The 144,179-nt window shown below is 35.4% G+C and overlaps 1 protein-coding gene and 1 long non-coding RNA gene across 8 annotated transcripts; both read left to right on the forward strand.

Moving 5' to 3' along the window:
• Positions 1-10,589: 10,589 nt before the first annotated feature.
• On the forward strand, positions 10,590-11,208 carry LOC149576182 (uncharacterized). Its single transcript, XR_016358500.1, has 2 exons — positions 10,590-10,734; positions 10,864-11,208. It is a non-coding gene; the product is annotated as an uncharacterized LOC149576182 (long non-coding RNA).
• Positions 11,209-18,981: 7,773 nt separating this feature from the next.
• HCF101 (ATP binding protein) lies at positions 18,982-121,458 on the forward strand. Of its 7 annotated transcripts, none has more exons than XM_089816572.1 (15): positions 18,982-19,127; positions 19,202-19,339; positions 47,626-47,768; positions 47,846-47,896; positions 48,299-48,454; positions 56,120-56,263; positions 56,404-56,546; positions 68,390-68,459; positions 68,600-68,695; positions 102,426-102,515; positions 102,615-102,668; positions 102,796-102,919; positions 105,719-105,843; positions 119,425-119,547; positions 121,073-121,458. In XM_089816572.1, exons 1-15 carry the CDS (start codon positions 19,049-19,051, stop codon positions 121,268-121,270), a joined length of 1,734 nt encoding a protein of 577 aa, XP_089672698.1. In that variant the 5' UTR covers positions 18,982-19,048; the 3' UTR covers positions 121,271-121,458. The 7 variants fall into 7 exon arrangements, with proteins under 7 accessions (XP_089672698.1, XP_089672704.1, XP_089672702.1 ...); XM_089816578.1 differs by having other exon boundaries at positions 47,638-47,768; XM_089816576.1 differs by having other exon boundaries at positions 18,982-19,124.
• The last annotated feature ends 22,721 nt before the right edge of the window (positions 121,459-144,179 follow it).

Raw genomic sequence — 144,179 nt, forward strand, 5'->3', positions numbered from 1 at the left:
TGGAAACAAAAATCGAGAGAAACATGGCTATTAGAAGGAGACCGAAATACAAAATTATTTCATAGTAGTACCACAAACAATATGAATATTAACAAATTAACAAAAATAAAAGATAACACAGGGAATGTAAGGAAGAACTAGATAAAGTGTTGGAAGTATTCATAAAGTATTATACATACATTCTTAATAACTTTGAAAGCTCTAACCTAATAGTGCAAAACAACATGAAAGAATCAATACCAAAGCTTATTATAGAGGAGGATAAAAAAACCTTAAACAAACCCTTCACCATAGCTAAAATTAAAGAAGCTCTACTCGGATTCAACCCAAAAAAAACTTTGGGGCCTGATGGATTCCAAGCCTTCTTTTTTCAAAAATGTTGGGACACAATAGGGAAAGATTTATAACCCCTAGCTCAAATCAATAATACCTTTATAACCCTTATCCCTAAAAAATCAAACTATGAGACCCTAGGAGATTTCTAGCCTATAGCACTTTGTAACACTATATACAAGGTATTACCCAAAGTGTTAGGTAATAGACTTAAAAAATTATTACCAAAACTAATATCAGAAGAATACACAAGGTTTGTACCAAGAATATCAATATTGGATGGAATTATCATTATGCAAGAAACTATTCATTCAGTTCAATCCAATAAAGATGCTTGCATGTTTATGAAATTAGACATTCAAAAGGCCTATGATAAGGTCGATTGGAGATTCCTTTATAAAACTCTAGAAGCATTTGGCTCTGTGTGAGAATAAATAAACCTTATTTTTAACTATATAGCAGCTCCCAAAATATCACTTCTTATCAATGACACTCTAGAAGTTTTCTTTGGTATATCTAGAGGAATCAGACAAGAAGACCCAATGTCACCATTTTTATTCATTAACATGAAAGAATATTTTGGTAGATTTATTAAACTAGTGCAATTAGAAAATAAGATCAAAGGAGTAGCAATAGTTGATGGCATTCAAAAAGTTACATACGAACAATTTGTAGATGATATAATCCTTCTTGGGGTAAGCACAATACAAGAAGCTCAAAACTTTAAACAAATCATACACACATATATGGATGCATCAGATCAAAAGGTAAATGAGGCCAAATCAAAAATATTCTTCCTGAATACTCATGCAAAAATAGAAAATGGAATATGTAATATTATAGGGTAAAGGAAGGTACATTTCCTTGCAAATATCTAGGAATCCAACTAGACATAGGGGTTAGGAAAGGAAGAACATGGGAACCTCTGTTTGAAAAACTAGATAAGAAAATAGGAAGTTGGAAAGGAAAATGGCTAACCAAGGTAGGTAGGGTAACTAAAATTAAATCAATATTATTTGTAACACCCATATATCAAATGTCATGCTTACCACTACCTCTAGGAGTACAAAAGAAACTAGAAAGAAAATTCTAAAACTTCTTTTGGAGTGGGATCAAGGAAAAGAAAAAATTAGTTATGATAAAATGAGAAAACTTATGCAGATCTAAGGAACTAGGTGGTCTTGGCATCAAAAACCTAAGTGAAAAAATGAAGCTCTAGGAGAAAAGCTTGTATAAAGAATGTATGAAGAAAATGATAGTAAATGGGCCAAAATTCTAAACCAAAAATATCTAGATAGTTCGGATTCAATATCACTCTCCAAAACTTGCAACCCCCCTAAAGGCTCACAAATGTGGGATTTCATGATACAATGTTGTTCTATCATAACTAAAAACCTTACATGGGATGTAGGAGAAGGGAAAGAAGCCTTATTTTGGGAAGATTCATGGGATGGGTTACCACCACTAGATAAATGCAACCTTCCAACAAACGTAAAAAAACTCTCTAATTGAACAGTGGGGAAACACACCAAGGATTACATAAAAATGATCAATAGAAATGACAAAACATATTGGAAATGGAAACCAACTAAAGAAACCACTTTAACGGATTAATAAAAACAAGCCTTTGAACAATTCCTAATTCAAAGGCCATTAATCCTTAAAGAAGAAAGGATAAAATAATATGGGGGGCATCTAACAATGGGAAATATAACATTAAGAAAGGATATGAATTAATAACCAATTCACAAAGATAAGAAAAAATAGATATACCTCTAAACCTCTGTTGGGACCTAACATGCCTCCCAAAAGCAAACATCTTCCCATGGGCAGCAATTCAAAATTGAATCCTAATAGTATATAGGTTCACTAAAATGGGTTTTGAAGGTCCATCACAATGTCCACTATGCAAAAATTACTTAGAAACAACATAGGCTTTATTATACCAATGTACCTTTGCCCAAAAAGGATGACAATGGCTTCATAAGAAATTAAATTGGATAATTGTACTTACCAAAGGGTTACGAGACAACTTAAAAATTTGGCCAAAAGATAGAAACTCAATGACATATGGCAATTTATGGAAAATAGCTCCATCAATTGTATTATGGGAGATATGGAAAGAAACAAACAAACACATCTTCAAAAATGAAGATATGTTAGATGCCTCATTTTTTAATAAAGTAGAAGGAAGCATAACAGAAGTAATAAACAATCACTTGAAAAACACAATGAAAGAAGAGGGGTCCTTCATAGACTAGGATACCAATATGAAGAAGAATTGGAGATACCTAATTAACCCACCAATGACTCGCATAAAGGCAGATAAAGAAGCAAGGAAAAACTGTAAATGGGAACTCCCAGTAAGAGGATGGACTAAACTAAATTTTGATCGAGCATCTAGAGGAATTCCAGGCAAGGTTGGACTAGGGTGTATCATGCACTCAAACAATAGTGTCTGGTTAGCCAAATGAGAAAAACCACCAGGAATCCAAACTAATAACATAGTAGAACCTGAAGCACTAATAAAAGGACTCAAGCTATGCTTAGAATTAGGTATCAAAAAGGTCATAATTGGAGGAGATTCACAAATTATCTTGAATGCACTAAGAAAGGGTAGTACCCCTAACTAGAAAATAAATCCCAAACTCAAAGACACTCTTCCCCTTTTAGACCAATTTGAAGATCCCAAAATTCAACATATATACAAGGAAGGGAACAAAGAAGTAGATACCTTAGCAAATATGGGAGCAGATGGAGAAGATATCCATGTCAAAAATTATGAGCACAATTCATAAACACGTAATATACTTAAATGTGGGAAAAAAGGAAAGAGTGGTCCAATCCTAGACAATAATCAACACCACCTATCCTTATTCAAATCAAGAAACCATATATTAGGAAATCAAGATAAATTTAGCCTAAGGCAAATTAAAAGTTAAGCATCAATACATATGAATACTTGATCAAAATCTCAACACATAGGTTGTGTTTATGCATCACATTCCATAAAAAGTCTAGATTAGGGGTAACTATAAAAAATGTTTTTTATTATCCCTAAATAGCTTAATACTCCGTCAACTCCTCTAGAAAACATAGAGAGATTACCAAGTAAAGCATAATTGGATAATGCAAACTAAGTAAGATCTTAGTTTTTTTTTTTTTAAGTTAATAATCAAGACACTGCATTAATGTAAGAATCACACACTTTGAAAACATGTATCTTAATGTATAAATTCAAAGATCAAACTAACAAATATAACCAAATAGAATGTCTACAACTTTCAAATCATTAAGATCCCCAAGGCTTAAAACAAGGCTAATGAAATTCTCAATCTCACAACAATTAACTCAAGTTGTTAAAATCTCTATTTCTTAGATGGTTAGAATAAAAATTGATTAGAGGAATATTTTGTTCGTTTATTTTCTCCCTTGATACGAAAGATACTAACAAAGATCTTGGCTAAGAAAGATGTTCCCTTTGCATATTTCTAACTCTACAAGATGAGGAAGGACTAGAAGCATAATGTACGCATGGACAATGTTACATACCAGATTGATATTGAATAAAGGGCAAAGCAGTGCAAATTAAACAAATTATAACAAGCAAAGGATGTAAAATGTAAAAATAATCTCACAAAAGCATCCTAATATAAAGGAAAATCTTTGTAAAAATGTCATATTTGAGTATTTGTAAGAATGAACAACCTCTCAAGTAAGTAGAGCAACTGGGGTATGCCCCTTTTATTCTTTGTGTAGTATAGGAACTTGGGTCTCGGGTAGGACTGGAGGTTTTCTTTCTCTATTCTTTCCTACTAGTGTTCATTTGTACGAAGACTTAATAATTTTATTTAATATTATAATATTATAATCTATAGGACTTCGGTCTTTTACCAATAAAAAATATAATAAAATTATATTTAATATTATAATACAACTAAATTTATTCTCTTATAGTTATTCATTTTATTTAATATTATAATTTTACTAACTTTTTTTAATGACAAATAAGACTATTACATGGCATTTGTATAAACATTACTTCGATGATCTATTAATGTTTCACTGTTACTTAAATGACTATTATAGCTATCACAATAGTCCCTTTGATATTGCAAGTTGGTAAAGTAGAAAGCTCTCTTTTAAGAAATTATATTATTGACTTTTTACAGCTATTTTTTAAAAATAAATAAGAATTTATATTATTTATAATTTATGATTCATAATTATTAAAGTGCCTTACTATTTATAATATTTAATATTTATTAACAACCTTCATTCAAATACAACTTTAACTATTCATATGAACTAAAATACAATGCAATGAAACATATTTCTTATTCAGAAAGTATGTTCTTATAATAATAATAATTAAGAATTATTAGTATTGTAGACTAAGTACTATTACATCATTTAATGGTTTATTTTTTTAAACACTTCCTTTCTATTCCAATTAGTCTTTTTAAAATTTTATTATAAAATTAATACATTGGATAGTATAGATGCATGATTTTTAACTTTATAGTTTTCATACAACATAATTACTCATAAAACATAATATTGTTTACGACTTATTTTTTGATTTATACGAATGTGATTTATTTATCTTTAATATTTTTAAATGTTAGTAAATTAATTAAAAATTTTATGTATAATTTTTGATGGAGGGTTCATACCTACAAGGTAGCCCAGCGAGGCATGAAGCTTGTGAGCTACCAACCAGCGAAGGCCACTACATAGGCATTTTAGGAACCCGATACGGGCCCACTCATGCTTGAAACCTCTTCGGCTTAGAGCCAAGGACTGAGGGGCATCCATGCCGTCAAAATCACCCGGGGCACAATCCTGACCTCATCCCTTATGATGTCAGAGCCTTGCACTTAGCAAGACTTGATCCCTAGTGGGCTCTTTGTGAGCCATTCAACTTCAATAGTAGACCAAGGGCCCATTGACTTATGTATAATTTTTATATATTATTATTATAAAAATATTATTATATTAATATTATAATTTATTTCTAATATATAGTATTGATATATAAACAATACAAAATATATATCAATAATTATATTCACAAACAAAATTTAAAATGAAAATTTAAATAAATTATACTTTATAATCAATAATTATTTATATAATTAAAATAAAAAATTCTTTATTACACCATTATAGAAAACTATAATTTTATTTTTTTTATTAATCAAAATATTTAATATACTATAATAAATTTATTGAATTAAATATACTAAAAACTAAAGAAAGCAACTCATAATCATTTAACTCTAACAAAACATACAAATTAATAAAATTCAAAATTAAATAATAACTTAATAAAATTCAAAATTAAATAATAACACTTATATAATTTCTCTTTTAATGAAAAATGAGGAGAAAATGATTAATAATAAGACTCTTGGAGAGCTAAGACTCTTATTGCACAACTCATGACCAACTCTCATCAAGTGGAAGAGACCGAAAGAGCCCTGGGAAGAGAGTATCGAACAAAACTTCATTTTAGAACGTGAGGCATTCATGGAAAACAAGGTCAACTTCATGAATATCATATCCAACAACTCTTGGTACAACTTTTTCAATAAGGAGAACATTGAGAAGTTGGGTTCATCATCACCCACCACAAAAAGCAAATTGAATCAACAAAGTTGGTTTAATGGAAAATGTGTCTCATAGGCCTTGTTCAACCTCGTGGACATTAAATTTTTATCTATCTATCATAATAACAAGAGACGGAAAGCAACATAGTTCTTACCGTATGTGTCATGATTATAGTATTGTAGAGTGTGGCAATAAACTTGGTTGAGATGGAGGAATAAACTTTTTAATTTGAAGGAATGCAAAATGTATTAAAACAACACTCTTTATATCCTTTGATATTTTAGAGGTTGAACCATCTTTAAACCGTATTAAAATTAATTGTAATTGTACGTAGAACTTAAGAACTAAAGATAGTGGAGAAACATAGACAATTACATTTTACATTAATGTTTCTAGTTGAATGCGAGTAGATAAGTTATAGCTCTTACCAAGTGCAAAATTACTTCTTTGTGTCATTAGAATTTTAACATCAACGTCTTTACAAAAAATGTTACAACAAGCTCTAAATTGGAAAACTCAAAAGTGTATAAGAATTTTAGAACAAAATAGAATTCTTTAACTTTAAGAGTTTTAAGACTGGAAAGCGTCTTCATAAGCCCTCAAGAAATGTTGTTCAATTTCACTAAAAAAATCATGCATACATTACAAGGCAACACATTTTTTGCATTATTGATTTTTCCATGAGAAGTCTTGAGATAATAAATAAAATTTCTACAATATTAATTTGAATCTAGTTATAAAGTTGTCATAAATGTCTTGTAATGTGTTGTGAACAAATGGATCATTGAGATCTTGTGCAAGATCAAACAATACCAACCAAAATCCTAACAAAAGCATAAGCATGTTATATCTAAATTCTACATATAGAAAAGATATCCACAATTTAAACTGCTTATTCTTTGTGTCTTGGAGTTTGCAGTACAATAAATTTTATTTTATTTTAGCATGTTTGCACTGTAAGAAATCATAAACCAATTGTTTATCCTAAAAGAAAGAATTATACGATTAAAAACTAGAGAAATTGAAAATTACCAAACACAATTTTTTAAAAACAAATATTTAACAAAAAATAATTCTTTATTAAAAAAAAACTATAATCAGTTGTCATCTTTTACACTATTAAATATTTAATCAACAACTTGACACCCAAAAATGATATAAGATATTTTAAATTTTAAATACATAAACAATAAACATAATTGTACGTACAATAACTACCATTTAAAATTCTTTATAATATTATTTAGTTTTTTGTTTTTAAAATTCTTTGTTACATTATTTAGTGTTAATTGCTTTTAATTCTTTTAAAAGATAATGTTTTAAGGACAAAATGAATCAAAATTTTATGAGTTAGTACATTCTATTATTATTAATTTGACTAATGGTAAGGTAAAGTGTGGCGTGACATATCTTTATTAATAATTATATTAATTGCACAATTAATGCAAAAAGTTAAAATTTTAATTTTTCATTGATTTTTGGTTTTAAAAATTAAATTTCTCCATTACTATTTAGTAAGACCCAATAAGATTTCAATTAAATACAATTCTTGTTTTTCAAAAAATGAAATAAGGGCCCATTTGGTTGCAAGCATAGGAATTGAGAATAGGAATAACTATTCCAATAACAACTATTTTTTGGAATGGACTTAGCTTAATTTAAGTGTAAAATGGGAATATGCATTCCTATTCCCTATTCCAATTGACACACCAAACAAAAAATAGAAAATGTATTCCTAATTTCCTATTCCTATTTCAACAACCAAACGAGCCCTAAAAATGTTCAAACTTTATAAAGAATTTAAATTCTCAAATTCTTGAAATGACAAAGTAAATGTAGTGTCACATCATCTTTTATGATATTTTCAATCATATTCATTGCACAATTAATGCTAAAAGTTAGAGCTTTAAATTTTTCTTGATTTTTTGGTTTCAAAATTTAATTTTCTCCCTTACTATTATTAATGAGAGCCAATAAGATTTTAGTTAAATAACTTTTATCTAGTTCAAAAATAATAAAAATGTTCAAACTTTATAAAAAATTTAGAACCTAAAAAAATACTTGAATATTATTTGTTAAACTAATATATTTTATAGTTTTTAATTGCATCTAATGGATGCAATAGTATCCCTGCCTATGGTAGGAACTAATAATAAGCCACACTAGAAATGTAACATGTCCTATACGATAATGGAGATAGAACCATAATAATTTTTTATTGGAAAGCTAAAATGCTCATACCATAAATTAGAATGGGTTCTCATCATTTGAGGTGTGAAATGAGTAGATGGACACTACCAAAAGAAGAATGAGAGGAGAGAATATGTTTATTTTGCAACATGGGAGTGGTTGAAGCAGAGAGACACTTCATGGAATGCCCAATCTATATTGACCTCTGCTCTAGCTACGGGGATACAACTTGACATGCCATCAAATTTAATGATCAATATTCATTGTCGAATAACATACCTAAAGAAGCAGTTTCAAAAGGCTTAATGTTCTCTCACCCTTTTTGGAGAGGGGGTGTACTTTTCTAGGTGGTCCCATAGATTGCTTTGGCCTTATTGTATTTGTCGTAGGCAATGCACTATTGTATTGAGTTGAGCACAATTAATCAATTATTTTGAACCAATGAGAACTAAGCATTTTTAGATAATTTCACTTTTTCTAAAGATTAGATGTTTTTCTATTAAAACAGTATATTAAACAAATTATTTATTTGACATATTATTGGCTGAACTCTTTAGGTGTTATAGGACCCTTTTTTAGGAGTTAACACCAAATTTCCATTAGAAAGTACTCCTAGTACTTTATAAAGTATATATATGGTGATTTATGAATAAGATTATTTATTACAGATTTTCTATATGGTTTCTAATTTTGAAGAGGTTAAGTTGAGTTGATTTCCACCATAGCCAATCCAAATTCTTCATTCTTTTATGTATTTTATTTAATTGTAAGTGGTGTTTGGCTCAAGTATATATTATGTTTAATGTTTGTTTAATTTAAATTTTATGATTTTATTCATTTTTTAGTCTAACCACCATATTTTATATACTATTCTTTTATCAAGTTTAATGTACAAATTTTTAAATTAATAATTTAGAATAAATTTATTTTATTTAACAAAATTGTTTAAGATTTAAAAATTTAAAAATATTTATTATATTAGCTATGATTTAACTTAAAAAAAGTAATCTATACTTTTATTTAAATTTAAATGATTAAAATTTAAAATAGAATTAAGAAATAAAAAATCATGTAAATTATAAAATTTGAACTTTTATTTGGTTTTATAAATTACAAAGTGATAAATATACAAATACTTACATTCTTTAGTATCTTACATAATTATTTTAAATATTTAAAATTAAATAAGAATATTATTAAAATTTCTTTTAATCTTAATAAAAAAATCTACTTCAACATATAAGATTTTAATAAATTAAAAAATATTAAAATTAAAAATAATATATAAATAACTATTTTAATTAATATTATTAATTTATAAATATATTTTAATAATTTTAAAAATTATTTAATATGTAATTAAAATTTATTAAATATGAGAATTATTATTAATGATTAGACAAATACTAGCCACAAACACTTGTTGAAATCTTTAATTCAGTATTAGTCCCTGCCTAATGATACAGAAGTAATCACTAACACCATGCGCTGTGTAAATAATCAAAGTCGAGTAAAAACTGAAAATAACTCAATATGTGAGCAACAACTATTGGTGGTGGCTGAATGACATCCTCCTATTGTTGACAATAGTCACTGTTGGTGTATAAAACTGTCATTCTTACCCAAGAAAATAGTACTTAAAAACAATTTTTTATGTGAAAGTTTTACTTGCTATAAATCTTTTAACATTAACATTAATCTCTCGCAAAGGCCTCCTCTCTTCCCATATAACATTTCGCTTCAGCAACAAGGAAACAACAATGTTTGGCCATAATTTTTGGTTTTTAAAATTAACAATTTGTAAACTACTTATCCTTTGCCCACCAACGTATAAATTGACATCTTTTTAATTAAATAGTTTATGACTTAAGCTGATTTAAGACACATGACAAGTAAATTTTAAAAGTTTGTTTAGAGTTATGATTAGTGTTGTGATACATTTTACAAATAATAAATTTATGATGAATCGGTTAATTTTGGTGGTTTCTATTATTTTGATTATGATTTATTAATTGTAATTTAAAATATACATTTTTTAATGTATTGAAAATAAAATAAAATTATTTTAATTACGCCGAGAGGCGTTCTATACAATGGCAGCACAAATGCCCAGCACGAGAATATGCCACGATTCCTTGTCAATAAAAAAGAATTGGGAGCAATTACAAACTTCCAAATTAAATATTAAAAAAGAATTCCCGAAATAATAGCTGGCCGAAATAATAGGAAGCCAAATGGAGGCCAAAATAATAGGCTCGAAAAAGTAGGGCCCGAAAAAGTAGGACCCAAAAAAATAGGCCCCGAAAAAATAGGGGCGAAATAATTTCAATATGATTTTTTTTTTTGTTAAATATAATTTTGCATGCACATTCATGCTTTTTTTTTGCGGGGAGTGGGAGAATTTGAAACAAATTCGTGGAATGTGAAGAGACGTCTGTTGGGGGATATGAGGAGCCTCTCAGAAGTTATAAAACCAAGGCTCCTCATTTCATTTACATTTTATGTTTTTGCAGGAAGGAAGAGGTGGAGGTTATTGGAGGATTAGATTGGAGTTTTTGAATAGGAGTAAATTGAAGTTTTGGAGTAACATTTTTGCAGGTGAGATTTCTATTTTTTATTTACATTTTCATTTAGATTTAGATGTAGAAGTAAATTGAAATTCAAAATTAGTTATAATATTCTACTTTGATTTATATTTCAATTTTAATTAATTTCATTTAGATTTAGAATTCTGTTCATATGACCGAAATTGAGGCCACTGGAGGACCTGTGCAGAGTTTTTCGTGGAGATAAGCATGTGGGTACTGAATCAAGGCACATTAGGCCTCTTGGAGATGTAATTGCGGTGACTTCCATGGCTTTTTGAATCGAATAGGGCAATCTAAACAATCTCAGATCTGAAATTCTTTTTTTCCTTTTCAGCCGAAGACAGAACAAAGATTGCTTGCAAGAAATTTTGCAGAGTTTAAGATTTGATTGCTTATGGCCGACTATTCTTGGTAACTGATATTTCTATTGTATATTCCCGTGCCCAGCACGGGAAGTTTTAATCTATACAATTTATTTTGTGCATTTAGTGCACAAACTAAAGAATGCATATGCAATCAATTTTTTTTATCAATCTTTATGATAGCTTTTGTTTTAAAATAGAAAATAGAAATTACTCTTTTATGTAGGTAGAAAAAAATTAGAAAGATTTTATGTATGTAAAAAATTAAAAGAATTCTATATACATCTAGATTTATTGAAAAGAATTCTATTTACATCTAGATATTTTGATTGAAATAACCATAATGTAAAAACAAAATATAAAATAGAAATGTTAATATATGTATGTAGAAAAAATTAGAAAGATTGCATGCATCTAAAAAAATTCTATTTACATCTAGATTTTTTTAGAATAGAAAAAAATGGATAATAGAAATATCAGTTGCATGTTTGTAGAAATAAATTAGAAAAACATGTATCTAGAAATTAAAAAGATTCTATATGTGTCTAATTTTTAGATTTTACTTTATTCTAAACTAATTATTGATGGATATATATTTTAAAAATATTTATGTAGTTTAAAGTTTAGATTTTAATTAATTTGTATGCAAATAGGAAAAAGAATAAATATTTTATATATATGTAGATTAATTTCTATTTTTAAAATTTACAAGTAAATGAGTACTTTATTCATTTAAAGTAAACAAGTTTTTAAGTAATATATTTTTATTTTAGAAATATATTAATCATAATGTTCATTTATTATTACTTATTTAATATACTTACTCTCAAATCTAAGACAATAGAAATGATATTTTATTAACTTTGAAATAGGGAAGTGTTAAGCAAGTTCGTTTACAAAAATACCAAAAATATATTTGGTCTTTGATCAAATTGGAGTTAATATTAGAAATATAAATATGATCATTAACAATTAAGCTAAATTCAGTTCAAAACAATAATGTTATTTAAATTTAAATAAATTTTTTTGAAAAGAATTCTATTTACATCTACATATTTTGATTGAAATAACCATAATGTAAAAACAAAATATAAAATAGAAATGTTAATATATGTATGTAGAAAAAATTAGAAAGATTGCATGCATTTAAAAAAATTCTATTTACATCTAGATTTTTTTAGAATGGAAAAAAATGGATAATAGAAATATCAGTTGCATGTTTGTAGAAATAAATTAGAAAAATATGTATATAGAAATTAAAAAGATTCTATATGTGTCTAATTTTTAGATTTTACTTTATTCTAAACTATTTATTGATGGATATATATTTTAAAAATATTTATGTAGTTTAAAGTTTAGATTTTAATTAATTTGTATGCAAATAGGAAAAAGAATAAATATTTTATATATATGTAGATTAATTTCTATTTTTAAAATTTACAAGTAAATGAGTACTTTATTCATTTAAAGTAAACAAGTTTTTAAGTAATATATTTTTATTTTAGAAATATATTAATCATAATGTTCATTTATTATTACTTATTTAATATACTTACTCTCAAATCTAAGACAATAGAAATGATATTTTATTAACTTTGAAATAGGGAAGTGTTAAGCAAGTTCGTTTACAAAAATACCAAAAATATATTTGGTCTTTGATCAAATTGTAGTTAATATTAGAAATATAAATATGATCATTAACAATTAAGCTAAATTCAATTCAAAACAATAATATTATTTAAATTTAAATAAAATAAGCCATGTTTACTTTGAAACATCAAACAACTAATTAACTAATACAATAATTAAAATAAATGAATCTATTATGACATAGAAAAATATTTTCAAAGTATAATTTCTTTGTTTTTGAATCAATATGAGTTTTTTTTTTCTACTTGAAAAGATAAACCATCCTAATTGTCATCCTTAGTTAACCCTGACAACAACCCCTACCTTAGCCCTAGCCCCAACAATGATGTACAATATAACTATAATCCAACATTAAACTATAATTATAGCACTAAAACATATCCCTATTGATATAACGAAAATCTCAGTCCAAACCATAATCTAAACCAAAAACCTACACACTAATATTGGTTATAGTCCTAACCCTAAAATCTAACCCTTAACCATAATGTAAAAAAAAACTCCAAAATATTGATCAAAATCCTAAACCTACCTATATGGATAACCATGATATTAAACTCTGAATCCAGTCCCAAGGTCCTAACCATGGTGTAAACCTATAACCGAACTCTTAAAAAATTTACTAATCCCTGATCCTAATCACATTCCCAACTTTAAACTTGAACCATAAACCATAGTTGTAACCATAATCATAAACTTAAACAAAACCCTAACCCTAAAGGTACAATCATAAAATTAATCATAGCTTAGACCCTAATCCTAGCACAAACCACAATCATGACCAAATATAAATCTTCACCTTACCCCTAATCATAATTTCAATGTTAACCCTAACATTAGTTTCAATCCTACCATGATATGAACCCTAATATAGACTTCACCTTGATCCTCACCCTAATCTTAAGTCTAATTAAACCCTGACTAAAACCTAATCTAAATGATATATCTAACTATAATCCTAACTGTAATTATCATACAACCCAATGCTAACCCTCATGTATATTTAATCCCTAATCTTAACTCTAAATATTCTATAAACTCTAGAATTGACCTTGATTCTAACCATAACCCTAAAATCTAAATTGTAACCATAGCACGAAAGGTGGGGACCCCCGCTACATGGCACAATTCTAGGTCTTGGAGCCTCGCGAAAGCACTACAGAGTGAGGAAATGTCATAAAGGTGACATGTAGTAGCATGATGCAATTTTGGGCTTTAGAGCATTGCAGAAACAATGCAGCTTAAGGAGGCGCTAGAATGGAGACTCATGGAAAGAAGAGGAAAGACATTCATGTCGCTGGCAAAAAACTATGAAAAGAGATAACATGATGTCTTAACCTCCCACAAAAAATGCAAGGTTGATCCCAAGGGGGAATTTGGTTTCCCCAAAAATGAATGATGGTCATCGATGAAGGTCTTCCTCTCGAAATAGACGGCATAGATGCATCGTGAATCCTCACCAATGAAGGATTAAGTCGCAACCGTTGATGTAGATTCTCCCCTCAAAAAGGATGACTGAGATGCAACGAGGAAACTCCTCCCAATGAAGGATTAAGTCACATTCGTCGATCAATATTGGCTTTATTTTCAATGGATGACTAAGATGTAGTGAAGAGATTCCTCCCAACAAACGAAGCAGATAGCACAAAAGGTGTGAACCCCCTCCATGTGGCACAATTTTGGGTCTTAAAGACTCATGAAAGCATTGTGGAGTGAGGAAATGTTGGAAAGGCAATGCGTGGTAGCATGATGCAATTTTGGGCTTCAGAGAATTGAAGAAACAATGTAGCATGACGATGCATCAGAATGGAGATGCATGGCAGCATCTTGTGCAATTCTAGGCTTTAGAGTGTTTCAAAGACACTAGCATATAAAGAAACGTTAGAATGGGAATGCATGGCAACATCTTGCACTTTTGGGAAGATGGGAAGATAGCTCGCGAAGAAATAAGAGTTATCGAATCTCGCAGCATGAATCAACCCGACCAAGAAAAAATGATCCAGCGTGGTCAATGAAGAAACTGAGCCAACACAAAATGTTAGCTGCCAACTTTAGCGATGTTAACCCTCTGCAAAGAACCTATCCCATTTAAGGTCTCTCAGATCAGACATCAGTGATGGGTTGAATAGGGGGAAAAAATAGCACACAATGCCCTCCTAAATGAAATTCTAAATGTAACACTAATAACCATGGTCCTACTTCTTTCCCTAACCTTATCCATGAGCGTGGGAATATACATATTATTATATAGGGCACCTTATATAATAATAAATATAATCTAAAATCCCAACCCTTACTCCCCTCCTAACTATAAATGTGACCATAAGAAAACTTCTAAATATAACCCTTCCTCTAACTCTAACCCTAACCCTAACCCTAACTATAATTGTAACCCTATCCCTACCACTAACTGTAACCCTGAATCTAACTCTACCATAATTGGACTTTAACCCTAACTATAACTGTAACCCTAAACCTAACTCTAACCTTAACCGTAACCATAACCGTAACCCAAAACCTAACCCTAATCGTAGCTAGGATTCTAATACTCTGTCTACCCCTAACTCAAACTATAGCCCTAACTATAACTCAAACTCTAACCCTAACTCATATTCTAACCCTAACCCTAACCCTAACCTTGACCCTAACCCTAACCCTAAGCCTAAGCCTAACCCTTTGTCTACCCCTATCTCTAACCCTAACCCTAACCCTAACCCTACCCCTAACTCTAACCCTAAATCTAACTCTTTTTGTAAATCTAACTCTACCATAATTAGACTCTAACCCTAACCCTAACTTTAATCCTGACTGAAACCTTAACCCTAACCCTAACTCTAACCTTAACCCTAACTCAATCCCCTTACCCTAACCTTAACATTGATATAACTCTCTCTATATATAACCCTAACTCTAAATATAAACCTAACCCTAACCCTAACCCTAACCCTAAATCTAACTCTAACCCTAACTGTAAGCGTAACCCTACCCCTACCCATAACTCTAACTGTAAATCTAACTCTACCATAATTGGATTTTAATTTTAACCCTAACCCTAACTCTAACCCTAACCTTGACTCAAAACTCTAACCCTAACCCTAACTCTAACATTAACCCTACTGTAAAATTAACTCTGTTGGTAACTCAAACCCTAAACTTAACCCTAATTCTAACCCTAACTCTAACTCTACCTCTAGCTCTAACCGTAACTCTAACCATAACTCTAACTCAAACCCTAAACCTAACCCTAATCCTAACCCAAATTATAATGCTCTGTCTACCCCTAACTCAAACTATAACCCTAACCCTAACTCAAACTCTAACCCTAACTCATACTCTAACCCTAAACCTGACCCTAGCCCTAACCCTAACCCAGAACCTAACCCTAACCCTAACCCTAACCCTAACCCTAACCCTATCTATAACCCTAATCCTAACCCTAACTCTAATCCTAATCTTAACCCTAATTCTAATCCTAACACTAACCTTAACCCTACCCCTAACTCTAACCATAAATCTAACTCTACCATAATTAGAATCTAACCCTAACCCTAACCTTAACCCTAGCTCAAACCCTTACCCTAACTTTGTCCCTAACCATATATCTACGTATGACTATAACATTTTACATTACAATATCCCAAAAATAAAAAATATATTTTTATCTAAATTAAACTCCTTATATTAAATTTAAAATAATATTTGAATCAAACCTTAACCGTAACCCTAACCTTAACCATGAGCATTACTCTAACCCTAACCTTAACCATAAACATAACTCTACACCTAACTCTAACCCTAATTATAACTCTACCATAATTGGACTCTAATCCTATCCCAAACCCTAACTATAAGCATAACTCTAACCCTAGCCTTAACCATGAGCATAACTCTAACTCTAGATCTAACTCTACCATAATTGGACACTAACCCTAACCCTAACCTTAATTTTGATCCTAACTCAAACCCTAACCCTAACTCTAACCTTAACCTTGATTCAAACCTTAACCCTAACCCTAACCCTAGCCTTACTATAACCCTAACCCTAATCATAACCATAACCATAACTCTAACCCTAACCTTAACCATGACCATAACTCTAACCCTAACCTTAACCATAAACATAACTCTAATCTGAACCTTAACCATAACTCTAATGATAACCATAACCATAATTCTATCCTTGACCTTAACCATAGCTCAAACTCTAACCCTAACTCCAACCCTAACCCTAATGCTAACCCTAACCCTAATTCTATCCCTAAGGTTAACATTAACTGTAATGTTAACTTTGTCCCTAACCATATATCTACGTATGACTATAACATTTTACATTACAATATCCCAATTTTTTTTTTTTTAATCTAAATTAAATTCCTTATATTAAATTAAAAGATATATTTGACTCAAACCCTAACCCTAACCCTATCCCCACTATAACCCTAACCATAACCATAATGATGACTCTAACCCTAACCTTAGCCATGAGCATTACTCTAAACCTAACATTAACCATAAGCATAACTCTACCCCTAACTCTAACCCTAATTCTAACTCTACCATAATTGGATTCTAACCCTATCCCTAACCCTAACTATAAGCATAAGTCTAACCCTAGCCTTAACCATGAGCATAACTCTAACTTTGTCTTTGACTCTACCATAATTGGACTCTAACCTTAACCCTAACCTTAATTTTGATCCTAACTCAAACCCTAACCCTTTAAACTCTAACCTTAACCTTGACTCAAACCTTAACCCTAACCCTAACGTTAGCCTTACTATAACCCTAACACTAACCCTAATCATAACCATAACCATAACTCTAACCCTAACCTTAACCATGACCACAACATTAACCCTAACCTTAGCCATAAACATAGCTCTAATCTAAACCATAACCATAACTCTAACAATAACCATAACCATAACTCTATCCCTAACCTTAACCATAGCTCAAACCCTAACCCTAACTCCAACCCTAACTCTAATGCTAACTCTAACCCTAATTCTATCCCTAAGGTTAATATTAACTATAATGGTAACTTTGTCCCTAACCATATATCTATGTATGACTATAACATTTTGCATTACAATATCCCAAAAATAAAAAATATATTTTTAATCTATATTAAATTCCTTATATTAAATTTTTAAAAATATTTTGAAGCATAATTTTATACTAACTTCATACAACTCTAATTAAAAATTAATTAACAATTTTATAGTAACCTTATCAAAATAAAAAATAAAAAGTAAATATTTTTCCTATTGCGCCGCGATTGCCACTAGCTATATATACCTCTATATATATTACGCCGAGAGTAATCGTTCTCGAGGCGCCTATTTTTATTTAATTCCAAAGTTATTTTAATCGAAGTTGGGATTAATGAAAATAAAAATAGGCGCCTCGAGAACGATTACTCTCGGCGTAATATATATAGAGGTATATATAGCTAGTATATATGTTAGAAAAATGTTAAATCTTGGATTGGGTTTGTAGATTGTATATTATAAATTGTAATGGTTGGTATGGAAAAGGCTCTTCCAAATTGAAGTATTATGTTTGACTAGAATTTTACAAAATTTCAAATATGACTAGTCTCCATCATTCAAACCAAAAATATTTCCATCATGTACTTGGTACATACTCTATTCATATACATGATTTTTTTAAATTATAATTAAATTTGACACCATATATCATATAGACCCAACAAAATTAACAATGTCCTAATTCTAGAACAAAGCTAGCCTGCACGGACTGTAGCTCCATCCGAGCTCTTGTCCATTCAACCTCACCAAAATTCAAGCATTCCCTCCCACAACCGCCACAATGAGGAAAATAATAATTATAACAATAATAATAAGCCACGGCGGAATTGCAACGTGTCTTATACGATAACGAAGACAAAACCATAACTATTTTTCTGATTTTTAATAATAAGTGAAGAGAACAGCGGAGTTGATTATCAAAATTCAGAGAAGAAGAAACAAGTTAACCAAAACTTTGCAACTGACTAGTTTGGCTCCTGACTCGGGAGGGCGATTGCATGGGTCCCATAGACTACTTTAGTCTCGTGGACGTCATTAAAATCTATCATATCATATCATATCATATCAATCCGCCTAAAATTGAAGAATTCTATTTTGTGTGGGGGAGAAGGGGCGTGACATGGCACTAAGAAGATGAGCTACAGTGTCAAGACAGGCAACATTAATGGAAGATGAAAAAACTACGGCCGTTGCAATTGCGTTCATTGTTCTGAATTGGGTGAACCAGATTAAGGGACATGGGTAGACCAGAATAAAGGACATGGCTGTCCAGAGCTTATTGGGTGTCCGTCACAAGGCACCTCTCCTCTCTTGCACAGCTTCCACTTCTGCTCATGGTGGTACATTTTTTCTTTAATGAAACACTCATGTAAATGCACATATACATTTCACAGCTAACGAGTTTTTGAAACAGATGAGTGCTCGAGGAGGACCGCGTCAATGGTATGCTCAAAATACATGCCAAATAAGCAAAATGACTGTACAGTGGTGGAAAGAAGGTTCAGATATCCAGTCCCGTTTTCTGTTTCATGCAAGGCCACTAGTAGCAAAGGTATCATGCATTTGATTTAACCCCAAAATTTAAATTGTGGGCGGTGCCTTGTTTTTAAATTTCGAGAAATTGCTACATTTCAACCTCTCTTTGTATGTTTTAATGGGAAAAACTTCCAACAAAACACAATCTTTTCTGGTACAACTATGTTGGATTAAAATCCAAATAAAACACTAAGTGCACAACTCTGAAAGTAATCTTAAGGAGAAAAAAGACTCCAAAACATTCGAAAAGAAACACACATAGCTAGTGCTCTGTTTGCCAATCAACTGGTAATACAATAGAAATTATAGCCAAACATAAAATAGTTAGATACGGGGAGATTTATTTTCTATTAAACACAAAATAAATATTTAAAAATTGATTACCAACTCAAATTAGAATATTTAATACAAACAAATTATTTGGAGCAATCTGGAGCTACCCCCCTATCACACTCAATCTTTGGAGTTTACACCCTGACCTCTACCTTTGCTTGGAGCCGCCTCTCAATGAACTCGCTGCTTGTTAGTTTACAGATTTGGTTTCTCACACAAAATCAATAGTAAGGGCTCTATTTACCCAAATCAAGAATCTCAAAGACTCAAACTAACTAACAATGGGGTTAGTAATAAAATTTGCTTCCCTCTAAATTTTTATGCGGTACAGCTCCCACTTATGATTGATTTTTTAATACATATTTTGGACAGACTGATTTTGGTATGCTTTTGACTTGAAAGCAGAAAGGCAACCGATACTTGTTCATTACCATGTAACAAGCATGAAACAACTCAAATGATCTGCAAATATCAAGACTGTTTTAGATATATAACATGAACCAAAAAATATATTTTCTCTCGACACAAAGATTGATAACTTTTTAGATACTTTCAAATATGTTGGTAACTGATAACAGCAGGATGAAACCATAACTAGAGATATGATGGATTCTGATAAAGAATATTTCTCACACAGACTTAGCAAACAGACCAACGTTCACAAATGAAACATTAAACTTTTGCACACAGACAAAGGTAGATATCACCATTACACCAGCGAAAATCCCTTTCTATTCTATTGTCAGAAGTTTTTCAATATATCATATCACAAATACTATCTCTATCAAAAATTCAGACCCTTCAATAGTCCCTTGGATACATTTTTTATTTTTATAACATCCAACTATGTCACTGCCAAAGTCATCAGATTCTTTTTAAAGAATTAATTTCAAAATAGTTTTAAATTATTTTTTTTGTAAAATGAAACATCCGTTTTAACACATAGGTAACTTTTTAAAACAATAAAAATATTTGAAAGAGAAAGCCATCAAGACTAAGGTGGCGGAGGCACTTTGGCTTGAGATATTGGAGGTGGCTGTGATGCAACAACTTGATCTTTGAAGTCTTTATAAGTTTTTGATATTGGAGATAATGCTGCATGCTTGAGAATAGCTATCAACTTCAACCTAATATTCCATACCACCTTATCAGATTTGATTCTATCTATTTTTTCCTGAAGGGTCACAGGTTGAATCAATAATGCAATGCTTTCTTATCAGAAAGAGAGTAGATGAAATTCCAAAATCCTTCCTTGATCTAGTCCACTGATGCATCTTCATCACTGTTCTTCTTGAATCGGCAAGCAACACTGTTAGCTAACTTTATTATTTCCGTATGGACTTCATTGAAATCTTCCAGGGTTTTGTTCTAGTCATTGATGCATTGTTTGACAAGTTTTTCTTTCCACTTCAAAGCTTCAAACCACATTGTGCATCTTGCATCATTCTGATCTATTAGGACCTTTTCTGAGCAACAACGTGGGTAGTATCCATCATGACTATTTCTGCTAAGTCCACAATTACCTTGCCCCATGAGGCTTCATCTTGCTTTAATCCAGGAATTTCAAAGTGAATATTCTTCTTTAAAAGAATCATTTTGACATATACCTTTTTCATCTGTTCCAAAAATAGTGGACCTTGTTGGCAAAATGGTCAGCACTCCTCTTGGGTTTCATGACAAGGGACTAACTGCCTCTTGTGGATTCTATAAGTCTAGTGGCTGTATCGGGCATTGTCAGGTTGATCTTTTGGTGAAACTACAACCACAATTGTAACAAGTGGTATCAGAGTTCGGTCACAGATCCAAATCCCTCAGTAACACTGAGATGGAGATTGTTGGCACAATGGTCAGTGCTCCCCTCAGAGTTCGTGACAAGGGACTAATTGCCTCTTGTGGATTCTACAAGTCTAGTGGCTGTATCAAACATTGACATGTTCATTTGCTACTGGCTTTCCCAAGGACATTTTCTTCTTGTATTGTACTTAACGTGGATTGAGAATTGGGTGAAATGAGATCTATATCTGCTTGGGCTTGATTGACAAAAAAACAAAAAAAATCAGTTAAATTCTTTAACCAATCGGTCAAAACATCGATTTGTCTCTTCATTTCGCCCTTGTCCATTTTATCCTTCTTAGATCTCTCCAATATTCTAACTACAATCACTTGGATGTTATGATTGTCTCCTTCCTTACTAGGTGACCCCAAATCAACTCTTGAAACATTAAAGTCAGCTGTAGTAGCCTGACTAGAATCTTTAACTGCAATAGGTTGAGCTATTTCTCCATAACCATTTCTAGTGTTTCCATCCTTCATCAACTTGGACGTAGTCTTTAGCTTTTTGGTCTTTGGCGTCCTTTGCCATAATTGCCCCACTATGTTATCTTCTGGCATTTTGAAAGGCACCAGCTTCCTTTTCTTGGACAGTGAAGCTTCTAATCTTGATGGAGTGCCGGTAGCCTGCTGATGGGGACATACCGGGAGTAAAGAAATTTAAAGCTCTCATCAGAGGAGTTTGGCTAGCCCTTGACCAAATAGAAAACATGGAGAAGTTTTGTCCTTTTGAGACCCTGATGGCAGTGCAACTTCTTCTAAAAGTGGCATCTGTTCTGCATCCAAAACCTCCACATCTACATTCTTTTCCCTTTCCTGCTAAGGGACTGCTCCCTAATTGGGTAGAGGAATGCCCCACGTCTTTTCCAGCATTCTATTTATGTCAGGGTCTTCCCCATCTTCACAGATTCCACTTAATGCTACAAATTGCTAGAAAGCTACACTTGTAGTGGCTGTAAGGGCAGCAGAGGTTGAAGAAGGTTGTGAATTCACTGGTTGAGTTGCTTTAGTGCTTGGCCTAGAAGTATCACCTCTTTTTCTTTACAACCACTCTTGTGTTTCAAATACTACAATACTTTTAGTCAGTAGGTCATTGGGCTGTCCTAGACTCCAATGAATGTTGACAATTGGTGACCCACATATTTGTGAGTGGTAGATTGGATCAACAAGACCAGTTTCATCATCAATAATACCAGTTACATCCCACCGAAGTTTATATAACTCAGTTTGTTTGAGACTGAGTCTCAACCAACTCCTTTTTACCTCATAATCATCTGTACAATCAGCCTGGAAGTCCTCAAGATGGGGGATATGATGAAAAGAAGAGCTCAACTAACTTTCGATGGAATCCTGGCTATCAAAGGAGAATAGTCTCTCATACATTGACGAGGTGTATTTTATGATTACTCTTTTTAAATTTAGAGCTTCTGGCTGTGATTCACAAGAATACAATCTCAATTCAACGGGGAACAGGATACCAACTTTCTTTCTTGCATTACAAACTTTATTCAAATTAGCAATTCACCTACACACTTCAACTAGAATAAGCTTATCCTCAAGGTACCTAGGCAATTAATGAGGTAACCCATCATAACCAGCTATCATGACCTATGTGAATCTCTAATATTGAATAAAATATTTGCCATATGTATTTATCAGGGCTTTGGCTTCGAGTGAGATTTGACCAATGTCCCCTTGCAGTTCGTGTTGGAAGCATGAATGCTGATGATATTCTTATGGTGGAGTATTGTAGATATGTTACTATGATGATATGTTACATTCATGACTGAGTTTTTCATTGATGTCGACATAGTAGTTTTCTGTGGTATCTGATAGAAGAACAACGGAAAGATCAAGTTGGTACGGACGACTAGTTGAGTGTTATAACTATCTGAGGTTATGGGAGATACGTTTGAATATCTAGTATATGCAGTTAACGTCGGATGAAGAAATGTTAAGTTTGGAAGAAGTTATGTAAGTTTTGGTGATATCTATATTGAGATAGGGTTTACATAGGCATGTTCTGGTAAACTTGTTATATCTCTTAGCAGAATTGTTATTCTGAGAATCAGGGTTAAGGATGTGAAGAAGACATGTTGGTGATGACATGGCTAAGTTCGATCGTCATAATATTACGTGTACAGAAAATTCAAGTTGCAAGGCGGAAGATTAATGTTATCGCTAAGTGTAACGTGTTCTTAATTTGGTTCTATAATAATTAATTGAGAAGGTCTAACAGCCAACTTAGGAATTGTTTTATGGACTCGGTATAAAGGAAGGACATTTTCCTTTATCATGGGCATCGATGAGAAGTAATTGTAAGCAGTAGAGAGCGGAATGCAAAGTTAAGTAGAGTAGAACGAAAGTGAAGAAAACTTTATTGTTGAAGTTTTGCTAAGTGATCCGAGGTTTGATATTTGGATCTGAGGTTAGTGGCCTGGTCTACAAGGTTTGACAATGATTGATTCAGTTGACAGAACAAAGGAAAGAAGAACATAACAGTAAATTGCATATTTGAGCAGTGAGCTCTTCTTGTAGTTGAAATTGCATGTTTGGGTAGTGGACTCTTCTTGCATACATTATACTACAACTCCTAACAGGGTTGGAATCTCCTAACAGGGATTCAAAGTCTCCTAACAGGGACTCATATTTACTAAATGTTGTAATAGACTCCTAACAGGGTCCATCCTCTAACAAGGAATATTTATATTAGTACTTCATCTTGTGGGCATCATTCCCACCGGGGTTTTCCCTCTGATCAAGGTTTCCCTAGTTAACATATTTGATGTAATTGTCTATGTGCATCTTATTATGGTTGCTGTTTACTTTGGTTGAATGGTTAAGTTTGTTTAAAGAAGATAAATGTTTTAATTGTTGGATAACTAATTCACCTGTACTATTGTTTCTATAGTTCCCTCAACAACGTTAAAGTGAAAACATCATTCAACCTTCTAAAAATTTAATAACTCATCTCAAGTTGAAGGTCTATATAATAATTATATATTTGCATATCATCTTCAAAATCTTACACGTGATTCATTCAAGGCCATGGACAAGTGCAGGCCAAAGCATAAAATAGATAATAAGACAAAATGTTTTATGGAAGTAGAAACTGGACAAGGTGGATTGAAATTGAACCTGTACAGTCCAATTACTGATTCCCAGCACAAATAACATGAGCAAAGGTGAAGTCCCTTTTCCTCTAAGAAGGACCTATTTCCAATTTTGCCTTGTAGTTCATGATAATCCCATGAGCTATTGAGAGAGTGCTAGGGGGGCCCTTCCTATGGAACACTTTTGACGCCACCCTTGGTGCTGTCCTAATTCATAGTCGAACATTGGCACCAACCTTTTGTTGGGCCAACTTGCTTGATTCTGGAAGTGTTTGGCTTCATATGTATCGGCCTTCTTGGAGCAACAATTGTCATCAATCAGCTTTGCATCTAATTTGTCTTGGTCATTCCAAGTTGGAATTCTTTGGGAGATTGTAGTTTCGGATTTAAAATCTTCTTTCTAGTCTACTATCGATCCCAATTTGGTGAAGTAAATTGGATTGTTAGTTTTTGTGTCATCGCTCAGTATTTCATTCCCTTTGGAGGTTGCGATCAGAATTGACAGCGATCATATCATTGTGTAGTGGACAGGGTCTATACTTCTGTGATCAGACATTCAGTACTTCATACATCACCAATCCAAAACATCTGCAATCAGATCTTCACACATCTGTGATCAAACTTCCAGCATTGGTGATAACATAATATCATTCATACATCAACATTCATTCTACGGTAATATTAGAATATCAGACATATAGACAACGACATATCAGACATGCAGACATCGGAATATCAGAAATACAGACATAAGCATATTGGACATACATTTGTAATGAGGCTTGCTGGCTCAATCTCTGTCCAACTGGCACTTGTCTATTTTTTGTTTATGAGAATTTTCTTTTTGTTGTTTTGAAATTACATATAAATATCATGAAATTAACAAATCATTGACAACACATGGAATGGAAAATTGGAACTTGCAAATCACCAAATAATGCTGCAATTTCAATTATTGTTTAAAACCAGGCATAACATGGGTAATGAAATATATATAATAGAAATTGCAACAAATATAAGAAACCTGGAACCAAATGCAGCCACCTTAATCCTGCCAGTTTGCTTGAACAATCACCATACAATGAAAATAATCTTCTAGATGCCCAATTTAGAGGTGTAATAACAACAAATACTAATTGAACACTACTAGAGGCCAAAGCCCTGGCTTTGAAGACCCACATGGCTAGGTTCTCTAGCGGCTGCCTCAAAGACACCTCACAATCAACCACAAAGGCTGTGTTTTCCTTGTAGCTGGCTGCTCTAACAATTACTCTATCCTTGTACTTCAAGCTCAACAAATAACTTCCTTAAACTGTCAAATTGAAGCACAATTGTGGCTCCTGGATGAAGCCATCACTGATAAGGAAAATTTGATAGATCTCTCTATTAATGTTTAAGTATCTGCGAGAGATCTAATTCATACCTCTAAAGAGATATTATTATACTCTTTTCTATCAGAAGTGAAATGGCTTACTTCAGCTTTTATTATTATCTAACACAAAGATATTAATGCAGGAGCATCCTGGGGTAGTCAGCAATCCTGTATGCAGGAGCATCAGGCTTGGATTTGTGGACTTATGGGATGTGTTCGAGGCACATTGGGGAACCTTGTCCTAAGTGCGCATAATGATTGGAGTGATCGTTTTGGAGTTAGGGCCGTTTTGGTGGCTGCTGGTAGCGTGTTTATGATTTCTTGGACAGCCTTTGGAGATTGTATTCGCGAGCTTCAATCCAAGGGAGTTGGTGTGCGCGCTCTTGGATTTGGATTGTTGGATGGCATGTGGACCTATGCCTAAGGGCACATACTTGTTGTCAGTAAAATGTATAATGTAGCCGACGGGTAGAGTAGTATCCGAACGGGCGCGTGATGCTTGAGTCACCCCTTCGGAAAGGTATATGTACACGTCCGAGATGGACTTTGGAAGCAGGATTGTAATCGGAAATCATTGTAGTTATTGTAATCTGCAAGTGCATACATGAATAAAGTACTTGTTCGGAATTGAATCGTGTTATACTTGTGTTGAACTTCTTACCCTATGCGGTAAACATTTGGCGCCGTTGCCAGATGAACCTGGAACGAAGGAATGATATGAAGATTGATGCCGAATTTGCCAAACAAAGATCGGAATAAGGTGAAAGATAAGAATGAACTAAGTACAGCAAAAGAAATTTTAATTTTAACACAACAAGCAGAACGCAGACAGAGACTTCAGCAGATTGCCGAGGGGCACCGAAGGGGTGAAGAGGCACAAACGGAGGGAGTGTACTCACCTAGTAGGCTGAGGAGTGCCGAGAAATTGTTGGAAGAAACTCGACAATGCTTGAATTTGGTGGAGGAAACAATGGAATAATTTCTTAACCTGTATACGCTGAGGGGAGAGTGTCCGAACGGAAGGGAAGCAACTCGCACGGCTCGGAGTGTCGAGGGAGCACGAGCGTGGAGGGATCTCTTCGTTCTTGATACACCGGGCAAACGGATACAGGCGGAGAATAGAACATCACTTGAAGACTTGTCACCAGACAACGTGGTTGTTGGGAACAAGACTATTGTCCAGAACAGCGCGGAAGACCAGAACAACGTGGAAGCACAGAACAGCGCGGGAGCACAGAACAACGCGAGAGCTCAGAACAACGCGGATACACAAGTACCTCAGAATCCAAGACAAGTAACGATGGTTGGCCCTAAAGAAAAGTTACCCAAGTTTCACGGTGATGGTTCAGTAGACCCTATCAGACATTGTAAAACGTGTGAAACCATATGAACGGCTGTAATAACCCCAATAGGTTATAATTTCTTCAAACACCAAAAACCTCTATACTTTAGTTGTTTGACATTTCGTCAAACACTTTGCAAGCAAGCTCTGATACCAATGTAGTAACCCTCCTCAAATCTGCTCTCAAAGATGCTGATTGAAGGCTCAAAGAATTTTGTCAAACAATTCACATGCAAGAGACATATGACTGATATAGTATTTCAGCTCGCTTTAAATGACTTTTTTCAATTTGCATCAATGAGAAACTTGTGCTAGAAGACTCAAAATGGACTACACAATGACCTAACATGAGTGTGCTCCTAATTTTGACAATATTCAGTGCATATATTATGATCTAAGCATGAGAAAAGAACACCTACAGCCAACTGGCATTTTTGCAAACAGTTGGTATGCAAACTATCTAGCTGATAAATAATGAGATTGAATTGCTTAAATGACACTAGCAACTATTATCTTTTTGATTGCAATCAAATTTCTAAAACAATGCTCATGAAATATGGCCAAGACTTTGGCATTTACATGGATTACAAAATGACAATGCTGGTATAATGCACACTTACAGTTGAAACTTATAATACCCTAAAAAATACAATACTAACAAATGAACCTGGTTGTAGATGGCTGTAATAATTTTCCTTCAATGCTGCCACTTCTGCTTTACTTTTTCGAACTGCTTTTTCGGCCTGCTTTTACGGTTCCGCTTTTTCCGCTTGCTTTTTCAATTCCACTTTTTCCGCTTGCTTTTTCAATTCCGCTTTTTCCGCCTGCTTTTTCGGTTCCGCTTTTTCCGCTTGCTTTTTCGATTCCACTTTTTCCGCTTGCTTTTTCGATTCCGCTTTTTCCGCCTGCTTTTTCGGTTCCGCTTTTTCCGCTTGCTTTTTCGATTGCTACCCTGTTGAATCTCAAGACCATATCTTTCAATGGCGTCAAGATTTTCAGCTTGAAGGGATTTCGTCCTTCAAACTATTGAGACATAACCTCCAGAAAATTCTCCAATTTCTTTGATATTTCCAACCCTGCTTAAAAGAAGCTCTTCCATTTCTTTTATAGTGTTCTCACAAGAGCTCCATCCTTCGTTTTCTCAATGTGGGATAAAACATAACTCCCTTTATGTAACTTATGTCTCCAATGTGTTATAAAATAAAGGGGACTCTTTTAATTTAAATATTTTTCACAAACTATAGTCTATGCATTAATAAAGTTAAATATTTAAATTTAACTTTATAAAATAGCTTTATCAATGCAAAACAAATCTTATAAATGATAAACAAGTCTTCTTGCCAATTTTAAACAATTACCATCGACATACCGCTGCCACTGGATGTCCACCCATGCCCAAGATGACTTACTATAAATAGTAAGTATGCCCAAAGTTGCCTCAAAACCCCTCAGAAAGACCTGCAACTGAAATTATCTAAGCCAAATGGCTTCTAAGCCTCTTTAATGCCCTGGTTAGCCTACGGGACCGTGGGGAAATAGGCTAACGACAACATCATGCTATGAATGCTAAAAAGGGGATATCACAGTCCGCCCTTCCCAAAATTTCTTGTCCCCAAGCAATGGCTGAACAACGATCCAATCAATCCACCTGGATCCCAAATGTAGTCATGAACTATACTGCTGTCAGTCAACATAGGCTCCTGCAACAACCTGTGAAAATTAACCAAGAGGAATCCATAAATGAATCGTGAATCACGGTGCAACTGAACTCCAAATCCACTATTGCCACAGTCAAGAACCCACGAGGCACAAACTCTCAAAATATTAGACCCCAAGTAGAGTAGATCACCCAAACTGTCAACATAATAAACACCATCCACACAACCCATCGTGTTATGTGGAATGCACACTCCAACTCTGCTACAATAGTGACCACTCCCACATGAAACTGCACCAAATATAGAGAATCCACACATTGTACATCTGCTGCAGTTAACACAACTCTGCAGATTACCGGCCACTGTCTCATAACCATAACACCCATGCACTGCTGATGGTGAATAGTCATTACACGGTAGATAGCAAAAATGAGAGCCCAGTCCAAACCTGTCTGCCATCAACTCCTCAACACATGGATCAAAAGCAAACTGATGAACATATCCTTTAGTATAATGCCGGTAAAAAGAACCAATCTCAGTCAAAGACTCATCCTGCAGACGTGATATGACCAACTGTGACTGATCATCAGCTATGTCAGAGGATGATATAGCCAAGAGTGCAGAATCAACAACAACATCACTAGTCTCTGTGCCTTCCAAGTCAAACATATCACAATGCTCAGCTGCAGCGCCCAATTTAGTTGAACCTGCCTCCAGTGGAAATGGACCAAATATGCCAATAGTAGTGTCGTGGACAGATATATCCTCATCTCCACTACCTCTATCAACCTCGACCATGGACATCCGCGGATCACCAGACACCACGGTCTGTGATTGTACAGAATCTGGTAAAGACTGAAGTCGCTCTAACTCCATGGTCACCTTAGCCAAATGAAACTGTGACTCCTCGAAAGCCAACTGTGTACTCTCAAGAATCTCAGAAGTCACCTCGAGCTGCTGAGTAAGCTCACTCATCTCATCTTCCTTGGCCAATAATGCATCGTATGCTGTACTCCCCCACTCCATAAGATAATCTCTGTTGGCTACCAACTACATATAATTTTGTCTCAGAATCCGGATAGCCTCCCATAAAGAGTGGATCTCTGTCAAGGAAAGATAATTGCCTCCCTGCTCATCACTAGTAGGAGAACCCCATCCATAAACTGCTAACAACTGACGAGCAGCATCGAAATGCTTGCAAGCGATAGAAATGTCTCGCTCGCCAACTCTCAGCTGACTAGACACATGATTGTGCCGACTGGTCGAACTCCTATAATCTATCCCTGGTACACTGTCCAAAGGAGTAACCTCGAAATAGCTATCATCTGTAATACTCAGATCTTGGGACTCTTCTGTCAACTCTGTCATATCTGAGAGATCATCAACCCATTCCAACAAGAATTGTCGACTGGATATATGAACAATGTCCAACACAGGTGTGTAAAAACTAATTCCAGCATCAAACAAGTTGCTGGCATGGATGAGAACTACCCCTGGCAAACTACTAATCAAGTCCATGATGGTGCAATAAATACTACTACCAAGGAATGATAGATATCTTTGGTCAAAACGATCCCAAGTACTAAGATAAGGATCCGAACATCTAATCCATGAACGGAAACCAGCTGGCAATTCAAGTAAACTTCTCACCTGAGTAATGTGAACAATACCGACTTCACGCACCTGTCTACAATCTTTGAATCCGGAGTGTGAATGCTAGACATACTCATATCATCATCATGTGACCCGACTGTAAAAGAAAACTGAGTCCCTGCTATACGCGCTAACTCCCAAACTGAAATCACCTCAAGACAAAGCTCGTCCACGTGTCTCTCAGAATCCTGGAGAGCCAACTGAGTACACACCAAGGAATTTCGAGTATCCTCCAGCTCATGAAAAAGCCAGTCAACCTCCTTCTCCTCCTTCTTCACTGCATCTTCCTTGATCTGTTGTAAGTCGTCACAAGAAGAACCTGTTGTGACTCCTTTCTGTCTCTCCTCTATCTCATGTGAAGAAGCATCCAACTGTGCTTGATACTCATTTTCTGCAAAGTCCTGAATGCTCACTTTCTAATCAACTGTACTATCCTCAAATATGATAGTATCCTCAACTGCTGTAACTTCGTCTAGCCCAACTGTACTGGAATCACTATCTGTGTCAATCGCACAATCCGGTGTGCCTGTGATATCACCTTCTGGCTCAACCTGCACAACGTCTGTAACCCCTTCTACCTGTGAAGATGATGCAAATAAACCATTACCTGAAGATGTGCTAATGTCTCCCTGTATTGAATCAACATGTCTGTTAAACTCCTCATACAAATTTCTGCCTGTCATAGGGAAGGTACGATCCTTAGGCCTATCAAAACGTTCAATCAGTCTTTCCTTAAACCCCACATAGGAGGTAATGTGTGCATGACCCATAGTGACCATACCATGATGCCACCACTTGTGTGCTAACCCATCCAGGTGAATTGCTGCATACTTAATAGTTTCTTCCTCAGGCATAGGGTTCATTTGAAAGTATGTGTCAAGCCTTTGAACCCAAGCTCTTGCTGTAGACTTCCCCAAGCCATCATAATATGGTAACTGAAGTTTCCCTACTTTCTTCCGTAGCTCATAGCTCTGGTTCCTGTCATGTCCATGTGGCATATGCTTCATCCGCACATCTATATACTCCCTAAAGGTAATTGCAGCAATAAAATCTGAACCTTTGGCTTCCCAATCTCTCCTCAGCTGGTCCTGTATATCAGTGATTTGGGGCTTTGGTACGGGCTACTCTGGAGCTCTAGGGGGAAATGTGGGAATAATGGGCCTCGAACTCACTGTCCTAGTTTGCTGGGGTGCATGACCGAAATTGTTCCCAACTTGTTCACCTCCATTATGTGTCCCATCCTGATTATTACCACTCTGGTTATTACCATTCTGATTATTTCCTCCGCCCACATTAGCATTCAAGCCCATTTGACGAGCCATCATTTGCATCATAAGCTCCAATCTTTGATTCTGTTCCTGTGCTCTCTGCTCTGTTGATCGCTGTCCCTGTGCTAAGGTGTCTAATAACTGTAAGAATCTTTCCATTTCCTGATCTGGACCCGCATTCATTTTGTCAAACATTTTTCTCTTTATCTGGCTATTCCAAATTCCCTATAAGACCTCCACAGGTTGGCAGGACTTATAGTTCTGATACCATTGTAATAACCCCAATAGGTTATAATTTCTTCAAACACCAAAAACCTCTATACTTCAGTTGTTTGACATTTCGTCAAACACTTTGCACGCAAGCTCTGATACCACTGTAGTAACCCTCCTCAAATCTGCTCTCAAAGATGCTGATTGAAGGCTCAAAGAATTTTGTCAAACAATTCACATGCAAGAGACATATGACTGATATAGTATTTCAGCTCGCTTTAAATGACTTTTTTCAATTTGCATCAATGAGAAACTTGTGCTAGAAGACTCAAAATGGATTACACAATGACCTAACATGAGTGTGCTCCTAATTTTGACAATATTCAGTGCATATATTATGATCTAAGCATGAGAAAAGAACACCTACAGCTAACTGGCATTTTTGCAAACAGTTGGTATGCAAACTATCTAGCTGATAAATAATGAGATTGAATTGCTTAAATGATACCGGCAACTATTATCTTTTTTATTGCAATCAAATTTCTAATACAATGCTCATGAAATATGGCCAAGACTTTGGCATTTACATGGATTACAAAATGGCAATGTTGGTATAATGCACACTTACAGCTGAAACTTATAATACCCTAAAAAATACAATACTAACAAAGGAACATGGTTGTAGATGGCTGTAATAATTTTCCTTCAATGCTGCCACTTCTGCTTTACTTTTTCGAACTGCTTTTTCGGCTTGCTTTTACGGTTCCGCTTTTTCCCCTTGCTTTTTCAATTCCGCTTTTTCCGCTTGCTTTTTCGATTCTGCTTTTTCCGCCTACTTTTTTGGTTTCGCTTTTTCCGCTTGCTTTTTTGATTCCGCTTTTTCCGCTTGCTTTTTCGATTCCGCTTTTTCCGCCTGCCTTTTTGGTTCCGCTTGCTTTTTCGATTGCTACCCTGTTGAATCTCAAGACCATATCTTTCAATGGCATCAAGATTTTCAGCTTGAAGGGATTTCGTCCTTCAAACTATTGAGACAACCTCTAAAAAATTCTCCAATTTCTTTGATATTTCCAACCCTGCTTAAAAGAAGCTCTTCCATTTCTTTTATAGTGTTCTCACAAGAGTTTCATCCTTCGTTTTCTCAATGTGGGATAAAACATAACTCCCTTTATGTAACTTATGTCTCCAATGTGTTATAAAATAAAGGAGACTCTTTTAATTTAAATATTTTCCACAAACTATAGTCTATGCATTAATAAAGTTAAATATTTAAATTTAACTTTATAAAATAGCTTTATCAATGCAAAACAAATCTTATCAATGATAAACAAGTGTTCTTGCCGATTTTAAACAATTACCATCGACATACCGCTGCCACTGGATGTCCACCCATGCCCAAGATGACTTACTATAAATAGTAAGTATGCCCAAAGTTGCCTCAAAACCCCTCAGAAAGACCTGCAACTGAAATTATCTAGGCCAAATGGCCTCTAAGCCCCTTTAATGTCCTGGTTAGCCTACGGGACCGTGGGGAAATAGGCTAACGACAACATCATGCTATGAATGCTAAAAATGGGACATCACAACGGCAAATGGTGTGACGGATGAGGATGATTGGGTAAGACAATTTGCAGCGACCCTACGGGGTGTGGCGATAGACTGGTTTTCTGACACTAGTCCTCAAAAACTTAATACATGGGAGAATGTTAAAAAAGAATTTATAGTAGAATTCAGATTACTTCGAGATGATAATGAAATAGTGGCAGAAATCTACAATACCAAACAAGGAAAGAATGAGATAGTCCGAACCTATGCTAGGCGACTGAAGGAATTGATTGGAAAGATGGAGAGTCAACCAACGGATGGGTTGAAAAAATGGTGGTTCGTGGAGGGGCTACGGCCGGCTCTTAAAAAGAAAATGAAGATTGTACCACTGGCATCGTACACTGATGCGTATACTCGCACTATGGATTTGGAAATTGAACAGAAGACGAGTAAGAAGAAAAAGCATAAGTCCTCTGATTCAGATGATGCATCCTCGGAGAGTAGTAGTAGTGATGAGGAATCAAACAAGAAGGTGAAAGAACTACAGAAAGACATGCTACGGATGATGAAAGAATTCAAAAATTTGAAAAAGAATCCAAATACAATAAAAGGAGAATTGTGGTGTACAGATTGCAAGGAGGACGGACATACGAAGGGTTCATGCCCGAAGAAGTAGTTTTGTGACATCTGCCAGGTGGCGGGGCATTCCCTGAAAGAGTGTCCGTTTAACTTGAAAGCAAAAGGACACCAACAGGTGTTACTCACGCAGGAAGCGTCGAACAATAGCAATAACGTGGGCAATGATGCAACTTCAGGTGGATATCGATATAATAATAGAGGCAGAAGGGGTGGAAGCAATAACAACAACAATGGAGGTCGAAGTAGAATACAATATGATGCAAGTGGAAGGACGATGATACAATGTCGGGCATGTAATCTTTGGGGTCACTTCGCGAGGGACTGTACTACGAAGGAGGCACCGCAACTACTGTGTAGATGGTGTGGTCCAGGGGACCATGAAGATTCAAAGTGTCCAAAGCAAAGCATAAATTTATTAAGTATTGGAACAAGCAATGAGAACGTGTTGGCAATCACGCGGGAGCAGGCGAGGAAGGCAAAATATCCGAATGCGGAAGAAGAGAAGGAGAGGTTACAAAAAGCCCGAACAGAGATAGAGAAGCAGATGAGAGCAGAGAAGTCACAAATAAAAGACATTGATGAAACTCCGAAAAGAAACTTGGCGGAACAAGATATGGTGAAACAGATAATGCAAATGGAAGTGCCAATTAAGTTAAATGATCTTCTTCTCACCATGCCACAGTTACGTACGACTATTATAAATATGACACCGTCCCGAAAGTAACGGAGGAAGCAAAGGATAGTACGACAACAACCACAGCAGCAACAATAGATCCGATGTTACTAGCATTGACAACAGGCAGACACCCAACAGTAGTGGAGATGGGCATTCTGGGTACGGTGTTAACAGATACAATAGTAGATGGAGGATCGGGATTGAATGTGATGCCGGAAGATATCTGGAAAAAACTAGGACAACCAACACTATGGCCACCCACCTTTCAGTTACTTACAGCAGATCAACATGGGATAAAACCCTTGGGCACTCTGATGGCGCAGCCGGTAACAATTGGGACACAACCATTTTTGCTGGATTTTGTAGTCATTCCATTAAAGAGAAGAGGGTATGACGCCATCCTAGGACGAGGGTGGTTGGTGCAGGCTAAGGTAAAGCATGATTGGAAAAGGAACACCCTGTCAATGGAGAAGGGAGGTAGTAGATTTATAATCGATTTGCATACACAGATGGTAGGAGAAGAAGCCGCGTTGTCGGACTCAGAAGGCGATGGTGAGAGTGACGACGAAGGGAAAAGAAGGATGGAACTAGATGATGAAGGGGTATTGAGACTAGAAGGAGGCTCAACTGATGACGACTTAGACTCCGTGAATGGACTGTTGCATTGGCAAATGGAAGACTATGAGGTCTTTCCGAGCTACAATATTTTGAGTGTCGAGGAGGGAAAAGAAGGCCATGAGTTTCCGAAGGAGTACAGTGAATTGAAGGAGGGAGAAGCGCAGGTGGATGAAACCCCTGCCTATACGTTCAGTAAAGATAAACCAATAAAGTATGAAGAGCCGACAGTGAAAACAATGAACTTAGGTGATGAGAAAAATCCGAAGAACATTCGTGTAGGAGATGATTGAAATCCAGTATTGAAGGCAGTAGCTTGGACATTTAAAGACTTAAAAGAAGTACCACCAGAGCTATGTGTCCACCGGATACCATTAATTGAAGGTGCGGTACCCGTACGGAAGCGGCCTTACCGAAGGAATAAGAACTATGCAGCATGGGCCTTGGAAGTTGCACAAAATAGGTGGAAGGTATGGTGTCAAAAGCGTTTAAAATTGAACAACTTTCAACCCGGTCAGTTAGTACTGAAGTATAATGGATGAAATGAAATAAGGCTTGGAAAATTTAAAGTTAAGTGGGTTGGACCGTACAAGATATGAGAAGTTGGATACAACGGAGCAATTAAATTGTGGACACTGGACGGAAAAGAAATACCAGATGCCGTAAATGGATCAAAGTTGAAAATATACAAGGAAAGGAAGGATTCTCTGCGGACAAACAACTGAACGAAGAAAAGATGTCTGTAAATAGTGTATATATGTATAATATTAAAAATCGAATATAGTTTTAAATATGAAATAACAAACTGAAGTTGGAAAAGCACGAGTTGCTAAAATGAAGTATAAAATAAATGTATAAAGAGGTAAATTAGCAATAGGAGTCTTTGAGGAGCAGGATTTAAGACTGTACGACCCACCTTCATGACCGTGCGGACTCAAGCAGATGAAAGGAAGACCGTACGGAAGCGTAAAAGAGACCATACGACAACATAGGAGAGGAAGACTGTACGACAGCATAGAAGAAGAAGACCGTATGGCAGCATAGAAGAAGAAGACCGTACGACCTTTGGGAGATATACAGAAGCTCGTATGGACATTGGGAAACTAAGTGAAAGCTCGTACGGCCCCTAGGAGACAGGAAAACTAAATAAGAGACCGTACGGCCATAGGAGAGCAATTGGTTTTTAAAGACCGTACAGCTTGAGACCGTACGACCATAGGAGATCAATTGGTTTTTGGAGATCGTACGGGTTGGGGAGCAATTGGCAATTGGAGACCGTACGGCTGCTAACCCAGTCAGATAAGAAGGAGAAGATGCCGTACGGCTGAGATAAATTCCTTGAGGAGATCAAACATATGGACGGCTGGAAAAAGATTTAAAAATATATATATATATATATTACAGGACCGTACGGATGAAAGGAGGAACACGCCACAAAGATTGAGGATAGTACGGCGACCGTACGGTGGTTGAAAAGACGAATTAAGGGCAAGGTGAATAGGACCGCACGGATTGAGGGCAAGGTGAATAAGACCGTACGGTCTCAAGCTGAATGCTATCGTATTGAGTGGTGACCAGAATAAAGCCGCAAGGAAAAGAATAGCCAGAGATGAAGGGTATCAGGAAAGGAAGAGGAAGTGGAAGAGCTATAACAAAAAAAAAAAAAACGACGACAGATTCAAGTTGTTCGGAATGAGTAGCAGATGATGCCAAAGAGAAGGGGAAGCATCAGTGGTTGCCAGAAAGAGTCTGGAATCGACAGAAAATGACAGGAATGGTGTGTTCCGTGCATTTCTGTACGAGTTGCGAAGTGCTAATTCCGGGGCGTTGCCCCAGGACCCCGCGAGGGCACTGCCCCTCGACCCCGCCGGGGGCGTTGCCCCCGGACCCCCATTCGTTGCGGATATCAGTTGTGGGAGTCTGACCAGTGGAGAAGAGTTGAAGTGGCTGCAGGCATGGACTTTCTGTGCACCGGAGGCACTGAGAGTAGGTGTTGGCTGTGAGGCTGTCTTGGTGGATGCGTAGAGAGCTCGGGAGGAGCTGATCATCCAGTTGAAGGCAGTATGGCCACACTTGGCTCAGTGTAACCAGGAGTTGGAAACAGAGAAAGCAGCACAGGTGGCTATCAAGGTCAGCTAAGGAGATAGTATTGTGTTAGCAGAGGCTACAGATGCAACGTGGGTTGGAGACCAGTTTGGTGCAGGCATAGGATGAATGTGAAAGTGATGCGGCAGAAACAGATCTATCTTGTTGTAGTTAGTCAATTAATGTATTTTGTTATTAATTTGTCTCAAATATTTTATAATTGTTGTCCGGAGACGACCTTTCTTTTGGGGGGGGATGATGTTGTCGGTAAAATATATAATGTAGATGACGGGTAGAGTAGTATCCGAACGGGCGCGTGACGCTTTAGTCACCCCTTCGGAAAGGTATATGTACACGTCCGAGATGGACTTTGGAAGCAGGATTGTAATCGAAAATCATTGTAGTTATTGTAATCTGCAAGTGCATACATGAATAAAGTACCTGTTCGGAATTGAATCGTGTTATACTTGTGTTGAACTTCTTACCCTATGTAGTAAACAATACTTTGATGTTGTCATATGAGTTAGTTATGAATGATAAACTTGGGGCTTGTCCTAAGTATTTAATTATTTCATGTATTTAATGTGTCTTTATTTAATGTAACTTGCTAGGCCGACTTGTGGCTTGGTTTAGTATAAGTAGAGGGTCTTGTGATGTCTTGAGTCATTCATTAGCACAGAGTTTAGCATGGAGTAGCGAAGTTTAGTAGAGCTAGTAGCTAAGTGTGAGCTTGAGAAAAAAAGAAGGTTTCTTGGTGGCTTGCAAGCACGAGTTTAGATTCTTCTTGGGGTTTTTTACCAGATTGTGGGTCTGGGCTAGCTAGTAGTTGGATCTTGCAAGGTCTTGTAGAACTATTATTGCAATTGCTTTGTATTTGGCCATAACCCCAAAGGCCTTGTAGTCGAGAATGTTGGATGAAAATCTTATGATTATTTTATGAGAATTGGTGTTATTGTGGATCTATATCTCCGTGTTATTGTTTATATTCCACTATGTGGTTATTTGCTAAGGGTTAGGACATCTCCATTGGGGATTCTCTTGCCTTGCACTGCATCAAGTAGTATCAGAGCGAAGGTTGAAGCTAGTTGATCTTGTGGTGCTAGTTGATTTGTTGCTTTGGGTTCGCAAAAATCTTGGAAGATGCATTCGAGAAGATTGGACCCTAAGGCAATTGCAGATTTTTGTGATGCTGTGGAGATTAAGATTAAAGAGAAGGTTAGATCGAATTCTTGATCTGAGATGGAGTTGATGAAGAATGACATGGTCGCTGAGATCATGAGAGCTATTGCTGGTGTACCTAGGATTGTAGGTACTGAAGATGGTTATGAGGAAGTTGCTGAAGACTTTGAGTCTGCTGGATCTAGTGGTGACGACAAAGTTGATCGCATGGAGAGACCTGTGGAAGACATAATTGGTCGGTTGGATAGATTTGAAGCTTAGTTGAAATTGAAGCATAAGATGGATGATTCTAATTTCTCAGGTACTTTGAATCCTGAAGACCTGATTGATTAGATTGGTGAATTGGAAGACTACTTTGAGTTAGAGGATATTGGAGATCCACTCAGAGTGAGGTTGGCACAAACTAAGTTGAAAGGACATGCTGCTTTATGGTGGAAAGAATTGCAAAGAGATAGAGAAGAAGAAGGTGAAATGAAGATCACTAGGTGGAGATTGATGGTGATTAAGTTGAAGGCTAAGTTCATTCCTATTGATTATGAACTTGAGTTGTTTAAGTGGTTGCAGAATCTAAAACAAAAGGATATGACTATGAAGGATTACATCGAGGAGTTGTACAAATTGACAATTTGGTTTGGGTATAGAGAATTTTCTAAAGAAAAAGTGGCTAAATATATTAATGGTTTGAGATTCAATATTTAGGATGAGATTGGTATGTTGAAGATTGATTCAGTTGAGGATGCTTATCAGTATGCTCTGAGGGCAAAAGATAAGTTGAAGAGAAGACATCAAGGTTCTTATCGAGGGAAGGAGAAGCAAGATCACTTGGTGAAGAACAATCAGATTGTTGAGGACTAATCAAAATCCGTTGAGAAGAAGAGAAGAACTGGCAAGGTTGCATTTAAGGGTGCTTGTTTCAAATGTGGTGAAGAAGGAAAAAATTCTTTTGAATGTTCCCAAAAGGTTGGTGATAGAAGAGTTGCTGTGGTGAATGAGCATGTGGATGAAGTGAATGAGCTTGAGGTCGAGGGGGATAATTTGCTGATTCAAAGAGTGTTGCTTGGTAAGAAGGCACTAGAACCTTGTCAAAGGGGGAATTTGTTTAGAACTCGTAAGTCTGGAGGTAAATGCTAGAATGTGATTGTTGATGGTGGTAGTATTGATAAGCTAGTTATTGATGAGATGGCTCAAAAACTTGGTTTGAAGAGGGTGAGGCATCCTTGTCCTTATAAGATTAGTTGGTTGCAAGATGAACATGCTTTGGGGGTGAGGGAGCAGTGTCTTGTTAATTTCCAGATTGGACAATATGTGGATCATGTGTTGTGTGATATTGTGGACATGAGTAGTTATCACATATTACTTGGTAGACCTTGGCAGTATGATTGTAGGATGGTGCATTATTGTGTTAAGAATGTGTTTATTGTTTAGAAGGGTGTAAGGAAGCATTCCATGACTCCTTTGCAGAATGTAAAACTTGGTAGGAGGAACCTGAGTTTTGGTAGGCAAGTTGAGTTGAGGGGTTCTCAAAAGGTTGGAGACCAGCATGGAAACAAATCTGTGGCACACCAAAGACAAATATGAAGATGATAGTTGCAAGAAGGGAGTTGTGGAGGTGGAACAAAGGCAAGAGTGTACAAGTTGAAGACTTGGAGGACATGTATGTGAAGAATCAAGTCGGGGTTTATGTGTTGAATCCTGGAAGTTGTTCTTCCAGCTGCGAAGAACATACTTTCTTTGCACTTGGGGTGTTTGATGCAGGGGCACTCTGGAGTAGTCAGCAATCTTGTATGCAGGAGTAGTAGGCTCGGATTTGTGGACTTATGGTTTGCGTAGTTGGAGATGTGTTCGAGGCACATTGGAGAACCTTGTCCTAAGTGTGCATAATGATTGGAGTTATCACCTTGGAGTTAGGGCTGTTTTGGTGGCTGTTGGTAGCGCATTCCTGATTTCCTGGACATACTTTGAAGATTGTATTCGCGAGCTTTGATCCGAGGGAGCTGGCCTATGCACTCTTGGATGGCACGTGAACCTGTGCCTAAGGGCGTATACTTTGATGTTATCATATGAGTCAGTTATGCATAGTAAACTTGGGGCTTGTCCTAAGTATTTAGTTATTTCATGCATTTAATGATTGTTGCCAAGCCGACTTGTGGCTTGAGGGTGTATTTAATGTGAGTGTTTATTTAATGTAACTTGCTAGGCTGACATGGGGATTGTTTTAGTATAAGTAGACGGTCTTGTGATGTCTTGAGTCATTCATTAGCATGGAGTAGCTGAGAGGAGTGAAGTTTAGCAGAGCTAGTAGCTAAGTGTGGGCTTGGGAAAACAAGAAGGTTGTTTGGTGGCTTGCAAGCACAAGTTTAGATTCTTCTTGGCATATTTTACCAGATTGTGGGTCTGGACTAGCTAGTGGTTGGATCTTGCAAGGTCTTGCATAACTGTCATTGTAATTGCTTTGTATTTGACCATAACTCGAAAGGCCTTACAGCTAGGCATGTTGGATGAAAATCTTATGATTTTATTATGAGAATTGGTATTATTGTGGATCTAAATCTCTGTGTTATTGTTTATATTCCGTTGTGTGGTTATTTGCTAGGGGCTAGGACATCTCCATTGGAGATTCTCTTGCCTTGGATTGCATCAGATTTCATGTGGTCTTTCATTTTGACTTGGCATCATGCGTATGGTGATTTTCTCTTGTGCTTGAGATTACTTGGCATCGTTGTTTTCTGGAAGCTAGTAGGATTATCTTGAGAAAAAATCTTAGGGTAACGAAATGGAATAGAAGGAATTAGGAAAAAGATGAAAGAGAGGGAGAAAGAGCTATTTGAGCACTAATGCATCCATGGATCATAAAATCACTAAAAAGCAAGAGTTAAAAGGTCTTATATGGTTGGTGCTTTCATTTTAAGATAATACATTTAGCTCCCACTTTAGTGAGAGTATGAGCCTACCTCATACCATGGTAAAGTAGATCAAAAGCAATAGCTGATCTTATTATAATTAAGGATATAAAGAAACTACCAAGCCCCCAACAGACTGGAGTCTTCACCATATCCAAATCCATAACATGAGAGATGTCACTGACAAGAGAAAAAAGAGAGAAGTGTAGTCAACTTGCCTAACAAGGTTTGTGTTCCTTATTGTGAACCACACAAAGAAGGTGCAATGCAACAAAAGACGGCGTTGAATGGTTTAGCAAGTGTGTATGGCATATTAATCAACCCATCACAGATGAATTGAATGGTCTAGCAAGTGTGTGTGGCATGCTAGTCAATTTATCAGAGATTCATCCTCAAGAAACCCTATGTCCCAAAAGAAGAATTTGCAAAAACAACCTAGACATAAGGATGTGTGTTCTTAAGGGATCATAAAAAGGCACAAGAGTCGAGATAAGGCTTCCCAAATTGTTCTGTGATCCAAGGAAGGATCCAAAAAAGAAAAGATCAGGTCTCCCGAACTGTTTGGTAATCCAAAGAGGGATAAAAAAAGAGTTCTGAGGATTAGGCCTCTTGGACTGTTAGTAATCTGATCGAGGGATCCAAAAAGAGTTGCGGGGATTAGGCCTTGTAGGCTGCTAGTAATCTCATAGGGGGATTCAAAAAGTTGCGAAAGAAAAACTTTTTAAGTGTGTGTGTGTGCAAGCAAGTAGAGTGTATACTCCCATGTTAAAGCAATTGCAAACACCTCAATGGGAGCAATGGCTTTAACGAAAGTGTACATGCATCCACCAAAAACATTTGCACTATAAAATGCCGCCAAGACAGAACATTCCAAGGGAAATAAACACATGACATAGGAGAGAGCACAAGACGAATCTACAAACTCTGGGGTTAGTATGATCATATGATAATAAGTATAGTATTATATAACTATGAAATGTCATCATTCCCCAAAGAAAGTAAAACTACAACACAATGGAGGAAAATCATGTAACAGGTACAAAGAAGAGTCTTTTTGGGCTGACATCATGAAGATCAAAAAGAATTTAGTGCTACCATGTAGTAAGCATCCAAGCGGACTACACGAGCACATTTATGAACAATGGCACATATACAACACAACATGTAACAACATATAGAAGAAGAGAGATAGAGGGATGTGTACAACATGTTTGATTACTTCATCACCTTGCACCAATGGGGCAGCAGTGATCAGTTCAAGCAATCTAGACAAAACATATAACAAGCAACACAACACAGGGGCACCACTTGCAAGAGGAACAATATTTAACATAGTAGGAGCAACAACCATATCCAAGCAAGGACTCTAATGGAACTCACTCTGCTTGATACTAGGAGTGATCGTTAACTGTTTAGAAAACATGTTAAGAAAATCATGAACAACATCAATAGTCTCATATTCATCATCACTAACATGTGCATTAGCATCAATAACTTCATCATCAAGAGTATCTTCCCAATCAAGGTTAATCACTATAGAATTTAAGATTCAAATAGAATCATCATGTTTCTCCATTTGCATGTTATCGTTATGATTTACTTCCTCCAAGGACTCAAGCATGGGTTGATTGAAGGAAGACAAGAGTTAAGAAGATGATATAGTTTTAGAAGCAAGAGCGTGTGCTTTAGCTTTAGCTTGATGGTTCTTACAATGCTTATGAGCATGCTGATTAGAAATGGTTTTATAAGATAAAATAAACAATCTTATTTTTAACATATTTTATTTGGGGTAAAAAGGTGAATTACAACGATAATCATGGATATATTTTTGAGTGAAATTTTACATTTTCTCCTTTGTGCGATTATCTCCATCATAACTCTCTAATTTACCAAACATTGTGTTCCAAATCTGGCATAAATCAATATCATTAAGTTTCTGACCATAATGGTATCCAAAGGGTGACATATTTGAATTCAAAGTTGTGCCTTGATTGCATTCAAAGGGTATGGTATCTGCTTCCAATGGTGTGCCTTGTCTACGTCCAAAGGTTGTTGTGCCTGTGTCCAAAGGTGTGCCTTGACTGCACCCGAAGGGTGTCATATCTGCTTCCAAATGTGTGTTGTATCCACATCCAAAAGGTGTTGTCTTTGCGTCTGAAGGTGTGTGTTGTTGGTAGACTGAAAAGACTGATTGTGCAGGTCTGTTAAATCTTCTGGGTATTGCAAAGATTACACAACATTCCAATGAGCTATACAAAGTTGTTCATCTGCATGCAAGGGTTCTCGTAGTCGCACAACAACAAGGGGTACATTACTATGCCCTAATTTGATATCTCTTACTTTCGGCAAATTACTTCCTAAGCTTGTTAGTTGCTCGTACCCAAGATATTTATACTTGGGTCTTGTTTTGGATAGGAAATATTTGATTATAATTCTGGAAAAATTCTGACAATACCTCTCCATAATTTTCTAATTTTTCGGGCATGAGAATTATGACAATACATTGGTTACCCTAACTAGTAAGGGCATGAGAGATTAACTTACTCATTTTATCGTTGTTTGGAGTTAATAATGCCTGGAGTCTTTGGCCTCTTTCCATTGATTTTTGCTCTTTTTTCACAGTTACAACCCTTGTTTAATTCTTAATTCTCTTGTGAAAATGCAATTGAAACCACCTTAATTTGTATATAAAGTTTGGCATTGATTATCCATCCACATTTGTGTTAGCCATTAATGCATTTCGTACCTCTGTTGCATGCAGTCCCAAAACTCCTGTAAGTTTATGGCCCTAATTTGTTATCTCCTACTTTGGGCATTTCACTTTCTAAGCTTGTTGACTACTCATACCCGAGATATTTATACTTCTTGTTTTGAAAAGGAAATATTTAATAGTAATTCTAGAAAACTTTTGACCATAGTTCAAAATACTGGTATCAACAACTAATCACAGAGGGCAAAGAATAAGATATCGGGAAATATCAGAGATAGTCAGAAACTTATCGGAAAAAAATGGTAACTTAAAATATGGTTAAATTTAATTAGAGGTACAATTTTTTTTCAAAATTGAATAAGGAGATGCATCTAATGAGTCAGTAAATGAGCAAACAAACCGAACAAGCTGATCTAGATATATATAAATGCAAGTAGGTAACAAAATTGCATTCGTGATTTGAGTCATTTTGTTAACCTTGTTGGGAGTTCTATTTTTTTGCGAATTTTAGTTTTACCTCTTTCCATTCTTCATCCTAACCTTTCTTTTCCACCTATGTGCTCCCCTTCTCTTAGTTTCTACTCCTTTGTTGGTAATTTGTCCGGTTTTGCTAACTGCTCATTCTATCGACACATTTCATTTTCTAGTTTTTAAGTTTCATTTCTTTCGCTTTGTTTTGGGAGAAAAGTTCTCCTTTTGTCAGGGTTTTAAGGACTTTCACAAACTCCATCTGCATTTTGAAAGGTAATGTGAACCTTCTCTTACTTCCAAAACTTCTAAATCTTTACCTCCTTAGTGGCAATTTGGCCCTTTTGTGAATTTTGTTATTATTGTTGTTAAGTGTTTTAATTGATGATTATACTAGTTGAAACCATTGACACCAGTATTAAGTTATCATATCTGATGTTCACAACTAGTTGTGAGGCATGTATGCGGATTTTATGCTTTTCATCAACTATTATACAACAGATTTGCCATCATATTTATCATATTTTTGTCATGTAAGGCTCCTGGTTCATACCAACCACATATAATTCAGATCTGCTGTTATAATTGATTACTTTGGCATTGTGAGGGTTTCTGAATTCAAATCAGCATTGTGGATTGTTGATCAACATTTCTTCATTGGGGTCTGTCATCCATATTTTGCATTCTCCATCATTTCGGCTTGCACAATTTAGAAAAATTGCATACTTTGAAAAGTTGTCTTATTTGAGACATTACAAAAATTGTCTTCAATAGTGATTTCTATTTAAAAAAATGCCGTCAACAATGTTATATGTAAAGCATATTAAAAGAGAAAACTTGAGAGGTATTGTTTGAGGCTGGAAATGAAACTTACAACCAAATAGGAATGATGGAAGATGAAAAATAGATGCAAAACGCTTGAGCCCAGATACTAATATAGGCTTGAGAATGAAGTGCAAGAGAATGACATAAAAACTTAGTTACATGACATAAAAACTTAGTTACCCAGTTCTCCCCCTAGCCTTTCGAACCAGGCAAATTTCGAACCAGTCCTTGGTTCTGGTCCCAGTTCCCTTTTGGGTTCCACTTGGGTTCGAACCTAGGCAGGCTGGTTCCTCCAGGCCGAACCTAGGACAAACCATGGTTGAACCAGGGTAGACCCAGGCAAACCAAATGCAAACCAAGTGCAGTTCCACCGAGAATCATTCTATAATTTAGTGCAGAAAATGATTATTACAGAATTTGAAAAAAAGATCTTTAATATTACAAAACAAAATTTGCTGAAGTTCAGATATTTGTTACATCAAATTAAACTAGAACTCAAGATATCTTCCAGTGAAATTTTTATAGCCAATTGCTGATAATGACCCCCATCCCCTTAAATTGGAAACTCTATTTTGTCTTAAATCTTATTTTAAACATGAATATCTTCAATAGGTGAAGGGAGTTGCAAGCTACTTATATAACATTTTTCAATTAGGATGTTAATTACAAGCTAACAAGCTCTTTGTACAACGAAAAAGTAATAAGTATTTGACAACTTAGAAAGAAAGAATGTCATTAGTGCAACTGATCTCATTGACATTGGTAGTGTTTGTGAATTGACTGACACCTTTGATGATGCGAAGAAGAAGAAGATGAAGATTTAGATAATCCATTAGATGATTAAAACTTATTATAAAGTTTTAACTGTTGAAAATCAAAATAATGATACTTGGACTGAATATTATTTAATATTTTGGCGTTGCTAATAGATATGATGTTATGATTACAAGTCTATAGTGTTTTTGTTGTTTTAATGATACTATGTGGCATTCTAATCTTAATTGATTCTTCTTAGCTACATACATATGTATATGTATATGTATGTATATGCATGTTTTTGTACTAACGAACCCAAACGAACCCAAACTCCATTTCTAAATTTTGCCATACCAGCGAACCGGTTCGTCAAACCCGAACTTGAACCTGGACTCGAACCGGTAACACAGCATAAATATTAAAATAGGTTGTGGTTTCAAGAATATATGAACGAATGGAAATATGCAGATGAAGGGGCATTTTCCATATGATGTCGCTTGTTGAAGATTCTATTCAATGAGTCACCATATTGAAAGATAACCCTTTTGAACTAATGACAATTGAAATACATCACATGGAAAAGAAATGTTGATTTGATGTTAGCTACTTTAGAGATATATATTCAAGTTTCTAATCAACCAGCACCCAATGGTTACATTATTATATTGAATATAATTTGCCTTTATGGTGATATCTTACTATTTGTTTTTCATTTTGCTTCAAAATTTGACAAATTTTAGATTCTGGTGATATCTTACTGTTTGTTTTACATTTTGTTTCAAATCTAATTATGTATTCAAAGATTGAATGTTATAAAATTGTATTACAGATTGTACAAATTTAGACAGCAAATTTTAGGGATTTTCTGGTCAAAAGTATGGTGTTCCGATCATAAGTTTGTTAGACATTGAGCACATAATTTCCTAATAAAACTTGTTGTCTTTTAAGATAGGCCTTACATAAAACAGTTTGATCTTTATTTTTATTCAAGGCATTACTTTACTACTTTAATCTATACCCTATCCTTCTTTAGGAAAGTTTATTGCTAAAATTATTTCAGTTTTTGTTATCATCCATTTTTGGATTTCTACAATCTTATAACATGTTTATTTCCCTAATGAACATCAGGCACTTCTGCAGAGACATCAATAGCAAGTGCCAAGAAAGATGTTTTAAAAGCATTGTCTCAAATAATAGACCCTGACTTTGGGACTGACATTGTTTCATGTGGGTTTGTAAAAGACATGCAACTGGATGAGATCTCTGGAGAGGTACCGAAATTGTATATTCTCATATATTTATCCATAATGTTTGAAGGAATTCTCTATAAGAAACTGTGTGTTGACAGGTTTCATTTAGACTTGAGCTAACAACTCCTGCATGCCCCATCAAAGATATGGTAATTCAAATACAATTTTCTCAAAGCTAGTTTGATTTCCTCTTTGTATTATATCACAGAAAAATTGTGCTCTTAATTAAGAATAAAAGGGTGCAAATATTATTTTTCATGATTATGGCAAGCTAGCCGTTCTTCATTTATCATTTTGTTTAATTAGATTCATATATTTCATGCATGTGTAATTCAATACACAAATTCACTTTATCCATAATAACAGAAAACTCGTTATGATGGGATTCTCTGGCTTTTGTTTTGCATTGTTTAGTGTTTCTGTTTTGTGTATATAATCCTTTTCTCTATCATTATTAACATGCTATTCTTGAAGAATAATGGCTTTAGCCCTGTTTTTGTGTGAATATTTTATTGAATGCTATCTATCTGAGCATTTGGTTTGAATGACAGTTTGAACAGCAAGCAAATGCTGTAGTGGCTGCATTACCTTGGGTGCAAAAAGTCAACGTGACAATGTCTGCACAACCTGCAAAGCCTGTTTTTATGGAGGAAATGCCAACAGGCTTGAAAGCTGTTTCTAACATTATAGCTGTTTCTAGTTGCAAGGTATGTTATCTCGTCCTTCTGTAAAGTGTATACTTCAAAATTTCCTTATTATTTTTTTGGGTTTAGTCTACTATGAATTCTGTGCAAGATAGTATTGTCATTACAGAGATTATGGTGGTTCTGTGTCCACTTTTCTCTACTAGGATCACAGGTGCTTGGCCCTTTTTCTTCATGAGTTCACTGGGTTAAGTCATAGATCTTTCTGCAGTGGACCCAGACCTACCAAATTGACTTTTTTTTTCTATCCATCATAGATGTGGAAGGCATAAAGTAAGCATTGGATACTATTGATTCGCTTACAAATGGGGACAGATTGTTGAGGCATTGCCCATGCTTCTAATCTATTATGGTTGATGATCCTTAGCACCCTGACATTCACTCTAACAGTTGTGGGTCCATCTCTTCTCAACGTTCAAGACCCTCTCAAATGTCTTTTTGTGATAAATCTCAAGGAAGAGATTGCATTATGCTGATTGTTTTCCTGTTAATATCAAAAGTATTGACTCACTTATAGATGAATGAAAGGGAACGACAAACCCAGAAAGCCACCTGAGAACCAGTATGCACCTTCAGTATCCTATGCATTCTTCAAAGTCTGATATCAATAACTCGATACAAGCACATACTACTAAGTCATGCAAGCAGAACAGAGTTAATTTTCCATCTATCAATTATTAGAGGAAAGATAATGGTAGACATATCTAAACAAATATTGGCAACATAACAGCATGTAAATTGACACTTAAAGGATATAAAAGAAGAAGAAAAGAAGAAGGATAAGAAGAAACACCGATATATGTGGGGCAAACCCTTTCGGGTAAAAACACACACGCTTGAAAGCATTGAACGAATTTATTAATCTACAGAAAAGTGCTAGAACACACTTGTAGGCTCATAACCATGGAGTCTATATCTTGCCCTTCTGAAAGAAAATTGACAGCATGGCCCTCTACTGAACAATTTCTTCACTTTTCTCTCAAAACCCACATAGAAGACACAATATACAGTAGAGAAACACAAGTTTGAAGTTGCTTCTAGATAAAGCCAAAAGAGAGGGTCATGCAAATCCTTGTGTAAGCATACAAGTGATTTCATACATCATTTTCTAACCCCTCTCACATACCTCCAAACTTGAGTACTTGTTGTTTTTGCAAATAATAGGTATGACAGATGCTCTTACACACCTTACAACTGTCATAGAATCTGTCATATATAATAACACATACAACTGTATGAGAATCCATCATAAATGACTATAATTAACTGATTCCCTTACAACTTTTCATAACTCAAGATTCTTTCTAATTATTGTTAAACTTGTGACGAGAATCCATCATAACCTGTCTTAAGAATCTGTCATACAATAATGACTTACACAGGTTTCTGAGACGTTGACAAATGGAAAAATATCCCTAGCAAATTGGGACAACTCCTTGCCCATATGAGGACAAAATACATTCTTGTCATCTTACATGTCACTTCCCAGTGAGAAGACAACTCACTATGTCATGTCATAGTAGGTGACAAAATATGACAAGCAATGAAATACAATTTAATCTTCAAATAAATAAATCCAGTGTAAGGAATGGCTAAGGTTGAGGCACCTTAATTCCCAACAATGGGGACAAATCAATGAATGTTAAATGTTCTCTAGATACTACTGATTTTCTTACAATTTTTGATAGATCAGTGAGGCATTGCCCATCCTTGCAATCCACAATGGCTAAGTATCCTCAAGACCTTGGCGCTCGCTTTAGTGGTTGTGGATCTATCTCTTCTCGATGTTGGGGACCACCTCACACCTGTTTTCCATGGAAAATTTTGTGGAAATGTCAGATGTGCCTTAAAAGTTAGAAGGGGTCTAATATAGAATTGAATGTTTGTAGTTAGAAGTACAGTTATAACTAGCTAAATAAATATTGTTATGTTTTGTAATTTAGGAGATTTGTTTTCGACTATTTGTGGGCTGGGTTGGCAGCTATTAGGGGTTGGTAGTCTTAATAAGCCCAACACACTGTTTTTGTGTTATTGATTGTAGTTGGGAGCTCTCGTGTTGTCATTGTACTTATTACATATTAGTGGAATGATATAAATGCTGAGTCTTTATAGAAATTGTATTCATACTTGATGTTCTATGTTTGGTAAGTTATATGAAATATTCTCGTTTACTCGTACAATAAGTAACATAACCATACCTGAGTAAACATTTGACATTGTTATCAATTCAAATCATGGAGATATAATTCACGAATAGGCAAAATAGCGATGTAAAGGGATAGCTCGTTGAAGAATTGGAAGTAACTGAAACCAAAGAACAAGTTGAATGAATTCTTCTGAGATAAAGATTTCTCACATGTAACTTTATTACCCTTCAAGACCTTGGGAGGCGAGGGACCAAGAGCAATGTAGACAACAAAAACTGCAGTGATACTACTAGCAGACACACCTTTGCAAATTATTGCTCATGCAGTCAAACAAAGATAGAAGATATACGCCAAGCAATTAGGAAGCCATAGAAGGATTGGTGAGAAGATCCCTTTGGCTTGTTGATTTTCCAAGATCACTGCAAATGTACTAAGCACTGCCTCTTTGGTATCTGTTTTCCAATTTGCAGCAATCTCTTATTTATATTGAAAATAAATTAAGAGGAGACAACATGTCCATGGGACATGTCTATTCATTAAAATGATAACAACATAGTTATATATAATAGATCTCATATATATAATTTATTATTTAATTAACTACACACACACACACACACACACACACACACATATATATATTACATATATGTATCACATATCTGTAGCTTCAGTTTAGTCTCAAAGTTTTATCCGACTGAAGCTACCAAACATCAACCTTCCCTCTTAGCTGGGGAGGATAAACACAAGACATATATTACACCATTGGTAATATTAGGAATGACAAATTTTAAGGATATCTTTGATCTGAAGATATGCACCATTTTGATATCACATTTGATATCAAGAGTATTGGTCTTCCATAATATCAACACATGATATTCACTAAATACTCTAAGTAACATTTGGATATCATGAGTATTGGTCTTCCAGAATATTAACACATGATATTCACCAAGTACATATTGGCCTTCCAAAATATCAACACATGATATTCACGAAGTACTCAAATGAGGTTTTGATATCACATCTGATATCATGAGTATTGGTCTCCCAAAATATTGACATTCAATATTCACCATGTACTCAAAAGTTTTGATATCACTTCTGATATCATGAGTATTAGTCTCCTAGAATATCGACATTTGATATTCACCAAGTTCTCTTTGAGTAATGGCCTTCCAGAATGTTGAGATGCAAGATATTCATCAAGTATTGTGAATAATGGCCTTCCAGAGCATCAAGGCATACGATATTCACCAAGTGCTCTGTGTAATGGCCCTCCGGAACATCAATTTGCATAACATTCACCATGTACTCAAAAAATGTTTATAAGGTATGTGCACACACATTCTCATAATGCTTACCATATCAACATCTACCATGGAAAGTATAATCTATCATGATTTGCATGGACATTGTAAGATATCCATCATAATAGAAAATTAAGTTATTGTAAGATCGTCACCTTTCAATAACTTCTGCAAATACAAGTGACATCATTTGGAAGTCGTCACTTCCTCATGATGTACACAGGGGGTAGGCCCATTAAAATCACATAGTCACGAAGTATATTCATAAATCACAGTCCTCTTAACTGCTACAATTTATTGTTCACTAGAGAATCCATCTCAACATGGTTTACTCCCTCTGAATCTATATGACCGAGATCACCAAAGGTCGACTGAATCATATCCTCTTATTTGCTCCCTCTCTTTCAAGGTTGCCTCTAATGAAATTTCAGGCTCTCTCTGAATCTCAATCTCCTTCTTCTTGCAATAACATTCTTGGAGGAAAAGATCAAGGCAAATAGATCTTATACTGTACACACACACACACACACACACACACACACACACACACACACACACATACATATACACACAAATAGGAGAGAGAATACATTGATTAGACAAATAAAATACTGGAGGATAATAAATAATTTATTAAATCTTTCATTCCATTAGACATTAATATTTTAATAAAAAAAAATTGTTTATTACATTAATTGTTTCATTAAAAGGATTGTAACGATTTACTATAAATCTATATGTCTAAAGAACATAATGTCATTGTAATCGATTAATATAAATTTACGTATTATCCATTTGTAGCTTTCTACATATACTTTTCATACTATATATTATGAAAAATAATTAATTCATAACATTGAAATAATATAAAACATATCATATATATAGTATGAACTAATTGATTTGAAATAAAATATAAAATATATCTTACTTGCTAGTGGGGTCCTTTTTACCTTTGTTGGGGATTGTCCACACTTCGCTAATAAAAAATATGTCCTTTATACCAAAAACTTTAGTTCAGTCGGCCTTGTGCTGCCTTGCACATTACCAAATCTTCAAGTTAGGTTCTGCCACGTGGGTTAACATGTAGGATGTTGTCCCAACCTTGTTAAGTAATTATTTTGCAAGACAACAATTCCTTAAACAAAATACCAATACTTTCTACTTACCTTGTTTTGTCCTGTCAAACTTGTTCCTGGTAAACTGCCCATCACTCATTCAAAACTTAACATTTCTTCCAGTGCTCTTGCACAAGTGCTCTTTGATGTCCATAGCATCTTCCTCTAAGTGTGCACCACATCATGTGTTTCCAGTGAAACTCGCCGAACAAAATAAGTTAACTGTTCCCAGTAATCCTGCTTTATACTTAGTCAATTTTCTATGTATTCTTCCTTCAGACTTAATCATAAGTTCTGCTTTCTCAAAATAAGTGGTATGTTGCCATAAATGACAACCCTATCAACTACCCTTAGCCAAATTGCCAATAGAGACATATAATGGTCGTAAGATATTATCCATTTGAATTATAGTATTTATTATATATAGGAGAATGACCATTAATATAAGAACAAATCTGAGTGCAAAGGTACTAGTATTTCATCTAATGCAAATATTTATAAATCAGTGCATTGAGCATGTATGGAGTTATCTACCATAAGAGAGTAGTGTTAACAAACTAATCCCACAGTTATCAATCACTTAAATGTACAAGTGTTATAAGCTGTGAGATCTTCTGTGAACAGACAGATTTTATAAAATTAAGGGACATTATAGAAAGAAAATTAATAAAAAGCTAACCTGTGGCTTTAATTTATCAAAAGTGTGAGAGTGAAGCTTTGGGTTAACTTCCTCTTGGTATTTATAAAAGCTCTCATTTGGTTAAAATGAATTCATTCTATTGTGCATTTTGGATTTTGATGAATTTGGTGATTGTGCTAAACCTAGGGTTTGAGCAATTGGAAGCTGGAAGAATTGGGAATTCTTCTAAGTATTTTGCACTTGGAATTGGTTGATCTTTTCTAGTGAATCGTGTCAGTGTTAAGTGAATCGTGTCAGTGTTAATCTCATCCAAAGGTTAAGATTGTGCTATAATTGGTTACCAATTTGAGAAGAGGATTAAGAGTTTCATCTCATATATATTTGCAAGGACAAAGGACAGTATTTTGTGCAGATCACAGCCTTTTTGGGGTTCAGAGAGCCACCATTCATCTATAGAGCAGTGACAGTCATTTTAGAGGCTGTGTCTGATTATTTGAGGCAGCCTTTGATATCTATGAGGCACGTTTCTTCTTTTTGAAGCCTTCTTTCAGGAAGTGATGTGAGAAGTAAAGGGATTTTTCTTGGCTTTTGGGGATTCTACCACTTTCAGCTGTGTGCATTGGAAGGGATTCTTATTTGTATGGAGACAATTCTACGAATGTTGAGGAAATAGCACAGCTCGTGTTTACCAAGTTTTTATATTATTTGTCTGACAGTCTAAAGTATCCATTAATTGCAAATTGATTCATTGTTAATAGTTAGGAATTGAAAGGATGCATGCTAAGTGTTTACGAAAATGGCCATTGGCTGTCGGTGGACATTTTACATGTAGAAATCATATGTATGCATTCAAAAAGACAGAAAGGATTACATTTGCATTTTAGTTCTTTGCCTAGATATCTTAGTAATCATTTGCAAACATTTAAACTTCATTTGAAACCATTCCAAGAAATTAAAAATAATTTGCAAATAAAAGACAGCAAGATAGAGCTTGCATGCAAAGTGTTTGACAAAATGTCAAACATCTGGAAATTAAAGCAATTTGGTGTTTGTTAGAGTTAGAACCTGTTGGGGTTCTTACAGAAAATATAACATTTGTAAAAAGTAAATCTGACATAGAATAGCTGGTAAAATGTATGAAAACTTTCGAGTATACTTCCACATTTACCATAGAAAATTATTGATTAAGGTAGATATGGCTGTTATGACAGGAAATGTGCATCTGCTATAGCAGAAATTAGATCTAGAATGAGGTTCCAAAATGACAAATTATTCCAATGACAAATATTTGACAACAATATTTCTTTGAACAACTTAGGCAAGCATCATTCTTTATTTTACCATCACTTTCATTTACAAACCCTTGAAATGGATGCCGAGCATGCTAAAATGGAGCTGAGAATTGTATGATGGCGGCAGGGAAGTGCATGAACAGGCTTTACAACTCTCTCAAAAGGTTCCAACATGTCTAAAGTCTTCCTCAATCAGCTAACAATGACTAGTTACAACAATCTAACACCTAAACCTAAGAACTGTAAGGAAATGGCAGAATAAATTATAAAAACATTGAAATCAACAACTGTCATAATACAGCGTTGGAATATAAGATATTTGGTATATCCATGCCCTCGTGAACAGCAACAACATTAATCCTCTTCAAAGTGACAGCTAAAAAATTGAATTACAGTAAATCAAATGGCCGATATATCCCACAATTTGCAACAGATAATCTGAGTCCCTAGATGCCTAAAAATAATGATCAAAGGCTTAGTGCAATGAATAAACAGCTGAGAACATCCAAAATAGCAGATACAATTGAGACATAGCCATAGAATTTTGAAAAATAATAATACATGATGTGAAAAATAGTGATCCAATACGGGCACCAAATTCGTTCTCAAATCCCCCACAATCTTCAATAGTTCAGTGCAATTGTGTTTCTTGGGTGACATCACCTCCAATGGATTTTCATGCTCAAATCCAAATATGAAAACCAAGAGGGTTATCTCCTTGAATCCAAATATGGGAATCAAGAGGGTTTTCCTCTTTAAATCCAAATATGGATTTAAATGTGTATTTGTTTAAATTTTGTTAGTTTTAGTTTTAGGTTTAGGTTTAGGTAGATATCAAGGAGCTTACCTATATATTTTGAAGAATGGTTCTACTGTAACACTTCCATTTTTCATTGTCATGAAAGTGACAGATTAAAACACTAAAATTTTCAAAGCCATGTTTTAATAAAATCTTGGCTGCTTTAAGTACGTTGTTTTTTACCAAAATGTAAAATGATCTCAAACTGCCTTTGGAACCACTGTATTTTAACAAAGCTTGGTTGTTTAAGTGCATTCTTATTTCTCTACATTAGTAAATGTGCCAGGGGATTGATAAATACAAATTCTCCCATCTTAAAAAAGTTAGGTCTTATTTTGCCAATTTATTTCTAAATGCAGGGAGGCGTGGGTAAGTCAACTGTTGCTGTAAATCTAGCTTACACATTGGTGGGGATGGGAGCAAGAGTGGGCATATTTGATGCAGATGTTTATGGGCCAAGTTTACCAACAATGGTTTCCCCAGAGAACCGTCTATTGCAAATGGTAGTTTCTCTTATTTCTTGAAGATAACATCTATATGTGGAATGGTTGTATCTATGAGAGAGTTTTTAGGTTTTTGTTTGGCTAGCTGCCATGCCATTGCTATTTCAACATGTAGAACTATTTATCTGTATTTTTTTCAGATCCCAGAGACAAAATCTATAATCCCAACAGAATATCTAGGTGTAAAGCTTGTGTCATTTGGATTTGCTGGTCAAGGTCGTGCTATAATGCGGGGACCGATGGTTTCTGGTGTTATAAATCAACTTCTCACTACAACTGAATGGTATGCATAATAGATATTATGTCTTGTAGCAGTTCTTTTTCTGCTATTTCATTTTTATGTAGACAATTGCAGGTCAAATTTATACAGAGATTAAGAGTAGCGGATGATTCTGCTATAAACCAGAAAATACCTATTTGACAACAAAGAAAAGGATGCAGTATTCATCTTAATTGATGTTAAAAGTAGACATTAATATCCTGCATAGAATTAATCTAAAGTCATATGCTATTGTAGGAAGCTTAGAGGACACTCAAGTTTAGTTGTTATAATTCACACCTAGTAGACTAAATTTGATTAAGACACTGAAATAAGTTTGACTTCATTAAATTATCATCATTTTGAAAAGGTAGTGATAACTTTACTCATACTTATATACACACTTCTGTAGCACAAAATCATTATTTGTCTGGTATTGATTACATGTGTATTTATATTTGTTTGATAATTACTGTTACAGCTGCTTTAAATATGTTTTGCTTGCCTGCATGTAGTCATAAAGAACCTGTATGGCTGAATATATGTATCACTGTTAGTTAATGACATTGTCAATTTGTCAGCATAGATTTGAAACTCAATGATTAACTCACCATTGTGCGAGTAGAAGTGGCTTGCAAGTTAATCACTGAAATACTTGCCACCAAGCTTCAGGCAAGTACTGAAATATTTTCTGTATTGTTAATAGTATCCCGTAATAAGTAAGACATGCTATAATAACAGTAAAATAACTTTAACAACAACAATGATTGGAATGTACTATACTAAAATATACTACATTTATAGATCACACAAACTTGTGAATGCTTGAACCTGCTGTTGGACTACCCACCAACGTTCCCCTTCAGGATTCATGACATGGCTTAACCGCCTCCTATGTTTTATAAGTCTGGTGGTTGTATCAAGCATTAATAGGTTGATCTTTTGGTGCATCGACATTTCTAGCTTGTAGCAAGTGGTATTAGAGTTTGGTCAGAGGTTTGAATCTCCTCAGGTAATGCTGAGGGAGGTATTGTTGGACTAACCACCAACGTTCCCCTTCGGGATTCATGACATGGTTTATCTGCCTCTTGTGTTCTATAAGTCTAGTGGTTGTTTTGAGCATTAATAGGTCGATCTTTTGGTGCAATGACAAACCTAGCTTGTAACACTTGCAACTCATGAAGCACATTCACAACATTTGGATGCAATTTTCATATAGAATCGAAAGGGTTTCTTTCTTCGATTTTCAAAACTATAAGCCTTTTATCTTTTGATCTTCTGGCAAATCTAAAGGTTTTTATCATAAGATCTGATTGCTTGACACTAGGCTCAAAACAATGATGGTAGGGGTCTATTTTTTGAGTAAAATTACAGAATTTTTCCAAATGAAATCTTTTTGCCCTTAATACATAGAGAAGGATGTTGGGCTTTTCATTAAATTGCCCAATCACACGATTGGTATGCTGCCGCGAATGTTTGATGCAATTTCCAGATGTTATTTGCATGAATGGTGCTATTAGATTTTGGTATGTAGGCCAAGAAAGAGCTTGTGAAATTCTCTAAAACAATGACTTGGAGATGGCATGATTATTTTTTGGCTTGAAATTCAAATTTCTAACCACTGCATTAATGGCTGCATTGGAACAATGATATTTTAAAATCATTGATAATGCATATGGATCCATGCCCCTAAGATTAACACATAATTCTAGATAGGAAAATCCTTCTGGATTAGTTGTGGCATTCAATTGGGTCAATAGGGAAACCTAGGTCGTGAAGGAAGGCAGGTGGAAATGAATAGTGCAACAAGTAAGATTATCGAAGCTTGGGGGTTGAAGGCACCTCATGGATCTTACCACATGGTGGGAATTAGAATTCAGGGTTACTTTGGGAAAGGTTTCCTTGTAAAGGGAAGGTCAAAACTCCAGCTCCAATGGGTGACTCATTTGGGGAGATAGGATTTAGCAAGGAGGCATGCTAGGAGGGACAAGTTTTAAACGATGACAAAATAATGGAACAAAGTGGGGTTCAAGAGTGTAGCACATGAGATAATTACCTTTCAATAACTTCTGCAAATAGAAGTGATAATCATTTGGAAGTCATCCCTTCCTCATGATGTACACATGGGGTAGGTCCATTAAAATCATATAGTCACACATGGACTTTTGAACTCCCTCGAAATATCAATCATTTGAGCTCCTCATCCAAAGCTGTCTTTGAAGAAGTGTCAGACTCCCTCTGAATCTGATATCAATCTCCCTTTTCCTGCAAGAACATTCTCAGAGGAAAAGATCAAGGCAAATAGCTCTTATAATATGTACTAAAATACAAATGAGAGAGAGAGACTGCAATGAATAAATAAATGTAACATTCAAGGAAAATACTTATATCTGTAGATCAACATCTTTGATGCAATCTTTTATGCTTCTTGATTTGTCCTCTTGATACTAATATCATTACTAACTCTTTTTTTCTTTTTTCTTTTTTATTGTTGACTTGGAATAAACTCATATCTCTTTGTATTATCGGCAACTTCATTTATTTTGGTTTATCAATGTGTTGAGTACACGCTGCCTTCAATTTCATGTTGACCTTTCTCATAGATTGTCGCTGCTATGAAAATAATCATTTTGAGAGCAACCGTCGTTGCTTATTTGAATATTTATATCTCTGCATGATTTTAGACTCCATCATGACCTTTGTTGTTCTTTATTACTGATGTCTTTGACCAAAACAAACTGAGACTTTCGCCACAACTGCAGAATACAAATTGAATTCAATTTATTGCATGAATATACTTCCACAAAATAGGTTCTGTTTATGAAGCGTATGACTAATATAGACTTCCATTTATTCTAATTAGCTTCTAAGGTCGCAACTTTTATTATTGTTGTAAATACTTATTTCCTTTTTTATTTAATCAGTCCTTCCAAAAATATATCACCTGTTGTATTGCCTTCCTGCACAATCTCTAACTTGTTGACATGGCTGTGACATATGCTAACATGGCAGTATATATATTAGTGCTCGATAACTTTAATTTGGTATTAGTATACGCACAGTCATCCAAGAAGAATACCATACAACATCTGCCATGTATGATTATCGATGTCATCATAAATACTTATCAGAATATGAGTTTTGTCTTTAGTATTTTGATTGACGTTATTTTATTGTTTAGTAGTTCCCTTGAATCTTCATCACCACTGCTTTTTGTATTTAATTCTTCCAAACTTTTTAACATCCGACATATTGAATCTCTGTTGTTTTAGAATCTGCTAATCATGTTTCTTTGGTGCAGACTCCACTTATGCTATCTATTGTTTTAAATGTATCTTCTTTTACATTTGCAATTTGGCTTTGATATCATGTTAGTTTTTATGGATTGCTGCAAATGTAGTTGCATTGCCTCTTCGATATATACTTTCCAAATGACAGCCATCTCTCTTATATTAGATGAAATATGGATAGACATGTCCCTTCACGGGACATGTCTATTCATTAGTATTTTATTTAATACACACACACACACACACACACACACACATAGTGAGTTTTATCTGACTGAAACTACACTAACATTTGTATAGTTTCTGCAAATTCTAAGTAATCAGATTTGAGATAATACCTTTCTGTATGGTTTCTGTTATGATCTTCCTTCTATATTTGACCTTGAAATGAGATGTCAATACTAATTGTTATTCTGAAATATATTTGTCTCAACAAGTATTAGATTTGTGGCAGAGTTTCTTAAAGGAGCAGACTTGATATTCTATTGTGTGCCCTTTAACTACAACCACACCTTACTCATATACCATAACCAAAGGGCATGCCCCTTAAAGGGACATGACCCTATCTAGGTTGGCCCACAATGCTCTCTCATAATCGGCACCTAGAAGGAGATATAGTTTAACAAACAAACATAACCAAATTTAGTTAAGGTTAATGCTAACATATACTCATCAAAATAAATTGTAGATCATGCCTAGACAAGGTGCAATGTGTTAATAAGCCTTCAGACGGTATTACATGAAAGATGAAGTCTATGCGATCTGCATAGACCAATATGATAATCGTAGTTATAGTTTTAACACTCCCTCTTAACTTGATAATCATACTGAGAGATAACATATCTAGCATCATCAATTACGATGAATAAGTATGGAATGATACACTATATCTATCTGAATCTTCTTAGCATGTGGTATCATTGAACACATGATACTATGTCATATTACTATATCTATGATATGACATGTCACTAATACTAGTGATAACAATATTGCAATGAATACAATGTACAGGATAACATCTGGAGAATAATTAAATTCTTCATTTATCCAAGTTGTGACTCATAGGTACTAGCATTCCTATATCACAACATGATCCTGAGTTAAGATCTACAAGAACATAGGATAAACTCCGAAGAATAATAAAATTCTTCCTTTATCCAAATTGTGATTCATAGGCATAACAATGTCTACATCACAATGTGATCTTAAACTCATCTAAATCTAATAGTAGATCTCTACTGTTTAGCACATTATCTAAGAGATCGTCATCTCTTATAATGTCCTTCATACAACTGTTCATCATCTCAGAGATCCTCACCTCTAAAATAATGAATACAAATGGTGGAGCACATAATAGTCAATAGCTTGACAATAAAATTATTTTATTAACAATTTAAAGAATACAAATGAATTACAATTCATCCATACCAAGTCTTTCCTGAAGTGATCTATCTTCACCCGAGAGAGAGGTTTGATAAGAGTATCTGCTGTTTGATCTACAGTGCAAATGTATTTTAATTTTATAGTATTCCTATCTGCCATATCTCTTACATAATGGTAAGGAATTTCGATATGTTTGGATTTGTCATGAAAAATTGGATTCACAGAAAGCTTGATTGAACTCTGATTATCACAATGAATAATCGTAGGATTCATGGCTTGACCAAATAATCCTACAAGTAACTTTCTAACCCAAACTGCTTCCCAAGAGGCCATCGTTGCTGCAATGTATTCAGTTTCTGTGGAACTTTGTGCTACTGAAGAATGCTTTCTACATATCCATGATATCATTACTGAGCCTAAAATGAAACAACATCCTGAGGTGCTTTTCTTGTTAGTAACACTTCTAGCCCAATTTGAGTCTGTGTATCCATGTAGGTCCAATTCAACTTTCTCATACTTGAGCCCAAGGTTAAGAGTGCCTTGTAAGTATCTCATGATGTGTTTGACTGCGACTAGATGAATCTCTTTTGGCTCACACATAAACTGACTTAATGCATTAACAACATAGCCAATATCAGGTCTTGTATTTACCAAGTACATAAGGGAACCAATCATTTGTTTGTAAAGAGTAGAATCTATGGAAGGTGATTCTGCTGCCGCTTCCTTAAGTTTATGTAAGTTAGTCTCCATGGGAGAAGACATAGGCCTGCAATTCCACATTCCAAATCTCTTCAAGATGTCTAATGTATACTTTCCTTGATCGAGTATGATGCTGTCAGAATTCTGCCATACTTGCAGTCTTAGGAAGTAATGAAGGAGTCCTAAATCTTTCATCTCAAATTCTCTGATTAGATCTTTCTTGCATTGGTCTATGAGATGATCATCACTTGTTATTAGTAAATCACAAGGTTGCATGGGTACGTGGGTACGGGAAGGGGAACGGGTACGGGAGCGGGTACGGGTACGCATATTTTTCAAAATAGGGGACGGGGGTACGTGTGTATGCTTAATTTTTTCTATATAATTAATATTTTATAGAAAATATAAAAATCAAAATATCTGTCATGAGTCATGACATTGAGCATTCAAAACAAGATATTTGAAAATATATGCCATAAGTCAAATATATATATATATATATATGCTATTGCTGAATGTTTAAAGTATTTTTCATAATAGGGGAGGGAGGTACTTGGGTATGTCAAACTTATTTTAAAATTACACTTTTATATTTATAAAAAATCTGATTTTATGAGTCATGACAATGGTTTTTTAAAACAAGAACAGTGATAAAGTTTGCAAATGTAACGTACTGTTTTCAGTTTCAGATTTCCTATATGTTTGAAATAATAATACATGATAAATGCTTAGATGCATAACAAAGAAGGCAGACTTTAAACATGAACAAGAAGATCCTAAACCATATGACATATTGCAAATGATAAACTTTTGACTTGAACAGTGATAAAGTTTATTGTTAATGAGTATCAAAGTTTCAAACTGATTTGGTATTGAATTAAGTTTGATAAACAACAAGCTAATACAAAAACAAAAAACCAAAAAAAAAAAATCAGAATCTTAATCAATGTCCTTAGCTATGATGCTCTCCATCGAGTACCCGGTACGTGGGATACGTCTACCCGGTACTTGGGTACGTGGGTACGAGTTCCAGGGGTGTGGGTACGAGTACCCATGCAACCTTGGTAAATCATCAACATATAGTGTCAAAATTACCATATCGTCTTTATCCCTTTTATAATATAGATTTGGATCAGCTTCATTCTTGGAGAATCCTAAGCCGGTGAGATACTTATCAATTCTTTCATACCATGCCCTTGGAGCCTGTTTAAGCCCATAGAGTGCTTTCATGAGCCTACAAACAAAAATTTTAGGGTTATGAGTTTAAATTCTTTAGGTTGCTCCAAATATACCTCTTCTATAATCTTTCCATTCAGAAATGTTGTTTTTACATCCATCTAATGTACTTTCTATCCTTTCGATGTTGCAATAGCTAGGATTGCTCTTACGGAGGTGAATCTGGCAATAGGAGCAAAGGTTTCTTCATAATCAATCCCTTCTTTTTGAGAGAATCCTTTGGCCACGAATCTAGTTTTATATTTTTCAATGCTACCGTCAGCAACATGCTTGATTTTAAATATCCACTTGGAAGAAACAATAGATTTTCCTTTCAGGTCTTGGAACAATTTCTCAAACATCATTCTTCATAATGGATTGGTATTCTTTTGTCATGACATCCTTCCAAGCTATATGTTTAATAGCATCTGCAACATTGGTTGGTTCAAATTTAGATAAATCATTCATGGTTGTTGCATAACTAGAAAATCTTTTGGATCTTTTGCTTTCTCTAAATGTTCCAAATGGTGCAGCAAAGTCTTGTGCTTCCTCTACTGTCTTAATGGCCCAAAGTGGTCTTTTCTTAGAATTTTGGGTTTCTTCAAGATTGAGGTTTTGAATTTCATCTTCAATTTCTTCAGTGTTCTCCCTTTGAGACTCAAATTTAGTATTTTCTTTAGAACTAGGTAAGGGAGAGGGTTCTTCAGAACTTAGAGATCTTTTGAATGCTAAATCTTCTTCAAATATTACATCCCTGCTAAGTTCAATACTTTTCTGACCAGGTATGAAAACCCTATATGCTTTACATGTTTTACTATACCCAACAAAAATACGTTTCCTCCCGGAGGGTTCTAACTTAGTTCTCTTTTCTTTTGGAACATGTATATATATTGGCACCCAAAAATACTAAGATGACTTATATTAGGTTTAACCTTAGTAAAGACTTCTTGAGGAGTTTTATCTCTAAGGTAGGAGTGAAGACTTCTGTTTTGAATATAGACAACAGTACAAGAGGCTTTTGCCCAAAGATAATATTCTAGATTTTGATCAAATATCATAGCTCTTGTAGCTTCTGTAATTGTCCTATTCTTCCTTTTTGCTACCCCGTTTTGTTGTGGGTTATAAGGAACGGTATACTCCCTTTTAATTCTTGTTTCTTTACAAAACTCTTTAAACAAATCTGAGCTATATTCCCCTCCATTATCAGTCGTAAGTGTTTTAATTTTATGTCCTGATAAGTTTTCAGTTAAGGTTTTAAATTCTCTAAATCTCTTAAGGATTTCTTCTGATTCTTTACATTTTAAGAAGTAAATTCAAGTTTTTCTGGAGAAGTCATCTATAAAAAGTATATATTACTAGAATCCTCCAAGAGAAGGAACAAACATAGGTCCACATAAATCTGAGTGAATTAATTCCAAAACATTGTTAGTTTTTCTAGCACTATCATGAAATGGACTTTTGGTGTTCTTACCCAAAGCGCATCCTTTGCATATGCTTGAATGATCTTTATGTAGTTTAGGTAAACCAGTAACCATCTTCTCCATAGTTGATAAGGTTTTTAGATGTCCTAACCTTCTGTGCCATATTTCATTTATATCAGCAGCTTCATGAATTAAGGCTTGAATGGGTCGATTAGGTTTACAAATTTAATTCATACAAATACCCCTTTCTTTGATCAATCAATTTCGCTTTTTTAAATGAAGAGTTCTTAGCCCAGGTCATTACTTTACCATCCATGAATGCAACATTATGTCCATCATCTTCAAGTGCTGTAACCGAGAATAGATTTCGTTTTAGTCCTGGTACATAGAGTACTCCTTTGAGATGTAGAGAACTACCTGACTTTAGTTTCAAGGTGCAATTCTCAATTCCTTTGACTGAATGAGCAGAATTATCATCAATGGTAACTTTGCCATCAACTTCTTCAGATATAGAGTCTAGTGCTTCTTTGTATCCTATAATATGTTAGGATGATCCACTATCAATCACCCATGCCTTGCTTGATACTTCGTTTGATAGTGCCAAATACAATACACGATTCTCAGGATCATAGTTATCTTCTTTAGTAATGTTTGTACAGTTTACTTGCTATTTAGAATTCTCAAGGCAATTAGATCTGTAGTGTCCAATTTTTTTGCATTTGAAGCATTTTACTTTGGATAGATCTTTCTTAGGTTTGTCATTCTTTTGATTATCCTTCTTCTTCTTGAAATACTTTTCCTTACCTTTATAGTAATTTGTGTTGAGAACATGAAGTTCTTCATCTTCAGTTTTCAACTTTCCCCCTTTCTTAAGTTTTCTGGATTCTTCCTAAAAACAATCTCCCTTAAATCTATTGAAGTCAGGAAGATTGTCTCCAACACTTAATCCTTGTGCAAAAGTTTCCCATGAATCTGGTAATCCATCTATAGCCATCAGTGTTAGTTCCGTGTCATTAATTATGGTTCCTATTCATCTCTTAGACTGGCAACCCTTAGGAAGTAAGAATTCATCAATTCTCCCTTCTTTATTTATATATGATTTAGTTGCCTTTTTAGTGTGAGGACTCTAGTTGCATTATTAACCTCATATGCATTTAATAATGCTTTCATCATATCAAATGTTGTTTGATGTTTCATTAGCATGGGTACTATTTCATTTTTCACTCCATCTAATATGATCTATATGGCTTTCTTGTTTCCTTTACCCAAATAGTTTTATTAGGTTCAACAACAGATTGTTTTGATGCTGAATCAACAAACTGCTTTACATCATTTTCTTCAAGAATCATCATGATTCTGAATTTCCAAGCATCGAAGTGTTCTTTCCCATCAAACTTGTCCTCAGGTCTGATTGCGTATGCCATTGAAGATAGGAGAATGATGATACTAAGTTTGATTGTTTAATTTGCAGAGCCTAGGTTTGACTACCAAAGCTCTGATACCATGTAAAGTTTTTGCAAATTCTAAGTAATCAGATCTGAGCTAATATGTTTTTGTATGGTTGTTGTTCTGATCTTCCTTCTATATCTGACCTTGAAATGAGATGTCAATATTAATTATTTTTCTGAAATATGTTTGTCTCAGCGAGTATTCAATTTGTGGTAGAGTTGCTTAAAGGAGCAGACTTGATATTGTATTGTTTGTCCTTTAACTACAACCACACCTTACTCATATACCATAACCAAAGGGTATGCCCCTTAAAGGGACATGACCCTATCTAGGTCGGCCCAAAATGCTCTCTCATAATTGGCGCCTAGGAGGAGATATAGTTTAACAAACAAACATAACTAAATTTAGTTAAGGTTAATGCTAACATATACTCATCACAATAAATCGCCGATTATGCCTAAACGAGGTGCAATGTTTTAATAAGCCTTCAAACGGTATTACATGAGAGATGAAGTTTATGCGATCTGCACAGTTAACCTAGTATGATGATCGTAGTTATAGTTTTAACAACATTAACAATTTAAAAATCCCTTTGCCAATTATTTTCCTAATGATGACATGAATTCATAGCTCCTCACCACCAAGATTAGAAAAACCATCATCAAAGCCTAAACGAATGTCTTTGTTGAAGTATGTAGCTTCAGAAGAAATATTTCTACATGTGATGTTTCTCCTTGCCTATGGATTTAATTGCTTCTTTCAGCGCTCAAGTTATATGTGTGTATGCTTCAACTGAGTTGATTATTTGAAGTATGTGACTCTGTTGTTGTCGTCTTCATTCAGCTGATTATTTTTTTTTGCATTTGGACTCTTATGATGATTAGGTTTCTCTCTCTATTATTCTTTGGAGGAGTTATTTTCTTTGGTTATCTATATATGCCGCAATAGCTCATGTTCGTGATTTTCTTTTTGGTTTTGTGTGGTTTGTCTTCATGCTCCATTCAGAATGATGACTTGGCATCCAGCATTAAGTTCTCTCAGCTCCACTCATTGTTGGATGGGCCTTGTCCTATCTGGCAGACATTTTGGAGATTTCCGCTATGTGTCTATTTTGTATTGTTTAATTTTCATTTATGAGTTCTCTGTTGGCACTGCTAGAAGATGCATCATCTCATATGAGACATGGTTCAATTCTTGTAACTGAAAATGAGATGTTTCATATTCCTCTTGCCTTGTGATATTCTTCACATCTTGCTCTCTCTTACATTATTTATTGGTATTTGGTAATGATACATGTATCGCAGGAATTTCTTGTAAGAGATGGTGTGGTGATTTTGAGTACTGGTGGATATCTAATCTCTGCAGATCGGGGCTACTAATGCAGAGATTCAGTAACTCTGAGAGAAGTCAAGTTTAATATTTGTTTTCATTTTAAGTTTAGATTATAGTATGTACGTGCATCATGACTTACTGATTCTTGATGTGTTGAAGCGAGAAGATAATATGTTGTGCCAATCTGATCATTAAGTGATCAGTATTTGTTAAAGGCATCAAAGAGGCAACATCTTGTAATCAATTTTGAAGATATATTTTTGGGTGTGGCTGGGTTTTTCCCTTGAGTAGGAGGATTTTCCCAGGGTAAATATTGATGTCATCTGTTTCTATATTATTCTGAGTTTCTGTTTATTGCATGTGATGCTATTCTGGTTAAAAAATTTAACAGTCTTAAAGTACCATCATGGTGCAGACAAGAAGAAAACCACCTTCAATAGGGTAATTTGAAGGATAGGCATATCTCTTCCTGGTTGAAAAATTATCAGTTGCTCTTCGAAAACCCTGTTCTTTGAAATTTAGAATTGTCTCATGAATTTGTAATGGCTTTCTTCACTTTTCTACATCTTGAAATGAATTTGATGACACTGAATCTTTTCTCCATATTCTATGATGACTTGTACAATCTACTTCTTTGCAATCTTTTTACTAATTGGACTGGCAAAATTGCTTCCCCTAAAGTCTCCACTTTTCCCATTGTTGGTCACTTTGTCAAGATGTGTCGTACCAGTAGAGTCATCACTTCTTACAGTTTCAAAGGCAAGATAAATAAAATTCTGCAAAATCATTCAGAGTAGCATAAGTCCAACTCTAACTAGCATCTTAACACCCCTCAAGTAATCTCTCCTCCACTAATGGCGCTTCTCAGTCCCCAATCACTAAGGTGCAGCCCAAAGTGCAAAAACTAAGGCACCAGAAAATTTTAACAAGAACACAAACATACACCCAAAAGAAACTTCATCCGTGGAATATGTTACTCTAACTATACAATCTTTGAAACTTATTATAAATAATAGCTTTATTATTAATTTTATACATTTATTTTGTGCTTGACGCCGTCTTTTTGCATTTGTAGGGGAGAGTTAGACTACCTTGTGATTGATATGCCTCCTGGAACAGGAGACATACAGTTGACATTATGCCAGGTAATTAATTCACTCACACATAAACACATAATAATATAAAATCAATATTTTATATTTGCCATAATAATCTTGCAGATAATGAGATTTTCAAATTATTGAATGTCTTCAAGTATTTTTTTATTGGATCATCCTTACTGCAGGTTGTTCCTTTAACAGCGGCTGTGATAGTCACAACTCCTCAAAAGTTGGCATTCATTGATGTTGCAAAGGGTGTGCGGATGTTTTCAAAACTAAAGGTCAGGATAGTGGTTATTTTAAAGCATTGAACTGAAAGCATTTCCATTGCATTGGTAAAATATTTTTAAAGTCCAAGAAGTTCTTAATTTGAGTAACTCCAACTTATTTAAAGTGATAAATATTATTTGTATTGCAAGTCATTCTTGTTAGTTTTTATAATATTAACATTTATTTCTGTAAAATATTTCCAGTAGACTAGCATAGAAATAGAAAATATTAAGCATATGCAAGGGATATTTTAATTTATCTCCTTGCAGTAAATTACATAATTATTTAAATAATTAGGGAAAAAGACAATTAGAACTTAGTTCTGTAGAACCTCATCTAGTAGAGTCCAAGTTCATCCATGATACCTTGCATTTGCAGTTATAAGTAGTAGTAGAAGTAGAAATAAAAGTTATAAGTTAAAGTTGAAGTGGAAGTAGAAAAGTTGGAAAATCAAATTATATTTTTGTTGCGCATTGTGAAGCTAAATCTTTAGAAGTGCAAGATTTGATATCCATTGAATTAATAGTGTAAGTCTTATTGGCCATTTTTGCCCCCCTTTCAGCCCATCATTGATATCTGATCCGAGACATCTTTAATGGGTTGGGTTCTTTGTTTTGGGTAAACATGCTAAGGTTGGTGGCTAACATTGTGAGCTGGCTTGTTTTGTTCATTTGACTGAGTGAGCTGCAGTTTCTTCTTTTGCCGAGTTAGCTTGGTTTGTTCTGGGTTGGGTTGACTCATGCTACGGTGATCAACGACTTATGTTTTCGTGAGCTTTCTGCTCATCTTCTCGAAAGCACGAGATGCTGCCATGCATCGCCATTCTAATGTTTCTTCATATGCAAGTGTCTCCGTGAGACTTCGAAGCCCAAAATTGCGCGAGATAATGCCCATGCGTCTCCATTTCGATACATCCTCATACTGCAATGCTTTCTCAAGGCTCTGAAATCTGAAATTACGCCGCGTAGTAGAGGGTCCCATCTCTGTTGCTTAAGTCAACCCAACATGCACATGCGCAGATCAACGACTGAGATTCACTAGAAGATTAAAAGATCGCCGTTTGATCTGTCAAACGGCGAAACATATGATGCTGCCATGCGTCACCATTCTGACGTTTCCTTACGCTGCATTGTTTCTTCAATGCTCTGAAGCTCAAAATTGTGTCATGTTGCCATACGTCTCCATTCCAGCATTTGTTCATGTTGCGGAGTCTCCACGAGGCTCTAAAGCCCGGAATTGTACGATAGCCATTGGATTTAGCATATCTCTGGGATCTCCTCTCCGCATCTTAGCTGTCCATTTCAAATAGAAGATCTACATTGACGGCTACAACTTAATCATTGGTTGGGAGGAGTTTCCTCACTGCATTTGGGTTGTTCATCTCGAAGGGAAGAAATACATTGACGGTGGTGACTTAATTTTTCGTTGGAGAGATTCTCTCAACATCTCGGTCGTCCTTCTCAAGGAGATGATCTACATCGATGGCCAACATTCAATTTCGGGAAAATCAAATCCCCCTGTAGTCAACCCTGCATGTTGAAGGCAGAAAACATGTGTTATCCCTCCCCATGGTTTTTTTTGCCATCAGGGCCAGTTCTTCAATGCACAACGACTTCTTGGGCCTTGTTTGCACAATGCCAATTCATCTCCATGTCTCTTCAATGCATGCAATGATCAAATCTTTGGTGATTTGATCTCTTACGGTTGGGTGCATTGTTTTTTTCCCTTTCCTGTCACTTACACTAGCAAGTGCACTCCACGATCAGATTTCTTTCTGATTCTTCAATTATTGCTCGTTTGTAACTCAACTCCAACTTGGTTGGGGTTTGAACTTCAAATTAGATCAGAGTTATGCTTGAACTCTTTAAAAGACACTTGTAAATATGTTTTCTAGTGTTCTTCTCTGGTTGTATTTTTGCAGTAGCCTTATGCTCTACAACTATATTCCTTTTACCTTCCATTAATGAAATTCCTGCTTCTTACCTCTTCTTGCCATTCATGATTTGTGCATGTAACTTGCCTTATTTTAATGTTTATTTCCTACTTCTTAGAGTTATATGTTGTGTTTAATATGTTGATGATTGCTGCATTGTAAAGATGTCTCTCCTTTCAGCATTTAATTAACTCTAAACCTGCATGTGAGTTCTAAAAGGGTAGAATAGAGTCAAGATTTGTGTATTTCATTCATGTGTTGTGCAGTCATGGTAGAGATTATAACCGTGTTCTATCTTGGTGCATCACCCCCTTTCCCTTTTAGTATTTTACTTTTTGTTTTTCTCTCTTTTCCTCCCAAGCAGTAGTTTAGGTGCACGCTAATAGTAAGGAAGCCAACCTTCTTTAGAGATTCGACCTTAAAGTGCAAGTACAACACTTGGAGGTCGTTCCCATGTTACACAAGGTCGCTTGAGGGTCATACCTCAAGCGAGGGTGCAAACTTTTGTGTCAACAAGTCCCTTTGTGATAACCAACATATCACATCATAAAACTGAGTGAAGTCCACAATTAAGAAGTAATTTTGAAGTCATTTCATGATCTTACCTTTCAAGCTTAGTATGAGAGATGACCTTATATCAAAAGAGGATTGAGTGTTTGGTCTTTCTCCTTGAAATATAAAGTATTTGATTCTGCATGTTGTAGTGGAACAAAACTCGCATCAATAGAACTCAAGAGAGTCACAGAGAGTCTGGGAACTGTGAATATTACCAATTATAGAAATGGGCTATGGATCTTCAATTAATCCCCTAATTTTGGAGGTTACATGACATACAACCATTGTTGCGAGACTTTGTGAATCTCGAGGCAATCTACCTTTGTTGAGTACTTGCTAAACTTGGGGAGTCTTGACCCAAAGATTTATTTAAAATAAAATCTATAGAATTTCAATGCTTGTTGGGTTTATGATATGTCCATCTCAGATCTTTAAAAAATATGAAAATGGTGTGCACCATGAAGGTTCGTATAGCTTTTAAGGTCTTCATTTTGGCTTGATGGCAAGGGCATTGCCCCCATATCCCTGCAAGGAGAGTTGTTTCTTTACCCATGGGGCATTGCCCCTAGACCTCTGAGAGGGGTGCTACTGCTCAACCCTATTTTGATGTTGCCCCAAAGCCCCATCAAATTGAAGTCTAAGTAATAGGCCAATGATGAATCATGGTCATAAATATTTGAAAAATACATATCCCTCGTTCCAAATCTTTGCATCTTCATAGTCAAAGCCACAATCAAGGATTATCCTGTTTCATACATTGGAAAACTTTTTTGGGGTATACTAGGACTCCCATAGGCAAAGTTGGTATGCTATAGTCTTTGTATAGCTAATTACAAGTTAAGTCATAATTTGTAAGAAATGTCATTTTCATAATGCAAAATGTATCAAACATGCCTTGAATAGACAACTCATAGAACAATCCCATCTATTAATATCCTAGCTAAGATATTAAAAAAAAAAAAATCATAATCATTTATCTTTTTACTTTAACCATTCCTCTTTGTTAATGAGATTTACAACAAAACATCAATTTTGAAGGCTTGAAGAAAAAGTTAATAATAAATCCCTCACTTGAATATACACACTAGTCTTTGAGACACAATCAAATATCATGGCTATATTATCATCTAGGACCCATCTTAGATGCTAGCACATGAATTGTCGTGATGTTAGAATGAGTAATGCAACCTCTTTTGATGTAATGTCCCCATTTTTGTTAGCATTAGAGTTTCAGGGATTAGCCTATTATTGTGATCCTCATAGGCTAATTATTGTGGATAGAGGATCTTCTGAGGTAGTGACTTGGCTTGGCAAGGTCTTATCTTCTCCACAATTTAGTAAGCTACAGGTTGGTCTTTGTTTGTAATGTCACAATTTTTGTCAATATCAGAGTTTCAAGGATTAGCCTATTATTGTGATCCTCGTAGGCTAATTATTGTGGATAGAGGGTCTTTTGAGGAAATGGCTTGGCTTGAGAGGGTTTTATCTTCTACACAATTCAGTAAGCTACAAGTTGGTCTTCGTTTGGCTCAGATTGGACTTCGTTTGAGCTTAGTATTGTGTACTTACTATTTGTGGTAAGTTGGTGTTGATTGAGATGGCCCTTTCAATTTTTGGAAAGCACATTTGGTCATATGGAGAAATAATAGGTGTGATTGCTATTTTAGACAACATATTTAAATGATGAGTATTTTAGGAGTTATTATATTTTTAGTGGTCAAATTATTATTAAATAATTAAATGGTTTATTATAAAGTTATAACTTAAATTTATAATTTCACTTAAGTTGAGGAATGAGTTATCATTGGAAAGAGTCATTTATTAATTAGTTAAGCCAAGTCAAGTGAAAGAATCTAGGGGATGCTTCTAATTAATGTTGTGTGGTGAAGCTTCTTGAGTGAAGTTACATTTTGGCAACAAAAGGTAATCTAGAGGATATAAATACCAGCCCATTTGTTGAGAAAAACATGCTTGGATATTTTATTTTCTTTTGATGCCTTTGTGGCTTTTTATGAGTTATGATATTTTGTGGCCCTTGTTGAAGTATAAGGGTTGAGTTTGAAAAGTTCTTAGCAATTGTGCTGAAGTATACAATTGGCCAACATCTCCTACTATATTTGTTGTAGTTAAGGAGAATAATCTTGATTGTTATATACTTATTGAAGCATTTGGCTAAGGGTTTGGAGTTTTAGAATGGACCATTGATCCTACAACAGAGGTATTGTGGATCAATTTCTTAAGGTTTGCATCTTCCTTTTCTGTCATTACTATTGCTTGGAAGAAAGTGTGTGAAATTTTGAGATGTAATTTGATTCAATGCTGATGTAAATTGAATTGAGAGATAAATATGGAGTAGTTTAGTTTTTTTTAAAGTTACATGGCATGGTAAATCAAATGCAAATAATTGAGCTTGGTCATCATCAGTGTTCAAAAATAGTCTAATCTTGGTGAATGTGATTTAGTCAGCCTTGGAGTTCTTTTTCAGTAGTATTGGGATTGTATGCTAAATGTTATAATGTAATGTCAAAAGTCAAAAATATTAGAATTTGTTAGAGCTATAGCTAGGCAGGGTTATTACATCATTTGGCTCAAATTGGACTTCGTTTGGGCTGTTTTGTGAACTTACTATTTGTGGTAAGTTGGGTGTTGATTGAGATAGACCCTTTCTATTTTTGGAAAGTGCATTTGGTCACATGGAGAAATAATAGGTATGACTCCTATTTTAAATAACATATTTAAATGATGAGTATTTTGGGAGTTATTATATTTTTAGTGGCCAAATTATAATTAAATTATTAAATGGCTTATTATAAAATTATAATTTAACTTTGTGATTTCACTAAAGTTGAGGGTTGAGTTATTATTCGAAAGAGCCATTTATTAATTAGTTAAGCCAAGTCAAGTGAAAGAATCTTATGGAAGCTTCTAATTAATGTTGTGTGGTGAAGCTTCTTGAGTGAAGTTATATTTTGGCAACAAAAAGGGCATTTGGAGGTTATAACTACAAGCCCATTTGTTTAGAAAGCACGCTTGAATATTTATTAACTTTGCTGCCTTGGTGGCTTTTCTGAAGTTCTGAATTTTAGTGCCCTCGCTGAGGTATAAGGGTTTGATATTGAGAAGTGTGATTGCCTACCTATAGCTTTGATTGCTTTGGTTGGTGAGGCTTCATTATCATTGTAGCTGATTATTGCATGTCAATAGTTGAGAAACTCCCTTACTGTTATTTTCTCTGACTGGGAGGTTTTTCTAATATAGAGAAATTGAGATTGAAGGCCAGTTCTGTAGCATCCATCACATTTGCTAATTGGCGTGGTTTATCTTTGCAATTGTGGTAAGAATTATCTATATTTCCTAGTGCCTAGATTGCTTATATATTTGGCGTCATTCTAAGTGCATTAGGGCATCTGTTATTGCTGAGAATTGTCGAAAGTACAATCTTGGGTTTTTGGAAAAAGCCTCTGCTATGGCGTCATTTTGTATGCACCCCAGATGTCTGTCTTCATCCACTTAATAAGCTGCTAGCATCTTGATCTTTGGTCGCTGTTGGATGCCATTTAAGCTCTGTTGTTTGGCCATTATCTGTTTGCCCATGGCAAGGGGTTAATTTTCCTACAATATGAATTTCTATCCGTGCGAATTTAAGTACCCTAAGGCCTAGTTGATTGGGAAAGGAATTGTTGTTTCCAAGGATTGTTTGTGTGATAAGTTTGGGCATTTTAGCCTGGGAGTATTGCCCACGAACTTGTGGTTGTTGGCCCTGCAAGTTGGGCTATTCTCCTTTACATGCCAGCCCTGTGTATGGGTTGTAATAGCAACAACATAAGCATTTTGATTTGGATGTCAACAATACTAAGCAAACCGTGAGTTGAATGGTGAAGGTTGAGATTGTTAGAATCTGAAAAGATTAATAACCCAGAAAACTAGTGCAAAGAGTAAATATCTAAACTATGAATGCAAATGATACAAAATCAAAATAGCATCATAGAGTTAGTCTCCAAGAGAGTAATGCAAATGCTGGAAGCAAAATAGCATTAAGAGGATGCAAAAACAAGAGATACAAATACAAGCCAGGTAGCATGCTTATATAGGCTAGGAAGAGGGAGGAGGTGGCAACACCAACCAATGAGGAGCAACCATCTATCGGACTAAAGATAGCAAAGTATCTTCCCAAGATAGCTAATGGATGCTCACATGTAGGAAGGTGACACCTCACCACCATTCACCTAATAAGACATGCTTTATTAACCTAAGCAAGATTATTAAAAGTGTAGGAAAAACCTAGCAAAATAAGAAAAATAAAAAACTACACTAACACCCCCCCATAAGCGAAGCTTAGGTGGATGCTAACCTAGCAAAGCTATGAAAGCAGGAAAATGGGTCCCGGCAACAAGGCCTGATCAGGTACCCAATACAAGAAAAAGAACTAGATGAAGGAAACTAAGCCTCCAATCTAGGAAATGTCCCAAAGAGAGGAACAAAAAAAAGCATGAAGCATATCTGAAGCATGAAGCTGCAAACTCTGTCAAAATGCTGATCTGTAGAACCTCCATGGAAATAGAAGGCATGAACCATCAACCAAAGAAGCATAGAACAACAAGTGAACCCCCCCCATAATGCTGAACAGGGAGAGGGGTGATAGGAACACTGAAATGCAATGCCAAAAACATCTGCAAGAAGAAGAATCAGGAACACCAATAGTGCAATAGAAGTACAAGCACAGGATAAAGGGCGGTGTCACCGACACACTGCATGGGCTAATGTCGTGGAAGAAAAATTCACTTGACAAAGGTGGACGAGCACAAAATGGCAAAACATCATGACCCCCCATGGCACTTATAACTGAGTGCGAGTACAAACAAACACAAGGTGTACAAGATCCTAGATATGCAAAAGCAGACACTTTATCTCAGTGCGTTTACAGAAAAAGAAATGCAATAGAATAGAAGCATACAATGCTCAAAAGTCAGAAAGAAGAGTGAGCCAAAAGAACAGAAGAAGAGATTCCAGGACCTGTAGAATCCAAGTAATTCGCTAGAGTGCAAAAGTGCAAAACTCGAAGGAGAAAGAACCTAGAGCAAAATCTGGATAAAATACCTTTGCAGCTGAATAACTCACAGAACCAACTTTCCAACGATATCTGGCGAGCCCAGAAAAGAGTCCGAATGAGCGAGATATGGCTCTTGGAAGACAAAATAGAACATCTGGCTTTGACTGCCAAAATAGACAACCAAATTATAGCAAAAATCAAAAAAACCTATACCATCATCTCCATCTCAGAACCAACTTTCCAACGCATTTTTGGGATTGAAAAAATATGTCCTTATGCTCAAGCTACGGAAGAAAAACTGACAGGGTCTCCTCATGAAGAGCATATGCTAAAAGTGAAACTTGGGCACAATAATCAAGGAAACAAATAGCACCACCGTGATCTACTTAAAAAATCATGCACTTTCAAAAAAAGAATCACCTCAATATGAGGTCGTATGAGAAATTTATGATTCTTCGAAGTTTCCAAAACGAGAACTGTGCACAGTCACAGCTGAGAATCTGCAATTTCTGAAGAATTCATGGATGAAAATCAAAAAACAACTCCACTAGTGGATAGAGCACAAAAAAATAGCCAAGTTCATAACAAGAATCATCAAAATCGGAGTCTGTATGAGCAAGAACGAGACATTTGAAAACTGCATTCAAATCTGCGACTGCCAACGGAGAGGGGTATGGCTGTAGCTTTGCATGCTCAATTCTGAAAAATATACAGCCTGCATGCAAAATCTAAAAGATACCCAGATGGTTTTTCGAGGCTGCGAACAAAACCCAGAAAGCGTTTTTCTTGCTGATGTACAGAAGATGTTGCTGTAGTGTAAATCAGACGCCTTTAACAGTAAAAAACGGCTCCAAAAATCAAAAAACGACCCCAGCAACCAAAATATGACATGAAAATACTGGATCAGCTTCTTAAGTCCATCAATGGCATGCTGAAACCTGCAAAACTGATTGAAAACTCCAAATATGCAAGTTGGTTGTCAGATTTGAGATTGAAACCCCAGAGAAAAACTGTTTTTGTCAAAACTTTTCTGATTCTCAGGATCATCCAAAGATGCAAGAGAAGAGCATACTTTGTTTTTCAAAAAACTACAATAAAGTTTATTTGGCCCCCCGCGAATCTCTCAAATAAGGAAACTAAAATCTACTCTTGCACATAGAAAAGCTCTGATACCATGTTAGAATCTGAAAAGATTAATAACCCAGAAAACTAGTGCAAAGAGTAAATATCTAAACTATGAATGCAAATGATACAAAATCAAAATAGCATCATAGAGTTAGTCTCCAAGAGAGTAATGCAAATGCTGGAAGCAAAATAGCATTAAGAGGATGCAAAAACAAGAGATACAAATACAAGCCAGGTAGCATGCTTATATAGGCTAGGAAGAGGGAGGAGGTGGCAACACCAACCAATGAGGAGCAACCATCTATCGGACTAAAGATAGCAAAGTATCTTCCCAAGATAGCTAATGGATGCTCACATGTAGGAAGGTGACACCTCACAACCATTCACCTAATAAGACATGCTTTATTAACCTAAGCAAGATTATTAAAAGTGTAGGAAAAACCTAGCAAAATAGGAAAAATAAAAAACTACACTAACAGAGATTACTTGGGAATTCCGAATTGAACATCAGGATTGGAACAACAGGTTCATTATTTAACTATCATAACAATTGTATGTTTGTAATGTGATGGCAAATAATTGATGTAGTATTGTTTTTTGTGAATCTGAGATTGTTATGGGCTTATGCTATGTTTGCAAAGACTTGTTGAATAAATTGAAAAGAAGTAAATTTGTAATACTTCAATGGCCACTTTAATTTGAATTTTAACTAGTGGTGAGCAAACCATTTGCATATCCAGTATTGTGTTAGGAATATCAAAGAAATCATCTATTTTGCAGTATGAGCCGAACTGGGGTTCTTACATTTGAGCCATGTATTTCATTTTCAATGAGTTTTGTATACATTTGAAAATATTGAATCTTGATATATCTAAATGTGGTATTTCCTTCAACTAAAATTTGTGTTTATAGTTACTTGATTGATGTATACTTGTATATGTGATCAAAGTAGCTCCTATTTGATGAGGTTATTGTATCTAGAAGGCTTTTTCTTGTTAAAGGGTGCATGGAGCTAGTTTTAAATCCTTGAAAGTCTATGAATTTCTTGGGTTTTTCAATTTGCCAAGTTTGGGTGTTAGGACAAAATCGGCTCGCTAAATACTGTTAGAATTTGTATAAAACAAATAAAAAATAGAATCTAATGAAAGACGGATTAATCAAGAGGAAATAAAGTTGTTAGAATAACAATGCAAGAACAATCTCTAATGTAAATGTTCAAAGGCATAATAACATCAATATTTCTTAATGTGTAATACATAAGAGCTAGCCTGTTTATATAGGCAAGAGTTGGGAGGATACTTGAACAAGAGTGAGACAAGTGTCTCAACTTGGAGGAAGTAGAGTTTTGATGAAATCAACCACTTACCATCCACCTACAATCTAGAAATGTGGTGTCCAAATTGGAATTAACCACATGTGATATCTTAAGAGTAGTTGGAGTCAAAAGGATGACTCACAATATCCTCCTATTAATAATATCAAAAAATATATAATTCCTCCTAATTTATGAGCTCACCTAAGTAAACTTAATATAAGAGTGAAATTGAAAAGAACCATTTACTCTAACACCCCCGTCAAGTGCAATTTAGGAAGTACTATAATGCAATATATAGCTAATGGGTCTTGACATCAAAGCCATGTTAGGTACCCATGTATAACTAAAAAGTATCCTCACATAATTGGAGAAAAGGAGAAAATCCAGTGGGAAAACTCCTCTCCAGAAGAGAGTATAAATGAATTTAAAAAGCTCTAGAAGAAGAGATCTGTCACACCCCAAGCAAAGCACGCTAGTGAATGAAGTTGTTCTCAGTGAAGGGTTTGGTGAAGATGTCTGTAGTCTAATTGGATGTCTGGAAATATTGGAGGTTAAGGACTTTCTCATGAATCAACTCTCGGATATAGTGCATGTGAATCTCAATGTGTTTGGTCCGTCGATGATGGACTGGATTGCGAGAAATTTGAATAGCACTTTGATTGTCACAGAAGATAGCTGTTGGCTTTTGGAAAGGAATGCCAAACTCAATGAGGATATGTTGAAGCCAAATAGCATTAGCAGCTGCATTAATTGCTCCTCGATACTCAGCCTCAATGGATGAAAGAGCAATAACAGACCGCTTTTTGCTCGACCAAGAAGCTGGACCAGAACCGAGAGAGAAGCAATACTAGAAGTAGACTTATGATCTTATGAATCACTTGCCCAATCTGAATTTGTATGACCCACCAAGTCAATATTCACACCTGTTGCATAATGAATCCCATAATTGTGCATGTCCTAGGTGTAATGAAGAATCCTCTTAGCTGCTTTCTAATACAGCTCATGTGGTTTCTGCATAAACCGAGATACCATGCCCACAGCATATGAAATATCAGGCCTCGAGTCAAGTATATGAGGCTACCAACAAATTGAGGATACAAGGTAGCATCAACCAATGGTGAAGAACAAAAAGCCTCAAGTTTGACCCCCTGACAGAAATGGAGTTGGTGTTGACTTGCAGTCGACCATGTGAAATCTAGAGAGCATATCAAGAGCATACTTAGGTTGGTCAATAAATATATCGGAAGGTGACAGAGATTTCAATCCCTAAGAAGTAATGAAGGTGGCCTAAGTCAGACATTAAGAACTGATCATGAAGGGCAGTTTTGACTACCGTGATGTGAGATGAGTGCCTCCTTGTGATCAACAAGTCATCAACATAGAGGAGAAGGAAGGTGAGAGTATCATCCTGCTGCAAGATTTAGACGTTCGGATCAGAATGGCACTGAGTGAGCCCAACTGATAGAAGGAAGGAGTCCATCTTGACATACCAAGCTTGCGAAGCTTGTTTAAGGCCATAGAGGGACTTTTGAAGGCGGAAGACAAGTGTAGGATCCTCAATGAACCCTTTTGGTTGCTCCATATAGATCTCTTTGTGAAGGTCACCGTAAAGAAATGCACTCTTCATATCCATCTAATGAACTTCCCAACGATGGGATGCAACAATGGCAAGGACAAGTCGAATAGAATTCATTTTTGTAACTGGTGCAAAGGTCTCAAAGAAGTCAATTCTAGGAACTTGGGAGAATCCTTTGGCAACTAGGCAAGCCTTATACTTATCAACTAACCCATCTGCTACAAATTTTGTTCGATAGATCCACTTGCACCAAACAAGTTTTTTCCCTTAGGAAGAGGGACTAAATCCCAAGTATGATTCCTCTCTAAGGAACTAAACTCTTCTTGCATAGCAGTATCCCACTCAGGAACACTAGAAGCTTCTCGAGATGTTTGTGGATCAGAAGCTGGAGCAATAAAGAGACATGGAGCTTGCTCGAACTAAGACCTTATTCTTTTCTCATCTGAGGGATCACCAACCCAATCGTCTGCTGATTCTAATGTTTGTCGAGCCCAATGAGGCCCAATATTTGGAGCATGTGGAGAATCATTTTCTGAATGATGACTAGAGGAAGATGGATCCACATCGTCATCATTTGAAGTAGAAGAAGACTCCTCATCTGGATCAGGAGGATCAAGAACTTCAGAAGAACTATCATCATGTAGTTGCAGTGTCTCCATAGTAATGAATGATGAAGTGATAGAAGAAGAATTGGAGGTATCTTCCTCAAAGCGAACACTCCTCTTAATGAAAAAATCACATGTAGTGGGATGAAGAAGCCTATAGCTTTTGACACCATCTAGATATCCAACAAATATACAAGGCCTACTTTGAGGATCCATTGCCTTGCATTTCTCTACTGGAATATGGGCCCACACAAGAGACCTAAATACTTGGAAGTGTTTGACTATAGGTTTTCGATCGGTCCAAGGTTCAAAAGGAGTTACCCTCTTTACAGCTCGATGAGGAACCCGATTCTGAATGTAACGTGCACAGTTGATGGCCTCTGCCCAATACTATGGTGCCAATGATTTGGAATGGATCGTCCTATTGGCCATTTCCTTTAAGGACTTATTCTTCATTTCTGCAATTCCATTCTGTTGTGGATTGTAGGGAACTGTGTTGAAGATTAATTCTTTCTGAGATACAAAATTTCTCAAACCTTTGGTTGACATATTCTGACCTTGATGAACTTCCCAGTTTGTTTCTCTGCAAAAGTAGATCATCAATGAATGTTTAGACATATTTGGCTTTGCTGAAACAAGGATGTGGAAATGGTCTTGCCAAATCACTATGCACTAGCTCCAAAAGTTGTGTGGCTCTCCATGCTTTGCCTTTATCAAAATTTTCTTTAAGATGCTTGCCAAGAATGCATCCTTGACAAACTCCATTAGTAAATCAAACAGAATGCAACCCTATAACCATATGATGTTGACTGAGCTACTATAAGTAGTAGTAGTTCAAGTGGCCAAACCGCTGATGCCATAAATGACTCACTTCATCAGAGTGAGTGAGTAATGCAAGTGAAGGTGAATCAGGAACAAAGCGAGAGAAGTGATACAATCTTGATTGATGTTTTGCCTTTCCCATTGCAATTGTTGACCCATTGCTCATCTCACTAATAACCACTGTATCTGGAGTAAACTCAACCTACTTGCCAGAGCCTATGTGAATGATCTGATAAATAGATAGAAGATTAGTTGACAAAGAAGGAACACAAAGAATATTATGAAATGTCCCTTCACTCACGTCAACATACCCTCTCCCATGCACTTTAGTAGGAGTGTCATCACCCAAAAGAATGCATGGCATAGAACATGACTCCAATGAGGAAAACCACTCTTTTGATGAAGCCATGTGGTGTGATGCACCCGAATCAATAATCTATGAATTTGGTTGTGAGGCAACAACTATTAAGGCCTTACCCTTTCCTTTTCCTTTACTTGATTCCTTGGAAGATTCTTGGCATGAATTTTACTTGACTAAATTAGGCACTTTGATATTGTTCCTTTCAAGAAGATGGGACAAGTGATCAATTCACTTCTTCATATGTTTATGTTCATTATGACCAAGTTTCTTCCAATAGGAACATGTTTTTCTCTCCTTCTTGGGCTTATTGCTTTTTGAAGAAGATGCATCATTTACTGCTCTTGGAGTAGAAAACTTATTTTCTTGATTCTTTTTTGCTTGGTACTTTTGTTTCTTTTCTTACTTAGGAAGCCTTCTTTGTTCTCTTGTGCCCTAGTTTGTGTCGATGTTAGTTTTGTACCACTACATAACATATATCAATTGAATACTTGATATGGAATATCAAACACTCAACCCTCTCTTGAAAAGTAAATATCCATGAAGAACATGAGAATATTCCAAAGTTCCTTACACTTGTGGATACTAACTCAGTTATATTAATGTGATTTGCTGGTTAATCATGTGGGCGGCCTTACGTTGCTCTTTCAAGGATGTCGAACTTTCACTGTGACTATGATGAAATCTAGCTTTGCAATGTATACTAGTGCCAAATGACATTGATGGTGATGTAGGGTATGTCTACTAGTGCTCTGATTTTCTAACTTTTCCGAATGAACTTCAACTACTGAACTACTTGCTGCTTTACCTCTACTCCTATCAATGGAAAGATTAGCAAATGGATGGGGATCAAATCTGATGAAAGCTTACCAACGGCTCTACCTCCATAGATACAATGATTCAAGTGAAAAAGGAGACTAGATTACCATGCAACGCTTCCTAACAAGCTGCTAGGATGCTAGTGGCCTAGTTTATAGATCCCTATCAAACATCCACTTATATCACCTACAACTATCCATCTATTCTTAATCTTGCTTAACAACTCTCTTGAAATAAAATCTACTTTAACAACTTTAATGAAACTTAACTTTAACTATTAGAAGTAGAAACCATGCAATAACACCAAGTGTCCCTAGTCACCATGCAAGTCACAACGATGATAAGAGAAGCAATTTTGGTATTATCTTAAGCAACAATTTTTTTCAACCCTTTACAAATGAGAGCTAATGACCTTATATAGGGGCCAAAATTACAACTAGTGGTAGAGATTAAGAGGCAAAATCAATGATCTAGATCGAATCCTAGAAACCCTATTTAGGGTTGCCACCTCATCGGCCAATGAGAAGATGTCACCTCATCAATGGACCAATGAAAAAAAGGAAAAGTGGCAACTAATGAGAAGGCACCAAAATGGTAGCCAATCAGAATCAAACACCTATACTACCAAGAGAAAGGAGAATTTGCCACTTGGGCTTACATCAAATGATCTTCCAATATAATTTTACCATTTTCTTTCATCTTCTTCGTCAAGGAAATGAACTTGGCTAGCCAATCTTGACTTCCTTTATGGGAGGGCAAGGCGTGTGCTTCATTTTGAACTCAATTGAATTCATCATGTTGCTCGCTACTTGCAGTGTCTTCTCACTATCCTTCTCATATTGCTTCGCATATCCAATAAAGGCAATGAGGGAGGCAAGGGTGCCCAAATGCTTCTTCTTGATGGCAACCTTCTCCAACTCATCCAATCTCGACCCAAATTTTGTCTCATTGACGTTCTCCTCTTTGATATCTTCAAAATCAAGTGCAACCCCAACATCGCCCAACATGGTTGAAATGGAAGTGTCAACACCTGGGCTATGTTGTGCAACCTCATTCTGTATCTCTTCAAGTATCCTCAATCTAATGGTCAAGGCAACATACCAAGACTTCGCCATACTTATTCCTCCTTCGTCCACCAACTTGTTCCTCTCCAAATATCTCTTCGGTAGCCCAATAAATGCCTATAGCCTGGGAATGGCTAAGTCCTTGACTGGAAGGAAATCCTTCCACTCCCCTTCAAATGTTCTAAATTTGTCTCTAATAGCCACCAATGACCTAAATGTCAAGATAAAGAAAGGCAAGAAATTTCCCCCATCTTGAGTTATATCACTGATCCAATCTTTGATTTCGTGCAATTGAGCCGATATCTCTTCTATATTGCTCCCGCTGTTTTGCGGAAGGGCTGCCTAATGCAACTATTGGATAGGTTGGCATCTCTCCAATACTTGTTTTCGGCCTCCAACTTTACAATCCTCTCGTTTGCCCTCCTCAACCTTTCTCTAATTGAAACCATGCCTTCCTGGATCTCCTCACACTCCATGTCATCCGTGATTCTTGTCAAATTATGCTCTACTATCTTATATCCCTGGGCTACAATCCCATCCACTGCCTTGCCAACCTTTGGTATAGCAATCTGAACTTTTCGTTGACCTTCATTATCGCTCTTGATTACCTTTGCCACCATTTTTGCAATTTGTCTCTGTTTCTCACTATCTTCCTTTTCCACTAACCCTTGAATATCTTCAACTGTTCGGACAGTCACCACCTCGCCTCTTGGCATAAGCATTTGCGTTAACCATAGTGGTCCAGTGCATCTCCCATATCTGGATTCGGTTCGACTAACAAAGCATCATCAACGGCCTCAAGTGCCTGGCTTACTTCCTCAATATTAATTGGCCTATCCTCTTCTTCACTAGTGACTATCATACCATCTCCATGTTGGTTCTCCGAGAGAGGATAGTATTTGGTATTGTTACCGTAACCACTTGATTCCGAATCAGAGCTCACCTCTACCATGACCCCTTGTCCACTTGCATTAACCTCTTGGCTCCTAGCCTCAATTATGCTCTCCTTGGACAGCGCTGCATTCTATCTCTTTGCTGGAGGCTCTTGATATTCTTTACTTTTCTCAACCTCCAAATTTCTCTTCTTGCTCTTAACTGTTCTTTGTCGTTGGCTGCTGCACCCAACTTTCTGTCTGACTGAGCTCGCTGGACCCTCCTTCGGTTTCATCTTCTCATAAGTAAGGCGTACCTTCCAACTTTGTAATTGCCTTAACTTCTCATTATACCATGACTCAGTGTGTAGATCAACTGTCCTTGTAATTGCCCCTAAGGAAGGATCCTAATGATCATCCCAATCCACTGGACCCAATTTTGTTCCATCCACTGTATCATAATCTTCTCTTAGCACATTTTCATCATTTTCCAGTTGATCGGGAATATCAAGGCCTCTCTAACTGATTGCCCTCATCATGCCCACTAACAACCTTGAGAAAGCTAGCTTCCTCACATGAAAGTCATCCTGTGCATTGGCTCAAAAATCTTTTATAGTAAGAATTTTTTGAATGTGTTTTTGTGAGATGCCTTGATAAGACCATTAGGATCAAATCCCTGTCTTGCTCTATACCGTCTTAGATGTAACTGTTCTAACTCCTCCTTCGTAGCTGCAAAGGCGATAGGATTGAGACAAGTATCATTGCTTGTTCCAAATGAGAAGGTAATCCCTGTCTCACCTTTAAGTTTCATCATCTTGTCATAATGCTCAAGTTACCTAGCTAACTCCATCAAAACTATCTTGTCAGGTGGGTACCTTGGAAGTCTCTTGGGACAAACTATACTTCCTGCCACTCTAATATATGTGAATTGCAGAAATTGGATGAACCAACTCCCATAGTTCTTAACTTTTGCTTCCACTTCCGATGAGAGCCTCTTAGCAGGTGTCCCTTGTAATATCCTTACTGTCTTCATGGCAAAGGCATCATAAAACATTTTATAATCTTTGGTGTTGTGCAAATGAAGTCATGGATAGGACTTATGCACCAAACATTGCCCCAACCCATTGCCAATCACTCCTAAGGCCTTAAGACCATGATTTTCGTAGAGTCTTGCAGTCAGATAGAAAATATAGGATCTCATGTAGAATTGCTTTTGATTTTGCACTATTCTAAGTTGCAATTCTAAATTTTCACTTATAATTCTAGCCCAATCAAATTTTCTCTTTCCATTTTCAATTTCATCAATAAAATAGTATATCTAGTTCTCAAATTGCATACCTTGAGCTATGCCCATTATTTGGCTGAGAAGCACGATAAGGTTGCCATACTTTGATTTGAAATCTGCCCTGGTGAGCTTTGATGACTTGGTAACTCCCTTCTTGCCCTCCTGTAACCAATTCTACTTTAGATGAATGAAGTGGGCATCCTGATTATCCTGAAAGAACTTGGTTGCCGGATCCATCATTACCACTGTCATGCCTTTATGCTGGGGAATATTGAATATTTCTTCGACCACTTGTCCGTTGATGTTAGCCAACACTCGCTTCCCTTCATCAAAAATGATGAACTTGGTCACAATATCAATCTGGGATGCACACTCTATTACCGATTGTGGACAAGGCAAGGTAGGAGAGAAAGCCGCCACGTGTACAATTCCGCTCTTGTAGATTTTCTTCCCCATGGGGGATTGTCCTTCAATCTATCCTTAAACTGTACAATGTTCACCATGCCAATATTGGTATCACTTATTCGCCTCACTTTTGAGAAGGTGGTCTTAGGCATCATGTCTTCCTTGTCTTTTTTGGTATTCGTTCACTTTGGGTTCTTATTTGCACTAACATTTACCATCCTAAACACTTATTTTTGCCCTTTCGTTCTAAATGATATGGACTACACTCATCAATCTCCAAACTTCTTTCTATTGATGGAATCTAGCGTATTTGTGCCTCTCCAAATCCTATCTCTACACTTATCAATCTCCAAACTTCAATCCTAAGGGTAGGACTGTAATAACCCCAATAGGTTATAATTTCTTCAAACACCAAAAATCTCTATACTTCAGTTGTTTGACATTTTGTCAAACACTTTGCAAGCAAGCTCTGATACCACTGTAGTAACCCTCCTCAAATCTGCTCTCAAAGATGCTGATTGAAGGCTCAAAGAATTTTGTTAAACAATTCACATGCAAGAAACATATGACTGATATAGTATTTCAGCTCGCTTTAAATGACTTTTTTTCAATTTGCATCAATGAGAAACTTGTGCTAGAAGACTCAAAATGGACTACACAATGACCTAACATGAGTGTGCTCCTAATTTTGACAATATTCAGTGCATATATTATGATCTAAGTATGAGAAAATAACACCTACAGCCAACTGGCATTTTTGCAAACAGTTGGTATGCAAACTATCTCGCTGATAAATAATGAGATTGAATTGCTTAAATGACACCAGCAACTATTATCTTTTTGATTGCAATCAAATTTCTAATACAATGCTCATGAAATATGGCCAAGACTTTGGCATTTACATGGATTACAAAATGACAATGCTGGTATAATGCACACTTACAGTTGAAACTTAAAATACCCTAAAAAAAACAATACTAACAAGGGAACCTGGTTGCAGATGGCTGTAATAATTTTCTTTCAATACTGCCCCTTCTGCTTTACTTTTTCGAACTGCTTTTTCGGTTCCTCTTTTTTCGCTTGCTTTTTCGATTCGGCTTTTTCCGCCTACTTTTTTAGTTCCACTTTTTCCGCTTGCTTTTTCGATTCCGCTTTTTCTGCCTGCTTTTTCGGTTCCGCTTTTTCGAACTGCTTTTTCGTTTCTGCTTTTTCGGATTGCTACCCTGTTGAATCTCAAGACCATATCTTTCAATGGCGTCAAGATTTTCAGCTTGAAGGGATTTCGTCTTTCAAACTATTGAGACATAACCTCCAGAAAATTCTCCAATTTCTTTGATATTTCCAACCATGCTTAAAAGAAGCTCTTCCATTTCTTTTATAGTGTTCTCACAAGAGCTCCATCCTTCGTTTTCTCAATGTGGGATAAAACATAACTCCCTTTATGTAACTTATGTCTCCAATGTGTTATAAAATAAAGAGGACTCCTTTAATTTAAATACTTCCCACAAACTATAGTCTATGCATTAATAAAGTTAAATATTTAAATTTAACTTTATAAAATAGCTTTATCAATGTAAAACAAATCTTATCAATGATAAACAAGTGTTCTTGCCGATTTTAAACAATTACTATCGACATACCGCTGCCACTGGATGTCCACCCATGCCCAAGATGACTTACTATAAATAGTAAGTATGCCCAAAGTTGCCTCAAAACCCCTCAGAAAGACCTGCAACTGAAACTATCTAGGCCAAATGGCCTCTAAGCCCCTTTAATGTCCTGGTTAGCCTACGGGACCGTGGGGAAATAGGCTAACGACAACATCATGCTATGAATGCTAAAAAGGGGACATTACAGTCCGCCCTTCCCAAAATTGCTTGTCCCCAAGCAATGGCCGAACAACAACCCAATCAATCCACCTGAATCCCAAATGTAGTCATGAACTATATTGCTATCAGTCAACATAGGCTCCTGCAACAACCTGTGAAAATTAACCAAGAGGAATCCATAAATGAATCGTGAATCATGGTGCAACTGAACTCCAAATCCACTACTGCCACAGTCAGGAACCCACGAGGCACAAACTCTCAAAATATTAGACCCGAAGTAGAGTAGATCACCCAAACTGTCAACATAATAAACACCATCCACACAACCCACCGTGTTATGTGGAATGCACACTCCAACTCTGCTACAATAGTAACCACTCCCACATGAAACTGCACCAAATATAGAGAATCTACACACTGTACATCTGCTGCAGTTAACATAACTTTGCAGATTACCGGCCACTATCTCATAACCATAACACCCATGCACTGCTGATGGTGAATAGTCATTACACGGTAGATAGCAAAAATGAGAGCCCAGTCCAAACCTGTCTGCCATCAACTCCTCAACACATGGATCAAAAGCAAATCGATGAACATATCCTTTAGTATAATGCCAGTAAAAAGAACCAATCTCAGTCAAAGACTCATCCTGCAGACATGATATGACCAACTGTGACTGATCATCAGCTAAGTCAGAGGATGATATAGCCAAGAGTGCAGAATCAACAACAACATCACTAGTCTCTGTGCCCTCCAAGTCAAACATATCACAATGCTCAGCTGCAGTGCCCAACTCAGTTGAACCTGCCTCCAGTGGAAATGGACCAAATATGCCAATAGTAGTGTCGTGGATAGATATATCCTCATCTCCACTACCTCTATCAACCTCGACCATGGACATTCGCGGATCACCAGACACCACGGTCTGTGATTGTACAGAATCTAGTAAAGACTGAAGTCGCTCTAACTCCATGGTCACCTTAGCCAAATGAAACTGTGACTCCTCGAAAGCCAACTGTGTACTCTCAAGAATCTCAGAAGTCACCTCGAGCTGTTGAGTAAGCTCACTCACCTCATCTTCCTTGGCCAATAATGCATCGTATGCTGTACTCCCCCACTCCATAAGATAATCTCTGTCGGCTACCAACTGCATATAATTTTGTCTCAGAATCCGGATAGCCTCCCATAAAGAGTGGATCTCTGTCAAGGAAAGATAATTGCCTCCCTGCTCATCACTAGTAGGAGGACCCCATTCATAAACTGCTAACAACTGACGAGCAACATCGAAATGCTCGCAAGCGATAGAAATGTCTCGCTTGCCAACTCTCAGCTGACTAGACACATGATTGTGCCGACTAGTCGAACTCTTATACTCTATCCCTGGTACACTGTCCAAAGGAGTAACCTCGGAATAGCTATCATCTGTAATACTCGGATCCTGGGACTCTTCTGTAAACTCTGTCATATCTGAGAGATCATCAACCCATTCCAACAAGAATGGTCGACTGGATATATGAACAATGCCCAACACAGGTGTGTAAAAACTAATTCCAGCATCAAACAAGTTGCTGGCATGGATGAGAACTACACCTGGCAAACTACTAATCAAGTCCATGGTGGTGCAATAGATACTACTGCCAAGGAATGATAGATATCTCTGGTCAAAACAATCCCAAGTACTAAGATAAGGATCCGAACATCTAATCCATGAACAGAAACCAACTGGCAATTCAAGTAAACTTCTCACCTGAGTAATGTGAACAATACCAACTGACTTCACGCACCTGTCTACAATCTTTGAATCCGGAGTGTGAATGCTAGACATACTCATATCATCATCATGTGACCCGACTGTAAAAGAAAACTGAGTCCCTGCTATACGCGCTAACTTCCGAACGGAACTCACCTCAAGACAAAGCTCGTCCACATGTCTCTCAGAATCCTGGAGAGCCAACCGAGTACACACCAAGGAATTTCGAGTATCCTCTAGCTCATGAAAAAGCCGGTCAACCTCCTTCTCCTCCTTCTTCACTGCATCTTCCTTGATCTGTTGTAAGTCGTCAAAAGAAGAACCTGTTGTGACTCCTTTCTGTCTCTCCTGCAGTTGAATCATCCAAATGTGATTCTCAATGAATCCATGTATCCTATCATGATGAGATAAAGCCGTGACAATATCCTTGTCCCTTGTCTTCAGCTGGCTTGCCAAACCAAGTGAAGAGCTACTAGCCTCTATCTCATGTGAAGAAGCATCTAACTGTGCTTGATACTCATTTTTTGCAAAGTCCTGAATGCTCACTTTCTGATCAACTGTACTATCCTCAAACATGACAGTATCCTCAACTGCTGTAACTTCATCCAGCCCAACTATATTGGAATCACTATCTGTGTCAATCATGCAATCCGGTGTCCCTGTGATATCACCTTCTGGGTCATCCTGCACAACGTCTGTAAACCCTTCTATTTGTGAAGATGATGCAGATAAACCATTACCTGAAGATGTGCTAAAGTCTCCCTGTATCGAATCAGCATGTCTGTTAAACTCCTCATACAAGTTTCTGCCTGTCATAGGGAAGGTATGTTCCTTAGGCCTATCAAAACGTTCAATCAGTCTCTCCTTAAACTCCACATATGAGGTAATGTGTGCATGACCCATAGTGACCATACCATGATGCCACCACTCGTGTGCTAACCCATCCAGATGAATTGCTGCATACTTAATAGCTTCTTCCTCAGGCATAGGGTTCAATTGAAAGTATGTATCAAGCTGTTGAACCCAAGCTCTTGTTGTAGACTTCCCCGAGCCATCATAATATGGTAACTGAAGTTTCCCTACTTTCTTCCATAGCTCATAGGTCTGGTTCCTGTCATGTCCACGTGGCATATGCTTCATCCGCACATCTATATACTCCCTAAAGGTAATTGCAGCTATAAAATCTGGACCTCCGGCTTCCCAATTTCTTCTCAACTGGTCCTGTATATCAGTGATCTGGGGCTCTGGTACAGGCTGCTCTGGGGCTCTAGGAGGAAATGTGGGAATCATGGGCCTTGAACTCACTGTCCTAGCTTGCTGGGGTGCATGACCGAAATTGTTCCCAACTTGTTCACCTCCATTATGTGTCCCATCCTGATTATTCCCATTCTGATTGTTACCATTTTGATTATTACCATTCTGATTATTTCCTCCACCCATGTTAGCATTCAACCCGATTTGATGAGCCATCATCTGCATCATAAGCTCCAATCTCTGATTCTGTTCCTGTGCTTTCTGCTCTGCTAATTGCTGTCCCTATGCCAAGGTGTCTAATATTTGTAAGAATCTTTCCTTTCCCTGATCCAGACTGATATACATGTTGTCAAACATTTTTTTCTCTTTATCTGGCTATTCCAAATTCTCTATAAGACCTCCATAGGATGGCAGGACTTATAGCTCTGATACCACTGTAATAACCCCAACAGGTTATAACTTCTTCAAACACCAAAAATCTTTATACTTCAGTTGTTTGACATTTCGCCAAAGACTTTGCAAGCAAGCTCTGATACCACTGTAATAACCCTCCTCAAATCTGCCTTCAAAAATGTTGGTTGTAGATGGCTGTAATAATTTTCCTTCAATGCTGCCCCTTCTGCTTTACTTTTTCGAACTGCTTTTTCAGCCTGCTTTTTCGGTTCCGCTTTTTCCGTTTGCTTTTTCGATTCCGCTTTTTTCGCCTGCTTTTTCAGTTCCGCTTTTTTTGCTTGTTTTGCCTGCTTTTTCGGTTCCTCTTTTTCGGACTGCTTTTTCGGATTGCTACCCTGTTGAATCTCAAGACCATATCTTTCAATGGCGTCAAGATTTTCAGCTTGAAGGGATTTCGTCTTTCAAACTATTGAGACATAACCTCCAGAAAATTCTCCAATTTCTTTGATATTTCCAACCATGCATAAAAGAAGCTCTTCCATTTCTTTTATAGTGTTCTCACAAGAGCTCCATCTTTTGTTTTCTCAATGTGGGATAAAACATAACTCCCTTTATGTAACTTATGTCTCCAATGTGTTATAAAATAAAGGGGACTTTTAATTTAAATATTTCTCACAAACTATAGTCTATGCATTAATAAAGTTAAATATTTAGATTTAACTTTATAAAATAGCTTTATCAATGCATAACAAATCTTGTCAATGATAAACAAGTCTTCTTGTCGATTTTAAACAATTACCATCGACATATCGTTGCCACTGGATGTCCACCCATGCGCAAGATGACTTACTATAAATAGTAAGTATGCTCAAAGTTGCCTCAAAACCCCTCAGAAAGATCTGCAACTGAAACTATCTAGGCCTAATGGCCTCTAAGCCCCTTTAATGTCCTGGTTAGCCTACGGGACCGTGGGGAAATAGGCTAACGACAACATCATGCTATGAATGCTAAAAAGGGGACATTACAAGGACTACCACTTATTTCTGCATCTTTGTTACCTTAGGATGGATTACACTATATCTCCCAACTTCAATCCTAGGGTGGTTTCACTTATTTCTGCCTCTCCAAGTGTCCTATCATGAAATCTGCTCTTATATCTCCCAACTTCAGCGTATCAATGAAATGATGAAGTGGTGGATAAATAGTGCAAGGAGAAGATAAGGGAAATGAACCAAGCAAGAACAAGTAATAAAATCCATCTTAAAAACCAATCTTCACCTCTAAAAATGAATGAGAATCTCACCTTAAATTTGTCTTCTACCAACAATTGGGACTCTTCAAATTCAGATATGATCTTAGAAAATTCAGTCCTCCTTGCAAAAGATGATGCCCTAGCAAATGAATTACTTGCAAAAATCTGCTCCTTTCTTCAAATTTCGACCTCCTTGCTAAAATTGTCTAACTTGAAGGAAAATCGCTGCCCTAGGTCAGAAAAAATCTGCTACAAATCAGAATTTCGACCTCCTAAAATCGTCCACACTTGCAAAAAAGCAGATCTCAAATCGCCTTGCCTCTCCAACAAACAAAATCGCCATAGTTGGAGGGGAAAATTGTTGCCTTAGGAGGAAAATCAGACCCCAAAAATCGCTCAATCTTTGCGAAAATCAGGCCACCTCCATCTAATTCGCCTTAGGGCATAAATCGCCCAACTTCAAGGAAGAAATCACTGCCAAAAATGGAAAAATAAGACCTTCAAAAAAATTGCTGCCAAGGACAAATTCGCCCAGCTGGAGGAAAATTGCTCAACCAAGCAAGAGGAGGTGGGAATAAATGAGGAAATAAGAGGGGGGGAGCCCCTTCTTATATCCTCCTGTTGAACTCCAGAGTGGGCTGACCTGCTTGGAGGGAAACAAAATTTAAGTTAAACCCCCAAAGATGGCTCAATTTTAAATGAAACATGAAAATGACTAAGCCCTATAGTGAAATTGGCCCATTTAATTGCTAGTTTAATCTAAAATTGCAAAATAGAAACAAGTCAAGCCTAAGAGATGTCAAAATTTTCATTTAACAACATTTTGGTAATTAAAATATCATTAAAATTGAATCTAGCAAGCCAAAATCAATTTTCAATTCCAAATTACCGATTTCCTTTTAACATTTCTAAAATCCTTTAGGCAAAATTTCAACCAAATTAAGGAGATTTTGCAATTTAATCCAATTTCAATTTTGTGATACACTTTCAATTTTTTAACAAAATAAATCCTTTTCTTAGCAATCGGAAATCAAGCTCTAAATCCAATTTCACTATCAAAATTTATTTTCACCGAAATTTTTTCATGATTTTCCAAAATGACTAAATCCAAAATTCATTTTGAAAATGCTCAAGCTTATACAATTATATCAAATTTTCAAAAAAATCATTTAAGTTCAAAATTTGCAAATTTGTCCTGCTAAAAAATGTTGTTAAATTCTGTTTGGCCTAAGGACAAAATTACATGTTCCGAAAATCAAGTTTCGCACCAGGTGAAAACAAACCAAATCCCTACTAGAGACTAAGGTGTAAAATTACCAACTTGAAACCTCTGGACAACTCCAAATTCTGCGAAGGCAATTGAAAAATTCCCAACACTAGCGAAAATTGGCAAGGCTTGCCCGAAAAAGGGGGGGCCTATGAATTTTGGGGTGATGGTGTGAAAACCTCACAACAATTTGCAGTCAAGGCATGAGACTTAGATGGCTTGATCGTGCCCATATTGATTAACTTATCCTGCTCCTTTGTGAGTTCATTTGGAAACTCATCAAGAGAAGGCATTGTGTAGTTGTTGCCCTAAGACACTTTTAGTAGCATAGAAGGTAGAGACAAATACAGAATATGTAGGATCAAGTCTAGAAAAAATACTTAGGATTAGTAGTGAATCTTTCTTCTCAATTCCACATTCTTTTAACTGCAATCTTAAAGCTTTCAACTTAGTGAAGAAGTCTTGAATAGTATCAAAGTTATATGGATTTAATCCTATCAATTCATTCTCTAATTGATGCCCTTTGCTTTCCAAATAATCCTTCTAATATGTCCATACATTATTAGGAGTTGTAGATGATTCCACATGAAAGAGAATATCATATCCTTACTTTTGACGTTCTCTTCCAAAAAAGGACTCAATAAGTAGATGATAAAAAATAATAATATAATATTAGAAGATTGAATAAATAAAGTAATAGCAATATGAATTATGATTATGTAATATTTGTATACTAAAAGAATATATAAATACATAATTATATAATATAGATAAACATAATAATAATCATCATTATAAATGATAAATAATAAATTTTAATAATAAATGACTTGTACAATTATACTTATCTAAATAATTACTATAATATAAAAAGATAAAAAAAGAAGAAGAGAACATATATTGATAATATTATAAATGATATATTGATTATTAAGGGTTGGAACAAACTATGATAAAATTAGAAACTATCATCTTTAATGTGAGCTATCGGGTCAAACCCAAAATCAACTCATTCACATTTCCAATAGTCATGTTCCTCAAAGATATGAGGCTATAGTGTTTGGTCCATAAAGAATAGAGATGAATATATTGCTTAAAATGATTTAGGAAATTCAATACGATGTACCTTATAAAGATATCTTTGAGTAGTAGTAATGTAACACTTGAGGGCTGATACAAATGGCTAGAGACAGTGACTATAGCATCGAATGCTCAACCATAAGAGAAATGACTAGTCATGCCCAAGAATATATTCAGCAATAAACAACAGCAACATGAATATTGAATGTTAATTTCCCTCAGCTGCAATTACATTCCAGCAACCTTATTCAAATTAACTCCAAGTGACATAACGTGCAGTGATCAACATTGATCGAGAGAAGTCTTTGATTCCATTTGAATACAAGAGAGGATAGGTACAACGATCCATCGTATTTAATTTATGAACATTCCATAGAAGATTAGGAGAAGTGATTAAGTTTGGTAACAAAAAATTGTTAGAAAGAGACCACAGATATGCCTCTTTGATGCATCATGTCCATTTGCAAGTATAAGGAGGCATTTGATCTCTCTTCACTAGGGAGGATTTTTGGGCAAGAACTTAACATATTCCGGCAACACTGATTGGTAAACCATTTTAACAAACTCTTCCATGGATAGACTCATTGAAGGAGAACAAACAAAAGAAGATGATTGTAAATTGTACCTTGCCAAATCAAAGGCAATTGATTAATTGTCATCTCAGGACCGAAGGAATCAAGGAAGCAAGCCACTCAACGACCTATGGAATCAGAAATCCTCAACAAGGAACACCTGGCTGGAATACATCATAGAAATCAACAAACAAGAATCAGCAATAGGGTCAATTTAGATATTGGGACATTAGCTTTACGGAGGATATCGACTAAGCAATCATATTGGGAATTAACAAGAAGGAAAGGGGAAGCATATCAAACGTCAAAGCACCATGGCGTGTACACACAACCTCAATAGGAGACTCAAGATATTAGTGACGAGTGACCAATAAGAAGTATTACCATTCACCAAGGCACAAATAATGATTGAAATAAGCCAACGTATATACTCCAGTATTGAGGGTAGCAGAATAGTCACCAACGGGATAGTAAGTGAGAGGAACCTAATGCAATACATCTCCAACCCAACAGTTGTATCATAATCACAATAATTGATAGATAAGGAAGGCATCAATTTTAGTACAGGGGGAATAAGATAGTTGATATTCTATTCACGCATAAGCACCACCGATTCTATTCATATCCATATCCAACAACAAGTACATAAGGGACTCTATAAATAATCTATTACAAAATTAATCATTCATAAGAATTATTCTCAAACTATTGTTTTCTGAAACAATTTCAGAAGAAAATAATTGCGGACTTTCAAATTCATGTCAGAGATAAAGATAGGGGTTTAAGGATATTTGAAAGGGCTTCAGTACTGATATTCCTTTAAGAGAGCATCAATTCAAAGAAAAGCAGGGATAAAAACATCTCTAAGGAGCCACAAGACCTAGGGACATTATAGAGAAGATTTGGAGATATAGTCATGCATTAGGTACGATATGCTTCATCACATTTGTTGTGCCATTTAGGCTTTTCTACATGTAATGTTGCTTCAATTTCAAAATCTATTGTCACTCTATATAACCCTAACTTCTTAAGATAGTTTGTCATTTTAGACTTCCAATCATAGTTATAGGGTGTGAGTAATGGTATTGTTGATTGATCCATTTTAGTGCAGAAATAAAGATGTTGTGCAGAATGAAAGAGAAGAAAGGTTTACACGAGAGTAATAAGGCTACAAGAGACTACACACAAGACTACCCCGCCTTTTTACTAGATCAAAAATCACCCCCCAAGATGCAATAATTTTGGCACTTCATAATTCAGTGCATGTAGAATTACCACTTGCCAAAATGGACCAAAGCGGACTCCTAATTTTGATAATTACAACTCCAAATATGAAGCAATAAGATACTCATATAATTAGGACACTAGATCACTCAAGGATCTAATAGAGTACAAGTGCCAAATTAGGCCAATTTTGACCAAATTCTTAAAGTACTATGTCTACCCATAATATCTCAGAATTGACACGAAAGTTGAGAAGTGGACAAAAATCATGCACTTCAAAAAAAATAACACTTGAAAAAGTGTCCTTATGAGCTCTAACGATGCCTCAGAAGTTGCAAAATTTAGGATTGTACAAGGACTACCATCAAAAATTGCTTGAGGTGGGCCCACTTAATATGGGCTAGCTGGAGGTGAGCCCTATCTGATGTGGGACATCGTAGGTAGGTGGGCCTCGCTTGGTGTGGGCCCCTCTAGAGGTGGGCCCTGTAGGTAGCTGGCCCTACTGACAGCAAAATGCTTTTTTTGCATGTTATCCTCAAGATCTAAATCTTTCGAAGTGTTGCAATCATCGGATCAATAAAAACAATATATATGCAAAATAGATTAATGGGTCTTCATAAATCCTTTCTGATTCTCCAGTTCGTTTAGAAACACAAGAGAAGAGTATATAGGATTTTACAAGATCTTTGTTAAAAATAATCTACTCTTTCAAAATTGCTCTAATACTATGTTAGAATTTGTATAAAACAAATAAAAAACATAATCTAATAAAAAACATAGATTAATCAAGAGGAAATAAAATTGTCAGAATAACAATACAAGAACAATCTTTGATGTAAATGCTCAAAGGCATAATAGCATCAATATTTTCTAATGTATAATACATAAGAGCTAGCTTGTTTATATAGGCAAGAGCTGGGAGGATACTTGGACAAGTGTCTCAACTTGGAAGAAGTAGAGTCCTGATGGAATCAACCACCTACCATCCACCTAAACTCTAGAAGGGCGGTGTCCGAATTGGACTTAACCACATGTGATATCATAAGAATAGTTGGAGTCAAAAGGATGACTCACAATATCCTCCTAATAATAATATCCAAGAATATATAATTCCTCCTAATTTATGAGCTCACCTAAGTAAGCTTAATGTAAGAGTGAAATGGAAAAGAACCATTTACTCTAACAAATACAAGGTGAGCCCGAGTCTTATAACGATGAATACACCATATATGTAGTTAAAAATTTAAGGCTTCAGCATAGGCAATAGAATTCATTTAGTACATACCATGTCCTCACCAAAGAATTTTGATAGCATTAGATAAACAATGCATTCTTACATTTTATGTGATTGTAGTGGCATGCTTGATATACGTTAGTAAATACATATGCACTTCCAAAGTTCATTTTCATTCCAATGCAAAAGGAAGAAATAAGTTTACTTTCACGAGCGACCAAAGTGGGTCAATGGGTCTCGAATACATCGAGAAATTGAAGAGCACATGATTATACTGAGAGGGGGGTGGGGTGAATTAGTATAATAAAACTTTTGCCAATTTAAATTGTTTATCCAAACAATAACTTCAAATGCTGAAATAAACAAGTATGCACATGAACACAATACACAAGATTTACATGGAAACCCAATGCGGAAGAAGACCACAGCATATAATTGTTTTGATATGAACTTGTTCTTTTACATAGATTTGTAGTCTCCAACCTACTTGAGGCTCTGACCCCAATGTTTATGAGCACCGACTCACTGGAAGCTCCAACTCCCATACTTTGTAGGCTCTGACCCATTGGAAGTTCCAACTCCCACACTTCGCAGGCCCATTGCACACAAACTTCTTTTCCACCTTTGGCAATGTTGCTTAATTGATTATGGTTATTTTTGTTCCAAAACTTATCTTCAATCTGATATTTTATCCGTTTCAAATCTTCAATCATATTTGAAAATCTTCCTTTCTTTCTTCGTAAAATTATCTTTTATTATTTTGCCATACTTATTTATTTATCTAAATAAATCAGATTTAATAATGCTGAATATATATATATATATATATATATATATATATATATATATATATATATATATATATATATATATATATATATATATATATATATATGTCTACTCTATTATATTTCCAACTCCATTGATCTACTTCCCACTCTTTCGTATCTCTGATATTTCTTCTTTAATATATGCACAATTTAATTTTTTTGCCAATTTAAAACACTTATTCAAACAATGACTTCAAATGCCGAAATAAACAATTATGCACATGAACACAATACACAAGATTTACATGGAAACCCAATGTGGGAGAAAACCATGACAAATAATTTATTTTATATAAACTTGTTCTTTTACATAGATTTGTAGGGATCTGTAGGGTCCAACCTATTTAAGACTTTGACCCCAATATGTACGAGCACTGACTCACTAGAAGCTCCAACTCCCACACTTTGCAGGCTCGACCCACTGCGAACTTCTTTTCCACCTTTGGCAATGTTGCTTACTCAATTGATGATGGTTATTTTTGTTCCAGAACTTATCTTCAATCTGATATTTATATCCGTTTCAAATCTTCAATCATATTTTGTCAAACTAATTTATTTATCTAAATAAATCAGATTTAATAACTCGGAATATATATGTCTACTCTATTATCTACTCTATTATATTTCCAACTCCATTGATCTGCTTTCTCATCTCTGATATTTCTTCCATAATATATATTCCTTCTCACATTTAAAACTCTGTTACATATGTATCAGATTGATACATCTGATATGTTTTACTTTTCAAGCACTTCACCCGATTTTTTTTTAACAGACTTGATCTTTGTTTTCTACTTAATCGATTATATTCTATATATATATATATAGATTCAAACTATCATGCCTTTCAACGAAGAGACATAAGATTTGTACCTTTTCATTATAGTTGTTTTCAATCATTAATTCAAGAATATTATCAATTAATATCTCTTAACTATGAATCCACCGCTTCATTGGATTGAATTGAAGTTTCACTGAAGGCCTTGTTTTAACCTTTTATTTATATCTTTACTGCTCAATGTTTTTGCTGGGAACGAAGCACAATACTATTACTTGACTACCATTTTATCCTCAAACCTCATATGCCACTTTGCAAGGTTGCCGCTCGATGTTTGGCATATTACAAACTGACTGGGTATCCACGTTGACTGTTTAATCTCACTGGATTGTTGTTTATTTTCATTTGGCTAACATGATCGTATAGCTTTGAATAATCTTAGAAACATGCTCCTCCTGACATATACTGGAAACCTGCAATGATATGGCATATATTTTTATTCTCCAAAGTGAATGCCACTCTTTCATATTCGATGGCCCATGTATTTCATTTTGCTTGTGACAATATAACTAACTATTGATTTAACCCAATGATAATACTTCTGATTCGAACGGTGATTCTTTCCGCTGCCGTCAAACACATAGGAATCTATATTTGGATATTTTATATTTATAAGAGGATTTTCTATCGCCTCCATACACTGTTCCACAACTCAACATTACCGTCTGTGTTATTATTGTCAAACTCTTGACACCGTCTGTATATCATTATTGCCGTAAATCTCTATTGCAAAACTTCATTGCTGTGTATGAATGTGCCTTTCTAATTCCTTCATTTCCGATGTGTCACAACTCTTATTGGTAGTCCTGTATATACATCATCTTCCCATTCGCAATATCTATTGCAATATGCAAATTTTAAACATATCCAATGTTGATTGGAAATTCACGGTCATATGTTTTTTTGATTCCAACACCATCGTTGGTTATTAGCTTCTGTAAATGTAATGAGAATATGGTCGATATGTGTATCATTACATATCTCCAATTTGATGTATAAACTAGCTACTCAGGCTTCTTTCACGATAGTTTTATCTCAGATTTATTCCTTCAAACCATGGTAGTATTTGTTTGCACTGCCATATCCATAGCTGTCCACCGTGACTGGTTTTTCTTTGTTCATGATTACTATATTACCAATGCTTTAAACATTACTTTTGTCCTTTCAAATTTTCAATCCAAACGCTGAATTTAGTGGCTCTTCTTCGTAGCTCTGCCTCAGGGACTTTTATCCCTTGTTCTAGACTTTATATTGACTTTTAGAATTACGTTTCCCATTGCTTATTTGAGAAAACTATCCCAACTGTTTCTTCAGTCACTATAATATACCGGCTATTGCTCTTGTTCTAATATATGAATAAACTGAAGTTGCTCTGACTGTATTTACAGTTGGTCCTTATGTACTCTTATCATGATATTGCATCTTCCTTTGATAGTGCTGAAATAAGCAATGTATTTATTTCTTTTCTAAGGCTTATTAAATGTATATCATTAAAGGTGATAATCTCTCTAAACCTTTCTTTAATCTTCCTTTGATATTGTTGATGCTCTTGTAGTTTTCTTCATTCTCATTAATTCCTTTGACATCAATGACGATGTTCCACATATCTCCCTGCTTCGACATCAATGAGAATATTCCATCAGAAACAAGATAGCAACACTAAGGACAGAAAGAAACCTACAAGCTCAGACAATAAAAACAATGAGAGAATAACAATAGGGGATAAGCCCAAGGTAGGTAAATCCTAACCATACAATACAAGCAGAGGAAAAAAAACAAGGGAAGGAGCTCGTAAGAGTAAAAAGGGAAAATAAGTCAATGAAGATGACATGGGAAATGGATTCAGTCACGTGTCCATATTAATTCTTGAAACAGAATAAGAAAAGCACCAACTTCATCACCCGCCACCATAGGAACAATATAACATTTGGTAATATTCAATGTTTATAGGAAAATGCCCTGGTATAAGAGAGCCTGATAGGACAATCCTAAGAGGAAGAACGACACTTGCCCTAGGACCTTTCATAATGTTCAAGGTTGAGGAATCTCTGGAGGTGGAGAAAAAACTGATCTTTTTATCCCAGTCTATAAAAAGGAGTCCTTAATGCCTTCAGCAATAGGTTTGTTGACAATCAATTCATACCATGCTCATTGGGATATTTTGCTTTCTATACTTTGTGTTGTTTTTCAATTTGATTGTGAAACTATTCCCTAGTCTGTCATGTACCTATCATGTGTAATCTTAAGGGAAGATGTTACACCTGCTTTTTAATACTCCTCCCTTTTAATGAGAAACATAAAATAGAAAGAAAATTCTATAGAATTTTTTTTAAATTATATATTTTTAGGCAACATTCCCATAAACTATGATAATGGACTTTGGTTTTGTCGGATAGTTATTATTAATTGCATGGTTGTACACATCCTATAGGTCCCATGTGTTGCAGTTGTTGAAAATATGTGTCATTTTGAAGCTGATGGAAAAAGATATTACCCTTTTGGCAAGGGCTCCGGTTCCCAGGTTAGTAATTGTTTTGTTTTAGTTCTGTAATACTCTCCAATGAAATTCCTAATTATCAGTATTTCATGCTTAAGCTTAATTTCTAGAAAATACACCCAGGTTGTTCAGCAATTTGGAATCCCATATCTGTTTGAGCTACCCATCAGACCTGCTGTACGTATTCTAATATTTTCAACTTTACTATGTAAATGCATTATGCACACTTTTACTTCAGTGTTACTGTGTTGATCTCGAAAAGATTGTTTTTAGATTCTTGACCTTTGAATCTTCATCTTCTCAGCTTTCTGCTTCTGGAGATGGTGGAAATCCAGAAGTGGTCAATGAACCTCAAGGAGATATTGCTAAAATATTCTCAGATATTGGTGTCTGTGTTGTGCAGCAGTGTGCAAAGCTTCGTCAACAAGGTGATACATTCTTAGTCCATTTACTATAATGTCAACATTCTATTTTCAAGTTGTAATGCACTGTTATATCAGAGAAAGAAGCCAAATTTAAACCAATTATTTATCCATATTCTTAATCCATATCAGAAACCTGAAAAATGTAGGAATACTTGGTTTCATCTTGCAAGGAACTAAAAGAGATATGAGTTGCATGTAGGTGATTGAGTGGTAATAGTTTTAGGGAACTTGATGTTGATAGAGGTATACGTTTTTTCAAATCCATGTACCATTAAACAATGCATTAAACAACCCGAATGGGTTGTTTAAGTGCTCAAATCAAGCTTCAGAATATATTACTTGAAATTCTGCTAATTTTCATTGGCTCTCTTCTGATATTACATTCTACTAAGAATCAAGATATTAAGGATGCTGCTTTTCAAGTTAAGCATAAGATCAGAATAATGCAAAGGATTAACTAGTTTTGTGCACCGTTAATAAAATAGTTGGATCTCTCTGCTATTATTTCCCCTTTTTTTTCGTTTGATGGATGCTATAATAAAGAAGATAAATGGAAAAACAGGTAGTCCTCCATTTCAGATCCTCTCCAATGTCATTCAGAAATGCATCATTCAACTCATCCCTATGATTATTTGTAGCTGATAACAAACAGTAGCATAAGTTCAATGTAAAGACCTGAACTGGCTCCAAATAAGTATTGATGCACAATTCACTATTTGCAATATTTAAATGCTTCGAATTTTATTTTGTATTTTCCAAGTCGATATATGATAATATTTTCAAGAAGTTTGCAATGATGATATCAAATCAGACTTAACTGGATAAAATTCTTTGCACTTTATTTGAAGACTACAAATCAGAATTACATATTTTAATAATGGCACCTGGATTGCAGTTAAGTTTGCCAAACCGTGCCACCAAAAATGGCTTCTCCTTAATGCTGACCCAGCCGCAATGCAATGAATGTCCTTGGTCGCCCTTGAGAATGCAGAATGCTGTGTGCAAATGGCGTTTAAGGGCTGTTGCTGAGACATGACTCCTTATAACCTGCAGTACGGCTGCAAGAATGAATCGCAGGCTTCAGCAAAGATACATTAACCTCCCAACAATTGTCCCAACACCAAACGAAGGGGGTAAAGGCAATATCAGGACCAATATAATGCTTCTGTCCAACTCCTCTTAGTTACGGCTGCCAGTATACAGGCTTCCAGAATTAAATTGTCCACCAATGTGGTCTCACAGAAAAGAAATATAAACTCGAAAATTCAAGAGTTGATCACTATCAGAATCTCCTAGCCACAGTAGACACAGTCGGAGAATTTTACAATTGTTTACCTCAACACAATTGTATATGAAGACCTCAGAAAAATCCTTCAACCCACAGCCAGAAGTTATGAGCAAGGAAAATATAATATTCAAGATTATTCTCCTTAGCTACAGGAATATAGTAGGAGAATGTTGGCTAATTGTATCCTTCAACACAACTGCCAAGAACTTCTCAGACGAGACCCTTATACTTTAGTGCTCACAATTCAGAACTTAGGAAAAAACCATAAAGTCACAAAAAACAAATATATTTTCAGGAGTGCTTTTCCCAATGAAATGAACTCTCATTTATAACCTTTTGTTGGCCAAAGTTTCCAAAAAAACTTCACTCTAGAAATTGTGGAAGTTTCCCAAAAGAACTCAATACTAGAAACTTTCCAACATGCTTTTTAGAAATATCTCTTAAAGTCATTATTATAATAATACAACTCAATGATTAATAAATAAATAAGAGCTCATGCAATTATTACTTTATTAACTGCAGGTGATGACCAACTGCTAAAGCCACCCACTGCATTACCAGAAATAGCAATTGCCAAAAATAGACTTAATAGAAATAGTAAGTTCACAACTGAGACCCCCAAAACACCTTGTCAGCTCAAGAGGGTTGCTATGATGAGCTAACTACATCAATTGCACAGATTGGCAAAAAACGGGGACATTACATTCAATGAGACCATAAATAAATGAATGGAGTTCACAGAGAGTACTGTTCTCTCGAATATTCTTCATAAAGGTAATATGAGATCCTTTAAAAAACATTCATTGCCTTAGCTCTGCAAATGGAAAGCTCATTCCATCTCTATCATTTTGTGTGGGTAGTCATCCAGGTAGTGTAGATTGAGCAAATCAGAAGGGGACAGATGGAAGTGACAAGATTTCTCATGAACAGCTCAGGAAGTATTTAAAAGACTCACTAGTTGTGCTAGGTAGCTTAGCATGAATTGTGGGGTGATTCTGTTCAAATGTACATGTTCTTTTGGTTTAAACATGTCTTTGTGTGAAGAAATGGCCTATGTTTCTCCAGATATTTTAATTATTCTGGTGATTATTTTATTGTGGTTGACAGATGAATAAAGCTTAAAATAGATCATTCATAGTTTGATTATCTTTGGTAGAATATGATGTTTTATTGATGATCAGTGATCACCTAATGCTTAGATTGTTGAATCTCCTATATGATTCGACAGACCAATTTCCATATCACTGCCGTTGATGTTTGGTCGTTGACAAGGAAACTTTATTAATGATTTTTAAAACAATCCTTAAAAGCATGCTCTGTTTGCAATATTTAATCCAATTGTTTAAGTATCTGTAAATTTTTTATATCGTCTTGAATAAATTAAATGAAAAACTGGTAATAATCATACATTAGAGGTGTAAAGAGGAATTCTTGACTTTATTTGTGATGCAGATAACCCAGTTCTTTTCAATCAGCATGCAATTAATATTTGTTTTTATTTGTTGTCCTTATAGTTTCCACAGCAGTGGCATATGATAAGACAATCCATGCAATCAGAGTGAAAGTTCCAGGTTCAGATGAAGAATTTTTCTTGCACCCAGCAACTGTGAGACGGAATGACCGTTCAGCTCAAAGTGTTGTACGTATCTTTTGAACTGACTGCTTAAAGTCTCTTGGAATTTAAAACAATCCATTTTTAATTCATTTTGAAAACAAACATATTAGCTTCCAATAAAAAAAAAAGAGTTCTCAACTACATGACATGAAGCCTTACAGAGTCATTTCTCAAAAATCATCCCTTTATCTGAAGGGCATCTTTTAGTTGTTAGCATCCAAAACATTACACGGTTCGAATCTTATATTGTGATACACATGGATTACCTGTCAATTTATAAAGGTATTTGTGGTTTAATTTTTTGTTCCAGTCAACACTCTAAAACATTTCTCTTAACTCTACATATGACAGAACAAAATAACAAAAAAAGTACTAAAGAATCAAAGATACAAGACAATGGAAGAAGTAAAGATTTTGTTGGTATACAAAATTGCAACTCCTAAATAAATTCAGGTTCAAACTTATGTTGCCAAATGCCGGGTCACTTTTGTCAAATGAATGTCAATTACATATTTTTTCCTTTCAAACCCTTAGGTGTTGGTTGTCTTGGTCCACGTATGATGTATGTAGGATGTGTATCATGAAGATTTGTGAAGCTCCAAATGTCAAAGGAGACTCCGGCAGAAGCAGATGAAGTAAATAGTGAACTTGAAAGCCAAAGGACTATGGTTGTAAGTTCTAGAGGTGGGTGGGAAGGATTAACATTGAAGAGAATATTCTCCAGCTCACTGAGATACTATCATTTATGGGTGCCATGTTTGAAGAATAATGTTGCAACTGCAAAAGGGTCCAAAATTTAAGTTAGTAGTGTTAGCATCTACTAGAAATCAAATGTTCTTTTTTTAGAAAGTTACTTTTTTCTGTTTTCTCCTTCATAGATTCAGAAGCACATAAGAAGCACATAAATCAAATTTCCTGTTTTAGAAAAAGTTGGTTTTTTGCATTTTCTACCTTTTTTGGAGAATGGTTGTAAATGAGTAGATGTAGGAGGTTGTCAAAAGTTAAGACAGGTTCAAGATTCATTATGAGAACGAAATTGAGTAGAAGAATGGTATAATAAGAAGAGGAAATACTCATCAAAGGCAGAGTTATTGTTGGCAAAGTGTTCAAAATGAAAAATATGGAAGAAATTTAAAAGAAGTTCAAGGTTTTGGCAAATTGATTTTAAAAGCGTCCATATCGACAAAGGGTGGGGATTCCTCCACTACATGCCATGTAGTGGAACTTTCTCTATCAATGGAAGAAATGGGAGGGAGCCTCTTTCTCAGAACTACGGGAATGGATTTGCACCCTTGAAATAGAGAACCAACTCCTTAGATAGACTGTCACTTCCTTATCCAACAAATTCAGTGCCTTCTCAACTGAATACGCTACAGATAAACAGGACTCTGCTGTTAGTAAACAATAATGTATCATTAACCAAGCTTTGATAGTACACATATCAGTCAAAATCTCATCGGCCTTATCTGATATCTCCGGTATCAAAAAGCTGATTGAATCAGGTTCTGAGCATGCCTTGGAGATCAAGCAGATCAAGGAAAAACAGAATGAAGTGGATTGTAGACAAAACTCACTGCAGCTGAATTCCTTCCCAGCAGTATGCAAGGACGTGATTCCCCCTCCTCTTGCTGGAGTGGAGGCATTGGTACACTCCAAACTCATGGATGAAAGAACTAGGAGCACTAGAGAGCTCAATTTCAAGGTTTGTAGCCTCTTGCCCATCACCACTGAGCCTCTAGACGCACCCTCTGCATTCATGTGTGACAAGCTTGAGCTCTTGGACATTTCTTACGATAGGTCATGGGTTGGATACATTCCACTCTGTTCATAAGATTCCAAAACTCCTCCGATAGAATTTGTGTGTTGAAGGCACATAAGATACTCTTCTCTCTGCCATCAAAGATTTATCTTGATGAGGACCTCACTAAAATGCAAGTAACAAAACTTAAATAGGCTCGAGCCTTTGTGGCGGCTTGACAACAAGACAATAAGTGGGCCGTGATTAGGAACCTTCAAGCAGTTATTTGTAATAGCTTTCCTCCTGGATGGTAGACTAGACTAACATTTTCTTTTGCTAAATGACGTTCTACACATTCGTGCATGGGGGATACCCTAGTGACTTAGGCCCTATGGGTTAGTTGTTGAAACTATAATTGTTGGGCTTGGTCATCTCTTGGTCCTCTTCTTGATACTATGAATTCCTTAGATTTGTAGTTCCTCACTTAGACTCATGAAAGTCTTGTTTCCCCCCTTCCCTCTTTCACTGTGTTTCATTGGCTATCATCTTTCAGGAGTGAGACTTGGAGCTTTGGTGGGGTTTGCATTCTAGGGGTATTGCTTGTCTTGTCAAGGATAGGTTTCGTGATGCAATTTATGTGATCCTTTCAGATACCTTAGCTAGATTCACGTGGGTCCAATTTAGTCAAATTGTCATGTGTGTCAGGAATATCTTCTTCGAGGTCTGCTACTTTCCCCTAACGTGCTCCCCTTATGCCATCCATAGTACTCATGATGGGGACCCCTTCTTTGACCTCTATGTCAACACCATCCAATTTTCTACAGTTGTGGAAGTCATCCTTCTCTGAGACTTTAGTGCTAGGACTCAAATGGTTCAAACTCCCTTCACTCCACGCTGGTTGATTCTTTATGTATCAAGGATTTAGATCTGACTCACTTGGGGCTTCACAGGTCTTTGGAGGTTGCGGATGGTCCATGACCAAGTATGGTAGACATCCTTTACATCTCAGCGAGTCTTTGGACTTGGTGGTGCTCAACGGGCTATCTTACTTTCTTAGATCACACTCATTCACTTGTAGCCTCATGGTAGTGGTGCTAGCATGGTTGATTATGCCCTTTTTTGGTAGTCCTCCATTCCCTCCATTAGCCACTTCTCCATTTGCTCCTCCCCTTAGTCGACCATGCCTTTCTTCGTCTCGATATCCCTTCATGCCTCCCTCTCCTGCACCCCACCTCCTCTCCACAACGTTGTTTGTTTCGAGGATAGTCCGGTTGTGTTGCATTCATGTTCTCTTCTTTGTTCTCTGAGTTCTGCTCCCTCTCTCTAGGCCTACAAAAACTTGTCCTATGAACAAATGGTGTGATAAAAGTTGCAAGGCCTCGCATCAGTACCTTCAATCGACATTTATTTCCCATCACCCTTACGCGTTCCTTCAACACTCCTGCCACATGCTTCTGCGACATAAGAAGTGCCTCCACATCTCCCCATGTAGACTTTCTCTTCTCTTCTCCCTCCACCATTCGCCTAGGCTCTTATGGCTTACCCTCTTCCCTTGCCATACCCCCTCCCCCCTTCCCTTGACTAGAGTCTTTTGTTCTCGCACATCTCTAAGCTTTATGACATCCCTGACCAACCTCCTTTCCAAATTAGACCCCTTTTCATAGTCACATCTTCACCTACACCACCATCAAGGACGCAGTTAGAGTTATGCATATTAAAAAAGTTGTTGATGAGGAAGGTTTTCAAGCCGAGTTCTTCAAATGGGACATTGTCGATCTCTTCAACCAAGTTGTTTGCATGGGCTTCCTCCCTCTTTCTCACACCATACTATTCATCCTATACATAAGGTAGGGCCTACTACGGATCCCAATAATTACGGGACTGTCATGGTGGGGCACACCTTTGCGAAGCTATATGTCACAACTCTTCATATCCTTCTCTTGAGGGAGCTAGATCACCGTCATATCCGTGCTAAGTGGCGGGTTGGTTTTAGACAAGATTATTAGACCATGGATCACATCTTCACTCTCTAGACTTCTACCGAAAAGGCACGTCATCGCTCCTTGGAGGTTTATTGTTGCTTTCTGGACTTCTGCAAGACACTTTACTCCATCCCTCAGATTACCCTCTTCTAGTGGCTTGTAGAATGTGGGATCTATGAGACTCTTCTAGCAACTATCATGAGACTCTAAGAGATGATTTTGGTCCATCTCAAGATCCCTTCTGGGTTCTCAAACTTTATCAAGAGCACCATCAGGGTTAAGTAAAGTTGCCCCCTATCTCCCACCCTTTTTGGTATCTACATTGATGAGCTTGAGAGGTATCTTTGGGACCACACCCTCCTCGGGGATGGTTGTCTTCTTCACTAGGTTATAATTTTTATTCTTCTCTTCACAGATGATGTTGTTCTTTTGGCTTCATCCCCAAAGGCCTTACAACACCAGCTAGACAGTCTTGCCTCTTTTTGTGAGGAACAACACTTAGTTAATTTGGGAAAGACCAAGGTGATGGGCTTTAATGCTCTAAGACTTCTCACCTTCATTTCTTCTTTAGGGGATTGGAGGTTGAGATCTCGTCCTCTTATACTTATTTAGTGGTCAAGTTTACTGTACCTTGCTTCACTATGAGACCCACTCTCCAACCACAAGTCAATAAGGGGTATGGTTCGTTGGCCCTCTTGGAGAGTTAGTATTATGCCATTTTCAGGATTCTTTGTCTAAGATGATACTTATGGATACACTTATCATACATACTGTACTCTATGGATCAATAGTACAGGGCCTTTTGCTAGATTCTAACTGGGTCCTTTGCCAAGCGGGTAGAGATTCTCCTTCGATGCATTATCCAATGCAAACAATCCATTCCGTACAACATTATTCTTGCTGAGTATGTGGCTCGTCCATTCATGCTCAAGGCCATCATTGTGTAATCTGCCTTGGTAACTTGAGTTCAATTAATATTTAAATTAATTTCAATTCGTAAATCCTAATTTGAATGGCATGTAAATGCATTGATTTTTATCCATATATGATACAACTAGGGACAACAATCTATTCACATATATTAAGTAATTTAATTTCATATGTGATCTAGATTTTCTTGTTGCTAAGTCTGATGCAATATTACATTGTTGTAAGGAGAGGGGAGACCACGTGATAGATTCTCTCACAGTTTATAGATCCAAGCCCTTATCCTATTGTGGGACAATGCCTACAAGGTGCTTAGGGTTGTTGATCCCTACCCTATCATGGGAACTATCCTTTTGGGATTTAGACCGCCATTCCTTGAATTGCTTCTGCCTTTCTTCTTCATCACTAAAGATCTTATCATTATTTTTGTTGAATATATATATATATATATATCTTTTACATATATTCACTTGATACAGAAATATAAGTGTATAGCAGTCTGTGTCAGATCTTACTCACTATCAGTTATGTTGATTGTTCTGAATCTCCAATACTTATTTCTTTCTATTTCCTGTGCTCTTTGTGTTCATTGTCCTCTCTTGTCACCGTTCACAATGTTTATACCCATTTAATGGTTGTGTCTATTGTGATCACACCGTTTATGACAGTTTGCAGTATTCATGAAATTGGTATAAAAATGCAAAGTCCCAACCGCGCTCACTTATAAATTTATAATTAACAGTGTTGTTAATACTGTTGAAACAATAGTAGCTTTGGTCAGATATAATGATCATCACCCTTGTATCTAATTGAAACTCTATAAATATATGAACTTATTGAAGATAGATAATTATCTATATCAGGCTGTCATAAATCCAAGTATATTGTAGATCTGCACTTGCCGATTCTACTACAGATTATTGTCATTTTTATGTTCCTCTTGCCCAGATCAAGTTATGATCAAATGCATGAATAAATCATATCAAAGTATGATTAATCTTCATTGCAGATTGGCGATATGTAATTTATATTGGTTAAATGCTAATCTTGATTAGGATTAGGTTTTGGTTTGGTAACAAACAGTTGCAATCGAAGAGACGGGTCCATGTGGAAATGCCTTTTCATTTCTTACATATACTCAACCCAATCGGCCAAGAAGAGCATCGAAATCAATTAATGCTCTGCCCTTTTGGAGTTTGGTGACTACACATATCAGATTCAATATTACTAATTAATATTCAGTATTTATCAACATTGAATTGTCACCTGCATACATATTTGCCAAATATCAAATTCTGATTACATCCTGCAAAGTAGAATTCTGAGATTAGTAATAACTACATAAAGAAATAAAAGGCATTCATAGTTCAAATCTGTAATAAATCTAATCATTTTAATATGTTATTAGAGCCAAGTTAAGGAAGATCCAATTAGATTTGGGATCCCGGATAACAGATTATATGGATTAAAAAGTCGCTCTTAAAAGAGAAATTGCATTTAGCATGGATCACTGTGACTACTTAAGTCAGACCCAAATGAAACATTGTGTTGTTGACAGCTGAATTGACTTCATATCACCAAAGTCGCTGATTATGTGATTGAATGTTGGCGAAACAATCTGCGAGTTTCAGATCTTAGCCCTCCTTAAACCGTCGAAACATTCAATCGGGAGGAATCAACAATACTTTGTGGACGTAGTGTATAGGTTGAATATACTGCATATGGACTCATCTTTGATGCTACTTGAGTCTCATATGTAATTTGTTGAGCTTTTGGAAAGAATGGTTGTAGATTCAAAACAGTGGAAAAAAGAGTGGTTGTAGACCCATGAGCATGGAAGTTTTGAGAATCTCACTTGCTCCAATGTTATCCTGTGCTGGCATAAAATGTTTGGAAAAGACCACTCTGACCCATGCACAGAATATCAACAGTTGCAGTTAATAATGGATGAAAGATGTAGCTTGTGTCTTGAAGAAAAAATGAATGACAATAGTAAATAGAATATAAGTGGATAGACATACATTGGTACATTACCTTGAAGGGTCGCAATTCACATTGAAGTGGCAAAGATAAGGTCAAGAACCAAAAGATTGTGGAGCATAATGGAGAGGTAGATGTGTCAACATATCACGACCTTGAGGTGGTTGCTTCAATGGTTGTCATGTTGGTTGAAGTGGCATGTGAGGATGAGATTGTCATGTCCCCAAATTTCAATGTAATAATTAAATTTAATTAATTAATTAATTGGTCCCAAAATTTAAATAATATAATAAAAGGACCTTTAATTAATTACTTTAATTAATTAATATGGGGTTCAAGTTAATAATATTTGTATTTGTGGTTCCCATTGACTTAGTATATCTTGGACTCATTTTTATTTTAATTGTTTTTGTAGGTGTTGCCGTCGGTTATCTTTGTAAACCTTTGGGAGTTCCTTTAAAGGGTATTTAAGTACGACACGTAGCTAGTAGTTATCATGTGATTTGGGTTATTTCTTTGTACTACGAATTCCTATTGGAGTTCAGTATTGTTTGCCATTTTGGAGGTGAAAGATCTTCCTTACTTGGCTAATCCGGTTTTGGGAATAGTTATAGTCCAAATACAAATATAGCAAGTTTTTAGGGTTGTACACTTGTATTTTGGGTTGTGTAACCCTTATTGCAAGTTGAAAATGCAAAGCTTAATGCGTTCAAGCTTCATGCTTTAATTTGCCAAGTCAAAAACTATATGAACGGGTTTCTTTACACACGATGCAAATCTTTTTCTTGCATTTCATTTTTTAAATGATGTGTTACAAGTCAAAAGGGCTTAGCTCTTGTATTTTGGGTCTAAAGAAAAGCAAACATTACAAGCCTTTTGCTTGAACATTCAAACTTGTACTGTCAATAGTATAGCTTGTAAAATGTAAGCAATACATATTTGGGTTTTCTATGGCAAATTACAAGTTTTTAAATTTGTTGGGTGGATATTTTGCAACTGACAATTTGTTAAAATCTAGTCGCAAAATAGGTAGGCCAGCCATAGTGTATGAGACAAAGTCTCTCCTACATCAAAGGGAAGTCTCCCCTTTCTCACCGTTCTTTGGATCAACTCAAGGTAAGCAAGAAGTTGAGAGATTCATAAGGGGTGTTACCAAAATCCACTTATCCGCGGGGCGAGTAGTGGGCAAGATGAAATCTCTAACTTCACTTCTATCTAGTAGCTAGAAATGGTGATACCGATAAACCAACACCAACTCAAAGGCTGATTGAAAGCATACTGGTTTGGCTCTAGGTCATGTTTGTTTAATTTATAAGAGAAATTACTACCATTGGGGCTCAAAGACTTCCAGAAGTAGATGATCTCTGTTCTATAACTATTTTAATCTATTCTATCAGAAAAACTTCTACCGTTGGGGCACAAAGACTTCCAGAAGTAGGAAAATTCTAACTATTTTTTGTGAATTCGGGCTGGTGACACAAGCTACAGTCAAAGCTTTTAGTCTATGTATTACCACACCCGCTCCCAATCAAAGCTTTGGCTCTAATTTCTTCTTAACTCACTATGCTCTATTATTGAACACACAATAATAACATGAATCAAAGACAATAGGCACAAATTACAGTCAAAGCTTTTAATTTGCTCTATCACAATTGCTTCCAATCAAAGCTTTGAATCCAATTGCTTCTTTTATTCACTTTTCTCCCAAATTGGTACTACACAATCAAAGTTATGCTTGCACAAGTTTGACAAAGCTTTCTTGCATACAACAAAAGATGATTTTTACAATGAGAGGGGACTAATTTATATAGACAAAGGAGTTGAGAAAAAAGTGGAGGAAAAAGTGGGAGCAACTCAACCAACTTTGACCCGATCAAACTAGGTGAGAGAAATTATTGGATTGCATGTCATAAGGATATGCAATCGAATTACATATAATTACATAATTTCATGCGATTGGGTTACATGCAATCCATCTTTTGCAACTACAAAGTCGGAAAACACTTGAAGAAAATGTTGAAATTGTTGATTTTGAATGATTTAGTCCTATAGACTATTAGCAAAAGCCTTGTATTTGATGATGTAATCCCAAAGGATCACAGGATCGAGAGTACCTGTATTTTGTGCCACTGCATTCACCTTGATAATCATGGTGGTGCGTCTTTTGATAACCTCTGACTGTCTTTGATGTATTGCCCGTTGTCATTTGAAAACTTGATGTGATCAAGCTTTTTCTCATTTGAGTAGTCGTGAATTCTCTTTTGTAGATTGGCACATTCTACAGTCTCTAACACTTTGAAAACCTTCTTGATGGTATCCAGATGTAAACTTAGAGCAACTTTCTATCAACACCTTTAACATTTTTTTTTGAAGCAAAGTGCTTGACGCATTCCCATACAAACTCAGGTTCTCGGACAACCATTGGGAAAATGGAGACCAAATGAATTATTGCTTCTTTTGATTCAAAGCATGCCTTCTTGACGAGATGTCTCTATTCTTTGAAGAAGTTCTAACTATCTTGAAAAGTGCTCCGCAACATGAAAACATCTTCCAATGAGATTGGATATCCATGAGGGATGAGTGTTCGAAGTATGGATTATATATTTATGGAACACATATGATGGCTGGAAATGAATCGGAAAGCATATGTATTTGGGCGAAAAGGGCCAAAATTGGACACACAAGGGTGGATTGCATGTGGGAAAAAATGGACTTGTGTGGGTATGGCCAAGAATGCAAGTTGGTATGAATGTGGATGTGTGCAAATGGTAACTTTGGTCTTTAAAAGAGTGACCTTTTACCAAAGTTAGGTTCTCTAGGTGTAATTGCATGTAAAGTGATTTATGTGTAATTATTACTCGATGTAAACAAGTAATTAGGTTCGGAGGATGGAATTACATGTAAGTGGGTATGGATGATAGGTTTGTATGTAAATGCATATGAAGGATGAGATTACATGTAAATATGGATGGAGGATGGAATTACATGTAAATGCTCTTGGAATGTAATTGCATATATTGAGAAATGGGCGTAATATGCTTTGACATGTGTTGGTGAAATATGGAAAGATGTGATGCATTTGCATGGAAAGGTGGAAAGTGAAAAGGTGTGATATGCTCTTGCATTCTTGGAAAAGAATCCTTAACCTTTTTGAAAAGAAGAAATTAAAACAACAAGTAAACAACAATAAAAAATATGCACAAACCAAAAACATACTTTTGGTTTTTGACTCAAACATGGCAAAATATCAGGTTGCTCTCTTGCATGCAATTTCGAAATTGGAATTTGGAGAAATTCAAAGTATTTGAAAATGAAAGTTTTCATCTTATTTAAAGAAGATTTGCAAAATACATGGCATATCTTTGGACAAATGTACAATGATAAGCCAGAATAAGGAACAAAATAGAAAAGGTTTGAAAACTTCCACTTACTTGGAGCTCAAAGAGCCAAATGTGGAAGATTGAGAGGTTGGAATGAATGTCTTTCATCTAATTTCGAATTTCCAAACAACTCCTTGACCTCTTCAATGCTTGCAAATGATGGCTTTGAATGATCAATGCATGACTTGTGTTTGTATGCAAATGCCCAAAAACGTGATCTCAATCCCTCAAATTCAATTTAAAAAAAAAAATCATGATGTATTTGGATGTTTTTGGGTAAAAACTATTAGGATTAACCACAAATAGAAATTACAGTTACATGCAAATATAACCAATATCAGAAAATAATAAATCACATAGAAGAGAACACAAGACAAGGATTTAATGTGGTTCATCCAATCCCTGGGTTATGTCCACCAAGTACAAGTCTAATATTATTATTATCCAATAATTACAATCCACAATTCCTTATAGCTCAATACCGCCGCAAGAAGCTACAATATCAACATACATTATGAAATCCCTAACCCTAAGCCATTTTATACAATCTTTTGCTGCTTGCAAAATTAGGGCTAGAATAAGTTGTCCAATAGAAAAATAACAGCCGACGCCTTTTACAATAGTAGGGTTATTTTTGGCTTCGAGGGCGCTACCCTCGAAAACCTCCGTGGGAGCATTGCCCCTTGCCCCTACCCTATACTGTGATAGGGAACACACCTAGGGCACTGCCCCTTGACCATGTCAGGGGTCCCCCATGGGAATTATTTGGGGGGAAAGCACACTGAATAAACCTCCGAGTTTGATTAGGCTCCACATCACAACAAAACACATGCCCTCTAGATGCACGAGTATGGGTTGGAAATGCTATTTTCTTGGTGTTTTTAACAAAAATGTGCTCTTTTCATGCAAAAATTCGGGTCCTTTTTGCAAAAATGTGGCTCACAAATGCATTTACATGGGTCGTTTTGACTTAAGAATGCAAAAACAAGTTTCCCAAATGCATATTCATGCAAAAAATACAAAAACGTGGATAAAAATCCGATTTTGTGGGCATTTTAAAAGTAAAACATTGGATGTGTGAGAGTCATTTTTGGCTTGGGAATGCAAAAATGTGTCCCTTAATGCATTTGCATCTGTTGCAATGCAAAGTCAGGGTCTATGGATCATAGTAACGAGACTCGCTGCGAGTCGGGCGAGTCGTTCGAGTCAGAGAGTCAAGTTATCTTAGGCAGGTCAAAATGACCCATGACCTTGGCTTAGGGGATCAACTGAGTTGACTCGCCTAACTTGCTAAGGTGATTCGCCTGATTTTTAATTTTTTTGCCTTTGTAGTTACGTAATCGATGTATGTTATATATGTGATCAAATTACCTTCTATCTTATGATGTTATTGTGTCTTTAATCTTTATTCAATAATGGGTGCATTGAATTAATTTAAATCCAAAAAAATCTCTAAATTTCAAGGGTTTTATCATTTTGTTGAGTCACTGCCACGTCACAAGTGAGTCCAAGTTGGGTCACAAGTTGAGTTCTTGTTGACTTCGAGCCGGGTTTGAGTCTCGTTACTTTTCGATGGATGCATTTACATATTTAAAATGTATTCATATGATGACTGGAAGTGCAAATCACACTCTCAAGGCCTTGTTACATATTTAAAATATGTAATGCATGCCATGTGTTTGGACGTTTTTGGCTTTGGAGTGCAAAAATGGGGTCCATGGAGGGTGACTATATGAGTTTTAAGTGCAAAATCGGATTCTCCAAGAGACATTACATGTAAAGTTCGTTGGTTGGAAGTGTATATATATGTAAATGGATTCTTAGAAGTCCATTACATATTTCAAATATGCATTTACATGTTAAAATCGGATTCTAAATATGCATTTGCATATTTACTTGTTTTAGTGCAAATTGCACTGTATTGGAGTCTTTCTATGTTTTCAAACAGATGCATTCTTGGGAAAGAAAGGAAATCACATTCTCTATGTGCTATTGCATGTTTTAAAATGTACACATAACAAACAATACAAATCACACTTTCCAGGCTCCATTACATATTTTAAAAACATGTAATATGAATAAGAATGCAAATCTCATTCTTCATCCTCCATTACATATTTAAAAAATATGCATTATGTTAAATGAATTTGACAATTTTGGCCTTTGAAAGCAAAAACATGGACTCCAAATGCATTTACATGTGACACTTAACATGTAAAAGACCACATTCATGCAAATTGCACACTTGGAGGTCTATTACATGTTTTAAAAACTTGCTTTAAGTGTTTAACAATGCCTTTCTAGTGCAAATTGCACTCTTGGAGGCCCTTTGCATGTAAACATGTAAATGGGTTGAAAGTTGAATTTGCACAACTTAAGTGATCAATTAAGCACATGTTCAATTGATTTTTGAGAAAATATCACTTAATTGGGTCAAAAATAACATTTACACTATCTAATAAATATATTATGTGCAAATATTAATCAAAAAGCAATATTTAACTTAGATGTTTTCAAATAAAACATAAAGTAACTCAAAAATAAATTAGACTATATAGTTAATAAAGTCATTTAAGTAAAAAATAAAAAAACAACTCAACATGAAATTATAACTTAAAGTGCTCTATAGTCACTTAAGTGATAAAGTAACTTTAAAACATAATTTTTCAAAAAGTGAATGTCAACTTTTAAATATAACATGATATTTTAAATATGCAATTGCATCTGGAGAGTCCACCTTTTGGACACTTAAATGATCATATCTTTTGACTACCAAGTCCGATTAGGCCTTAGATATACCGAATCTAAGGAAAAACTGAAAGCAAGGGATTGAACAAAACAAAAAGACCAAAAGCAATTAAAAACACACTAAAAAATGTAAAAAATGACATTGAAGGCTTTGAAAATCAAGCATAGGCTTAATAAAATGGAAAACAAAAAGGACTTAACGAAAGCCTTCAGTAAAATGATTCATTATACTAATTGGTGTCAATTGATTGATCAATGTTAGCCAATTAAATTATGAACTAACTTAGAAAAATGCAAAACTAATTTGAAATTTTTTTGTATTGTGATCTACATTTTATGGTGACAAAATGCAAGACAACAAAATTTATAGCACTTGCCTTTTGGCCTCAAAGGCTGATTTGCAACTTACATGTTCAAAAAAAAAGTTAATAGAAATTCATTGCAAGTTTTTAAATAAACTTGTATTTCAGGCCTTGAGAGAACAGTTGCAAGTGATTTTAAAACTTTCAAAACACAAGGCCTTCTTGCAATCAACAAACTTGCAGTAGTAATTATGAAACACAAAATCACTTAAAACAATAAAAAGCAAACTTTAAGACAAAGAAGAGCATAAAAAAACACAATCAAAGTCGGACCTTGACAGAACAATTGCGGCTGCAAGTATTATGGACTTTCCTTTTGCTTATAATAACTAATCTTACTTCTTATAACTAATAATGATCAAGTATTATGGACTTGCATTTTACTTGCTATACAGAATCATACTTTCTTTAATTGAAAATGGAAACTGATTTCTGGGTATGAAAATTTGAAAACATGCTTAAGTTCTTTCCCCACACTTTTGAAACAGGATGAATGGACTGGTGAACAAAAACTACAATATTCTGATGTACCTGAGGACATAGAACCGGAGAGCATCAGGCCTATGGGAAACTATGCTGTATCTATAACATGGCCAGATGGTTTTAGTCAGGTAATTGCTTTGTTAATTTAACTTATTTTTGTCAATGGGCTGACAGGAAACTTTGAAAACAACTAGTGTGAAAACAAATCAACGAGCCTTTCACTCTATTCAAAATTAAACAAATAAGTCATTTTACTTCCTGCTATTGGTTGCGCTCCTATTGCTGTTAGCCTGATTCCATAAATATAGAGTGTGCATCTAAATATTAAATGATTACTCTTCCTTCTTTATTCTTAGAGCTTTCCTTATCACATTAATTGGATAGAGCTCCAAACACTTAACAAAATAGTTTGCCAGAAATAGTTTAAACTCTTTTTTCGGAAATATACTTCTTAGACATGTTTACCACCTAACAATATAGTGCCTATTTACAACCTTTTCTGCCAAGTGTCTTGGATTTTTATTTTCTTTCATGTATGTATATGTAATGGTGGAAAATGGGTTCACTAGTTTATGTGTATATACTAGGAACTAGAACTATTATTCTCAATTACATTAAGGAGAGTGGATCAGCTTGGCTCAATGTAATGTCCCCACTATTAGGGTTAGCTTGGGACAAGTAGTATCTGCAAAATAAATGTCAAAATTAAACAATGACAAGGCTAATTATAGTATTCTACCCTCTATCCTAACTTAAAGAAGTTTCCAGGTCGGGTTTCCTTAACCCTTTGTTATTCCACCATCTTCTTTGGAGTGCATCCCTTAAGGTTCTTGGACGGGACGTCCTCTATCCAAGGCCAATCACATATACACATGTTGACATCATCAGAAAAAACATGGCACACAGGGATTATACTAGTCCTAGTCATGTCTATCAGATGAAATTAGAACGATCTCACGTACCAACATTATAGGGAGTATACCAATTTCCCTTGTGTCGGTTAGATGGAGATAATGTCCATCTCTTATACCAATAGTACAATCTCATCTAGCCATTCATACATGATTGTACTAATCTCTTGCACTGGCATGATAGTCCCTCATACGAGGTTGTACTAACCTCCCGCATTGGCACTATGAGGTTCCATTTATCCCATCTTAGTCATTTATATAAAGACGACCTCAAACCTCACATTGACACGTAACCATTCATATAGAGATGAGCGCAGTCCCTACATTGGCACTATGAGATTTTAATTTATTAATTCTTCTATTCAATATAACATTATATAATCATTAAATATCATTACGTGAATTTCCATTTATAAATATACATAAACCTTTAAATACAATTTTGAATGAATATATATTTCAAATAGAATTACATAAACAAAAACATACACACACATATTGTCCTCCTTAGTTGTCCTATTTTTGGCCTTTGAATTTTCTCTCTTGTGATATTTACAGAAGTCTGTCTCTCACTGCCCTTAGAAATTTACAATTCAAGATTTATATTTTCAGATCTCTAAATGCAGATGATTGTATATAGGCGTGGGAGAGAAAGACCACTACATGTTGTTTATCCAAGCCTATTTTTTACCTTGAAAATTTGTTGTTGACATTATACTTTGTTTGAATTTCTTTCCTACAGGTGGCACCTTTTGATCAATTGCAAGGTATAGAAAGATTAGTGGATATTCCGAATTCTGTTATACAGAAGAATATGAAAAATGATGTAGCAAATGGTACTTCCAAAAATCAAACTCAAGTCAAACCTTCTAGAGATAAGAGTAAAACTGCTGCAGAAGCTATTTTGGAACATGCAAGTGCACTTAAAGAAGTGAAATAGGCCATGATAGTTCTGATTGCTTCTTCAATATGTCTTCTCCTCTGTCTAGCATATGTCATCATGTAATCAGTTTTAGGAGGTTCTGATACCAAAAAACTGTACATGTTTCAAGGATCTTTTGGAAGGTTTGTTTTGTAATATGTATAAGTAGAGTTCCTTGTGATAAATATTTACAGAATTTTTTTTAATCTTTGGTGCTTGGACAATTTGTTTCAAAGAATGTACATAGCAATTTCAGATGAAATTTTATCAACACGTTCAAATAAATCATATAAAAGCAGTAGCTCATGGCTGATTAGTATAAATCAGAAATATCCTGATGTAAATGGCAAGTTCATACAGAAAAGGGAATGTTTTAAAATACCTCTGCACTATTTACTTTGGAATTGAAAATGTTTGGTAGAAACTCTTGAAGTATAGCATTAGTCGAAGTGATATACTTATTACATTGAGTATTTATATTCATGATTTATATGAACATTTTTTTATGTCATATATTATTGATAAGAATTATATATATATATGACTTTACTTAACTAATCAGGCTCTTATAATCAGAAGAGACTATTATGTTATCGGATTCCTCAATGTAATTGTTTTGACCACCACATGCTTGTCAATTGAGAAGCAAACTAATTATATTTGCGTAGACACCAATGGTGATCAGTTATGTCCATGTAGGGACATGACCCTACGTGGTCAAAGGCCACGTAGAGTCATGTCTCTATGGGTTCATGACTTTGTTGTTAAGGTTGTGGCTTTTGTCGGTTTGATTTTATCATGAGATACCTTGTTGATGGTAAATCATTTTTATCGTAAATATGTTTTATATATATATATATATATATATATACATATATATAAAGATGAGTTATACATATGGTTATTTATTAACTAATGATGATCAACTATAGAGACATGTCTCTTCATGAGACATTTCTCCTCTCATATTGATGAGTCTTCAAATCTACATGTGAAAATCATTAATCACATTGGCAATGTTAGTACATTTGCTAGAAAACAATCCATGTTACTTAACATGGTATTAGAGCTAGGTTTGGTAATTCGAAAATGAACTTCAGATGGAAATTTGAAATTGAACTGAGTTTCAAATTTCACAATGCTTTAAATCCACAAGAAGATGTTGAGTTTAGAATAGGCTAGATCTCTAGGGTTAGTGCTAGCATATCATATCACTTAATTCAAAAGATATTTGAGGAGATTTATTGCCTCGAATCCTTCAGATATATTCTCAATGATGTTAGCGGGTTTTTCACTTTGCAGCTATATGTCATTAGAATTTTCTCTGGTATTGGAATACCTATAGGAGAAAGATAATTTTTGATGAGATGGGCGTCCCTTCTTGGTTCAATGTTTGCACCATCCACTTAGACCACCGTCTACGTTCAGAGTAGCAAATAGAATCAAACAAGGACGGTAGCATAAGATTCATGTACAAAAGTGAACATCTTGTGGTCAAGCATGCCTTGTCATATTTGGAAGTTCTTTGGATATCATTGTTAAAAAGTCAAGAAACCCATTGGAGCGCCCTCAGTCAGAAATACTACCATGTGATGCACCTTGTGCAAGTCTGTGATAAAAATGGACAAGAAAATAATATTAAAATAAAATAAAAGGACAAGACCCGATTGTTTGGACCCGATTATAGAACATAATGTTGAAGATATCGCAAGAGAGTGTAGGGAGAGTGCGTCATCGTGGGAAAGGGAATGAAAAGAAAGGGGTGCGGCTAATCAACATGAGATACAGTGGTATTGAGTGTTTGCTCAATCACTATAAGAACCATGAAAGCACATTCTGCGAACTTAGTAACATTCATCTAAAGCAACATAAGTTACTATAGAAAGACTTATAATTGATAGAAATAATAAACAAGCGAAATGAGAAACACAAATAAACCAAGTCATTAAAACATGAATGAGAAAATCTGTTGAGTTGGACAGGAGACACATGGTGAGAGCACAAAGGGCTTATTGTAGGGAAACAACGCATGGTCCAAGAGATACAACCCTCTAAGTGAAGATATGATAATAACATTGCTATCGCACCATTACCAAAACACAGGTTGACTATATCTGGAATAAATGATTGAAACTTTGGAACATGATTAGCATGTAGTCTGAAATACTCTCGAAGAGGCATCACTTCAGGACAAAAGCATTTTCGGTGAGGTTTAAGGTAATATATGCACTAAATATACCGATCACATTTTGGTGAGTATATAATGTATATTTAGTTTTATCTGTTCATACTTATATATATATATATAGATTATTAGATTTGAATCATTATTATTGGATATATATAAATTTATACAATTGAGAATTATAATGTGAATTGTGATAATATTAATGAGAAATATATTTATGTTGTTAGTATCAAACATGAATTAAACTACTAACACTCTATTGTTTAAGTATTGTTTGCCTCAATCTTTTCCTTTGAGAAAGTTATTGCGGTAAGAGGAAGATTGAGATTCAAAGGGAGCCTGAGATGTAATTAGAGGCAACCTTGAAAGAGGGAGAAGAATGAGGATGTTATTTGGTTAACCTTCAGTGAACTTGGTCTTATTGATTAAGAGGGAGTAAACAATGTTGAGATGGATTCTTTAGTGTTCATAGCATAATTTTAGTGATAAGGAAGTATGAATAGAGAATGTAAATTCAATGAATGTACATTTACTATCAAAATAAGATATTCATATTAACTACCACCTTTTGAGAGAAAACTTACTAAGGAGAGGGGTGATCATAGTGGTAGTTGAGATAGGAAATATGTGATTCAGTAAAACAACAATTTGTCAATAGGGTGGATATCGAGATCACAAATAGATTACAAGCTTACTCTTAAAGCAAATTGGTAGAAATTTTCTGACTCCATAAAATGAAATGAGTGGAAATTATCCATTATAGAGGGAATAATAATATTCAATGTTTCCACTATCTAACTAGCTCATTAAGGTCTTCAGCTCATTTTGGATAACAAGGGTAACACAAATCAGATTGGAAAAGTGGATCAAGCATTGTCTAAAATAATCTTGAATAGACAACCCAACAAATTGAAGACTGTCTCGGTTGGGAAGGAATCATTGGGTAACACATAACATGAGAGCACATATATGGGTTGATTTAGATCTGATATTTGGATCAGTTTTTTACTTGTAGAAGGGGTAGATCTTAGATTTGGGGTAATCAACATGAGAAATGATGCCAAAGGTATCCATATTTGATCCGATACAAAATTGTTCAACAATATAAGAATAAGTGGAAATCTTTCATTGTGGAGGGAATAATAGTCAATGTTCCATTCCCACTATTAGAGGGGAGATGTTCCATTCTCAAATAATTTAAGAAGAAAATTCTAAATCTTCATTTGCAGATAAGTATTCTCATTTTTGACATTTATCTCTCTCTTATTTATAATTTCTATACATACTATAAAAAATATTTGCCTTGATCTTTTCCTTTATGGTTAAGGGTGTTTTAAGGTAATGTAGGAGCTTAGAAGATTGATACTTAGAGGGAGTCTAGAAATACATTTGGGTGACTACATGATGTGATAGGCCTACGCCTATGCATATCATGAGGAAGTGATGAATTATCACTAGAAAATTAGACAATTGATTTAGAGTGAGTTCGACAGACATCCTTGGGTGAAGAGAATTTATGAGGAAGTAACTAGAGGACCTGACTTCCCAGGATCGATGTTCAAAGAGAGAAATTTTGAAATACAATCCTTTGTGAATGATATCTTCTCTATGAGAAGAAGTTTGAAGTGAAATTCCTTGAAATGCATTCTTCTCTATGAGAGAATTGAGGTGAAAGCCTTTGTACCACCCTCTGACTGGGTTCATGGTGGTTATTATTTCACAGATGATATGTAATAAAGGTGACGATCTTTCATTGACATATAAAAATAGAAGGTAACCATTATAAGATGATGATCTTATAAATGGTAGACCTGTTATCATGACAAACTTCATTAAATTGTTGTCCTAGAGTGCTAGAAATCATGATAACAAATAGACAGAAGGTAATCTTTGTAAGGTGACGATCTGGCAAACGATTGGCCTATTATTATGACAATTTTGTTCCAGATATGTCGGAAGTCATTGATAACGAAAGCATTATGATTACTCTAGACATTGTTTCAGACAATTAGAGATCATAATATATGCTATGATAGTGTTCATAACATTGTGATTGTAGTTATTTGACAAGTCACTATTTTGGAGTATTAAAGTCATATAATATGTTGTGTATAGATATCCTTGATACTGATATCTCACAAAATAAAATAAAAATTCACTTCTCCCTTCCTAAGAGGGAGTGTTGAATATAGCATCAGCCAAAGTGATATACTCATTACATTGAGTAGTTGTATTCATGATTTATATGAACATTGTTTTATGTCTTATATTATTGATAAGAATTATATATCTGTGTGTGTGTGTGTGTGTGTGTGTGTGTGTGTGTGTGTGTGTGTGTGTGTGTGTGTGTGACATTACTTAACTAATTGGGCTCTTATAATCAGAAGAGACTATCATGTTATTGGGTTCTTGAATGTAATTGTTTTACTGCCACATGATTGTCAATTGAGAATAAACTAATTGTAGTTTCTTATACGTTGACGGTGATCAGTTATGTCCATGTAGGGACATGACCCTATGTGGCCCATTGGCCACGTAGAGTCAGAGGCATGTCTCTATGGGGACATGACTTTGTTGTTAAGGTTGTAGCTTCTATCAAATTGATTTTGTCATGATATACATTGTTGATGGTAAATCATCTTTAAGATAAATATCTTATATATATAATATATATAATTTATGTAATAAAATACATATTATATTATTATATAATAATATAAAAATATATTACATATATGGTTAATATATTAATATTACATATATGCTTAAAGATGAGTTATACATGTGGTTATTTATTAACTAATGATGATCAACTATAGAGACATTTCTCCTCTCATATTTACAAGTCTTCAAATCTGCATTTAGAAATCATCAATCATATTGGCAATGTTAGTACATTTGTAGAAAAGTGATTCAATCACATCAAACATTCCTCAAGGATTTGGTGATGTATCTCATTTTGAAAGCTATGTATGTTGAAAGTTTCTTAAATAGTGTGGAAAATGATGGAACATTATCTTTACATAAATTTTTGTGCCTCGATATGGTTGATGTATCAATGCAGATAGAAATTCTTCTTTGATCTTCAATTTTCTAGGAAATTTGTACCACAAACTAATTGCCTTCCTATTCATGACATCCATAGATTTTATATCTTGACTTCTTACCTAAGGAAGAATGGGAAAAAGGATCTACCTATTCTGGAACTATTGTGTCCCCTTTTTTGTGAGTGTCGTGTCATTCAAATGATTAGCCTATTTCTCGATCCTAATAGGCTAATGGAGTTGTTCAGAGGGTCCAGTTGGCAGAGCCAGAGGTCTATTTCCACTCCAGTGGTTCGGGATGTTCAAGATTGCTCTTCGTTTGAGTCAGATTAACACACATATTGTTTATAGTAAGTTACTATTTCAAGATAGTCAAGGTAGCTATTCTTAGCAGGGCATCTAAACAGCTTGGTGGGTAGTGTAGACTTGGGGTGACATCAATAATGCTTTTATTTCAAGACTTACTATCTATAGTGATTCGATTATGGCCAGTTGCTATTTGTGGCAAGGCACCTTGGTGTCTAGTTCAGCCATAGAGCACTTGGTTTTTAGAGTTAATGATATGATTCTTGTTTATAATCATTAGTTTTTTGCCTAATTAATGATTAAATTAAAAGCTATATTGGCAAGTGCATTTAATGATTAGGTTATTGTAATATTCTTGAATTCAAACGATATACGAATATTAAAATTTTAATTAAAGATTGAAATCTATCTATCAAACTCATAGCACTCAAGAAATAATATGAACATCAATTTGGAGGAGATTGATATCAATCAATCAACAATGATTATGATAGCCGCTTACAAAGTAGAACATTAACATCGACTATCTCCCAACTAACAACCAAAAGATGGACATCCTTCCTGGCATATATCAATGATAGAAGAAGTAATCTTACTAACATACCAAAGATTATGTACATGAAGGGGTTGATAAAATCCCATAGATGGTTATTAAGTATATCGAAAGCGCATATATATCAACACCATCCTTACGAATTGTGAATGATCTCATCGGTCAATGCAAGATGGCAGCAGAAGTAACCAGAGAAATGACAAAGCATGGTTAATTTGTGTTGCCATGTTACTTTGTATATGTCAACCCTATAAGACAAAACAATAACAACAATCATAGCATCAATTTAATGAATCGATTGCAAATATAGTTAATCACATGCAATTAACAGAAGCCACTACTTAGAATAGTCTATTAGGAGGGGAGATTACCATTGTTATTTGGTTCTATTCATTACATTCGATGAATCCTTAATTGTATCATTACTACATAACAAGGCAATTCATAATAGTTGATCTAATCATTATGATTATTTTTGATCATGGAGGATAAGATAAACTAAAGGTGGTGGTGGTTCATTGTGCCTTTTTAGATAGTGTAAACCACCAAAGCCGATCGAATATGATGGGGTGACTGAGATTATACTTTATAAATTGTTTATATAGCAAATCAGAGACAACAAATTTGTAGAGCATAATTCACATCAGGATATGAGAGATAGCTCCAACCTAAGAAGATTGCATAGTCATATAAAGAATATTAGAAATGACATCTTGCCCATAGATACCTCTTTCATAATAACATATAATTCATTTCCAATCAGAGGCAACGTGTAGGGTATGTGAATATTCTACATTGTTATATCATAAACAAACATATATTCAAATTTGAATTGACATTGTAGTCATAGCCTTGTAAGATTTTTGTATTCCATTGTGGCACTGTAATTACAATGTGTGTGTATGTGTGTGTATTTTTCCATTTCCATTCATTGTCATTACATTACTCATTGTACATCTTCTACACATAATACTTTAATTGCTTTTCGCACCACGTTGGCATACCATTTCATTAGTTCCTATTGTTCATTTTAGCATTACTGTTGATATACAATTACATTATCATAGCATTTGGAACTACCCATCAAGTATACTTTTCATTGTCATTGCATTGCATTTGTAGGCATTTGTAGGAGTTCAACAATTTTTGTAGTGTCCTAAATAACCTAAAAATGGGACATTATAGTTATAAGTTCAATAAAGATGCCAAGGGCAGAAGGAAATATAATAAGTTATTATATTTCGTACTTTGCAACAAAAAGAAAATATATTCAAATGGATAAGTTATGATTTAAGTTATGCAGAGAGTAAACTTGAAGCTTCCAGCTGATTTGCATTGAAGATTATGAATGCATTGAAATGCAAAGAATCAAATCATCTATTGTGCATTTGAGAATTTGGTTTTTTGTATTGAATTCGGAACCAAGAGTTTCAAAATTCAAGAACCTAGAAAATTTGCAATTCTCAGAGCTCCAACACTTTGAATTGGTTGCAGATAACTAGTGAATTGTGCAATTGACGAATAGTTTCAACTAAAAGTTATTATAGAGCTACAATGCATTGAATTTGGTGAATAATAGTTGCAAAATTTTGTGAAGATAAAGATTTGTTTGATGATGCCATAATTGGGGATGTGACTTAGAGAGAAGAAATCATCCATATTAGAGGTTGTTGTACTCGAAATACATCAGCCACAGTTTGCTTTGGTCCTCACATGTGCTTCCAAGGAGTGGTGGTTACCTTTGAGGAGTCATTAATCATCGTTTGGGCTTCCTAAATCATCCAACATATGAGTTGAGAAATATTTAAGCTTGTGTGGAGTTATTGTAGAAGTTGATGAAAGATCAACCCCACATCTCCCAAGAATCACCTGCATGCAAACGCCTATCACAAAAAGAGAAAAAGAAAAGCTATAGAGGCTGGAATTGCCAAATCCATAGATGAGACATTCTTGATGAGCAAAAAGAGAAATTGCTATTATCAAAAGTGAATGAATAAATTATAAAGAGATCAATCCTTATAAAAGGAGATCAAAACCCTAACAGGAAAATATCATAGGTTACATAATAATAATTAATAAAAGAATTAATTATTATATGCCTAAAGTTTAGCTTAAGTAAACTAGACATAATAAATGACTTAATAATTAAATCATAGTAATTTAAGTAATGAGGCAATATATTATTACTCTAGCACCCTCCTTAAGATAAACTTAGGAAGTAACTAAAGACCTAGAAACTACTGTTGAAAGAAAATTTGGGTCCCAACAACAAGGCTTGATGAGGTACTCAAGCACAACCAAATCTTTCTAAAGAGTAGAAATAGTGAAAACCACATGAGAAAAATCCTACTACAAAAAGAAATGGAAATAAAATATTCTAAAAGATAGGAACAAAGGATGATCAAGAAGAACACCACTGAAGCATGAAGCTACAAACACTATCAAATTGTTGATTTGAAAAATCTCCACTATATAGATGACTAGGTAGAGAAGACTAAGTTTGAAGAGCTGATCAAATGAAAATGAAAGGTATCTTCATGGCCTCTAAAAATAGGAATGAAGAATTTCTATATGGTAAATGATCCATCTCACCGAAATGGATAGGTATCTAGCCACTACAAGCGCCTAGTACATAGGATCAAATACTGAATACATAGCTCACTCCATCGAACCAAGAAAGCAATAGATCCAACATAACTCCCCTATAATGTTGAGAGGTAAGACATGGATACTGAAACTGAATGTAATATCTCATGCAAAAACAAGAACCAAGAACATCGAGAGTGCAAAAGAACTACAAACACCTATACTAGCTCATGTCATCAACACATCATGAGGCTAATGTCATGGAAGGAACACTCACTTGACAAAGGAAGATGGTTAATATGGCCAACATAAAACCCCCCAAGGCACTTTATAATGTAGTGCAAGTACAACAAAACACAAAGATGTGCAAGATCCCAAAATGCAATAGAGTGACACTTTATCTCAGTGCATTTGCAAAAATACTACAAAAAGATGTCAAAAAATATCAAAAGAGACATAAGGATGATACAACAAATAGTACAACCCATGAACAATCATCTGAAGTAACGAAATCGATTCTCGGACCTGAAACAGCCAAGATATCCACTAGAATGCAAAAATGCAAAAAACTAAATAAAATGTGCCGGAAGCATAATCTAGATTTTAAAAAGAAAATGATCACTGGAAAGAGATCTCTAAGACCTTTCCAACAATATCAAGAATTCCCAAATCAAATTGAATGCTCAAGATACGTCTCTCAGAGTGCAAAATAGAACTTTTGGCTTTGATTGCATTAATAGGAAACCAAACAACATCAAAAGTTCAAATAACCTACACCATCATGACGGGTGTGGAAATAGATTTCCAACAATATAAGATTTGTCAAAAAATACTTCTGTATGACCAAGATACAACCAAAAGACCATAGACAACTTTTTAAGACAAAACAAATTAGAGAAGAGACAGTTTGAAGGTTGTTAAACTTCGGCTCCAAAATTGTTGACATCACACTTGTGGCTGTTAGACCTGTTGTGTTAGTACTTGGACTGACATGTGTTAGTACCTAGACTAACATGCGTCAATACCTTGTTGACATATGTGTCCTTCAATGATACAAGCATCACACGATTAAAAAATAAATTAAAAATTAAAAAAAACATGCAAGTGCTTTTTGAAACTTTTATTTTTTTTGGAAAAATATTTGTTTCTTTTTCTTTAAAAGTGTTTTCTTCGTTTCTTTTGTTTTGTGATTTATTTATTTTTAATAAAAAAATCATTGCCTCGAGAAGCATGCCCAAATCTTGGAGCAATTATTTTGCTTCAAATTTCAACTATGTCCAAATTGGACAAATTTTATATGAAAATAGGAGTTTTTGGGCACTCTGAGCTCAATAGTGATGTCCGTTTGGACTTAAAGTGACCCAAAAATCAGTGACCCCCCAGATTCAATGCAAAATAACTCTAAAAAATGAAACCCTATGAAAGAAAAAGCACACATTTGAAAGCCAAGCCAAACTTCTCATAAACAAAATAGGGGCATAAAGATTTGGAACTCTGATACCATGTAGGAGTTGATGAAAGATCAACCCCGTAGGTTCCAAAAATCACTTGCATGCAAACACCTGTCACAGAAAGAGAAGGAAAATCTACAGAGGCTGGAATTGTTATATCCATAGATGAGACATTCTTGATGAGCAAAAAAAGAAATTGTTATTATCAAAAGTGAATGAATAGATTACAAAGAGATCAATCCTTATAAAAAGATATTAGAACCCTAATAGGAAAATATCATAGGTTGTATAATAATGATTAATAAAAGAATTAATTATTATATACCTAAAGTTTAGCTTAAGTAAACTGGAGATAATAAGTGACTTAATAATTAAATCAAAATGATTTAATTAATAAGACAATATCTTATTACTCTAACAATTATTACACTGAATGTTGAGGTGAAAAGAAATGACAGCTATGCTAGTTGTCATGTTTTGTCATAACAATTATTAAATAGTTAAATGTCAAGTTTGCAAATATCTTACATTGTAAATTGCTTGAATTAGACAAGAGGGAATAAGTTGCATGCCAAACATTAGATATAATGTTCATATATATACTGCTCTTAATCAACATATTAGTTCTCATGCCAAGTGTGTGAAAAATTGAAAATGTCCATTGTCTGTAGATGCAGATTTTACTGTAATAATCACATGTATGCATTCAAAAGGTAAAAAATGATTGCATTTGTATTTCAGTTCTTTGTCTAGATATCTTAGGTCAAAAAGGATTACATTGATTTCACATGTGGATGATATTGGTATTTGAGATTTGGATATTGATAAGGTAATTTATGAGAGAAGGTCCATGCTACTATGAGTTTATTTTTCATATCAGACCTTAGAAAATGAATTTGAAATTCATTTATTGATAATAGGTCCCTAGATCCGACCTTGAATGGATGTGGAGATAGAGTTGGAGTGAAAGTGTGTGAAGATATTGACATTTTGCAACAACTTTACCTAATTTGTTGAGTCATTCATTGAGATGCTTAGTAGCAATACCTCAGTTGTTGATGTGTGCATTGATTGTAGCACACATGATGCTTTTTTTCATGAGGTGAGTGATGTAGATATAACCTCATATCTTAATGCACATGGTGGAGAGTTTGCATGGTGGTCATAGATTTTAGAGACATCATTTGGTTGGGCACCTAAAAGTGAATGATAGTTAGGTTGCCACAACCATTGAGCATTTTAATGTTGCTTGTTAGATGTTGGCTACATATGGTTGGGGTATGTAATGTCCCCTTCTTCGAGTTAAAGTGTAATAGTAATTAAGTTAAATTATATGATTAAATAAATAAAAATATATAATTATTATAATTATAATTACAAAATTAAATTATATAATGACCCATATATATATATATATATATATATATATATATATATATAATGATTACTAATAATATATATTGAAATCAAAATATTAAAATAAAATAAATTCTCCATATAATAATATATTAATAATATTTAACAAGAGATATAATAATAATATAGTATTAATAGTATATAAATATAAATTATATTTTATAGCATTAATATAAAATCAAATAAATCATATTAATGAATATATAGGAAATGTTATCCCAATTGATGTATTGAAAATATAGATAATATCTACCATTGGACATTACATATGTTGACATCTTGAGATGGGATTTTAGCATCATTAACACCAAATACAAAAATGTATTGTGATAAATTTGTAATGTCATTTTTAGCGAGCTCCTCTAGTTGATTGAGTCAACTCATTATAGTGACCCTTGTCAGTTGACAAGGTGATTCAGTAAGACAAAATCCAGTTGTTTTCATATTTGATAGTGTAGGTGGTGGCACTGATAGTTCGTTGTCACCTGCATCAGATGGGACTATTTATTGCATGGGTTCATATTTATTGATTATTTATTAAAAGTTTTATTAGTATAATAGCGCTTTAATATAATAATATTATAAAATGATGTGTTGGTGAAACTTCTTAAGTGAAGTTGCATTTGGGAAACTTTGTGCCAATGGGAGTTATAAACATGAGTTCATTTTGATGGAAAAGCATCTGATTATTTGTTTGTTTTTGTGCTCGTGAAGTGTTTTTCTATGGCTAATGATTTATATGTGCTTGCTGAGATATAAGGGTTTGGTGATCTTTCTGGAGACTGATTGTCGTTGAATTATTTTCAAATATAGAAATTGTTTACTTCTCTACTGTGGCATATTGTTTATGAGAAGTTGGAATCCATTGTTATTGGGGGAGTTCTGAGAATTGCATTAGTGAATTAGTCTGAAATAGTCTGGACTATAAACACTAATACCTGCGTTGAAGATTCATGTATTACCTGGGCTCCAAATGGTGGTCAAATCATTTGCTTAGGCAGTTTCTAAGGCTGGAACTGGCACCCACATTATTGTACAATAGTTGTGCATTGAGTATTCAGGCCCGCGAATTTCCAAACTGGCTGTGGCCTTGTTCCCTAGGCACCCGCAGGCTTTCAAAGCACTAGCTAGGCCCTTCACTGTTACTTGCAGCACTAAATTGAAAGCCGTTTTCTCAAGAGATAGTGCCATTGTAATCTTCAGAGTTACGTTGAATGGAATGGATGGGAGTCATTTTGGAGAGTTGTCTTCGAATTCTGCCTCATTAGACCTTGGTGCATTGAAATAAACCGAGTCATGCAATTTCAGTGTATTTGAAAAACAATTATTAGAGGAATTATAAATTGCTTCCTACCATCTTTCCTGACACAGTGTAACAGTCTTACATATTTATTGTAAAAATTATCAAAACAGAAATTTTCAAAGCTCTGTCAGGAAGCCGAAACAAATTCATTAGCTACCTTCAGCATTGGAGTTTGAGCCAGGTTAGGGTCGTTACAGAATAAATACAAATTACTTATTAATTGATAAAGAAAGAATGTGTCCGTTCGAGTGTTATATATTTAGTTTGGAGACTAGACATAGCATCTAATAGTGAAAGCACTCAATATTATCAAAGACGATACTATAATTGTTGTAGGGATACAGAATCAGACTAGTATAGAATTCCAGAGGGGGATTTAATTCCCAAAACCGCTCAATCACCAATCATATGAACAAATGCAATATTAATATCTGATCCAATCAGATTATATTTTAATATCTTGATATAGGGTCCATTGAGCATTATTGACATCCAACATAGGCACGTGTAAGAAAGTATAAGGGAGATCAAATTGCAGATAATTGTACCATAACTGGTACAACTATAGACTGATCTATTAAAAACCAAATTCATTAAGGTGGCATCCAATTAACTAAATCTGAGATAGTATTGGCATTGAGTATATCATTGACATATATTATCTGTTCATGCAAAATCGGATTAAAATCTATAATAAGAATAGAATATTCAAGTCAATTGTCCCTTAATTAAAGAGTATTTCAAGTGGGGACATTACAAGGTACATCTATAATGGATGAGCATTGTGATGGTAGCCTTTCCCTCGCAGAGTTTCATACATTCGAGAAGCCATAAAAATAATGAAACAAAATATTTAACAATTATTGGCTAACAAAGACTATCTACTTAAATGACATTGCACTTGGTATGATGCACTGAGGGGAAATAAAGATGAGGTAGATGAGATCACAGTGAGCTTGAGGTGACTATAGACTTATTTGAGAGCACCCAATTGGCTCTTTTGGAATCATAGTCACAGTTAGAAGAGTTTACTGTTGAGTTGAGCCGAGCATAGTCTTCACCATCTATAGTTACAATATAGTTTCCTATAGTGGTAGTTGGTGATGATTTGATATTCATGAGCTATGGTTGTGAGCAGGTTAAGGATGTGGTCATGCCTTTCACAGTTAAAGGTGCAAATGATATAGTTGAGATGAGTAAATCTATAGAGAGAAGCAAAGAACCACATGTGGCATCAGGTTCTCCTATGGTTACATCCACTATAGGTGTTGTTGGTGATGAGTCAAATAACAGAGGTTTTAGTTGGAGCTACGACAGTCAGGACTTGATTGAGTGAGGTGGGAGATTTTGATCATGACTACATGGGGAGGAGTACTTGTCACTACTTCTCAAATCCACACACTCATGATTTGATGATGCATCAATGTGGATTGGTTCTAAGGTTATAGCATCCTTTGTGGGATGGGTATTTGTCATGCTATAGATGGGATTAGTAGTTGCAAGTTGGATTCCTTGTAGAGTCAACACATCCATGGGAGCCTAATAGAGGTTGGAGATAGTGGTTGTGTTATAGAGACATTCACATGTTCTTATCTCCATAGTACAGAGGAATGTGAATTTAGTGTTCTTTGAGACTCAAATGATGACAAGGTTGGCTCTTTAATTTGGGTAGTTGTCATTGATTGGCTTCACCACTTTGGGCATGGTGAAGTTGAGTTCAATGCTGAGAAGCATAAGTTTGATGATTTTCTTCTTAGTGGGCTTCTGTTGAGAGTTTGGGATCCTTGTAGTACCTCAATATTTTAGATAAAGTTTGCAGGGAGTTTTGGGGTGTGTACATAGTACCAAGTACATATGGTTTTAGTTTTGACCCTCGTGCACATTATCTCTTTCAGAGGTAGAGTTTAGTTGCACGTGTTAGATAACACTTATGATAGTTCACCTTGCACAGTATTGGGAAGTGAACTTTGTTAGCCTCCCGAGTTGCTTCCCTTTGACTTGCTTCCCCTTGCAATACCAGTTGATGGTATTGATTTGGTTTAGCTAGTAAGTTATCAGTTATTATGGTGTTGGTGTTACAAGAGCTAGTTGGTATCAGCAAGGACATTACACAATTTTACCCTTAGGATTTGGATCAACTGATGTGTTTTTTTGTTTTTCTAAGATTGCTTAGGGACAAGCAATTTGAAAAAGGGTGGTTTGTAATATCCTCTTTTTTGTGAGTGTCATCATTCAAAGGATTATCCTATTTATTGACCCTCATAGGCTAATGTAGTTGTTGAGAGGGACCAATAGGTAGAGCCAAAGGCCAATTCCCACTCCAATGATCGAAGATCTTTGGGATTTCTCTTTGTTTGAGTGAATGACACACTACATCTCTGCTTAAAAGATTTCATTTCCATAATTGTTGCAAGCTAGCGATGAGAGAATAACATGGTTTTCATTGTTTCATAGAGCTAAAGGCTTAATAGATAACATGGGTCATGAGGTAGAGACAAGGTATACATGCGACATCACAACTAGCATAATGGGTTAGCATTAAAGCCTCAAGATGTTGCGAAAAGTTAAGATTGCTAAGTCTTCACAATGTTGCGACTTGAATTGTTAGGTTGCTAATAACTGGCGAGAAGTGAAGACACTAGTACATTTGGGCCCAAATTGCAACGACAGGTTGCTACAATTGTGTTGGCCACCCGTCGCCCAAGCGACACCATTAGGATTCGGCTCCTGTTGGACTTTTGTTGTCACAAATTACGATGGTAAGGGAGTCCATTGTAGTTGTGATGAATAAAGTTGTTGTGCCTTGGAACAAGACCAAGGCAAGAATTCATCTGTAAACCATCACAATTGCGATGATTAGTTGTTGGGGCCGCTATTGCACGTGAAACAAAAAGTGACAACAATGTTGTGGAAGCGATGGATAGCCGTCAGTACATGCTGTCGCAATAGCGATGGGTATGTGACAACAATTCGTTGGGAGCGATGGCTAGCCATTTGAAGAAGTTGTCACAATTGTGACAACTTGTTGTATTAATAAATTAAAAAGTTGGCTCAAAGTCAGCTATGATGCTCTCATAGCTCACAATAGATTCACACAGTTAGTTGTCATGCAATCATACATTCACACAATTAGCTGTCATACAATCATTGGTTGATATTGAGCTTCACTTGGTTTCGAGAATAGTTTAATATTCTCTACTAATCAGGGCCAACCACATGAAGGTGGAAGCTCATTTGCCCCCTCCCCCCACCCACATCTAAATTCCTTGTTAACATCTAAAATCTTTAAGAAAGGATTAATCTTTAAAGTACAAAAAAAGGTTCTAGACTTACAAAAGTGACATCATTTTCGCATCTTTTGGTGCATGTCATTTTTTTGTGACACCCAAAATAAAATTTTGCCACTCTGAATTGAGAATGCATGTGCAACTGCATTCTGTATGCATGAACAATAGAAGGAGCTGAAAAAAACCCACCACGTTTACAATTATTTAATAGGTCTATGCAAACCTCTAACAAAAATGTAAACTTGTTGGGTTTTTTTAGCTCCACCTGATGTCATATGCATATGAATTGAGATTGCATATTGAACTATGGCATCCTTCTATATTGCCTAAAACTAATAGATTCACACAGTTAGTTCTCATACAACCATAGGTTAATGTTGAGCTTCACTTGGTTTTGAAAATAGTTTAATATTCTCTACTAAGCAAGGCCAACCACATGAAGGTGGAAGCTCATTTAGCCCAACAATGCTCCCCCCCAGCCAGAACATTTAAATTACCCATTAACATCTAAAATCTTTAAGAAATCTTTAAAGTACAAAAAAAGTTCCAGACCTGCAAAAGTGACATCATTTTCCTATCGTCTGGTGCATGTCATTTTTCCATTGCATCCAAAATAAGAATCTACCACTTTGAATTGAGAATGCGCATGCAACTACGTTCTATATACATGGACAATAGGAGCAGCTGGGACAATAGGAGCAGCTGAAAAAATGCAACACGATTACATTTATCTAATAGGTTTAGTTTTTAAAATTATAGACCATCATGAACATTAGAACTCTAGTTGCTATGGACAAGAGAATGTTTGTGATGGTCTATAACTTAAAATACCTAATTAAAAACCTCTAAGCAAAAATGCAAACCTGTTGCATTTTTCAGCTACACCTGATGTCGTATGCATATGAATTGAGATTGCATATTGAACTATGGCCTCCTTCTGCATTTCTTGAAACCAATAGATTCACATAGTTAGTTTTCATGCAATCATATAAGGTTAATGTTGAGCTTCCCTTAGTTTCGAGAATAGTTTAATAATCTCCACTAAACAAGGCTAACTGCATGAAGGTGGAAGTTCATTTGGTGCATGCCCCCCTGCCTCCCTCTCCGAAACATCTAAATTCCTCGTTAACACCTAAAATCTTTAAGAAATAATCAATCTTTAAAGTACATGGAATGTCCTCATCACCTTCTGCTACTCTTAGGGGAAGTCCATCCTTATTGCTCACAAGCAGTTCATCACAATTCTTTACTGATTCCCATACATCTAACACAGGTACATCTAGGAATGTCCTCATCACCTCCTGCATAAAATGAATGCACTATTACAAAATACCTCCTAAGAAATAATAGTTCAAGTGAAATAAACACATGAAAAATGTGAGAGAGAAAAAGAGGAATATACTTACTAATAGGTGTCGCCATTGCATTTGTGGCCATGCTACTTATTGAGTGAGTTTTTTTGTTTTTTTGTTGTGCCAAGATCTCTTTTTTTATATAAATACATGCATACATACATACATACATAGACACACACATACACGTGTGTGTGTGTGTGTGTGTGTGTGTGTGTGTGTGTGTGTGTGTGTGTGTGTTAGAATAGAGTAAAAATTAAATACATTAGGTTCATCATGAACTGTTCAACATAAGCTATCGGAGTATCATACTTTTAAAGTTACCATATCACCCCTAATCATGACTTATAGGGTAGTCAACCCATTTGTTTCACTTGAATAAGTACCAAAACAATATCAAATTTATAATGTATATCCAAAAGATTTACATAGTGATGATTATCAAAAGTTGTACATAGTGCTGATTATCAAAATTAAACATGCTATTGATTTATATTTGGTCCCCATCCATCATTAGAATCCAGAGCTTGCAAGAAAGTTGCATCGAATAATTCATCATTCCATCCTACTAGAACGAAATCATTTGTGAGCTAAATCTTTTCACCAATAGAAACATTTGGAGCAGCCTATTGGGTGCTAGTGGAAATGTACAGATCCCTCATCATTCTTTCAATTTGTTTAATGTCATTCAGGTCCATCATATCCTTGAATTGATCAAGGTACTTGAAAGCCTTGACCTCGTCTTTATGAATAACTAGTATCCCATCCCTAACTAGTGCCATAAATTGAACCATAGAGATTTCTAAAGAAAGTGACACTTGAGACATAATGGAAAAATGTGTGAGTTTACAAGTAAACTCAATAAATCCTCTATCCTTTTGCTAAAAGACCGCTTCATTTCTTTCTTTCCAAAGGAACCATAAAATCTCACATGTAAGAACATACCAAAAAGAGTTAAGCTTGGAGTCAAAAGCTTCAACATATCCAACTAAAATTTCACTCCAGGAAAGACCTGGTTTTCAATTCCATACAATAGGAATGCCCAAAAAATTGACCATATTATAATAGCAAAATCACACTGAAAGAAAACATGTTTAGAAGACTTAACTATATCACGAACTTTGCAATGTCCAAGAGTAAGACCTAAAGACTCCAAGTTAGATCCTAAGACAATTTTTTTGAGCAATAAAAGCCATTTAAAACAAAAATAAAATAAAATTGGGTTCCACTTTTGACTGTCATAAGTATTGAAAAAAGAAAGACTATTTAGAAAAGGGCACAATCCCCATGCATGGATCACTCTTTGAAAAATTTCAGGATCAAACACAAGCATATTATATAATTTATTTATTGTTACTTCATTAAGCATTGTTCCATCCTTCCACAATAGTTGTTTGAAATTTTTTTTCGAGTCAATAGCCTTGGAGAAGTTACATGTACCAAGTGTCTTGCAAATTAATGTATAAGTTTTCTTCTAAGACTGTGTGATACCATATCTAGTTCTAAGTTCATCCCAAGTACCCATCTGATTATCAATCATTAAGTCATTGATTAAAGTCACTCCCAACACATTCCAATGTTTTGCTAAGCAACTTTGTGTAAGTGCCAAAGGTTTTCCATTTAGGTACAACCCGCACCAAATTGATCTATCTGTGATGACATAAGATGGGGAAGGGCCAACAACAATTCTAACTAGTAAGAGTATCCTTGAATGGGTCCAAGACTTCTAGAGGGTAGTAAAAACATTAGAACCAAAGACCTTGATCTTGAAGTCACCTAAAAGAAAATCACAGAATGGAATGTTCATCCAACTTTTACCTTTGGAGATGATAGAACATTGAATGTTATTTCTGATTAAGACTTTCCAAGGTTCATTACCATATATGGCCTTAAGAATCCACTTAGAGGCAAGAACAATAGCATGATTTTTTAGGCCCTTCAAACACAATCCACCATATTGCTTGGGTTTACAACACCATTTCCAATTTACACAATCTCTTTTTGTTTCCCATCCCATCTGACCACATAAAGTCTCTCAAAAAAAAATCAATGTTATTTGTTTGTTGATTATTCATTAACCAAGTAGAAGCAAAGTAAAGATGATGAGATGATAAAAATTTCTACACAACTTGTGCCCTTCCTGCCAAAGAGAGATAGTGAGTCTGTCATTTAACGTGTTTCTTTTGAATTTTATCAAAGACCCACTCTTACATAGCTTTAGTAGAAGGATTAACAACAAAAGGGATACCAAGATATCTAACAATCTCATTACGATCTTTCCATTGCCAAGACATCAACTGAACCCAATTAGGAGGAGATTTAGACCAACCTAGAATTGAAGATTTATGAGGAGCAACTTTGGCACCTAAGGCTAAACAAAAGAATTCAAGTCTATCCAAGGTGTTATGAAAATCCATCTCCTCAAGTTCCAAGAACAAAGAAGTGTGATCAGCAAGTTGAGAATTGTGTAGAGTATCATTATTAGGAAGGAGGAGACCTTTAACATGAGGACCAAGGGAGGGAGCTCTGAGAAAATAAAATAGAGCATCAACAAAAATCACAAATAAGGAAGGGGCAATGGGACAACCTTGTCTAATTGATCTCCCAAGAGGAATAGGGGTTGTAAGATTTCCATTCACATCTATGACAATGGAAGAGTCCTTGAACAACACCCTAATCAATCTGGCAAAATACTCAGGAAATCCAAAAGCTTGCAACATCCCAATAACAAAAGGCCATTCAATTCTATCATAGGCTTTCAAAATCAAGTAATACGATAGCCACATTTTGCTTTCTCTTCTTAGCCCAATGCATTGCTTCCCAACTAGTTATTAAATTTTCCATTATATACTTGCCCTTAATGAAACTTGTCTGTGTAACTGAGATAAACCTATTGAGAAAATTCTCAATTATTTTAGCTAAAAATTTAGCAATGATCTTATAGGAGATGTTCAATAATGTTATTGGCCTCCAATTTTTTATTTCAGCTCTATCACCATTCTTTGGGATCAATTTGATCATGCCTCTATTAATGTTTTTGCCTACGGATCCTTTACTGAATGAGTCTTCATAGAGTGCCAACAAATCAATGGAAATCCAATCTATGTTAGTTCCATAGAACTTAGAAAGAAGGTCATCACACCCTAGTGATTTATCATTAGCTAAAGAGTTAATAGCCCATTTAACTTCTTCCAAAGTAATAGGATTTTTTAGTCTGTTGCTATCTTCTTCTAACACTTATTTGGGAATCATTTGAAGATATTTATCAAGTGCCTCATAATTAGCATCAGACATCTCAGATGAAAGAAGCTGGGAATAATACTCAAAGAAAGCTGACTGAATTAGCTCTGGGTCTAAAGATTTTCCACCATTAAAGTGAATGTGTTCAATAAGCTCCCTTTTATTCTTTGCCTTAATAATATTGAAGAAATATTTAGACCTCCTATCACCTTCCAGATTCCAATTCAATTTGGATCTAGCTCTCTAACCTTGGATCTTATAGTTTTGGATCTTTCTCAAAGAGTGCTTAATCTTAATCAAATCAGCTTCTAACTCCAACTCTTGAATTTTGATATGGAGATCTTTCTCCATCAGGTTAAGATTAGTTTATGCCCTAGTCTCTTCAACATTTAAATCCATAATTTTTTTTTACCAATAATCTGGAAAATATTTTTCCAAACATCAACTAATCCTTCACACATTTCTCTTGGTTGAACATTGCCACTAACCAGTTTATAAATACCAATGACCTACTTGAGAGCACTAATAATATCCTAGTCTTTAAGAAGAGAAAGATTAAGTCAAAATGGGTTGTTAACCTTCACCCTAGAAACTGGAGTCTCATCAATCTTTACAGAGATAGGGAAATGGTCACAGAGAGAAGCTGGAGTAACTGTGATAGGTGAGTGCCTAGTATTAGAGTAAAAACAAAAAAGAGCAAAGTTTGCATAAATTCTATCCAATCTACAATAAACCCTTTGAGATCCCTTGTGATTATTGCACCATGTATACCATATATCTTGAAATTTTGATTTTCTACCTTCTAAAGGATCTACCACATTAATTTTTCTCTTAAATTTGTTCCAAAAGAATAATTCATTGCCTTTCCAACTAGAAGAGTTGCATCCAATTTTATCCTCCCTATGTTCCATCATATTGAAATCACCAATAAAGATCCACATGGTATTAAGCAAATTATTTGAAGCCCATTCCCATTGTGTTGCTCTGTCTCTATAGTCATTAAGTGCATAGAAGTTACATAACCCAAAGCTCTGACCATCTCAACTGAATACAATCCACAATTCCCTATGACAAGGATAAACACCTATATTAACTATATAATCCACCCAATTAGGTCTCACAAGAATAGCAACTCCCCCACTCCCTCTTTCATGGTTGGAGTACAATGCAGTAGCATGACCCCAAAGCATTTTTAAAATAGTCTGAGCCTAAAATCCAACTAATTTAATTTCTTGTAAACAAATAAAATCATTTTTTATAAGTTTTCTACACCATCTTTTGACAATGTATTTTATATCATTCATCCAACCCTCTAACATTCCAGCTATGGAGGTTGATCATTTTCATGATTTTTAGGGTTGTTCTTACCATTGTTAAACAATTTGTTAAAGCAATAAGTGATACCTCCTTGTCTATTTTTATAACCATTAGAATTGGTTAATATCTTATTATCATTGCCCTTTCTTTTCTTATTTCTTTTATTGGTGACTTCAACAAAAGGGGGCCCAGTTCTATTCTTATCTGGAGAAATTTCCATCCCTAAAGACTTCAAACCATTTAACTACATATTCTTATCAGTCAAAGAGTGATTGTCATTCTTAACCAACTCTACCCTCTCAGCTAGAGAATTAAGAGCAAGTTGTTTGGCATTAAGCTTTATAGGGGTTTTGATCAAAGGCACTAAAACACCACTATCTTTTGGACAAATAATGGATTTTAACTAGGTAGAACCACTTGGGATAATCTTAGAACTAGAAATGAGATCATTAGTAGGAGTTATCTTAGTATCATAAAGAGGGTTGACAATAGTATCAAAATCCTTTTCTATGGAAACATTAGAAAGTTTATTTTTATCATTTTCCAGGCTTATCTATCCCTGAAATGCTATCAAAGTTACCTGAGGATGGAGTCGAGGGTTTCTCTATTTCAAAACTAGAAACTTTATTAGAATTATCTTTAGAAATCTCAAAATTAGCAGTTTGGGGTCTAATTCTTACATGTCCATTCCTTTTGTAATGAAAACAAGCACCTAGATTACCAAGTCTGAAGACTTTCCATGAAAAAGATTCAACATCAATAGTAAGGGAGATATTATCATGGAATACAATTCTAGGTTCAAGAGCACCCATAACCCCAATATTTAAATGTGGAAGGGTAGTCTTAGATTGTTCTATCTACAGAACTGAGCCAATAGGCTTCAA

Source organism: Cupressus sempervirens, chromosome 1 (genome assembly GCF_028749045.1).
Source record: "Cupressus sempervirens isolate cs-2001-9-10 chromosome 1, ASM2874904v1, whole genome shotgun sequence".
NCBI classification, from domain to species: domain Eukaryota; kingdom Viridiplantae; phylum Streptophyta; class Pinopsida; order Cupressales; family Cupressaceae; genus Cupressus; species Cupressus sempervirens.

Coding starts and splice junctions, on each gene's coding strand:
- HCF101 (XM_089816572.1), top strand. CDS start 19,049: ATGGCTGTCCAGAGCTTATTGGGTGTCCGTCACAAGGCACCTCTCCTC. Junction 68,460..68,599: donor TACAGTTGACATTATGCCAG/GTAATTAATTCA, acceptor TCCTTACTGCAG/GTTGTTCCTTTAACAGCGGC. Junction 102,920..105,718: donor TGCAAAGCTTCGTCAACAAG/GTGATACATTCT, acceptor TTGTCCTTATAG/TTTCCACAGCAGTGGCATAT.